We start from the raw sequence: 127174 nt of genomic DNA on the forward strand, positions 1-127174 counted from the left end.
GGGGATCACCGTCACAAGCTCCACTGTTCCGCGGCCGGATAGCGGTCGATCGGGCGGCCAGATCTGCCCCTCGCGTAGCGCTCGGCGCGCGGCGGGCGGCAGGCAGGCGGCCTCGTCCGTCTTGTTTTCTCTCGCGCTCCGTGTGTGGCTCCAATACTGGGCTGGATCACGTCGGCCACGCCCACTCGCTGATAGCGCACCCGCCCCACGGTGCTGTGATGTGGCCTCTGGCCCGTATCCCTTCCGCGAAACACGCAACGAAATAAGTAACGCATTGACTTTCTCATCAAATTATAGTTTCCCAAACTAAATTCATATCTCCCCATCACAAATATCACTGATTTTTCTAACTATTAAAAGTTTAAAACTGGTACAAAATAACTATATAGATGATGTTTTGAGGATAGTTTTCGCTGATGTGGCTCGTTCACCTAAGTTATGACACTTGTCAATGACTCCTCTTATTTCTCACTCTCTCTTTCTTCTCTATCTTCTCTCTCTCCCTATGCATCTTCATCAATGAGAACGGGTGCTTCTCGCTCCATGGTGGTGCCCAAGAAGACTGTAGGCGACGAGCTTTGAGGCCGGCGAGAAGATCTAGGTGGTGTGGCCGGCGAGCTTCTATCATTAATGCTTCATCATCACCTCATCTCCCCGCCTCACACCCCATGGCAGTGGCCGAGAAGGCCACAGGCGCGAGCTTCGGGGCCGCAAGCGGATCTAGGTGGCATGCCACCAAGCTTCTATGGCTACTGCTTAGTGGTCGCCTCCTCTCTTCCTGAGCCATGGTGGCTGCCAAGGAGGCTACGAGCGGATCTAAGCAGCGTGGCCAGCGAGCTTATGTCTCTAATGGTTCAACATTGCCTCCTCTTCCCTCTTCTTGGTCCACAGCGGTAGCCGAGGAGGATGCAGGCGACGAGCTTTAAGGCTGGCAAGTGGATCCAGGCGGCATGGTCAGCAATCTTTTGTCATTGATGCTTCCTCCTCTCCCCTCTACCCCCGCCATGGTAGCGGTTGAAGAAGCCGCGGGCAGCGAGCTTTGGGTCCATTAGGAAGTGGGCAGCGGTGGCGAGCAGCGAGCAACAATGACCGGTGCGGGAGGCGATGACCAAGCAACAACCCTATTCCTCCCCGGCACTTAGAGGATAGAGTAGAGAGATGGGTAGGGGTGGACAGAAAGCTCGTGGCTCGTTAGCTCGCTCGGCTCGTGACAGGCTCGGCTCGGCTCGTTTGAATTTTCTAACGAGCCGAGCTGGCAGTTTAGCTCGTTAGAGATAACGAGCCAGCTCGAGCTGGCTCGCGAGCCTTAACGAGCTAGACTCCATCACAGCCCAAAAGCCCAATACAACAAAATGGCCCAAGCCCAAGACACTGCAAACCCTAGTCCTCACTCAATTCCCCACTCTCCCCCAGCCGCCGTCGCCGCGGCGCCTTTCCCCCCGCCGTCGCCGTGTCGGGTCCCAAAACTAATGATTCGGTAACCGACATGTTTAGACTGTATCAAGCCCTGGATCAGTAAGTTGATACAGCTTCAACAATCTGGATCGTCTTTGCATACGTTTAGACATAGCTTTGAAGGAGATATTATTACATAAAGTAATAGGGTATTTACGAGATTGTGGCTAACTATTACAGCAGAAGCTTTAGAATGACCTAACTCTGCTGTTTTACTATAGACTTAAACCATCTAAATAACCTAGACTTGAAGATTAAGTTACAAGGGAACTAACTTATGTGATTGAACTCCCGGCCTCGATAAGAACTCCAAATGGACTCTGAAAAAGATGGGGTTGAAGCAAGGGTGAGTACAATGTACTCAGCAAGCTATTATATTCAATATGAATGTATGAAATAGCAGTATTTGAGTAGGACTAGATTTACTTGCAGAAAGCAGATAATGTAGAAGAAGAAAGCCTATGATGTTTGAAATGCATCAGTATTTAATAAAATCTTGAATTAGGTTTCTAACCAAATACCATATGAGTCCCGATACTCAAATCCGTGAGCACGGCTATTCGAATAGATTCATTTTCACTTTACTGCAGTAAATGTACGCTTTACCCGCAGTCCATGACTTGCCAATATTCATTAGCTTAGTCATGGCCCAGTATTAGGTTATTAACAATTGTGGCACCTGTTCCATGAACTCTAGTCCCCATGCGCTCTGAACGTAACGTTATCAGCAGCGAGAGGAGTTCTGGCGTTCCCGGGGTTTTTAGAGAGAACTGGTTGAGAGACCCCCGTCATCTCAACCAGGTTTACATAAAATCACACACACAGCTCATGAGCGAAAATCAATATATTTACCTGCGCCTCGGTAAATATCATAAGATGCCCTGCTCGGCATAAGATTGCCTCCTGCGCGAGGACTTACAGAAGAAACCACTGTACAGAGGTACCACATTGCTAATTAACATAATATCTAGGTCTGTCCCCATTCAAGAAGCTGCGGTCGTACTCGTTCGTTTGACATAAGTATTTGGTGGCAATTATATCAACCGGGACAGTACTAGCCACCCGGAAATCAACCAAATCTTACGTACTGTCCCAATTTAAGTTCATTATATTTTTATGCAGTCTAACTAGGCAGGGCTAAGCAAAAGCTAGCATATCTGGTTTGCTATATGTTCAGGTTATGCATTCAAAATCATGAATGACTAATGCATAGAAAAGAGATATAGAATATAGGGTAATTATGCTCAATGGGAGGAATAATAACTTGCCTTGCTCCAACGCAAATAAATCCGAGATAAGCAACCTTATTATCCAATCCTCGAAATATCACAGGTTGCCATCCAAAATAAAATAGACTCTACTAAGAAAGATTGAAGAACCAATTTCAATAAAATCCATAGAATAGCAAGAAAGAGATAAACTGTTAGGAGGGCTAGGGTTTAGGGTATAGTCTATCTATTTTATAGGGTATATGGATTACGGTGCTGATATTTTATGCGGAGATTCTAGAGAGTTGGAGGCTAGAGGGGATTAAGCAACTACTGGCGCTTATATTTCATGTGTGGGTTTTGGTTGCTTGGAGAATAAAGGATATAACTGGTTAAGTGAGTATGTGGCTAGTATTGGCTGGTGGTAGGTTTGGGCAGTATGATACCTAGGGTTTGGTGGTATTTAAGTCGATTGTGAAGTAGGGCAACATATCGGCTAGGGTTTGGTTGGTTGTATGCTAGTCGATGCTAGAGCATAACGAGTAGATTTGATACCTTTCTCTAGCCGGTGTCGACCGACAATATATCGGCTAGAGGAATAGGAGGTTGGTGTAGGTTTGGTGGGGGTGGAGTGTTACTCCAACAACCGTGGGTGGCGGTGGAGTGGCTAGGATCACACAGAGCTCGAGAGCTAACTGTGCGGCGTGCTGTGAAGGTCGAGGGAATAGTGAAGCTCCGACTGTTATACGCGTCGAGGCGTAGGGTGCCAGGAGCAGCACTTTGACCTTAGGTTTGGGTTCTGCCGGGCTTTACAACCAACGGTTCAACGTCGGGGCCAGTAGACCGCGCGAACGTCCCCATGAAAGGCGTAAAGTTTCAACCGGCGGCTTTTTAGTGGCTAAAGGCTATTTTGGAGTAAAAAGGAAATATTCGAAAGTCAAATATAAATTCAAATGGCATGAAGGAATTTCAAATAAAATAGTAAAATAGCAAATTTGATATCAAAATGTAGCTTTTGAATTTAGATGAATTTAGGTCCAAGTTTGACTGGAATCGGATCTATGGTGTAGGAGATATGGGCTTCTAAAGATTAGATTTGAATTAAATCTAGAAAATACGAAATTGTACTGTAGAAGGGCCCACCTGTCACTCCGTTCTCCTTTTCTTTTTCTTTTCTCTTTCTCTCTCCTTCTCCCGTCTTCTTCTTCTTTCCTTCTTCTTTCTGCCGAGAACACAGAGGAGAGAGAGGTTGGGCGCCGGTGCTCCGGTGGTCGAGAGGTTGCGACGCCGGCGGAAACACGTGTTCCCGGACGACGCGCACCCGGTGAGGGTAGTGGCAGGTGGAGGGAGTGAGGGAGATGGCCGGAACAGCGGCGGCAAGGGCTCACCATGAGCCGGCATGGATGATGGTGGTGGTGACTTGACTTAGAGGTGGAGGGAGAGGGGAAAGGGGAAAAATGGACTCGCCGGATGGAGGCGAAGCCGGTGGTGCGAGGAGAGGGGAAGAGGAGCTACGGATGGGGAGATCGACCGACGGCGTCGACGATCGGCCATGGGAGGAGAGAGAGGAAGAGCTTCAAGCTATGATGATGTGTGAAAAAGAGGGGACCTCGCCGTCTATTTATAGGCGGCGAGAGGTCGGTTCGAAGAAGAGGAGGAGAAGAAGGACATGGCGACGGCGGCGTGGAGAAGAGGACGACGGCGCCGACTCTTTCTTCCCATTGGACGATAGTGTCGGTTCGGCACAAAGGATGACGTTAGCGAGATGATGTGCGGCTGATGTTGGGCAGGGGATCCTTGGCGTCGAAGGCAATATGGCGGCGGCGGTAGCTTAGAAAAGGAGAAAACGGCGGAGGAGGAGGGCAAGGCACGGCAGCGGCGGAGGAGGACGAACACGGCACGGGCGTGAGCGGCGGCGCGAATTGGCGGCTCGGCTGGGTGTTGGGCCGGCTTGGACTGAGAAAAGGAAAAGGAGGAAAAGGAGAATTCGGCCCAAACGTAGAAGGAAGAAAGTCTAATTTTTCCTAGGGGCTGAATAATTTGATTTAGAGGAGAATTTGTATTTGGAAGGAATTTGAATAGAAGATTTTGAAAGCAAAATATATTTGGAGATAATTTGAATAGGGAATTTTGTTTCTAGTTTGAGTGCAATATTTTGAGAGATTGAATATAACGGAATTTATTTGATGCACTCAAATGAGAAGGAGAGGAAATAAATGGAGGAAGATAAATAGGATTTTTAGACTCAAAATATATGGCATGGGTTTCAAAGAATTGTATGAGGCTAATAGGATATTTGGATGACAAGGATATAATCTTATTATCTTAGTATAAGAGCAATTATTCACAATATTTGTAATAATATTATTCTTGTGCTGAGAAGGAAATCAAGCCACGGGAATTAAATCAGTGGCTAGATCAAAAGGAAGAATTTGGATCAAGAATCAAAGGATCGGTTTAAGATAAAAGAATAGGCTAACAATTAATTCCAATAAAATTGGAATTACTTTGGTTTAGGTTCAAGGGCAAAATTGGGAAGGTTTCTTGGACCATAATCCATAAAAAAAATAGAAAGGGTTTTCAAACTAATTTTGAATAAAGGAATTTTAGTCAAAAGAAGGTTTTAAACCAAATCAGGAAATACATCAATTCAACCACATGTATTTTAATTTTTAAATGAAAAACATAAAAGAAGTTAAATACCAGAAAGAGATTTTATCCAAGTTAGTTTTAGAAAGTCGCTCTAATTATATTTTCCTAGGTTTAGGAAGTTATTAAGAACATAAGACTCAGCATGATGCAGAATTAGAAAATGGTTAATTTTCGGTATGTTACACGCCGCTCCGCCTCTCCCCTGCCGTCGCCGCCACCGGGAGATCGAGCACCCGCCGTCGCCGGTCTCCGCCTCTCCCCCACCAGCGCCCGCCGTCGCCGGTCTCCTCCTCTCCCTCGCCAGTGCCCGCCGCCGACGGGAGATCGAGCGCCCGCCGCCGTCGGTCTCCACCTATCCCCCATGCTCGCCGCCGCCGGGAGATCGAGCGCCCATCGCCGCTGATCTCCGCCTCTCCCCCAGCGATCCAGCGCTGCTGCCGCCGGCGTCCACCCCCAGCGCCCGACGCTACCGGCGGGCTCGAGCTCGTCTCCTCCAAGTGCCGGCGGAGCTGCGTCGAGTTCATCCCCTCCACCGTCGAGCTCCTCCATGTCCCTGTGGTCGCCGGCGAGCTCGATCGAGCTCGTTTCCTCCGCCGTCAAGCTCCTCCCCTCCTCCTTGTGCTCGCCGGCTACGTCTCTTGCCCCTAGCTCGCGAGCTTAACGAGCTGGCTCGAGCCTGTTGACGAGCCGAGCCGAGCTAGGTTTCTAAGCTCGGCTCGTTATCCTAACGAGCCAGACCGAGCCGAGCCGAGCCAGCTCGACATCCACCCCTAGAGATGGGGTCACTGACATGTGAGCTCCGCATGCTGATTCGCTTGGTAGGACTAGCTTTCATAGTTAGGGGGGCCAAAGATATTAGAATTGCAGTTGAGGGATACGGTAAGGTTGGACACATATCGATTGAGGAACCCAAATTGGATTTGTTGCATACGCAACAGCGCAGGCCGCATGAGTCCGTCAGCCCCTGAGCCACACGGCCCATGGCGCGCTAGTACCAAGCGTTACCCGCTACACAGTTGTCGTTCCGGGGGAAAAACTTCTGTATTTGTTGTAAGCATAGATTCGCCGAATCAACGCTTCCACATTTGAAGTTCGCTCTCCACGCTTCACCTGGAAGAAGATCCACAGGTTTTATGAGGGGATCGTATCGCATGGCACTGATAGATGGCAGCAAATGCGAGATCGCGATGTGTTCTTCCTTGTATCGCACTCGCGGGCTCTCCTATAAGGAAACCTCTCACATTTGGAAAACGTTCTTGACGCCCCTATATATGAGCAGAGATTGGACATGCGATTCCTTTCACAGCGCTCCAAGATCCTCCGCTCCTCTCTGCTCATCTCTCTAGGTATGTATACGACGGACTCTTCTTTATGTGTGTTTTTTTTTTTCGCATCCAAAAACCTGGTGTTTCAGTTCACGTGACAAAACTATGTTTTACCGATCTTTTTTTTTAACAACATCTCATATATATATATGCAGCTGCTGAATCTGGAGTTGAAGGGTGTAGAGGACATGAACCACAAGGAGGAGGTCATACTAGTGATCGTCATGGTGGCCGTTGGCCTGTTGTTAGTGGCATGCTTGGTTCTCAACTTCAACTGGAAGTACTGCTGCAAGGATGGCAAGAACAAGCACAGCAAGGCGATTGGCACGCACGGTGACGGCCACATTTCTATCAGTAGCACTGATGGCTCTGTGCGGAATGCACCAAACCTAGTCTAAAGGGGCTCATGCATCCTACATGCATGACTAGTAGCATTTTAGATCAGAATTGCTAGAAAACTTGTGGCAGTTTTTTTTCTTTCCTGGCTTCTGAATTTTCGGCCATACAATGTTGGCCAGGATTCGTGCTACTCTATTTATATACAAGTTACATTACAATTATAATAGTTACAATGAGTAACAATAATTATAACTACGTTATAACATCTATATAATTATAATTTAGGTATAGAAAGTTGCATATATTTTCTATACTTATATACAACTTATATTGTAGCTATAAGCTATAGTAGAGTTATAATAAAACCATATGATAATTTGAAAGTTTCTACTTAAAAGATTCATGGTAGTGCACAGACACTAGGCACGGATCATTATCTTTTAGGGTTACACCTTTAAATATACTTATTGTAAGCCGCCGTTCGGTGTTGTAACCTCACCCCGATATTGAAGATATTTTACTGGCTGGCGTCCGTGGTTTTTTCTCTTCTATTTTAGGAGGGTTTTCCACGTTAAATCTCGTGTCATCTGTAATTTATATATTATTTTTTATTGTTTATTTGCGTATCGTTTCCTAACACCCAGCTCCATCAGATGGAATCAAGCGGTTTAATATTATTGCCTACAATATAACGTTGTCTCGGTGATAATCTTCTTCCCCTGCACTCCAGTTAGTACCAAAATCTGTTTTGCTGGTGCCTTATTTCGTTGATCGGAGATTGTTGGATGCACTTCATCTGTTCTAAAATACAAATATCACTACGTATTCTTGTTCATATATATTTTGTAACGAAAGGTATTACTCCCTCCATTCCAAAATATAGGTCACAACTACTTTTTAAAAGTATTTCATAATAGGAAAAAGTACGAATTACCCCCCCCCCCGAACTATGACGACAGTATGAATTAACCCCCTAAACCACAAAACCAGACATTTTATACCCTGAACTATCTATATCGGACGAATAACCCCCCTCAACCCAATCCAAAGTGGTATCGTCCTACGTGGCGTCCACGTGGCAATCCAGTCAGCAATTTTTTTTTAAAAAAGGTGGGGTCCACCTGTCATACTCCCACACATCTCTCTTCCCCTCTTCTCTCAATCTCTCTCTGTCACTGTCTCGGATGTCATTGGTGGCCGGTGATGGGCGCGCGGCGGGCGCGCCGCCGGCACGGCCGGCGCGGCGGGTGCGGCAGACGGCGAGCGCGGCGGGTGGCGGGCGTGGTGGGGGGTGCGGCTGGCGGCGAGCGCGGCGGGTGGCGGGCGTGGCGGGGTGCAGCGGGGCGTGGTGGGGGCGGGGCAGGCGGCGGGCATGGCGGGGGCGCGGCGGGCGTGGTGGAGAAGCGGGCGGCAGGCGTGACGGCGCCCGTGCCCCCCTGCTGCCGCGCCGCCCCGCTGCCCCCGTGTTGCCGTGCCCCCCCTGTCGCGGCGGAGTGCGGCGAAGTGGCGAGGGTGGAGGCGGAGGTTGTCTCCGCCCTTCTGCTCCGAGCCCCCGGCGGTCGCTGCCACCGCGCCCGAGCTCCTCGTCGTCGTCTTCAACCTGGGGTCGTCGGTCTCTCTCTCTCTCTCTCACCCCTCTCTCTCGGGCCATCGGGAGGTCGGCGCGCACGGCGGCGGGTCGACATGGCCGTGGCCACCGCCATCGCCGCCACCGCGCCCGAGCTCGCAGTCGTCGTCTTCAACCTCCAACCTCATCCGTCCCTCTTTGGAGGCTGCCGGTCAGTATCCGCCGCCCTTCTCCTTGCTCAGCTCTCCCGACGGCACCAGAGAGAGAGAACGAGGGAGAGAGAGAGAGACGACCGCCGTCTCCAATGTCCTTGGCGTCGCACGCCGCCCGTCTCGCCCTCCCCACCGCGTCCGTCGCGCGCAGCGCCCGCCACGCCCTCCTAGGGGAGGACTCATCGCCCGCCGCTTGCCTAAGCCGAGAGAGAGAGGGACAACGATGACGACGTAGGCCGCATCCTCCAATGCCCTCCTCGGCGCTGCCAGCCGCCCGCCGTACCATTCCCGCGCTCTGCCGTCACCCCCCGCACGCCGACCGCCCATCCGCGCGCCACTGCTGCCGCCCACTGCCCGTCGACACACGCTTGAGAGAGAAGGAGAGGGGAAGAGAGATAATGACAGGTGGGCCCTATATTTTCTTTTATTTTTTTGTTGATTGAATTTCCACGTCAGCGACACGTGTATGCCACGTAGGAGAAAAACCGCTTAGGAATGATTCCGGGGGGGGGGTAATTCATCCGGTATCAATAGTTCGAGGTGTAATATGTCTGGTTTTGTGGTTCAGGGGGTAATTCATACTGTCACAATAGTTCGGGGGGGGGGGGTAATTCGTACGTTTTCCTTCATAATATAAGGCCTGCATGCATGCATGGCAATTAATTAGCATATCTTCTATCTTATATTATTATTTTTTAAATCATACACTCACAAGATGTTTAATTCTATTGGGTGCATATATTGTATTAGTTGGATTGATTCAAACAAAGAGGTGATAATAATTGTTTCTTGGTCTTTGGGTCAAATGTGGTTATGCCTTATATTTTGGAATGGATGGAGTATATTTTATAACGAAAGGTTTTAATCGATGTATGCATCGTCGGAGAATGTGTCTATGATGTCTTAATTGATATGATTTAAATTGTCCTTGGTCTTGGTGCATAAACTTTTATGATGATCAATTTGGAAAGCAGGGATATGTTTTATCATGGCAGTCCCAACTCTCCAACTAGGATGGTGTCTATAGCATTAACTACATTGCCATGTTGGAGTTTTAGCTTATGTGGCACTATATTAATTAAGAGAGAGAGTGAAGAGAGGAAGAAACTGGGTCTCATACAAGACACAGCTTCAACACGAGAACTTATGCAGTAGACACTATCAAGTTTTGTATTGGGAGAGAATAGTGTATTCATAATAGATGAAGAATAAATATGATTGGTAGAGAAGAGAGGTGATGTATTTATTAATGGCCTACTTTAAGAAACCATGAGTTGTGGAGTATAGTTTCTATTGTGATATTTTATTGACATGATACCATAAACACTACTTATGAACACTATGAGTTGGGACTGCTCTCATGCATTATATCCCTTTTTAACTTCCAAGTAGTCAGCACTCCTAGTTCGCACAATTTGATTAGGCATCGCAACGAAAAACATGCGTATTAGCCACTCGCGGCGCACTATATAGCGTGGCGTCTTATCCCAACGCCGCCTCATCTTATCCCCCCGTCTCCTCGCTTCCCCTTCCCGCAGCTCACCTCAACTCCGGAAGCGAGAGCTCACTCCCCCCATCCCCATGGCTTCCACCGCGCTCTCCTCCGCCTTCTCCCTCCTCTCCCTCCCCTCCTCCTCCTCCCCCGCCGCCGCCGCCGCCGCCGCCCCAAGGTCCTTCGCCGTCCCCAGCCGCGCCCGCCCACGCCGCGCCGTCGCCGTGGTGGCGTCCACCGCCACCGAGTCCCCCAAGGTCCTGGAGCTCGGGGACGCCATCGCGGGGCTCACCCTCGAGGAGGCGCGGGGCCTCGTGGACCACCTCCAGGAGCGCCTCGGCGTCTCCGCCGCCGCCTTCGCGCCCGCCGCCGTCGTCGCCGCGCCCGGCGCGGGCGGCGCGGGCGCCGCCGCCGACGAGGCCCCCGCCGAGAAGACGGAGTTCGACGTGGTCATCGAGGAGGTTCCCAGCAGCGCGCGCATCGCCAGCATCAAGGTGGTGCGCGCGCTCACCAACCTGGCCCTCAAGGAGGCCAAGGACCTCATCGAGGGCCTCCCCAAGAAGGTCAAGGAGGGTGTCAGCAAGGACGAGGCCGAGGATGCCAAGAAGCAGCTCGAGGAGGTCGGCGCCAAGGTGTCCATTGCGTGACACTAGGTAATTTTAGGACTCCCCTTTTTTTCTCATCCTAATCTTGTGTACCACCTTTGATATTTACAATGGTTTGTTGTTTCATACTGTGAGATTTCTGTATGTGGATCTGTTAGTTCACATTCCATCTTGTATTGATATCGATGTTCCACGCGCTAAATTGCCAGTGTAGATTTTGTATATTGGCGCAATCATAATGGTGAGAATTGTGCAATGGCGGTGTAGTGTTGAAGTGAAATTATGCTGTCTGTTAAATTGTTAATCATGGCAGTAGAGAAAAGCTACTGTCAGGTCAATCACCCTTAATTCGAAGTGAAAATTCTGAACATGCTCAAGCTTCAGCTCTGGATTAAATCACTACATATTTCCTACTATCATATTTTTAGAGTAGATTCAACTATTTATCATTTCCTCGTTGGAATCAATATCTCTTGAGCTTCTGAACATTGAAGTCCATCCTGCAAATGATGCCAAGACACTTAGAAGTTGATATGTATCATTACTGCGATCCTGCCCGTGTACAAGTGACAGACAGTTGTTTCAAAGTATCATCTTTTGCCCCGAGATAAGCGAATATGAGCAAATGTCGTTAGCTAACATATACATATTGTAGATGATTGGTTCCTGCAACTGTGTGACATTACACATCTTGGGGCTGTTCAATAATTGTGTCTAAAATTAAAACTTCATGCAGATTGGCTGCTTATTAGTTAGCTTGTTCAGCTTGTTCCTATAGTTCTTCTCGATATAAATCTGTTCTTGTTATAGATGCTCAAATGCTGCTGTCACTTTTTTGTGGGGGAGCTTCTAGCATTGTGAGGATCACTGCCCACTGATTTCCAGTTTGTGCGCGCATTCTACCATAATGTGCCATCCCATTTTTATTTGTTGGCCTTGTTTTCATTGCTGTGGTTATCACCTTTATTCTTGAATTAGCTCAGCTCATTTCTCCAGTTAACACTGTGATGCCTTTTCAGCTCTCACATTTCTTTGTTCATGACGATTTTTGCATGTTTGTGATTTCCTTCATCAGGAACACATGCTATATATACCATATTTAAAGTAACAATAACACTAACAGTAGTCTTCTCCGCTTATCATTTTTCATTGTGTTGAAAATAGTTAGTGTGATTTATGTGATTTGCTTCCTTTGCATGCCTGTGTACATCACTCTGCTGACATGTCAAACTATTTTTCTCGAAGACATTAGACATGTCAAACAAATTGATAGTGCGTCATACGAAAACAATAAGGCCGACTTTAGTTCCAAACTTTTTCTTCAAACTTTCAACTTTTCCATCACATCAAAACTTCCCTACACACATAAACTTCTAACTTTTCCGTCACATCGTTCCAATTTCAACCAAACTTTTAATTTTAGCGTGAACTAAATACACCCTAAATTGATAGTTTACCAGAAGATTTCAAGCATTTATGCCGTGTTCCCTTGATCGTATTGAATTTACAGAAACAACCATTTCTGGTTGTCATTTTGACCGCATGACTCTTTCTCCCAGTGCATGACACCATTGACATGTAGAGGGGGCCAGATGAAGAACACTCCTGAGGTAGTAAGGTTCCAGATATCTATGCGCGGAGATACCCAAATGGATGTTGTTTCTATCTTTTTTGCGTGGAGGAAGTTCTATTTTTAAACTCTATTGTAATATGTAAGATGTGAATTGTTGATGATGCTATTGCCTATTGGCCATTTGGCACCTTGATGATACGCATCTACCGACCCATGTAGCAATGGGAGGCTGTCTACCCTGTAATTTCGACGCAAAAGCTGAATCAGACCCACACATCTCAAGTCTCAAGCTAACACAAGGACTAAGAAAAATGATTTGGATCTTTGAAGAAGAAAATTCAGCTAACCTGCACAATTTTTTGAAGAAAAGTTAACTGGAGGAGTGTTCCTCATCTGGCATCTGCCCCCTCAACATGCCAATGGTGTCGTGCACTGGGAGAAAGTCAATAAGTCATGCGGTCAAAATGACTCGATTTGTAACACAGCACTGAGTTCTTTTCTCGCAGCAAATAATTTGAGCTCATCGACTTCATGGGAACCTCATAGAACAGCTGTTTCTTCTTCTTCCTTTTGTTTTTTTGGAATAAGTTCATCTAAGGTCCTTTAACTTGTCAACGAATCTGATTTTCGTCCTTCAACCGCAAAACTAGATACAACGCCGATGCATATTAGGTCCCTCGACGGTTTCGATGGCGGTTTTGACTGACGTGGCGCCTGCGTGGCTAATTTTGACTCGGTCTCGATCTGACGTGGTATGACGTGGCGCTTACGTGGCAATTTAATCCGGGAAAATAATAAACCCCATAGGATCCACATGTCAGTTTCACACACAAAAATAATAATAATGATGGTGGGACCCACGCTACCCCACATGTCACTCTAACTCACCCCTCCTCTTCTGCTTCCTCTCTCTCCTCCCCTCTCTTCATCTCTCTCTTGTGCTAGGGGATGCGGCCAGCGACGACGACGGCGGCGAAAATGGTGAAGAGTGGCCGCCTGGGGCACAGGCGTGACGTCGCCAGGGGCGCTTCAAGGCGGAAGTAGACGCTTACGACGTGGCCGTTGGAGGTGAGCGAGGTCGTCATGGACTCACGGTATTAGCGGTGTCGTCGGCAGCGGCGGAGCAGGAGTTGTAGTTAGAGTCCTCGTCGTCGACCTCGAGTTCGTCACTAGGAGTTGTAGTTGGAATCATCGTCACTAGGGTCGTCTTCGCGGCCGGCCGCCTCTCCCCTCTCCCGCCGGCGAGGTGGCCCCCTCACCCGCCTGCACGGATGGCCGCCTCCGAGGATGCGCGCGTGTGTCGGCCGGTCGGCGGGACACGTTCATCCCGTCGCCGAGGATGCCGAGGTCGACGTCGACGTCGTCCGCAGCCACGGCCACGCGGCGCCGCCTCCGCCGCCGGGCTGGTTCCCTTCTCCCCGCTAGTTTCCCTCCCGCCGGCTGCCGCGCCGCGCCCCTTCTCCCAGCCGGCCACTGCCCTCTCCCCGCCGCCTGTCAACCGGAGAGAAGAGAGAGAGAGGAGAGGGGAGAGAGATGAAGACAGAGAAGATGGGGAAGAGGAGAATCAGAATGACCCAGCGCAAGAGAGAGACAAAGAGAGGGGAGAAGGAGAGAGAGGAAGCAGAACAGGAGGGGGTGAGTTAGACTGACATGTGGGGCCCACGTGGGTCCCACCATTATTATTATTATTTTTGTGTGAAACTGGCATGTGGGTCCCACGGGGTTTATTATTTTCCCGGGTCGAATTGCCACGTAAACGCCATATCAGTGCCACATCAGATCGAGACCGAGTCAAAATTAGCCACGTAGGCACCACGTCAGCCAAAACCACCATCGAAACCGCCGAGGGACCTAATCTACACCGGTTTTGATAGATGAGGGACCCGTTCTATCTGGTTTTGCGGTTGAAGGACGAAAATCGGATTTGTTGACAAGTTAAGGGACCTTAGATGAACTTATTTCTTTTTTTTAACCATTGGTAGATGGCCCAAACAGCTCAGTAACCCGTCCAAGCCCAGTTGGCAATACTTGTGTGGGCTCACAGCCCATTTGCTGCAAAAAACGGTGTATGGATTTGGCGCGCATCAGCGTGTGACCAACTAACCATGTGACTGCCTAGGTGAGGGTCGTGAAACGCTATCTTACCTGCACCGCATCACTTCGCCGACGTACGCTGGCCTGGAAGCGCTCGTGCTTTACCGGACGCACTCAAAAGCGATGGTTAATGTTTGGCAAGCTCAATTGCTTCTGGCGCATGAGCTGCTGGCATGCCAAACGTACAGGTTTAACATGTGATCGCAATGGCGTCAGAGTTTCAGAGGGGGTGATGCTATTAGCGTTTACCCTTTTTCGTATTTTGATTTTGGGATGATGAAAAGGCCACGTTTGGTCGTATTTGGCGAAGGATCTCCGGTTTCGTCGGAGGTGGAAAGCTACTGCAAGCTTTACTAGTTCTGTATGAGACGGCACGACAACACCCTCAGGAGAGGAGTGACGTATAAACGCCACCGTTGCCAGCCCGGTCAAGGTTAGGCTGGGTTTTCACCCGCCGTCCTTTGCCTGCCAATCCACAGTTGACGCACCATTGCTCCACCACCATTTAAACCACCACCGGCGCATACGCACCACTGTACCGGCGCTCCCCGCTGGCCAGCCTCCACGTGTCACCACCGGCCGCGCCTCGTCGTACCGCACCCGCACACGCCTCGCCGGCTTCCGTCTCTGCCGACCTCGCCTCCCACTGCGCTAGCTGCAGCTCCTCACGTCGCGCCGGCCTCTGCCACGCCTCCTTGCGCCGCGACCGTGCGCAAGCGGCGCCTCACCGGCCTCCGCACCATCCATGCCTCGCCGGTCACCTCACGCCGATTGCGCCCCCACGTGCTGTGACAACCTCGCCGCCGCCAACCAAGTTTCCACGTCGTCATTGACCTCGCTTCCAGGTGACGCGACCGTCACCACCGATCTCACATCCACGCCGCCGACCGCGACTCCAAACTGTCGTGCCGGCCTCCGTGACGCCTGTCGCGCCATCCTCCACGACGCCCGCCGCGCCGGCCTCCCTCTGCCGCACGCTCCACGCCGGCTTGCACACCGCCGGCCGTGCCTCCTCTACTCCCGCTGACGCCTGCATGGCTGCATCCCCGCCGCCTGCCGCCGCCATCCGCACGCTGCCACAGCATCCCCGCCGCCTACCGCCTCCTCCCGTGCCTGACTTTAGATCCGGCGGCAGCCGACGCGGGTCTGGTGATGCCGGAGGTCGCATACTCCTCCGTATGTGACAGCTGCTTGTGACGGGCCATTAACCGGACTCGCCCTGCGAACTTCCGAGTGTCTCTCAAACAGAACTTGCACTCTTACAGGCACCATGGATATATCTACAGAAGTTCAGTATATTCCTAGTGGATGGAGATACTACGAGAACTCTCAAAACAATAACTATTCTGCATTCCTGTTGGATGGAGATACACAGAGAACTACTAAACAGTTATTTTTTTTAAAAAAAAGAAAAATGATGCAAGTGACCAGGCAACTCAAGTTCATGAGCATCTACCAACTCAACCTAAGACTAATTGAAACAACCAAAGAGAAACAATGTGCCTTATCTCGCGACCGTAATTCCGTACCATATGTTCATTACTAGGCCATACACACGCATACACCTTTTTTTTTTCTTTCAACATGACAGCACATTTATTCAAAAATGTTTGCCTTCATCCTTATGATACATGCTGCATAGAGTTTGTGAGCGTTACACACTATTTCCCGCCAGCAAGAAGCAGAGCAGAGACTTCTTCATGACAGGTTCTTTACTACGAGTACGCAGGGCACTGCAACATTCTTCATGACAGAACCTCTGGCACTCATGCTTCGGCAGCCTTCTCTTCACCCTTTTGTGCTAGCTTCGCCTTCTTTGCTTCGTAGTCTTTCACGGCAGCTTTAATTGCATCCTCAGCAAGCATGCTACAATGGAGCTTTACTGGTGGAAGTGACAAGTGCTTGGCAATCTCACTGCAAAGCAGAGCACAAAACCCTGTTACAGCCTTACAGAACTTGATTGAAAGCATTTGACAGCATCCTCACACACAAACTTATTGATAGACAAAATACAAAATTAGTAAAAATAAAGGGAAAGTATATTAGTCTTCCATGCAAGCAAAGGGCATAAGCTAAACTGTATGCTGCATGGTTATCCTGATGGGATTACCATCTACATTCATAAGAAAATATGAGCAGCCAAACAACTCCTAGCAAACAGGCAAATCAAGTCTCTGAATGAAAATGCATCCATTAAACACAAATAAGTTCATGAATCAATGCAAACACGACACACTCCACTGCCAAGGAACTACAGAAAAACCAATATGATCTATACAAAACAGTTCTGGAAACATCATGTTAGTCAAGTGCATATCAAATAATTTTACCAAAGTGCTTCAGACATGTCCAAATGCTGAAGCATTAACTGAAAGACGGTCATCATTACGACAACGAATGACAAAGAAAATCTCACAGATGGAACCCCTTTACCGACATTTAGTATTGAAAATTTTGATGAAAAAGTATGGTCTGAAAAGGAAATTGCACATACCAGCCAGAAACTTAATTACCACAAGGTAATAACGAACCACAGTAGTTCAATGACATCCAAAAGGCCATATAAGCATAGCATGTTAATGTAACCACTGAGAGTATTGCAGTGCAAACAACCAGGAAGGGGAATAGCTCACGTGTTTTTTATAGTCACTACTTCCTCCATTTGCTTGCCCTTTACCCATTCAGTAGCTGCAAGGACAAAAGCCGGATCAGGAATTGAATTTGTTGTTGGGACCCAAATTTTCTCAGCACAAACAATCTTCCAAAGTAAAGAGATTCTAGAGAACAATCATAAGAGTTAATCCACCAGCTGGGCAACTGATGTTGTTAACTCTATTGGTTGAGAACAGGGGTGAACTCCAGGCATCTGAACATGATGATTTTCATGTGGAAAATATGAAAATGCATTGAAGTAAGTTAATATTAACCTCAAGCTGCAATTGGTTCTAGTTTTTGGCTTATAACTAGCAAACAATACATACAGTATGCATCATATCATGGCGACATTTGCTGTAACATAACATGAATAAAGTTACATACAGGAATTCGCCTCACAACAGAATAATGCACATAACATAAATAGCAATTCTGTAAAGACTCTTCTGTTTTCTTCCACAAAATTGCGATCATCTTGAGAACAGTTTGAGCTGCTGACTATCAAAAGTATTTCACCGATAATACACCTTTCTCAAGTTGTTTGTTCAGTGGTGGGGCCCAATCATGTCAAATTTCGTTTAGGACATACAACTTGGGAAATGTAAAAACTTTCAATGCTACTAATTAGGACAAATAATCCCATAAGTATAAGCTCACCAAAACAGAAAATCATTAGGGGGAGGGGAGCATCTGAAAACAGTAACCGCTTGTACCAGACAAGCAGAACGAGCACCTTAGCCCTAGACCACCAAAACAACATACTTATCAAATTAAACCCAGGACTAATCAACCACATCTACCCTAGACCACCAAATTAACATAACTCAATCAAATTAAACCCAGGATTAATCAACCACATCTACCCTAGACCACCAAATTAACATAACTCAATCAAATTAAACCCAGGATTAATCAACCACATCTGCCTCCACAGGTTTACAACATACACATAGTATTAATACTCTCTGCACCAAATCAAGATAACATTACATTGAATATATTTGAATTGAACATGATTTCTAAGGTGAAAAAACACAGGCAGCTATTGGACACAGACACAAAAAATATTGCTGTTAGTACTATAATTCCTACACTGATCCAAACAGCCTTCCTGTTTCAACAAGCATCTCATGTAGCTATATCTCACGCTCAGAATTGGCCCCCGGAATTTCCCTATCATACTACAAAGCAAATCACAATCCTTCCTCGTACGTTCCGACAATTTCTCATCGTTGGCAAATGGCCCAACAATTGAAAAATACAGAAAACCTCACGAAGACGAAAACGAAGCCTAAACCATACCATCCAAGGGAAGGTGGGGGAACAGGTAGGGGAATAGTTGGGGTTGGGGGGCTCACCGACGGAGGAGGACGCGATGGCGGATCCGCACCCAAAGGTCTTGAAGCATGCGTCGACGATCTTGCCGGAGCTCTCGTCGACGCGGATCTGCAGCTTCATCACGTCGCCGCAGGCCGGCGCCCCCACCAGCCCCGTCCCGACGCTGGGGTCGTCGTTCTCGAACGACCCCACGTTCCGCGGGTTCTCGTAGTGGTCCACCACCCGCTCGTGGTACGCCCTCGCCCCGCCCACGGCCACCGGAGCGGCCGCCCCGCCGCCGAGGACCCGCCGGAGCCCGGGGGCCAAGAGCCGCCTCCCTCCCGCGCGCAGCATCGTCGCCAACAAGGTGGGAGCCCCCCGCTTCTGGATTCCTCCGATATTTTTTCCCGATTAGGTTAGGTTTTCCTCGTTGTTTAACCCGGCGAGAGGGGAGGAGGAGGAGGTGGTGAATTGTGGCTGTGCTTTCTTGTTATTTTAATAATATTATTTATTATATTTTTTTTAATTTCGTTATTTTGTGCGGCGCGGGGGAGACGGGGATACCGTGCGCCCCGACTCGGTGGATGCGTAGCGTGTGTTGGGTACGTGGCGACTTGGTGTGGCGTTCGCTTGCGATGGGGACACGGTGGATGCTGCGTTGGCTGCCGCAGGCGATTCGGGGCCGTGGAGAGACGCGACGCAACAAAGGATAATATTAAGGAGGACTGGGCCTTTTTGGTTTTCTCTACTGGGCCTCAGCCGCAGGTTTACGTCACCAAGCTATCGTTTTCTATGGGCTCATCTCATCTCTCACGGGGTCACGAAAGAATCTCGAATACACAGAATACTCTTATCAACAAGCCACATCCAAATTCTTACAGATAAATATCCTTGAAAATGTTATTAAAATAAATTGAAAAGCAAACAAAACAACCAGCAAAAAAATAAATATAGGCCAATTGTTATAGGATCAAATAACTAATGCACCACAAGGCCATTTATTTCCAGCGGCTAAGATATGTCGGGATGAATATTCACATATACGTAAGCACTGCAATTTACACCTATAAAAATGCCAACTAACAAATGACATGTAAAGGATAACGATCTCGCTTCTACACCCGTCCACCGGGGCTGGCAATCATTTGGACGCCCACCTATGCTTCCGGCAGAGTTGACGAGGAAACGGAGATTTGAGTAGCATTTCAGTCTGCGTCATGACATACAACAGAATTGTAGAGAAATCTGTACTAGTAGTGCACAAGTTCAACTTTTAAGGCTTCCGAGGGAACTTTGAGAAATCAGGGCGCCGTCGCTCCATGTATGCATTTTTGCCTTCTTTTGCCTCTTCAGTTCCATAGAAGATCAGTGTCGCATTGCCACCGAGCTCCTGCAGCAGAAGCGCCGATTGCATCAGTGGTTCCAACAAACTCAAGCATCCAAGGGGTAAGTATGTTCAGGAAAGAGGCAAAAGGAGGATTGTTTTTTTACTACAGCAATTACAAAGGAGGAAGAAAGGAGCTGTAGTTTTATCTCTGGCTTTCGATGAATGGTGCTAGTACCTGAAGGCCAGCATGGCCATCATCAGCTGCATTGAGTGCAGATTTCAGCACCCGGATGGCTGTTGGACTGTTCCTCAAGATTTTTCGGCACCATTTCACCGTTTCTCGCTCCAAATCAGCGAGCTATATGCACAAAGAATGTATACGGTTAGTGCATAAACACCTGGCATGAGTCATAGAGAGTTAGAGACTGTGCATTAGTTGTAAACTCCTCGGGCACTCACTGGTACTACTACATTGACGAGACCCATTCTGTCTGCCTCATCAGCTGTGTAGAACCGTGACAGAAACCACATCTCACGAGCTTTCTTTGGTCCTACCTGTCCGAGACAGGAAAAAAAAAGAGAGACAGAAACATCTTACTATTTTCTGAAAAAATGAAGATGTTTTGGATAGGGGATTTCAATGCATGATATGGTCATATGGAAAGTTACGCAATGACACAAAAGCTCTATTGAGGACATGCACCTCATTGACTTACCAACCGAGACATAATTGAAGAGCCATAGCCAGCATCGAAGCTTCCAACCTGTATAAATCACAGAGACAAGGTAAAGTAAGCTTTGCGTTTCACTGATAAAATTTACTCTGAATAAGAAAAGCAAAAAAAATCTTTCAGAAAAAAAAAGATAAGTGCAAAAAAAAAAAGCAACTCAGATTAGACCATTCAGATAACCTACTCTTAAAAGTACTATAGCACACAGGTAATCACGAATCCCGCTAAGGGTCAAACTGTCAAACTACAAGGAAACAATGTTTGAAACCTCGTTTAGCTTTTACAACTCCCTCGTTTACCATGAATACATTTTTTAAATTGCTAAACGGTATGTCTTTTGCAAAAACTTTTTATACAAAAGTTTCTTTGAAAAATCAAATAAACCAATTGTTCAAGTTTGTAATAGTTAATAATTAAATAATCATATGCTAATGATATTTTTCGTTTCATGTGTGGCAGTCTGGCAGTAAAGCAAAAGCTAAACGGGCTTTCAAACAGAGCCTAAATGCACCGTGTGTTCTTGATGCATAGCCCAAACACCAAGCTATTCAACCTACTTTCATTAACATTTGATTGCACTAGTAGTTCAGTGACAAAATTTTCCCATTTAATCAAAGTCTGAATAAGCTTATAGAAGCTTAGATGTACTACGGTGAAACCAAAGTTATCATATTCTTTAGGTGGCATAGCTGAAATTCATCAGTGCTACTAAAGCAAGCACAAGGACCTCTACATGCTAGAGAAAGGTCAATACACCTCCCAACAATCATGTCGTTGGACTCTAGCTTTATGTAATTCCATCTCTAAATCTTACTGCATTTGGCCGGTTCTGTCGCTGGCCCGGTGGGAAAAAAGGAAAAAAGAAATGTCAAGACAAATTAGATTGTTGTAACAGAAGTTGCATCAGAACTTTGAGTGATACTGTGATAGCAACTAACGTCGTTCCGCTATATCGACTAACTTTTATAATAGCAACGTGTAATGCCTATATACAGGAAGTAATAACAGGCCAGAAAAACACCTTAGGACCTGTCTGCCCAAAAATTGCATTGTCAGCTGCAATCGTTAGATCACACACCATGTGCAACACATGGCCTCCTCCAACAGCATAACCAGCAACCTGATATAGTATGAGCACCAAATTTAACATTTAGAAATGTAGTACTAATGTAGAATGGTTAAATGAGGGGAAAAACACAATAGTGATGATAATACCATTGCTATAACAGGCTTTGGAAGGCGCCGTATTTGCACCTGAAGAAACAAAATGTACATTCTGCTCAGAGCTAAAAACATCATTCTGTACGGGGTTTGATGAGTGAACAGTGGAACATAAGACATCAACAATGTGAACAAGTAGTTTTCATGTAGGACTTGAAGTACCACCAAAATAGAGTAGTTTATGGAAGCTCATATAAGAATATCATGAACATTGAACACACTCAGAATTGAAGCCTAGTAATCTAAAAATGAATTTTATCCTGAAAAGAGGCTTTGGCCTAAAGATTAGATAAACATACAGAGGAGAGTAGTACATCCAACCTCAGCTACAAAACTGAGCCCTCGAATACTTGCACGGAATGCTTTTGAAAAAACAGCACATGGAGCACCAGAAGCTTGTTATGAGGTGCGAGAATATATTTTTATGAGATAGTCAATCAGTGTGTGCAAATGTCAGAGTAATGCGTATGACCTGGAGGTCTAGGACGTTGAGCCTGCCAAAGCTATCAAAATCAACATATCCATCAGCATCCCTTAACGCCTGGTCACCGCCGCTACAGAAGGACTGGGTCCCCTGTCCATCAAAAAACATCAAAGTAAGTATTTCATTCACATTGCGTACCAGCTGGAACCTGAATACCTAATGATTTCTCTAGCATAGTTACCTTCCCTGTTAGTATGATGACTCCGATTGAACTATCATCTCTAGCATCCTCGAAAGCACGCATAAGCTCCTTCACGGTCAGGGGTCGGAATGCATTCCTTCTATCAGGGCGGTTTATTGTGATCTGCAACAGGAATCGCGATTGCGAATCAGCCAATCACGAAATGGGAGATGAACACACACTATAATGCTAATCAACAAAAGAGATCGGTCTTAGCAATTCAACAAAGGGAGCTAAACTGTGCTGTACACTACAGCGATTAAATTGGCAATTTGGCATAACACAGATTAAATTCGTTACAGCTCTTCACCTTGGCGATGCCCTCGCCGACGGCCTTGTCGTAGAGGATGTCCACGAAGCCCTTCCCGGACTCGTCCGTCGCCGCGCGCCACTCCGGGGGCTCCGACGGCACGTCGCCGTGGACCCGTCGGTAGCTGTCCGACGCTGGCGACGCGGCGGGGGATGGCGCGAGGGTAGGGGCGGAGGCGAGCGGGAGCGGGAGGGAGCTGGGCAGGAGGTGGGCCGTGACGCGGGCGAGCCTCCTCCCCGCCGCGTCCATGGCGAGGGAGAGAGAGGCGGGAGGTGCCGGAGTAACGCCTTGTGTTGTGTGTGGGGGGCGACGGAGCGTGGCGCGCGGGGTGTGGTTGGGTTGATGGATGGTGGTTTGGATCAGATTTTGGGGGTCATGGGGGAAGGGGCCCGCCGCCAGCCTGCCACGTTATCGTGTTGGAGTTTTCAGATGGGCCCAAGTACACGGCCTGGGCCTACACCAAACGTTCTGGGGTTTCTAATGGGCCCAGACGCCCAGGTACACGGCATACATCAACTAAGCCCAACTGCCCAACAATCAAGATTATGCAACTTGGGCTAAGTAATCTGGTTTTCAAGATGAAACTACACTATGTTTTTTTTTTTTTTGAGAAAATGATACTACTATCGACTATGTCGAGGTAGTCAGTGGGATGGCGGCGACGAACACGGCGGCCGGAGAAGAGAAACGAGGACTGAGACACACACAGCGGTGGGGCGGATCGACTGCAGTTTGGGCGCTCCTCCATCGGGCAGCTTAGAGCGGAGCCTATAAGCTAACTATAAAAATATTTTAAAAAGATAAAGGAAGATAGAGAAGAGCAGCGGGCTACAAATCTACAGATATGTAGCCAGCTGTAGCACAGACTCTAAGACGTAATGTGTATATAACAGGTAGAATCAAGTATTAATGGTATAGTAAGTAACTATTATATAAATTGGTTATTATACTGGCTATATATGATTTGGAGTTAGTAGTTGGCTATGCTATTAAACTTGTTCTTAGACAGAATCACGTAGAAAGTCGAGACTACTGTTACATTACAACTGTAGAAACTACGAAAACGCGGGCCCTTACGTTGGCGGGTCCCAGGACATATGCAGCTACCGATGATTGACCGTTGGGGCATCCTCCCACTCCCAGGGCCCAGCAAAAAGGTGCAAATCTCTCTATAGGCTCTAGCTGTACTACCCTGTGCACGGTGTTTCCAATGGAAACCAATCATGGTTACCAACAGGAACAGGCACTGTTACTCCTGGTAATGCAGCGTCATACCATATGCTCTTGCACAAAAAGAACAGGGCTCCACTGTACTTTAGTAGCAGCAGTACTATACTACTACTATTTGCAATCGTCGTGCAACAAAGAGATGATAGTTTAGCAGGTTGGCTTCACCCGCATATATAATTAATGTTTGGCTAATTTGCCTTAAAAATCTATTTTACTCAAATAATAGACATTACAAATGGCAATGGACGCTGATGACAAAATGCAGCCTAGTATAGAAAACTTGATGACCATATATATCAGCTTCAACTTTCATGCAGCTGGGGTCGTTGGTCAAGTACAGCATCTCATGCCCTCAAAAAGAAGTACAGCATCTTGTTGTTACTAAAAAGGGGAGAAAAGAGATCTAGTGAGTGAAGAGGGAGTAAGATGAGGCTGGTAGCCTAGCTAGTAGTACTGGAACAGGCTTGGCATCTCCCGGACGGCGCCGAACGCCGGCGACGAGGGCATGACGCCGAGCCCCCACGGCAGGCACGGCCCGTCCTCGCCCGCCGCGTCACCGAACATGCCGAAGGACGCCGCCTTTGCCACGGCCGGCCCATAGCATCCCCACTGCTGCTGCTGCCGCGGGTACCCGCACGCGTACTCCACCCCGCCGTCCGACGCCAGCGCCGTCGGCGCCACGGCCGCCGCGGCGGCGCGCCTCTCCTCTTTCTTGTACCGGATGCCACACGCGTTGCACAGCGACTGAAAAGCAGATCACGCATACGTTTAGCATCGAATCGATCACACATGCAGGAGAATGCGTGTATGCTGCTTGTGTACGCGAGCACATTGCATTAGCTTATACGTGTTTGTGTAATTATGTATGTTATGATCAGTGTGCTTTTGTAGGCAATGGACAGTACCTTTGGTCCGCGTGGGCCGTTCCGCCAGAGCGGCGTGGAGGTCGTGTCGCAGTTGGCGCAGCGGCGAGGAGCCGACGCGGCGGCGGCGCCCGCGCCACCGCTGGGCTCCGTGCGCGGCGCCGCGGCGCCGCTCATCTCCTGCCGCCCGTTGCAGCTGGGCTGCAAAGACGACTGATCCCACGGCAACCCCGCTACCGCGGCCTCGGCTCGCCTGGTCGACGGCGTGCCGAGCGACAGCGTGCAGTCCACCGAGCCGCCGCCGCCGTACGGCACGTCGGGGTACTCCCCGTCGCCGGCGCCGCGGTACTGCTTGTAGTAGTGGTGGTGGTGGTGGTCCCCCGGCGCCCCCGCCGGGAACAGCAGCGAGCAGCCGCCGCCGCAGCTGCCGTAGAGCAGCCCGCACGTGCAGGGCGCCGCCTCGTGCAGCATGATGCCCAACCGCGCGCTGCACTACTCTCTGATCGATCGATCGAGTTTGTAGTGATGGCGCGGAGGTGTGGCAGCTGCAAATGACCAAGACGTACGTACGCGCTAACCAACGATCGACTTGCTCGATCAAACGCGGGCGGCAGCGAGAGCTGGTCGGCGAAACGACGAGGAGATTTGCGGCAGATGGATGGATGGATGGATCGGTTGGTGGTGGATGATGGGTGAAGGGGTACGGGTGTGGGGTTTTTATAGCGACGACGTGGGAGTACGGTGGGGTGGCGGCTTTTTACGTGGCCTGTGGCCGCCCTGGCCCGCGCGGCTAGATTTCGGATTCCGGCCGGGCGCGAGACGCGATGCAGCGCCCGTCCGCCGCAGGGGATAGATAGGCAGATGCGCGTCGACGCGCGCGCGGGGGCGAGGAGGATGTCTCATGTCTGCCTTGCCTTCCTGTTGGTCGATCGATCGGCTTGGCTGGCTGGCTGGCTTGCCTAGGGCGTGGTCAAAGACGGGTCAAAAGAGAGGCCACGTGAAACCGGGAACAGTCTCCGACGCAGCATATGGGGACGTGGAGGCCGGGCTGGCTGGTGCATAGCGCCAAACTATAGCTTGTGCGGCTCATCTGCTGGGTACTCGTCCAGTCTCCATTGGGTTTCGCCGATCACGAGGGGCACAGTTCGATCTGTCCCTGAATCCTCCTACCCTCTCTGCTGGGCTTTGTGGGATCCCCAGGCCGGCCACCACCACCACCGGGGGCAAACAAGCTGGCAAAGCAGCCACGACGACGAGGATATGATGCATGGCGTGGCATGCATTGCATGCATGCGCAAGCGTCCGTTGTTCGGTGGGCAGCTCTCTGATGAATCCCGAAAGCCTGGCGCTGCATCTGCATCTGCACTGCATGCATCCACTGCATCGTGCCCCTTTTATCTCTCTCGCGACGACGCGATGGATCGAATGCCATTTATTTACTACACGTACCATGTGATCGTCTGATCGATCGAGCTATAGCTAGCTGTGACTGTGTGATTCGGATCGATCGATCGATCAACGACCACGCAACGTACGTACGCTGCCGTCGCTGCACCCTTAGACCACACCAGCTTTGACTGCAGTATATCCGGACCGATCCACCGATCGATGGATATGGATGGATCACACCACGAGATGTTACAGCACGATGCTACTACTGCTGCTACGTTACGTACTCACTCTCATCAGATCGGCCCTACAAAGCGAGCTCATTCCTCGGTCCAAAAGCAGCCTACAACTGGGCTACCGCTATCTCCACAAGCAGCACGTTTGGGCACATGATTAGCAGTAGGCCAAGCCGATCGAAGCGCTGCGAGCTTCCAAACGCAAAGGGAGTCGAAGACGAAGAAAAAGGGCAAAGGAGCCGTAGCGAAAGAAGCAGGGCCGGGGTCGACGAATCGAAGAAGAAGGGAGGAAAAAAATAAAACAAAAGAGAAGGGAGGGAAACCAAATCAAAAGAATCAAAAGGGAAAGTGATGCCAGGAGAAGAGGAGACCAGGGGGCTGTTTGGTTTCAGGGACATATTCTAAGTCCTTGTCACATCGGATATTTGACACTAATTTTGAGTATTAAACATACATTAATTACAAAACTCATTCCATAAGCTTGGACTAATTCACGAGACGAATCTTTTGAGTCTAATTACGCGATGATTTTGACAATGTGATGCTACAGTAAACTTTTGATAATTATAGATTAATTAGGCTTAAAAAAATCGTCTCGTGGATTAGCTCTCATTTATGAAATTAGTTTTTTTATTAGTCTATGTTTAATACTCTAAATTAGTGTCTAAATATTTAATTTGACATAGGCTAAAAAATTTTAGTCCCATCTAGACACCCCCAATAGTGGTAGGAGTGGAGGAACACAGGAAAAGACGGGGAGGGGAGGGGAGGGGAGGGGGGCGCGACGTCGTGATGATAATCGGGCTCGCCATGATGGCTCCCCCAAGTTCCATAAAGTCCCCCGTCGAATCGAATCCGATCATCGGTCCAAGGAACAGTCGCGGTCAGGCATAGAAGATCCCGCCTTTTGGCACCAACCTCCACGCGCGCTTAACCCAGGATGGCAATGGCAATGGCCAACGCCACGGGGATCCGATACGGCGCGCCGTGACTGTATGCCTGATCATTTCTCCTGCGAGTGGTGGTGGTGGTACATGTCACTGCCCATCGGACGAGGAGTCTGAGGGGGAGAGAGAGCCAGATCACCAGAGAGGCTTTTCTTTTCTTCTCTGTATTCCTTTTCCTTTGTTGATGTTTATAAGCTGCGTAATTCCCCCTGCCAAGTCAAAGGAGGCAGCGATGCCAGAGAAAGCGAAAGGCTGTGGAGCCCATCATTCCGTATGCTGCTGCCCAACGGCCAAAGCGCCGACACGACCTTAGCCAAAGCATGGCTCCTGTTTCCTTCTCGTCTCTATCTATTGCGAGCCCAACCATTCCCTGTATTACTGTAATTATATCCACGAAATCTCCACATATGCAGCAGACGAAAGCTCGCCTGCGTGCTCACTGCACAGAGTATCTAAACCATTCCCTTGATCTGGTGTGTGTGCAGTGGATTAGCAGCTGAATAAACGTTTGTTTAATTAGCAGCTTAATGCTCAGCTTGGCAGGGGTTTGTACGCCTTGTGCTCCGTGTGATCTGTCGCCGCATGACGGAAGTGTTAAAATAAGACGGGAGAAAAAACAAGGGGAGGAGCACGAGCACCAAACAGTATACGGCTGCGAGTACTAGCGTTGTGTTGTGTGTTTGGTGCGATGGCTGGGGCAGGCAATCCGGCCGAGGAGATCGTCGTTCAAAAAGTTGCTCCCGACACGGCCAGAGTTAAGCCTAGAGATTGGTGTCCTTTGGTTGGGTTTGGGATATGCACTACTGTATCTAGGATGCATGAAGGCTGAGCCTAAGCTAGCTCGGCCTCACTCATATAGTACTCCTCTCTTTGCCCTTTGATTAGAGAGGATGGTGAGGCTATATCGCCATCTTTTGGAAAGCGATAGGCACCCCTGAGTTCGTCCCGTTTCTCTAGGTTTGAACCATTCGTTGCTGGATCTCTTAACTCTCGAAAGCCGGGGAGGCTCATCACACAAAGACACAACAACGAGACGGTCGTTAGGGCATGTACTCAGTGGCCTTAACTAGGAAGTCTAGTGCAAGCCCCTAGCTGGCGCATGTACTCCTATCACAGATTGCTGTTCCATGCAAGTTGTGTGTATATGTTTTTTTTCTTTTGAGATGAAAAATGAGCGTATTTGTTTTGCATTTTATCAGTTCACTACACTTTGCTTCACAACAAGAGGCACATGAAAAAGTTTGCGGTTGCAGCCGAGCAGGGCTAGAGTTACGTACGTTGTCGGCAAGCTAGCACCCCGGCCCATGGCATCCTTTGAGGGGCTTTTGTCGCCGTCACCGAGTTTAGCGGGGCCGGCGACGTGACCCATCCGGTGGTCCAGCTGCACCCCCGCCGCACACCATATCATCTCAGTTTTGAGCCCGTCTCTCCCGGCGGGGGACCCTGCCCCAGCTGCTTCCTGTGTGACCGCCGCTGCGTCGACATTGACCGCCGACGTCCTCGGCTCTCCCGCAGCTCGCTCGCGTGCTTTTTACATTGCGCGCGCTTGCAACGAACAGCCGCCGAAGAGATATTTAACTTTTTACCATTCCTATTGTTTTACAAGTGATAATTAAGTATTTATTATTGGACTCACATGCCATAAATATCACGAATCCTCTGCGTCGGGCGCCCGTGCCGTGCCGCGTCACGCCTCCGCGCCCTCACCACGTGCGCCCGTTGCAACAGCCGCCCGGATACAACAGAAACACCGGATCCGTTTCATTATTTGTTCCACCAACTATGTTTCAGCTAGTGTACTCGTAATGTTTCGCTATGTATAGATCAAATGTTGCGGTGGATTTTGCTACTGTTTAATAATTTCTTCTTGATAGACACATGGTTTGTTGATGTACATAGGGTGCATACGTTGAATCAAATTATTTCATCTAGCAATCTGACCATGTTTCACTTTTTTTTTTAAGAATTAAAACATTCTTTCGCTATTTGTTAAAACATTATTTTTATATAGGGTGAAACAACGACTGATTTTTTAAAAATCGTTGTTTCATACGTTGTAGCAAAATGTTTCATGAGGTGATTTGGTTGTGTTTCAGCGTTTTAAAAGATTGAAACATTTTCGATCTACTTGGTAAAACAATGCCCGATTTTTGAAAAAAAAAATCGGACGCCTGATTTGTAGGCGCATTCAATAAATATATGAGGACTCCCTGTGTCATACATTGCGACGTTTCTTAATTGTGGTAAATAGTTAAAGGAAATCCCCCACAAAACACAGTGTTGCCACTGTGTCAATGGGCCAAGCTCGGAAGGCTATCGGTTGGGCCTACCGAAGCAGGACGGCCCGTGAAGGTATATGGGCCGTTGGGAGAAATAAGCCCATCAGGCCTTGGGCGCTCGGTGGTTGGGCGGCTCAGAAGTCGTCCCGGCAAGGGCGAATCCGCCGCAGGTGAAGGGGCGCACCGCCACCGCCACCGCCACCGCCGGTCGCCCGCGGCCTCGTCGCGCTTGAACCAGGGGAGGCGATGGTGAGTAGCCGCGGCGGCGGCGGCGGCGGCTGGCCACTCGGGGGGCGCGTGGGCAAGCTTCCCGCCGCCTCACGGAGAGGCGATCGGAGGGCAACGCCGCGAACCGGCAAAACTAGGTCAGTGCTATGGCTACTGGGTTCGCATTCTACATCTCGCATTTACTACATGTTATTTTAATTCATTACTGCGTGTAGAGAGATAAGGGTGTGGTAAATTAATTTGGCGATTGCTATAAGGGTGTGGTCTGTGGCTATTCCTAGGCTTAAAATCAATTAAACAGGTCGGATGGTATCTTTTGGGGTGTAGAACTGTCTAAATGGTATATACTTCTGGCCTGTCTAAATGGTACATTGAAGCATTCATAGTTCAAATGTAGACATCACAAATTCAAAATTCTGAAACCAGTTGGTCCAATGAGGAAGTGAGATTCTAGCAAGCACAACTTTATAATCACTAGCACACAAGTACAGAAGTCTTACATCACTGATGTTTACTACATAATTTAGCTGGAATGTTTAACAACCACACACAATGCCAAATGCAGGCTAGTTTCTGCAAGATCGACACTGATTTGCTTTACAACCTAGAGTATGTACAAACAAGTCTTTTCTTCTTTTATTTATAACCAAGCGACCACAATCTTCTTAACGCAATAACAATATCAATATACTTCCTTGATTCCTTCAGTAACTTAGCCACAGCTAGCAAGGAATATAATTTATATTGGAATTTTTTTCCTGTTGTCTGGAACCTCAGATGCTTCCACCCCTGGAAAATAAATTGGAAAGATGAACTGTGAGTTTATCTTAGCAGTGATAAAAAATAGATATATTTCAGGGCGCCATAATGTTGCATTTGAATAGGAGATATTCAGACACCGTTTTATCTTAATTTGCTTTCTATGTAGGCGTTCTAGGTGTGGTTTATTGGGTCTCAGAGATTACTTATCTATCTATAAAATATATTTTGAGAAGAATGGTGTATGCATAGCTCCCTCTTCTAGGGTTACAATGGTTGTGCTCCCTTCCGAGAGAGCATAGAATAACTTTGAATAAATTGCCTTTTCCTATAGACACATCACACTTGTGCCTCTTAAAAAGAAGGCAATCACCTTTTAATTTGCCAGATGAACTGACATGAAAAAGAGATGTTTAAAGCACCTGTCGGCTGCTAGTCTGGAACTGAATTAAGCACAACTGCTCAAGGGGTAAGACTGCAAGATTCAAACTTTCTTTTGTTTGGTAGCAGAGAGATTATTCTTCTGGTGCTAGATCCCACGTGAATAATTGTAACTAGGGGACAAACCATCAGTACATAAATTAGGGCTAACTCCTGTGCCTACCAGCCTATGTGCAAACCAATAATCACAAAATGGTGCATCGTGCATACCACTGCATGCAAATTATGTGTGCATGATGGCTTGTCACAGGCTCAAATTATGAGCTCTTGGTTTTGCCAGATTTATCTGTTACAGTACAGTGCAGATACTCTGATGTTGCACTGCATCTGAAAAGTATAACTGCAAATGAAACGACAACTGACTACCCTAGCAGTGTTCAAGTTCAATCATCTAGGGCATGATTATCATGGCTGACATCTAATGATCCCTGCATATGTGTTCGTGTGAGATGTGACAGTAGCTATCAGCTTACAAGCTAGCCTGCAACTGAAGATTGTTTTGCTAAGCAGCCGATTATGAACTTATCAGAACACGTGAGATGACTAGCTTTGAAGAGTTATAGCAAGGTAGCAACACGTGTTTATTACTAGACGCGAGAGGATTGAATTAGGTTGAATATTTCCCAGCTGGTTACCTATCAGTTCCATGCTCCCTGTGTATTGTACTTGGGGAACGGGACTCTTCTTGCCTCTATCAGCTTGAGGTCGTCCTCGAGGATCTCATAGTGGCGGCGCACCTCATCGGCTGTCTTGGTGCCTCCCATGGCGCGAGACACCTTGTGAAAGAGGTCAGGTGCGCCCTCGCCGTAGTAGGCAAGAGCCTCCTCGAACAGCTTGTTCTCCTTTTTGCTCCACTCTGAGTCCATGTTGACACTGTTGCTGTTGCGGGAGGAGCTGCTTGACCTAGAAGACATCCTTGGATTGGACTACTGTCTTTCTTTGGAAGTGAACTGGCTAGCTAGCTAGTGTGCAGCTAGACTGAAGTTTTTTTCTCTTCAGAAGAGATTTCTGCTGTTTTGATATGATATCTGTTCTGCTTGGGTGGCAGCTATTTATAGGCCATTGGGGCGCCGGCTGTACTCGTGTTCATGAGGGTGCGGTTGTGTGAGCAGTGAGCTGTAGCTCATATGGAAAATATAACAGTGTACACACTTTTTGGCTTGCAGATTGGGAGGCGAGTGTGATTCTGATGCTCTCTGTTGAGGACCCACAAGAAGGGAAGGGTATATATCGTATCTCTGCCGATTCCGAGATATAAGTGCTTTCTTTCAAATGTAGATTCTGATGGTGCACAGTGTCAATATCTCAAATATATGCCTAGCTTCCAGTCTAAAAAAAATACATGCCTAGCGAATAAAAATGTCAAATACACCATGCTGTATGTACCATTATTGAGATCCTTCCATTAATTGTTGAGTGATCACAGCGTACGTTAACCATTCTGTAGGGTACGGAACCTAGAATAGGCGATAAATAAGAGTGTAGTGGTAGACTGGTGGTGAGTGGTAGCCTAATACGTAATTAGTTATTGGAAAAGACTGAAAATTATATCCTTGTAAAAGAAGTAGTTCTCCTGAGGTTTAGTTTCATTTAACTAAGCTCCACCGCCCCTTTTTGTTTTGTTAAAATTTTTTTATTGTTGATATATAATGTCATTACATTGTAACCACACAGAACATGATGATAAGATTGGGAGTGTCACGATATTAAGGTATCAGATCTACCATGACAAATCCAGCAATTCTTTTATCTTTTGAAGTCACAAGGTATATATGGTGGTGCCCATTAGCTACACTGTTACAGGGTTCCCAGTAGGCAGTAGTGGCCTAGTGGGTGATAACTAGCTGGATGCTTGGATGTATGCTCTAATTTTCATATAGCTAGCTAACATTATAGTACTGATGGACATCCAACAAATAACTGCAGAAGATGTCTATGCGATAGAGTGGTAAAATCAGCTGGTTAACTCATGGATATATGCAAAGCTAGTGGTGTTAATAGAGATGCTTCATGCCTGCACCCTCTTCCTGCATAGGAGGGAGACAATTTGTTGGACCTGCATGCATGTGCGCCACTAGGCATCATGAATCATATTTTGTGTGGTGCTAGAAATGCCATGCATGCAATTATCATCTGGGTTCAGCATGCATGATGTTTCTCATTCTGGGTTTCTGGGGATATGCTTCCCAAGGACGGAGGTTCATGCACCTATATCAGGACACTGTGCTAGTATTGGTGGTGAGAGAGTTACATAAATACTTCTCTTTGTTAGTCATTCTACTAGTTTTTATCTCATAGATGCACTGCTAATTTAAGTTACTCATTTTAGATTTCTAGTTACTGACCTGTATGTCTTAAAGGACTTAAACAAGCAGCCTTCTTACTAAATGAGTGGTTTAATATGCATAAGTTCTTACTATCATATGATTTCTGGTATTTACTGTTATATAATTGTGAAGAAATCTGTAATTGACCTTTCATGCAGTATATCAATGTGGGCATTTAATTGGTGTAGTGTAGGCATCACAGTCGCGGCTACTGTGCTGCTGTGTACTGCCGGATATTTGAGAAAATGCAGTTTGCAATTCTATTTTTAAGGTTATTATTTAATGCTGGCAACCTTTTTTCACAGATGCAGGTGGATAGCAGCTAAATATGCTGGAGAAGATGACATGATTTTTTTAGAACAATGAGCAGATGACATGAATTGAGTACTTACAAAAATAAAAACTGATGTAAATGAAGGCTTAAAACAACTTAGCTAGTCTTGAAATATGTAGTAGCAGGGAAACAATCTACAGGAAATTTTGCCATGGCCTCCTCGAGTTCAATCTATCTGGGCTGCACCAACGAGATTGGTAGAATATGTGCCAAAGCATGGGTTGAACAAGGTTTGGAGCCCTTTCTGGACCAAAGAATAAGTATCTCCGGTTGGCTGGCAGGACCTCGGAAGATGGAATTGGATTTTGTTCTTTGGTCCTTACTGCTCATTGTACGTTTGGGCCTTTGAATCTCAGGATAAAAATTGTAGACCACATAGTGCTTGTTCTACAAGGCTGTGCAGTTTGTCCTCTTGTTAGCTGTTACTCTGCATTTGTAGCCTGCCTTGCAGTGAGAGGTTCTGTCTACGTACTGGTCCTGAAAACTGAAAATATGTTTTGCCCCTCGGTGCTGCCTTATGACAATAGGACCATTGCTTTGAGGGACACACTTGGTTCAAGGTCTAACAGATAACTTAAAAGTGATATACTGTAATTACTAGCAACATTGTGCAATTGCATGTAACTATGTAAGTTACCACAGAAGTTGATGCCAGCATTGGCGCCCTGTGCATTATTATTGTCCAGCAATGAACACTAAAGGAAATCTTGCTGACTCACGTGAGAAAGAGAATTTACATTGTAGGGAGGGGACAACAGAGGTCCTTCGTATAAGGGAAGCCAAATGGGAGTTGCATGTACTCCTGCGAAGGGTATAATACAAGTTGTTTACTTCAAATTCTACAAAAGCATGTGGAGGATAATTGCCGTGTATCTGCATCGGTTATTTGTGGAAGAAACCGGATTCAGATGATTAGGACTGTTGAGTGTGAGTGTGTACTCTGCCTACCAGATTCAAGCCATAGATTTTGGCTCTAACTTTCACCAATTTCGAAAGAAATGCAGAGATGTACATTTTAATAGGTAGGTGTATATACTCCCACTGGATATAAATATTTGACATTCAAGGGTATGACTAAAATGTTTAAAACTCTAGTCATCAATTTTATATTTAACAATTATGAGTATTCAAAAATACACATACCATTTATTTAACTAAATATTTAAGAATTTATTTTTTTAATAATAAAAATTGTTCATATCTATGGCCTCTGTCAACAGACATAGGGGCAATGAGTCTACAAGAATAAATAAAAGGACTTTTATGGAACAAATCATCATATCCTTCCTGATAATATCTAACTGAAATGGAGTACCAAATAGAAAACACATAAATTTTGTAACGATAATGAGAAGTTCTTGATGATCAAAATTTCAAAACTTCAATAAAAATACTATCCTAAACATCATGTATTTATGACCAAGTAGAAGACACGTGTACCTAATATGTACTATGTGTTGGCGATTCCCCGTCCCCAAATGCAACCTACACTTTGACAAAGACAAATTCAGACTAGTAAAAAACCCGTGGGACCATCCAACAAAAAAACGAATGGATCTCACCATCTCCAACTCCCATGTCCTTGGAAGAGGGAATTTAGCTTTTGCCATGAAGTGATGCTTTTTCTTTATCCATGGTCCTGTGTCCTGTCCATCCTGTGCATGATCTCGCTCCTAGGTTCAGTACGCGAGGCCCATGGAATTACGAGAGATTTTCCAGCGCCCATGGAAGATTTTACTCCGTCTCCAAAGCTCCAAAAGCAGCATGGTCTCTACTCTACAGGGAGATGAGAATGAGATGACGACGTGGAGGCCTTCGTGTCCAGCTGATTGTCTCGTGAAACTGGTGCAACTTGGTGTTCTCGTGATGGCGTGGCGCATGCAGTTGTGCCTTCGCTTGTATGGGGGGCCGGGGACCTCGAGCCTCCGGTGCGGGAGATCTCTGGTGGAATATAATCTGCACAAAGCGCATCGCCTTCTCCCAAAGATACATGATTCCCTGCGATATTTGCAATGCCTTTTCCTGCTCGAATCCTTTATCCTTGTTAGTGAAATTCATTTTTGCCAAAAATTTTCAGCTAGCAAACAGCAGGTTTCTTAGTTTCGATCTGTTGAGATAAGGCTGGTAAACTGTAGTAAAAACTGAATTGAGGAAAAAAAATAGTTTATAGGTAAAAGTTTTTTTCCTAAACAAGATTTGTGGGTAAAATATTTATATATTAGCGGTTTGAAAGCCAAGGCTAGAAAAATAAACTACATTAAAAAAACTCTAAATTTAAGTTTTAAAATTCAAATTTTGGTTGCAGTAAGACAACAAGCAGAATAAGCGGTTGGCATTGTGGTTGCTGCTTACTAAGGGTTTGTTCAGTTAATTCCAAATAATCTGACTGAAGAGGATTTATAGAGGAATAAACAAAACTATAGAAACAGTTTTCGTAGACGAGCCCCCCTCCAGCCTTGAGGTGGGCCATGCCGGCGTGTGATAATGTTGGTCCGGGAGAAGGACAAGACCCATATGCAAAAATCAATTTTTTATATAAGGGCCTCTTAACATGCCCGCTTACAAAAATAAACAAAATTTCACAAGCGACGGTTAAGAGACACGTTTGGCCAGCTACCCCGTCTCTTCTTTTCTTTTATGTCCTCTCTTAGAAAAACTCTTTCTCACCCCACTCCTCACTCCACACTACTCCCCTCTCCTCCCTCTACTGATTGTCGCCAGGAGTGACGAAAGCGGCCACGACGATGGCGGTGGAAGCAACCACAACGACACTGAAGGGGCAGCGATGGGAGAGGCCACGACGACACTGAAGGAGCAGCACGGGCTTGAGGTAGCGTCTGTAGCCCTGCGATGGGCGTATCCAGCCCTCGATGGCCGGATCCAACGCTGGCGGCGAAGGGGTTGGGAGGGCCGGTGGTGGAGGAGCTTGATATGGCGTAGCGGGGACGGGGCAACGATTATGTGGCTCCATGATGGCGGGGTCGGCCTCGGGAGCACCGGGGCCTCGGCGACAACAACGGACTGCGGGCTTGTGGCGGTGCCTCGGCAACAATGGCAGACTGCAGTGACAATGATGATGGCTAGGACGGATGGGAGCTAGGGTTTTATGGCCACCTATTTGGGAAAATACCGATTTTCGCAGACACCTCGAGGTATGCGGGTCACGCAGCTATTTGCAAAAATATGTTTTGACTGTTCGTAAAGATCATTTAAGTAGTAGTTAATTGAGCACCTAAATTTTTTTGGGAGATATTAACGGAACAAAGAATGAGGATAAATAGTTTTCTATCATGTTGCAAATATTGTGGAAATATGATCTTCCAGCGTTAACGAATTATTAGCATTCCCGCGGATGAGCTTGTGGCTCAGTGGTAAATCTGCCTAACGGTGGCTAGCCTACCACCCACGTTCGATCCTGGGATCGACCGGGTGTCGCACGGGGTTTTAACCCCTTTTCCCCTTGGATTAGCATAGTCCAATCTTAGTTAATTAGGTATAGGGTACACACACGTGAGTGCGTTTAATGGGACTGTGTGTTACCCGCACATAGGAGGCTTTAGGTCCTCAAAGCCTATAGATACATGTGTTGGACGCACACGCGTGCGTGTGGGGTGTTGTGCTTGACTGTGGAGTGTATTCGGCCGGTCACAGTGCGGTGAGTGCGTGCCCCAGACACAACGTGACCTCGCCAGCGAAACCCAAGCGTGAAATCCCCGATACGTCCTCCAGATCCACTCCCGCCACAGCAAAATCTCCTCTTTCTGCCTTCGACTCTCGTCCGCAAAATCAAGAACACAGATCGCAACGGCGACGTTACAAGAAGAATCACACAAGAGTCACACAAAATCACAAAAGAAAAATCAAGAGACACAAAATCACACAAGAAAAATCAAGAACACAGAACTCCAAGGCGAGGTTGAGCGGCCGTTCTTGAGCCGCCGTGGCGGTGGAGCGGCAAAGTTGTCAGTGACGACGTCCTCCATGGGGTCTCTCCCTCGGCGAGGTCGTCGCGGTGGAGGAGGCGCGTCCATGGTCGATGGCGGCGGATCCATGGCCGACGGCGGTGGATCTCGCGCGTCCATGGCCGCCGCCGACGACCCCGAGAGCGGAGAAAGTCTAGACGACGACCCCACGACGGAGACGACAGGTGGAGGGAGATGGGATTTGGCGCGAGGTGGACGTCAGCCACCCTGCGCGCCCGTCGTCGTCGGCCACCCCGCGTGCCCGTCGCCGTCGTCCACCTCACGCGGCACTCGGCACCGTGCCCCGTGCGCCGCTCGCCAGAGAGAGAGAGAGAGAGAGGAGATAAAGTAGGGCGGCGGTGCTGGTAGAGGCGTGGCTTCCCGTCGGCGTCGCGGCGAGGGAGGAGAAGGAGGCAAGGCAGCGCAAGTAGTACTCGAGGAGAGGAGGCAAGGGCTGTGTTCACGAAAGTGGAGGCGATAAAGTAGTACTCGATGCCTCGATTCTTTTTCATGGGGTCCACCAGCTGTGGGCTTGGTATCCTAACTATGGATGCTTGCACTGTGGGATGAGTGTCTTTGGGTCAAGTTTTGAGGCTAAGGATATGGGTCCCATAGCTTGCATTGTGAATGGCCTTATACATCCTTAGTTGTACCCTCTCTTAAAAAAAAAGAATTATTAGCCGTCCCGTGCCGCAATTTTGCCGGGTACGTAGACTCTGAACTTCTAAATCCTGGTGAAGCATCATCACTGGTGGTCGGTGTCTTGACTAGCACGCACACAGCCACTGCATATGCACCTAAACATGCAGTCCACATCCACCGGGATCCCAAATCCGCAAAAGTAGAAGCTCAGATTCCAAGCACCAACTTGCATCGCAGGGATTGGAATCAAGGTGGTCTCCTGCTCTCTCCATCAGCTCTCAGCCGGGATTCAGAATATTTACCGCCAGCCCTCGCCGAAAAGGCGCCACCATCCTCATGTTTGGATTCTCTTCGGCTCATATATACCCACTCTAATCTATCTATCTGCTACGTATCTATCTCATAATATCAGAGCTAAGCCGTGACATTACCGAGTACTCCTTCCAGATTGATACTCCATTTTGATCACCATTTAGACAAGAACACAATCTCAAAAAGTAATTTTGATCACCATTTTTTTATTATTATCAACAAATATATAGTTTGATTGGAGTACTTTTAAGACTAATATATATATATATTCTCTATATTTCCAAGATAAATATTTTAGAAATTATTTATAATAAAAGATTTTAAAAATTAACGTTATTCAGTATTATTGATCTGGAGGCGGTATATCTTGTCTCTCCGATGACCGATGGATCATGGATCGACGCAGCCAACCAGCCAGGCAGCGTGCCAACTGATTGATGATACTGAAAGGAGATCGATTGGTGGAGCAATCGTGTGGCGTGTCGTGTGATCGCCTGATCGATCGAGCGGCAGCGTGGACTGGACCGGCCGGGAACATTGTTCCAAGGCCACAGGGCACCAGATTCCAGCCTCTCTCTCTTTTCTTTTCCCCTTTCTTTCTAGCAGACGACGGACGTACCTGTCGACCGTGAATGGCACCAAATTAAAAGTTCGTGGATATCCTGTTGCTGGCTCGTCAGCTTAGATATGCAGAAGCTAGCCGGGGATACTTTTTGATCATCTTCGTTTAAAAAAAACGGCTTAGCTGCAGCAGTCGCCACTGCATCAGATCGGCAAGAGGCAGTGTGGCCGCCGTGGTCACCAGCTCAGCGACACATTTGCTGAGAGACCTGGAAGAAGCCACGTCGGGGACGAAGGTGAGGAGCGAGAGCTTTTGCGGCCTAGTGGTTACCGGCGGCCGATTGGCGTAGTGATGGGCGGAATGCTTAGATTGCTACTCCTACTGCTGCTTTTGAAGCTGGACCCCCGGCTATATATGCTAGTTGATGCCTGCCTGAAGGTCGGCTGATCGATACTGCCTGCAGGTCAGAATCGTTTTCGGGGTGAAAAGTTAGCCGCGCGCATGGTGACGAATCAAATTGAAGAAATGCGCCACTAGTTGCTCTATTTGGCATGCACGAACAATTGCAACACATCAGAGCTCCGGGTTATCTTTGCTTACTAGGAGAGCTCCAGATCTTTTTTCCTTGAATAAACAGCTTACAGATTTTTTTTTTTAATTGGATCCATGCATTGCAAATTCGCTGGTTTGAAAAAAATGCTATTACTATTCGTGATATTGGGTGCATGTCACTCAAACTTTGTAAAATTTGAACCGTGCCATTCCCGTCAAGATTTCCGCCCGAGCATGCATTTGATGGTACATTTCCGTTGGTGCCTCCGTTTTTTCTCCAGCTCCAGCGCATACAGTAGTAAGCGACAAATCTTCAGCGGCGCTCGGGCTCGTAGACAGTGGCGCGGAGGGGACTTGTCGACGGCGGCTTGTGGGCTTGAGAAACAGGGGCGGCAATTCGTGGGCTTCTCCTCCTGCCCACACCAACGCTGATACTTGTGCCCAACTCCGGCGAGCGAGGCAGAGGAGGCATGCGGCGGCGATGTAAATCCAACAATGGTGGCTTAGCACCCGGTGAAGAGAGGTGGAGCTGGAAGGGAGCGGCGGCCGCAGCCACCAAATCCGACAAGCCTGACATCGTGTCACCGGTGGTGTTGGAGGGGAGTGCAAGTGTCGCCGCCGCCGCCACGGGCTGGGAAGGAGGAGGTGACGTGGAGGATGGAGCTGCGGGAAGGAGTCGTGCTCGACGTTGGCGCCAGCGCCGATGACCAGCACTGGATCCTGACGCTCGCGCAGCCAAGAAAAGAAAAGGAAAGGGAGGGAGAAGGAGATGACACAGAGGATGGAGCTACGGGAGGGAGTCGTGCTCGGCGGCGGCATCAGCTTCTCCACCGGCCCCGACGACATGCGCTTGATCTTGACGCTCGCGGCAGCCGGGAAGCGCTATCTCCGAGCTCACCGTGTCACCGTCCTCGACCTCACCGATGCCTGCTCGTGGCACCCAATAATGTGCTCGTCACCGCCACCACCAGCTGCGCCTCATCGTTGCCGGACCCTTAGACCACCTGGCCCTCGCCAACGACCTCCTCGTTGTCGCCATCTTGTGCTTGGCAGCGGCATCGCCCGGTGCTCGTTTCCTGTTAAAGATGGTAGAGGTACTAACAGAAATGGTGACGGAGTGGCATAGTTTAAATTTTATAAAGTTTCAGTGGTATATACCTAATATCATGAATGTGGTATTTTTTTCGAAGCAACAAATTTGCAGTGGCATATGGGTCCAATTAGCAAAGAGAAAAAAAAAAGAGAAACTTGTCCTCCCAGCCAGATCAGCGAATGCGGCCTGCGAGGCGGCCTGTTTCTGGGCTGGATGGAATTCTGGTTCGGGCTTTCGGCCGTGCAACGTCGGCTCGTATTTTTCCTTCAGGCGCTTGGGCACTCCGGTTGGGCGATGGCAATTACTACCGTCTGTCATTTTTCAGGCGCTTGATTCTTCAGCTTGGCGTTCGGAAACAGTCGTCTGTTATTTTTCCTGTGTTTTCTTCCAGTGGTGATTTTGCATTTAGGGTGAATATTGGCATTTGATTTTTTATAGTGATCTGCGCCTTTTAAAGAAGAGTAAATTCCCTGGGTACCCTGAAAACTTACTCAATCCCTCTCGTAACCCTGAAATTTACCTGATCCCTTCTATACCCCTAAAATTTCAATTTGATCACTTCCATGTCCCTACCGTTACATTTTTCATCATTTCACTATTACGTTTGGTTGCAAATGTCTTTTTTTTTTTTTTGCCCTTGATGCTTTAGGTTTGAATATAAGCTTAAAAAACGATTGAAATTTTTGTTTGAGTGCACAGATTGAAAAAACAATTCAAAAACGATTGAAAATTTTGAATGAGACTAAATAACTAGTGTAGGAGCGAAAGGGCCTGTAGCCTGCTACTGAGGTTCTAGGTTCTACTCCCCATGGGAGCGAATTTTTCAGGATTTAACGGCGTTGTGCTTTCAGTGGTAGGCGACATACCCGTCGACAGCGAGGCGCCTGTGGTGACTTCGTCAATCTCTCCAGAATTTGCCGACCCAGTCTTCGAAGATGCTCATAGAGGTAGGGTTTGCGTGCGCGTGCGTTGTGAGTGTCAACGTTGTACTATGTAATTCTCAAAAAAAAAAAAACTAGTGTAGGAAATTTTGACATAAATTTTGGAAATAAAACAAATGAAATAATTAAAATTTTTATTTGATATTTTAATAGGACAATGGATTTTTTTTATCGGGAGCATTCATAAAAATTATTGTGAAAATTGGTAGTCCTATCTTTGTATGAATGCTCCTCATTTTTATGACTTTTTTAAAAAAACTAAATACATGATTTTTTATTTTATTATCTATTTTTTTAAGATAAATAATGCATCGCACAACAAACTCATAACTATAATAGTCTAATGCGAGAAGCTTTTACATTTTTAATAATGTAATTCAAAAATTTCTATATTCATCCAAAGGGTAGAATGATCATTTTTATAGAAATTAGACGGTCAGCTAACGGTCAACTGACGGGAGAGGTATGAAAGTGATCAAAATCAAAATTTAAGGTATACAAGAAAGTAAGTAAAATTTATAAGTATAGAAAGAATTAGCTAAAATTTTAGAGTATACAATGGATTTTCTCTTCAAAGAAAGAACTGTACTGCGGACTACTTTGTGCGCATTTTAAATCCTACAGTAGGCACATAATGATGGTAGGCGTGATTTGCTCCCCAAAAGCAGTCAATCCCCGTAGATGGTGCCGGAGACGCGCTTTCTTGCGCCAAGTGAACTTGTTCCGTGCAATCAGGTGCACTGCTACTCTACTCAAATGATCAGGTTTGACACCATGATCTGGCTGGGGCCTAATAAAGTTTTACATTCTGCCCATGGTCCGATCACTGCAGAGCAGATCACCGGATTCTTAATTTTCCCCATCCTTTGTTATGGGCGTCGTCTGATCAGTGTGTGATCAATTAATGCCAGTAACAGGGGACTCTGATAGTGATCAGCCGGTGCCGACGAGATGCAAACAGGCGCGCGACAGCGTGCGCCGCGCAAAAGGGAAGGGAACGACGTGAAAAAGAAGAAAGCGAGGTACCGGCGGCAAATGGCTTGCTTGCTTGCTGCCCACGCGCCCGCGACAAGACGGGACTCTGACCGCGGAGGTGCGAGAGATGAGGGCGTGTCGGTGGAGGGGAGGGGCGCGGATCGATCGATCGATCACACTGCACGGCCGCGGCGCGCAAGCACGTACTCCACTAGGACTAATTTGGGGGTGCGTACAGGGGCGCCCCATGTGGGTAGGTGCCTCCTTGCCCGGCCCCAAACGGGCGTAACTTACCTCGGTAACGTCTCGTCTGTCGTTTTCGTCCACTAACAATGGATTAGCGAAAAAAAAAACAAATAGGTTAGGCTGTGATGAGGGTGACCGGAAACGGCCGGACGTTGTCGGTGTCGAAGACAACGTATACTTGACAATGGAAATTCCCGTTTATCTGCAGTTCCGCACTCGATCGGTCAGCAGGCGTTTGATTGGAAAAAAAAAAAAGAGAGAAGAAGATAGTATTCTGAGTCGTGAATTATCACCGTATCACCCATATGTACCCTACTCGTGAGTCGTGAGCCTAATGCTCGCGCGCCTACGTGAGCTTGAGCGCGCATTATTACGTCGTGCGTAGAGCGGCGCACGTCGCGCCGGGGGGGGGGGGGGGGGGGGGGGTGCGGCACGGCCCACGGGGAAATGAATAATACGCCGGTGAGAGCGATCGGTCGCCTCGCCGACCGCGACCCGCACGTACGGTTAGGGTACCGTGCGAGGTAGGCCGGCACGTCGATCCGATCCACCGGTGCATTTGCCCGTCCCCCTTGCGGATTCCCGTGTATAGTCCCAGTCCCCGCCCCATGTGCCTCCACATGCGCGCGCGCACGGTGGCTGGCCGGTGCCCCGGCCGGCCCGGTGGGATACTCGGATTCACTCGCTCTGCTTTGTCTGCAAGTACACGCCACCTGTCCACCCCTAGCTACCAGTGCTAGCGCTACAGTTAAGAGCATTGGCAGCAACGGGTTTTAGACAAGGGAATCCACATGCTTCCCTGAGAAGCAAGGAACAACAACAAACTACCCCCTTCACATGAATGGAAGCTTACGGAGAAGCAAAGCCAATAATGCGTTTACTACATGGGGAAGGAGTAGATCATTAGAGGGGGCGCATATCGTCGCATCACAGGCGAAAATTCCGTCTCTTTTGTTTTATATACTTTACTGGAGTAAGTAATAACCAGTGGAAGTCTTGGAAGAGTTTGACAAATCAGTTTATTGGCAAACTGAACCATGCGATTGGGTAGGCATTGACTAATTAACCGGCCGCTCGACATAGTTGGTATACCTACCAGTACTGGCATGGATCAGCTGTACGTAGGTCATAAGCCTACCCCAATGCAATCCATAGCTGAACTTGTACCAATGTAAAACCTGTGCATATGTAATCAGCCATTCTCAAACCAAATGAAAGTTAATTAAGAACAAGCTATATATTTATCGATGTATTTTCTTCTAAAATATTATTATGAATTTTCTTCTAAAAAATATTATGAATTTTCTTTAAATTCGATATAAATATAGTATAATCACATTGTAACCAGCATATAAGTATAGTATAACTTATATAAAACTTTTAAGAATCATTCGATAGTACGCTATTTCCGCAAAGTGAAGGTCGTAGAGGACCAAATCATCTTACCCGTGCGTGCTGTGGTTTTTTTTTTCTTTCCCACATGTGTGAATCTTAAAATAAATCTGACGGTTTAAAATTATATGAAAGTAATATGCAAATTTATTAGGGCAAGGCCAATGCTTATGGTTCCATCAGCCATATATGTGGGACCCGCTGTAAGTAAGCATTAGCTATATCCATATCCATAATGGCTGTGCCTATGGGAGAAAATAAGCTGGGTCCCAATGGGTCCCACCGAAGGATAAAAAAATCACTTCTTATCCTCCTGTGAAACTCTTTGCACAATGAAAATTCCCCAAAAGTACTAGCGTGAACAGTACATCACAAAAGTATTGTATTATATAGTCTTGTTGCCACACCATAAGGCTAATGCTCATTTTTTATGTCAGATTCTTATGGTACACTTTCACAATGATTAAGGTGATATACTGTAGAGTTATTATTGCTTAAGGTTACTTTTAGCACACATTGTGGTTGACCTTATAGTTACATGCAAGATACAATATAATTGCATCACAATCATATTGTATTTAGTACAAAAATTCATCTGTAAATATATAGCAAAAATCGGTTAATTATTACATGCAACGAAAACAGATGGCAACAAACAGTATACCGTGGACCAATCAATTAATAATCTACGTACAACAAGGACCCAGAGGATACTGCATTACATTGGACTCGCTAGGACAGTACTCACAGAGTCACAGTTCTAACCGAAACCACAAACGTGCCCTCCATTTACTAGCTGATTGGGCTCGAGATAGATTTGGTAAACCCTACCAAAGAAACCGTACACTGATCACCATCGGTCCCAGTCCAACACCGTCATCTAACTTCCACCCCATGTGGGATGCTCAAATATTAAAGGAACCATTTGCTTCCTTCCATGGCGCGACGGTACCGACAAAGTTAATGCCACCCCTCTCCTCCACCACCCGCTGAGCTAAAGCTAAGTTCTAGCCATGGAGTAGTACAGTATTGTGCGGGTTTGTTTAACAACGCTTTAACATTTAAATTTAGCTTTAAAAGTCTATTATGGAATAAAATTATGGAGTAGTCTGAAGTTTTGAAACTCGCTATATCTCTCTAATGCAGTTTATGAAAGTACTTTAAACTGTTCTTTTTTTATGAAACTATAGCCTGAAGGACATGCCCTTCACATCCGGTGGTTGCTATGTGCACGAAGCTGGCACTAGTGACCCACTGACAAGTGAGCCTAGCTGACCCCACAGTGATACTCAGCTTCTATTTGCATTGCCGCGCAGAATTGAAGCTAGGAGAACGACATGGCGCCCCATGAGTTGCAGCTATTTATCGCAGCCTTCACCTCCTTGCAAGTTCCATTCTTTCATCTCGCTTCACCTCATCGCCATTGCCATCCAAAGCAAAGAAGAGAGCCACCCTGCAGACACAGTACGCACACGCAGAGAGAAAGAGAGAGAGAGCAAGGGATGAGGCTTCTCGGAGCTCATCGTGCTGCTCTGCTGGTGCTCGCGTGCGTCGTCGTCGTCGTCATCCATGGCCTAGGAGAGGCGGAGGCCTTGGGAGGAGGGGGCGGCTTCGTGAGGGCGCAGGGGACACGGTTCGTGCTCGACGGCAACCCGTACTACGCCAACGGGTTCAACGCCTACTGGCTCATGTTGCTGGCCGCCGACCCGTCGCAGAGGGGCAAGGTCACCGCCGCGCTCGGCGAGGCCGCCGGGCACGGCCTCACCGTCGCCAGGACGTGGGCGTTCAGCGACGGCGGCGGCGGCAACGCGCTGCAGTTGTCCCCCGGCAACTACAACGAGAACACCTTCAAGGTCGGTCCCTTAGCCACATTGTCCCTCTCAAGTGGGTAGTCCTGCTACCCGTGTAAAAACCGCTTGCTAGTTTATTTTTCTCATATTAGTACAAAATTTAGAAGAAAAAATAAACTAAAAGTATGGATAAGTGAGAAAAAAAAGTCTACTTGCCCGCCTCGATTGCATCTCTACCTCCCACCCTCTCTCTCTCTCTGTGAAAACAGAGCATGTGTTCATGTGATGGTGATGGTTTTGTTTATTGGGGGTGATGGTTTTTGGTTTGAGATGTGTGGTTTTCGCGTGTTAATTTTCCGTTTCCTTGGTGTTCTCTGTGCAGGGTTTGGATTTTGTGCTGTCTGAGGCTAGGAAGTATGGGATCAAGGTGATACTGAGCCTTGTGGACAACTACGACTCTTTTGGCGGGAGGAAGCAGTATGTGAACTGGGCAAGAGCGCAGGGGCAGGGCATTGGGTCCGACGATGAGTTCTTCACCAACCCTGTTGTTAAGGGCTTCTACAAGAACCACGTGAAGGTAACAGCGGCAATAAATTCCGAGAAAATATCTACCGTTTAGTACGTGAAGTAAACCATAGCTATTTCTACTTTCTAGGATATATGGGGTTCTTTGTTTCCTTCGTATTTCAAAAGATGGTTCCTTTGTTTCATTTTTGTGTTGTTTCCATTTTATGATCTATAGACTATAGTTAAGAAGAAAAAGCTATCGAGGTTAGTTTCACCAAGAAGAACGTTTATCTCATTGTTTTGATATACCCGCAAATGCTGCGGTGAAATATTCGTCCCTGAGAATAGCAAAGGTAGAATGACCAATTTAAGGCAAACACGGATAGAGCGTTCGTTGAAATGCAGCGTGATGCGCCGCTACTAGTACAGTATCTTGCCGCAAATTTATTGGGAAGACGCATTCCTATGCACACTCCAGAGCGGCAACTGTGGCTTGTAGTGGACTAGTGGTACTTCCTCCGTCTTTTCTTTTGTGTATTAGTATTGAATTTTCTTTTTGTGTATGTGTCAAGTATTACCTCAATCCCAAAATAATTATGATTCCAAGTTATTTAACATGGAGTATACTAAGATTTACTAAAAATTATCTCTCATTAAATGGTGTATAGATAAGAGTAGTACGGTGGTTGAGGGTAGAATAAAGATAAATTTAAATCAGAAGTGACAATAAGATAATTAGTACTCCATCCGTTTCAAATTATAAGATGTTTTGACTTTGGTTAAAGTCAAACTGCTTCGAGTTTAACTAAGTTTATAGACAATTATAGTAATATTTACATTACCAAATTAGTTTTACTAAATTAATAATTAAATATATTTTTAAATAAATTTATCTTGGGTAAAAAATATTACTATCTTTATAAATTTAGTCAAACTTAAAACAATTTGACTTTAACTAAAGTATAACCTTAAACGAAGAGAGTAATTCATTATGATAACTATGTTAGGATAAATTTAAATCTAAGAAATAGGACGGTGAGGCGGAGATACTACTGTTGATTTAATACTGTGACTGTCGGTGGACTGGTCTGAACTTTCCAAAAAGCACACTAGTGGTGGTAAATTCTTCAAGAACAGGCAGGACTCTGTCATCAGAACGGTGCGCATGGCAGCACTACCTTTTTCTTCTCTTTGCACTGTCGGATGCCTCTGCAATATCGTTGCTCTGCTGCATCAGACAGTTGGTCAAACACCACAGGGCCCCATCGGATAAGTGCTTTAGTGCAGTACACCCTATAATACTAGACATGGTTTCTATAAATTTCACATCATCAAGAAACTAGTACTAGATAACACTTTTCCAATGCAAACACCACTATTTCATACTTCAATTTAATACTACTTATCTCACATGATGTCTTGGATGTTGTGTAGAAATCATGTTTCATGTCTTGCATGGTTTCCTTCTCTTTTCTTATTTATTTACTTGCCACATCATTTTTTTTCTTAAGTGGCAACTTATTTAATGCTATGGACACCATCCTAGTAATTGGGTTGGGAATGCCCTTATTAGTGCTCAATAGTGTCGCGCCCACTCCATGATCACGTTACTTTATCAGTCAGGAAATATAGATGCCACAATTCTCTAGAAATTCTGTTGATTCTCACGGCACGCTTCTGACGATCAACTTTGCTTTTGTCTGATGATGATGGGCGAAGACGGTGTTGACGAGGAAGAACACGATCACGGGGGTGGCGTACAGGGACGACCCGACCATCCTGGCGTGGGAGCTGATGAACGAGCCGAGGTGCCAGTCCGACCTGTCCGGCCGCACCGTCCAGTCGTGGATCACCGAGATGGCGGCGCACGTCAAGTCCATCGACCGCAACCACATGCTGGAGGTCGGCCTCGAGGGCTTCTACGGCGCCTCCTCGCCGTCCCGCATCGCCGCCGTCAACCCCTCCGGCTACCAGCTCGGCACCGACTTCATCGCCAACAACCAGGTCCCCGGCATCGACTTCGCCACCGTCCACTCCTACCCCGACCAATGGTATATGACTGACCTCTTCGTCGTCGTCGTCACCGGTCGATGGATCGATCGATCAACGACGGCCATGGCTGTCTAAATGCTAAGTGATGAAACCGACAAATGCATGTGTGGCGCGTGCAGGTTGTCGGGCAAGGACGACCAGGCGCAGCTGGGGTTCATGGGGAGGTGGCTGGACGCGCACATCGCGGACGCGCAGGCGGTGCTGAGGAAGCCGCTGCTGATCGCAGAGTTCGGCAAGTCGTGGAAGGACCCGGGCTACAGCAGCGGGCAGCGGGACGCGCTCTACGGCACGGTGTACGCCAAGATCTACGAGTCGGCGCGGAGGGGCGGCGCCACGGTGGGGGGCCTCTTCTGGCAGCTCCTGGTGCCCGGCATGGACTCGTACCGCGACGGCTACGAGGTCGTCTTCGGCGAGACGCCGTCCACCACGGGCGTCATCACCACGAACAGCCGGCGGCTGCGCTTCCTCAGCAAGGCGTTCGCGCGGGCCAGGCAGGCCCAGCCGGCGAGGGGGAAGGGCCGACACAACGGCGGGAAATAGAGATTGACCGCTGATTAGGCCCAGAAAGTGGTAGTAAAAGAAAGAAAGGCTTGGTTTGATTTGTGTGTTTTACTTCATGTGTGGGAGGTACGTGAGTGTGAGTTGATGGCTCCTCGAGATGATTTAAGATTCATCCGGGAGAGAAGGATTAGTATTTGTCATCCTTCTTGGTGCCTTGGGAGGACGTGTGTTTTTAGGTGTTCTTAATTATGTGGACCACGAAGTAGCCACTCTGTGGTGAAGTTTTATGGTACCTGGCTATGGAAGAAGCCAGCCAGTGATTACAAACTACTTACGTACTTCACACTAGTATAATACTCCTATATGAATGATGTTTTGCTGTCAGTCATAATGATTTTTTATCTAGTACTTGTAGCAGTTACTATCTCATAATCAATTGTTTCTTACTGTTAGTTTTTTTTTTTAAACAGGTTTTCCTCGTTATCAGTTTGTTTTGTTATTGCTAACTCATGGAGTATTTCCTGTGATAAACTGTCGTCTGAATTCTGCCTACTTATATTTAGCTTAGCCAAATTAAAACAGACAGGTTTTGAGATCACAGTAGCAATATTTATTGAGCATGCACTAAAATATATACCTACACGCTTGCGGGAGATAAACCCGAGCTGAAAAGCTAAGGGCTCTCCGACTCGTCCGATCACCATGGGGGGCATTATGCCGCCTCTGCGAAGCCAACCTTCAGGTTGCCATAGTCAAACACGGTATGGTAGGCTCCCATAAAGACATCTCCCAAGATCCTGCAACAGCAAGCTCCCGTGGTCAGTGAAGGGCAACATGTCTATCAGTCTATGGGGATTTGTTTTAAGTAATGTGAAGCACAACGAAGATTGTTAAGTAGTAGTATCATAAAAGAAGAAAACTCGAGCATTTCAACATACAGTCTGAACTCTGAAAATGTTGAATACACTTCTTTTGTTGGATGACAAGTATCTAAGACACAAGCAGGACAGACGATTACTTATGCAATTGTTCTGTTTGAGCAGTACATGCTACACAAAAAGGATCATTGATGGTGAAAAATGCAAAAACGCTCTGAGAGGTGGATAATTTACCAGAGAGGACCACGAGGAGGAGGAATGTCCATAGCTGTGAATCCACTGATGCACTGGGTAGCAGTTCCCTCACCAACCTTCAGGATGTACTGAATAGGGAAGATAAAACAGAATATATGAATTTTGAATGCATGAGAACCATTTACACACAATATTATCTACCTCTTCCTCAAGGCTCAAGCTATAGGAAGTTCCACAAGCATTTTTGCCACCATTTCTGGCGTGCTGATTTTCTCATTTCTTATATCTAGCTGTAATTTTTTTCAACGTTGTTATTTTAAATTTTGATTGTCATGCAACAATTTGAAAAAAAGAAAAAAGGAGTGCCAATAAGCATTGTATTGGAGTATTGGACTACTCCCTCCATCCAAATGTCTCTTATGTATTTCATTTTTTGTTTTTCCAAATGAGATGCTTTGTATTTGTAGTCTCCATGCATCTAAGGCTTGAATGAACAGAGTGACTCTTTGTTTAGCATCACTGGATCAAACATATATCTCGGAGCCCAAGCAACCATTCTCCAACCCCATTACTTGCATGCAGAGTATAGATTGGAGGAGTTAATTTCTCCTTGGTCTCGATGACAAAAGAAATATGTATGAGACTTTTGGATGGAGGGAGTATATTCTAAAATAGAAAAATAAACATCCTACGGGGTTCTTTTTTTGGGGGAATACATCCTACGGGGCTCTTCCCTAATATATGGCTGCATCACTTTAACTCAAGATGATAATGGAGAAATCACATCTTGAGTTAAAGTTCCTAAGCAAAAACATCTCAATCTTAAAATATGCAAACAACAAGTCCTGAGCTTAAGAGCTAATATGGATGCAATTCCCAAGAAAAGACAGCATAAGAGTCATAGAGAAGAAACGTACTTGTTCTGGTTTGAGCACAAACTTGTTGCCACCGATTGTGAAGGCAATGTCAGGCATGGATGCAAGGCTGCTGCAGTCAACAGATGATTCTCCCATAGGACTAGGAAGACGGTCACATAGCTGTGAAGGTTGGAAAAGTTACACACAGTTTGTATAATAATGCACTGCAGCGTTGCTCTTACAAGCTAGGAAACAAACCTGATCAATGTACTGCAATACGAGATCCTGAGTTTGATTTTGTGCAAGTTGGGTATGCATCCATACAACAGCTGTCTCACAAGCATTGCACATCGCACTGCTAAAGGGACCACTTGATTTTCCAACTTCATCATCCACCACACTCCGAATACCAGCACTGCCATTACATAGCACAACTAGTCATCATAAGTAACAACTCCAGTTATCAAGAATAATGAAATCAACAGTACTTTAATGCAATTCATCCCTTATAATAATCTAGTACATTTAGTAAGCACAAACAATAGCAGCACTCGCATTCAAGTAAACACCATTAGGAATTTGCAAAGTAAAATGCTACGCATTCAATTATCCATCCACAGTAAACCCACAACTGTAGAGGCTGGACAGTTCCCAATATCTAAAAAACAGCAAATCCACAAATCTTACCTAACACCATGAGTACCATCAAAAGTACATAAACCGACCGAAGAGCATACTTTCGCTGGTTTTGTCTGCATCACAAACCCAGAGAAAGTTCAGTTACCAGTGACGAATTTGAGAACTTCATGTCGTCATGCTTTTGGAATGTAGAAAACTGCAAACCTCTGCTCGCAGCTGATCTAGGATCTGTTGACCATATTGAGAAACAACTGCCTTGCACTCTTGACTGACTACCCCAGTAGCACCAATCTTTTCATTTATCTGAGTAATTATGGCCTGCATAGTTCCAAATTGATTCATCAAGACAAAGTCTAATTTTAAAAGAAGGAATGTACCCACCACAGAAGAAAGTTCTGACACTAGATAATACACGCGATGTTCTTTAAATGGTTATCTATCTAATTCAATAGGCAATGTACACATTGGGAACAAATTAAGTACAGCCTTTTGGGAAGTTAGTGATTCTTTAAGACTTTCCTGACCGTCCCTGGGAATGAGCTGGGATTTGGGCCCTGCCAAGCAAGGCCCAAGGAATATTTGTTTGTGCCATTTAAGGGTAGAATACCATTCAGTTGGTTTGGTGCTTGTCATTTAATTGTAGGATTACCTTAATTGATCAAAAGGAAACCTGCAAAATTATAAAATCATGCATCTATGCTCTATGTTTAATCTAAACGAAACTTTTCTGACAGAACTATAAAAATGTTCAATGCCTCGGTGTACTCAAAAAATGCAACATTTTGTGCTAATGGTAGAAGCCGTAGAACTTAAGTTAAAAGCACAGTGGTTTAAATGATTGTTAAGAAATATTTACAGATGTGAATTTCACACGCGATTGAAATCCAGATTCAGGCAATAAACCAATGTTAGGAACCCCAGTATCAGATGCAATCCAGACCACTTTTCCTTGCTTATGGACATTTTTTTTATAAAAAAAGAAGAGTTCACACCATACCGTGGGACCAGTAAGCAGTGAAGTTCCAGAATCTGCTATTGCTGCACACCCAGCTGCACAGAATCCTAATGACACATAGGGAACAACCAAAATGATTTAGACTATGTTCCTTTCAAAAAGAAAAAGATTAGACCATTTTGCATTTAAATAAAGGTATAGTGAGCATGAAAAAAAATTGATAATTGAGCACCTGTGGAATTCCCTCCAATTAGGACATCGCCCATATTGAACTTCAGAAAGTAAATGATAATTTTATCAGCACAGACCATTGCTATCAATATTGAAATTTAAAACGTACCCAACCAACTTCAAAATGAGATCAACCTGCCAGTATCCCTTCCTAGTGACAGGGACATATGTATGATTTCCCTTGTAGTGATTAGGATCAATCCCTCCAAACACAATCTCGCCTCCCTGCCCTTCATCAGCATGCCGGTTGAACCAGAATGAGAAAACAGGATCAACAACAAGACCTTGTCTCACCATGTTGTACCTATGAGTTTGCTTTGCAATGTCAGTGACAGGAAATCTGCTTCACATTCGAAGCATGAGAGAAATATGCAGGTAGCCCGGTACAAAATGGTCTTCATTTTGCAATATAATACAGTAAGATAAGTCTGTCAGTCTAACATAATTGATCTGTATAGGTGTTGGTTTGCCGGTTCCCACTTAAAACTCAGTTTTCTCTTTCCTTCCAAAAAATTGTTCAGAATGAAGGTATACATGTCACACACAGAGTAAAATGTTCATTTTTATTGTTGATGCTACTATTACCATACGAGTGCAATGGATTTATTTTTTTCAAGATGCTAGCAAGACTTGCTCACCAGATAGGCACTGCATTTCCTACCGAGATTTCCTTAAATCCAAGCCCAAGAATGCCATCGAACTTTGCAACCATGAATGTAATACTTGGCTCCCGCGTAGCTTCAATAAAATCCTAGCAGTGTTACCCAATAAAATCAGGATATTCTCGAATTGGATGCACATAAGAATATAAGATGAAAGCAAGTTACAGCTGATGATAAACCTGATTTTTCACAGCTACATCACCAACTTTCACACTGTCCTGACTAAAATAGCCAGAAATTGCACCCGTTCCATAATGAATTGAAGCAGGTTTTCCTGCCAAGGAGAACTGATAAATTATATTCATGAACTTAACACCCTGTTGCAGTTTAAATCCAAGGACACATCAGAACAGATACAGATTTAACGCACATAATGAATAACATCTTATAATCATGACGTCTATGTTGCTACTCAGTTGATTGCTTGCCAAAGATGTAAATACAGGTTATGGGTTCTTGTTTTTGCTAGAACATAGTGGGAAAAAAGCTGGAAGTATCATAGTGGCAATTTCACACTACATAATTTCTCCAGTTTTGGTTTTTGGATTCACAGAATTGACATCATGGTACAAATAATGGCCTATCTGAGAATAGATTGGGTAACTGTAGAGTCCACAGAATAAATATCAGGATGGTGTCAACGTCACAATCTAAGATGACTATAAATCCATCAAACCAAAAATTATCAACTAATCACAATTACATAGCTGCAGAAACTTATTACAGTATTACTCCCTCTTGTTAAAAATACAAGAGCCGAAACCGTGGTGATATGAAGGGCCATCGAAGTTTAGAACCTTTTCGCAAGATATAAACCTATGATCTGTAACCCAGGGTTTATATAGCCAGGTCTGTAACCAAACACGCTTTGGGGAACTCTCTCTATCTAATGGAAGGACATGCAACCCTTTTGCATGTTCTCCAAAAAAATAAGTTAAATAAAAATATATGATGTTTTTGGGATATGTGTAATTAACCACTATAACTTCAGCTATCGATATCTCTATTCATTATATTGGACATACCAACATACAAAAATGGGTTGCATAAACTTATCTTGAAAAATAATTTCACAGTATCATACTTTTATCATATTTAATAAACATCCAACCAACACTAAGTACCATTTGGGCATAAACACATAAATCTGACTAGTGATTTGATATTTTTTCTACTGTATATGAGCAGTAAGATCAAACATGTTGATGCAAAAATTGCTACCTATTTGTGGTTGGAGAGAGTATTAATTGCACAAGAAACAGCGTAATTTAATAAATTGCAGAAAACATCTAGTTTGATATATGCTTCAAATCAGTTTTCATGTTAATGCACTTTATCAACCTGAAATTTTAAATTAGTCATGCCAATTCAGTTACTCACTTGGAGCCAACAGAACTACTATATAAGAACAGGCGAAAGGCACCAAGCCACCAACAGAGTATTGATCGATCAGATTATCAATATAACTGGAGAGATAACACTGAGTGCTACTAAATCACACTGCAACACAACATTATAAGTCTGAGAAGATATTGGTAGAAAGCACAAACCATTCTTCTTATACGTGCTCGACTGACCAGCCTTGTACCTCGAGTGGAAGTAGCAAGCAATCTGCAGCAAACATCAGAAAGGGACACTCCAATTAGCACCACAAACACTACCAAACCACTAACAAAACCCCTGAACCGCGGCAACCAAAGAGAACGGCGCGCACCGAGAGGTGGCACTTGGAGGAGGGCACCCAGAGGTTGGAGCTCCCGGTGTCGAAGATGACGGTGAACATCTGCGGCGGCGTGCCGATGGCGATCTCGCCGTAGTACTGCGCGTTGAGGTAGTTCTTCAGCGCCACGATGTCGCCCTCGGCCTCAGCCCTCGCCTTCCTCGAGGCGGCCCTGGCGGCGTCGTTGGTGAGGAAGCCGTGGCGCCGCGCGAGGAGCCGCTGGGCATCCTCCCCAGCGAGGTGGCCCCCGACGCGGCCGGTCTCGTCGACCTGCCGCTTCTTCAGCGCGATGCGGACCACGCCCTCCGCCGCCGCCGCCGCGAGGAGGGGCTGGAGCAGTACGGCGGCGAGGAGGACGAGGAGGAGGAGCCCTACGCGTCGCGTACCCATGGCTGCGCGGCGAGCTGCACATGGTGGAGAGAAGGATCACGAGGAGGCGAGACGACGAACACGAAATCGATCGGGATTGCATAGTTCGACGACAAACAATGGCATCAACTGCCCAACTAAATCGCCAATTTCGGTGAGATTTGGTACAAATTTGCTTTGGTGAGAAAAAAAAACAGGAAACAAATTTCAAAGCAGTTGCTAGAAAAAAAATCACCAGAAAAACGGCATGTTTTTGGCTCAAATTGATCATCAAGCGAAAAAAATTTGACAACAAAGCAAATCTAGAGTGGATACTAGAAAAATTCTTAAACCTGCTCGATTCCACAAGTTTCTAACGGCGATTTTAGCCAAGCAAAAGCGAAGAACTCACGACACTCCACTAGTCCACTTCTCCAGACGAGACTGCTGCTCTGTAGCGTGGAGCCCCCACTTGGGGCCAATTTATAGCGGAAGCAGCGGACTCTGGAGCCACCCCTCGCCGTCCGATCCTACCAACGGCGTCGTACGAGCCGTCGGATCGGCAGCGGAGGGGTGACAGGTGCCACGAGATATTTCTTTGCTAAGCTCACGCGAGAATGCACCTGGAAAAATGTCACGCCGGATTGCATGCCTGGGCTTGATCAGTTTGGCTTGGTTTACTTTTGCGGTAGCGTAGCGGTGGAAAGCGAGTGCAAAACGAAATTAGAGGACAATAATGACAAAAGGAGTAGATGGATTTTTTAAAAGTCTTTTGCTCGTGTGTGCCATACGGTTCCGACAGGTCGCAAGGCATGACATAAAAATGGGGTGGAGAAATGCTCAATTCATGGTAGAAAAGGTACAAAACTCCGCTAGCATTTTCATCATGCCATCATCATTCTTGTTGTTGCGAAGAAAATAACTGTGATTACGTGGAATCCTGATCTAATCGGAATATCAAGACGAAACGAAGAAAAAATGCAGTGAGCTACATCCACATTTTCAGGCTTCTTTTTAGAGAAAAATGGTCACGCCTTGTGGTCATCTTCGTCGCTTGGTGTTTCCACAAGGAAAATAGTGTGACATTACCATGTGGGGAGCGTATCCTATGCACACAGGCCCTCACGTGTACACACCGTGTACACCAACTAAAAATTATTACAAAAAATTCTAGAAAAATTTATACATGTACTTTCAATAGTATTACATCTACGTGCAAAGTCGCATCTTCAAATTCATTCTACATAGAGAATAACAAAAAAGATAAAATTATGACAAAATTGTAGCCTTAAAACTGTCAGATTTTTTGTTTTTTTTTGTTACGGCTAAAATATAATGAATTTGACGTTAAGATTTTAACCCTAGGTGTAATACAATTGAAAGTATATGTATGATTTTTTTCTAGATTTTTTGGTGACATTTTTTAGTTGGTGTGTACGTGTGTACACGTGAGGACTTGTGTGCATAGGATATGTTGCCTACCATGTGAGCTCAGAGTCAGGAATGGTTGTTGGCGTGTTGCTATGATCACACAAAGTTCCAGGCAAGCTAAGAACTACAACTCGCAAGGCTAGTTGGTTAGTACTTGTTCATGTGTTACTTTCAACTCTGGTAGGCATTTCTCCTACCAAATGTTTCAATAGCTTTGTGTTATAATCACTACTTCCTCCGTCCTAAAATATAGCTACCTAGTACAGGATGTGACATTACCTAGTACTACGAATTTGGAATGTACTAGGCTGTCCCGATTTATAGTACTAGGTAATATCACATTCTATACTAGGTAGCTACATTTTAGGACGGATGTAGTATTAGCTTACAGCGTAGACAAACCATTAAATTGATGTGGATATTGAGCAGGAAAATTGAGTATGCGGGTAATGTTCGTTAGAAACTTAGGCTGTGTTCGCACGAGCCTGTTTCCAACCAAAACAGCGCGCACGGAAAACGGAACAGTCCATTAGCACGTGATTAATTAAGTATTAGATAATTATTTTTTAAAAAATAGATCAATAAGATTTTTTAAGCAACTTTCGTATAGAAACTTTTTTTTTTTTTGTAAAAAACACATTGTTTAGCAGTTTGAAAAATGTGCACACAGAAAACGATGAGAATGAGTTGGGAAACATGGGGTAAGAACACGTGCCTTAATGTAAGTGTAAGTGAATTGCCCTGCTTTTTTTATTGGTTTAAATTTTTGGGTTGAATTGATTTATGTATTCAACTTAAAAGTGTCAAACCCCCACAAAGTTTGAGCCAATAAGGGACCTAAACATAAACAAACAAGGAGTCAAGAGTAGATTTGATGGGCGTTAAACTTCCTTACATATAAAAGCCAAAGTGAATAATGCTATTTTTTTATTCCAGAGTTGAAAGTTCGTTGGCTATATTCACATTACTAGCACGATATTTTGATAGATACATATTAAAAGCCAACCTGATTGAATAAATAAATACTACCTCCACTTCAGGTTATAAGACTTTCTAGCATTGCCCACATTCATATAGATGTTAATGATTCTAGGCACACATATATGTCTAGATTTATTAGCATATATATGAATGTGGGCAATGCTAGAAAGTCTTATAATATGAAACGGAGGAAGTAAATAGTTCTAAAATATTATCATATCAACATGAAACGATTAAGTGACACTCCCATTTTAGCCTGTGTATCACCAAGGGTAATAATGGGCGATGACCAAGCGTATTGATTTTTTATAGGAAAAAGTCTAAATACCCCCCGTAAACTTTGGATAAAAATCCATCTAGCACCTTGAACTTTAAAACCAAACATTTAACCCCCTGAACTTTGGAAAATTGTTCATATTACCTCCTAAGGTGGTTTTGCATATTTTGGATGCTTAAACGAACAATATTAAATAACTTATATAACATATTTGCATATAAACAGTTGTAAATCATCAATTTATATTTATACAATGATACCATACTATTATTATGTCGATACTTGTCCGTAAGTGAGAGCTAAAAAGTAGTACAAATAAAAATTTAACTGAAGATTTTAATATATATGTTCAATGTGTATGTCACGTGATCAAACTCATTAAATTTATATACAAATTAGATAAAAACCACCATACAAAACCACCTTAGAGGGTAATATGAACGGTTTTATAAAGTTTAGGGGGTTGGATGTCTGATTTTAAAGTTTAAGGTGCTAGACAGACTTCTATCTACAGTTTAGGGGAGCATTTGGATTTTTTCCTTTTTTATATAAGCTACTTCTTTCGTTTTATATTATAGGACGCTTTAACTTTTTTTATTTTTTTATAAGTCAAACTTCTTTATATTTGATCAAATTTATAAAAAATATATAGCAATACTTAAAAAACTAATTAATTTTATTAAATCCAACATTTAATATATTTTCATAGAATGTTTGTTTTGTGTTAAAAAATATCTATACTTTTCTATAAATTTGATCAAACTTAAAAAATTTTGACTTAGAAAAAAATTAAAATATCTTACAATATAAGACAGATGAAGTAGCTAATAAGCTGAGTCAAAAATATCAAAATGCAAATACACGAGCGTGTAGAAGTTGTCAAAAATAATCTGTTAGAGAAAATAACTTCAGGACAATTTTGGGACCACCTGTCAGTGACCCGTCGAAGCCTCGAAGGCTACTAGTAGTACTATTTGTAAACAGCGGGTACACGCGCTACCACACGTCAGGCAAACCCACACGCCGCCTTCCCGCCGCCTCCGCTCTTCTTCCCCCAACCGCGTCGCAAGCCCACGGCGAGCGCCGCCGCCGTCCCACCGTCGCCGATGACCCGCGGCGTCGCTATGGCGCACGCGAGGCTCCTCCTGGCGCGCTACTACGTATGCCAAACGCGGGGACGAAGAACTCACCGCCCAGCCCCCCACCAACGCCGTGTAAGCATACCGTCGAACACCTCCCGTGCGCCACTAACCCGCCTCTTTTCTGTTGCCTGTGCAGGCGATGGCGGCCCCCAGTTGGCCTACCGTATCCAAGAACCTTCCGCTGCTGGGCCATGGACGGTACGAGTAACCTCTTTCTTGAATCGTGCTCGAAATTTTATACCGTGGGTGGGTTTGTCGGGGTCTGGATTGTTGTACGCGCTGTTGTTTTTGAAAGGGGTGGGAGAGGTGGTTATGCATGTTAATCTGTAATTATATCGTTAATTGCAGATCCTTTGGGCACAGATGATTACTAATTATCTGTTGCATGACAGATTAATATGCTATGTGGTTCGATTTTAGCATATATTTCAGATCACTTAGTGTTGTAGTTTCAGAATCAGAGTATTTCTGCACATCTTTGCCTAATATATACTACCAATAAGGATGTATATGAGAACACCATAAAAAACTTGAAAGATGCACGGAAGTAAGGATCAAGTACTGTTGTTTAACATGAAAAATAAGAGTTCTCTAGCCTGTTAGGTGTACGGCGAATTCTATTGTTGCTGTAGCGGTCATGCACTTTTAATTTTGGTTTGGAAGCATTACAACATGGTTGATATGCTTTTGGAAACAGTTTTTTTTTTCTGAAAGGAAGCTTCTGATAAATTTTCGTGGCATTTTGGTACAAGTATATGCAAGCATATGCATTTAATAGGAAGACGATTCCTTTGTTCATTTTTATAATTGGAACTTGCAAACCTTTTGTCCGGGCAAGTTTCCTGTTGGGAACAGTCATAGAGGACACAATGTAGAACTCCATTTAAATCATGGCTAATGACCAAAAAACACTCAAATTCTGGGTTCGATACAAGTTCCGTTGATAAATGAGATCGTATGACGTCTTGTATGGGCTTATGGCCTTTATGCTATAGTGAGCTTTAGCTGATGGTCTCATGGATAACTGAGTGGAGAAATACCATTGTCTATGATGCAGTTCTCATCATCCGATGTATGCAAGTCAAGACGAGATTAAAATGTCAAGTAGAAGATGGTGCCATGGTTCCCCTGACAATCAAGGTAGTCTTGTAAGACACCAGCCTCCTGAAAGTTTCTTAGAAATGTTTGAGGATATTCATTTGAACTCATCCGGTTCATCTGTCCATGTATTAGTGCACCCACGTACAATTCACACCTAGAGTTTCATCTCAACTGGTTGTTTTTTAAATGGAAACTATTACATGTTTGAGGCATGGAGTAGTAATGCAGCTAACGTGCATAAATGGAAACATACTATTATCACAAAAGTAGGGCATTTTTGGAAGATTGCGTATCCGTTACATTTCATTCTCACTCTGTTCTTCTTCTTTGCCTTTTCTTGTTAAACTCTGTACTACCTGTCATTCACTCATTCCATCTATAAAGCACAAACTCTTCTACAATCTACACTAGCCATTCGCCCATTCCTGTCTCTGGCATCACGCAGCCGAGGAGCTTGACGAGGTAGGCGGAACCGGCGGACAACGGCGCTGTGAGTTGCGCCGCGGCGGAGGAGTCGAGCCCTCGCCCTCGAGCGGTGGCACCGCACCAGGCAGAGAAAGATCGTCTGAGCCGCGCCGTCGTCGGGATGTCGTCGTCTACGGCTGCGATCGGCGATCCAGGTCATCTTTCGACCGCCTTTAATTCCCCCCCCCCCCCCCCCCCCCCGTACTCTAATCTCTTCCCGTCGCACCATGCGTACGGGTCGTCGTCGCGCACCAGACCGCGGCCATGTGTCCATGGTGTCCTTCTCCTCCCCTCCTGCTTGAGTTGTCATCGGCGGCGCTCTAATGTCTTGCTTGATGCCGTGGCCGTGGGTGCTCTGTCAACACCATCTTGCTGCAATCGTATGAATCGTCTGCCCATACCCGTAGTTGGGGTGAAAGAAGGCCAGGAGGAAAAAACTTCTCTCATTTAAACGGACACCGGCAGATTTGGTGAATGGAAAACGTGATGTCGATTCTATTCTCCTGAATTTATGCGTTTGCAGTAATACTTTACATTCGACCTTTCTGTTGATATTTTGCAAAACTTTGCTACGGGTGCAATGGCATGAGCCAATCTTTTAAAATTTTAGCTGGGTATTCAAATATATGAACATGTTGTTCTTATTTGATTTTTTTTATAATGTAAAAGAAATGGACAGCAACAGGTAGAAAGAAAGCAATCCACCTAAGTAAGAAGGATAAAAAGAACTAGGAATAACCAAATAAAGGATATCTTAACCATGTAGTCACTAGTCAGGATTCAGGAACCCCTGGTTTGCTCCTCTAGCTTTTTGAATGATATTCAGAATACTATTCTTATCATCTTATTTGAAGGAATAGTGATGTCTTGATAGCATGCAGTACAGGAGCTGTGATACTCCCATCATCATATTGTGGTTCTCCAGTAGCAATATCGATCCCCATTCTTCTGTTCTTGACTTTCTCTTGCCTTGTTAATCCATACTGTCATTTACTGTATAATCTCACAGATCTGCTACTCCTATTATTTCAGAGCTGGCAAAGAAGATTTGTGTTCCATGCAATTCTAAGGATATACATGCCATGCCAGAAGATTCTGCTAAGAAGATGCTAGAACAGGTTTTATTCTTGTATGATTTTGTAGTCAAGAGTCTGATTAAGGTTATTGGCACTTCATCAACTGACTCTTGAAAACAGGTGGGTGGTTGGGAATTAGCAACCGAAGGTGACATTCTGAAATTGCACAGAGCATGGAAGGTGAAGAATTTTGTAAAAGGGCTTGAATTCCTTCAGCTTGTTGCTGCTGTTGCTGAGGAAGAAGGTTTCCTGTTCTTTTGTTTCTTTTTATACATACTGGCATAATCTATATGGTCTATTTCCACCACATGTTTCCTTAGTTAAATTAAGTCAGCAATGATTAGCTAACTTCTCTTACAGTACTAGTTGATTTGGAGGTTCACAGTTTTACATACCTCTTTTGAGACACCAAACGTACCATAAAAAGGTTAAACAATATGATGCAGAGCAAGTGTTCCAAGTGGAGCTACTGCAAGCTAGTACTATTTCATATGCAGTACTTCGTGGCTGCATGTAATTCTACGCTTATTGTCTGGATGAGATAAGATAGAGAGGAGAGCTAGTAAGCTAGCTCCTGTTGAACTTGGGAAAATATCTTATAATTGTTATGGCTATTGATGAAGAATAGAAAGATTGCGTTACATTTGATATAGTGTAGTCATGGTGATCAGAATCAAATTATTAGTTTTCTCACATTTTTCTACCTATGCATTACATTTGTTGTCATAGCATGCTACAATTATATTTAGTATGCTGGGAGTTTATTTACATGTTGCATGAAAAACACTTCTAAACTGTTCACATTTTTTGGATCTCATTTTTGTTTTAAATAACAGTGCCAGTGAAGTATGTTTGATGTCCTTTCGCAGGCCACCACCCTGATCTTCATCTTGTCGGTTGGAACAATGTGAAAATTGATGTTTGGACTCACTCTGTCAGTAAGTGATTTGCATATCATTCGTGTTGCCAATTTGTTTTGATGTGATCATTTAAAAGAATCAAACCTCATATCTCTCAGTATTTTGGTTTGTTCTTTAGTCAAAGTTCCTTCCAAACCTGAAAACACTTGACTCATTACATTTAGCAGTGAATGTTGAAGCCAATGCTGCTGAATGAAATAAAGGGATCACTGTTGTTCCTGTTTAACTTTGTTTAACCTTTTCAATCTCTAGGACTGAAAGGTCAAAATGGCTCTTTCCTAAACCTTAATGAATGATGGCTATTAGTCAATACACTATTTTAGGAACTCTGATTGACTTGACTAAGTTTTCACTTTGCAAGAAAAACAAGATGGCCATAATGGCATAATTTATGCTCTTTTATTTGGACAATATCAAAATTCAGATGTTTATTTGAGAAATTCTTGCCCTCTATTAGTTGAAACCTAACCGAATTTCTATGGATTATGGAAAAAAGATTACATGCTTGGAGCCTTGGATGTTTAGTCTGTTGGTGATTTGCCTTTTCCATGTAAAATATTTGTATGCTTAAAAGGAGATAAGTCAAGAAATAGGGACCAGACATAGCAACTGTAGCTGAAGGCACATAATCACAGTATTTGGTTGTTGAGAATTGGGTTAGGATTTAGGAAGCCGTACTGAAGCAACATAAGCACAGTAACAGAACAGAAATCACCATCAGTCCATCACTCTAGTTTATAATGATGTGATTCCACTGCTATGGTTGCAGGAGGCTTAACTGACAATGATTTCATCCTTGCTGCGAAGATCAATAACCTCAACTTAGAAGGCCTCTTAAGCAAGAAAGCTACAGTCCAAAAGTAGTTCGCGCAGATGAAGCGATTGATTTCTGACGAGATTTATGTACTTGCTTCGGTTAGAATGCGTGAGTTGAGGTATCTTTAACTTGATAAGCTTTTCTTGAATTTGTACCGGGAGTTTCTCTGTTCTTTCTAAATTTTACCAATGCTGTTGGACCGGGTCTACTTCTGTTACAGAATGTCGAGAACCACCATAATCTAGATTTGATCAAGGAGAACCTGTTTCTCTTACATGTGGGCCAAGAGATGTAGGGTCCACGAACATTTTAGAGTCCACCACACCTATTCCGCTACGTTTCCTCATTCTTCCGTATGTTATTCACTTATTTGCACCAGGAGAGGTAACGCAAGTGTCCTAATATGTTTTCAACGAGCACAAATATGTCGTGTGAAACAAAAAGGTAAAAGCTTGTTTTGATTTCCAGTACAAATACAAACCGTGAAAATGTGGCATAATGAATTCTTTACCTTTAGAGTTTGAAGTTGTGTCAGAAAAGATACCACAACGTTCATCATGAAGAATTGAAGTTAAGGCTGTGTTTAGATCCAAGGGTGTAAAGTTTTGGTGTGTCATATCGGATATACGGACATATATTTGAAGATGTCAAAAAAGTTACCACAATGTTGATAGGTACGTTGCTTTTTTATCCTTTGATGTTGGCTCTTCCTATCATTTTAAAGCAAAGTTCATCAAGTTTCGAATTATTCACACACCAATAGGGAACGTGAGCTAAGCTAAGGTGTCTAGGCAATTATAAGAGTTTTAACCTACTTATGACCATGCCGTGATTTTAGTTAATAAATAGATGACATGAACAAAGTCAAAGTATCGATCATCCCTACTATTATACATGCTCTTAATTTTTAATTTTTGTTTTTTAAGAACATGCTCTGAAGTAAGTTTGTAAAGAACGGAGGGGGAAAAAACGTGTCTAGACAAATCATTTTCAAATGCATATCGCTATGACATATATCGCTGTATAAAATTAGTAACACGAAAGTTGCTTCACAAATATTGAAATCCAAACTTGGGCAATGTTTGGTATTACTCCAACCCCTAAATTTAACTAAAAAGCTAGCTAGGTTTTGCGTGAAGTTATAGAGTAGGATCTCTATAGTTCATTTTATGATAATACTATAACATGCTCCGCTCTCTTTTTTAAGTGAAACGGAAAGCATTTATTATTTTATGAGAGCACTCTAAACAAGCCCCTGGTCTGCACATACAATTTTTTTTCTTGACTGTAGATTGAGTTTTAACTGGAAAGTTATGGAGTAAAATACACATGGTACCAATGTCATTTTTAAAGAATATCTTTCATAATTATCTGTAAAGCTTTTGGCGGATAGGAACTGCGGGCACATGCATTGGCCATATTTGGCCTTCTCCATGTTTTAGGGGTTGTTCAAATTATGCCCAAAATAATCCTTATCAAATTTTGGCATTGGCAATTTGACAATATTGCTAAGTTTTGGTATGATTTCTTATATATTTACCAAAGTTTGATAAAAAAAAAACTAAATGGATGCACATATATATTTGATAAGTTTACCAAAATATGCTATGGTCTAAAATGGCATCAACCTAAACAACCCCTTAAAATCCGCTTCCAGAATCCTGTATAGACAATTGCAGAACAATGAATCATTGATTAACCACTCATCTCTTCAGAAAAGAAACTTCCTTGCAATAAAAAAGAAAAAGGAAGGAAAAATACTCACAAAATATTATCTTCTTGTTAAAGCCCGTTCTAACTTTCATTGGCATCAAACATCGATAAAGCTTGCACGGAGTGCTCTGCTCTGCGGTAAAAACTTGCAGCATTGGCTGCCCAAAACAAGCTATCTCCAGAGGAATGAAGTACCATGCGCCAAACTAGGCCACTTCAGCTTCTAACCAGTAATTCTTTACATATGCAAATATCCGAATGCCAGTGAAGAATGCTCCTGGATGGGGACTGAACTCTGAAATCTGAAAGCCCTCAAGGTGGATCAACGCAACCTGCAGAACTTGTAGCAACACCTGCATGCTGCAGCTTGTCCTCATCTGACTCTGCTTATCAGCAGCTACTTTATGGGAGTATACTTTGAGATGTGCAGCGACCAGCATGTAAAATTAGTGGGGCATCAAGAACATAAAGGTTGAATCACATAGGGTATAAGAAGCAGCTCTTGTTAGATGAAATTAGGACTTACCGTTACAACATAGCAACTCACTATCGAGTAAACTCGTAACAGCTGAAATTAGTCCCCGGACACACGCAACAAGTGAAGAAGAAAAGAAGAAAAAACAGCAACATACTTCGAAACTGTAGAAAGCATTGTCCACTCTTCTCCGTGCGCAAGACGGCAGCTCAGCTAGTCTGCTCATTTCATGGCGCATGCCAGGTCACCAGATCACCTGGCAGTGTAGAGGGGCTTCTCCCACGAGGGCAGGACTCAGTAGATGTGTTGCCAGATCTGGTGCGATGGCTGAGATGGAGTGGTCTGAGAGCTGTTCAAGGTTCCCTCAGTAAGGTTCTGCGGGTGCTCCTGCGGTAAACCAGCCTGTGACTGGTAGAAGCTTGGGTACCCAAGGCCACCGTATTGAGAGGGCTGCTGCCCCTGGCGGAAGCCACCTGGCTGATTCTGGCCCTGGAAACCATAGAAGTTGCCAGGTGGTACCGCTGAAACGGCCCTTGAACCAGCAGCTCCATGAAGCCACATTGCAGAGCTGTCGTTCTGAAAGGCATCACGAATGAAGTCACCAAAAAAATGAAATGGAAATCCAAATGGACAGATAAAGTGCAAGTGCAAGTGTTTTTGTAGTATAATATCCTCAGACAGGACAAAAACACAAATGGCGCCAGAACATAGGCAAAGCATGTGAAACTTACCTGCTGTAAGGCAATGTATTGACTGTTATCTTTGAACTGTGTGCTTAAAGCTTCTTCAAACCCCATAGTTGTGGGTGCAGAGGGGACATTCTGATTTAAGCCGAAATTTCCAGGAATATTATTTGAGCTACCAAAACCTCCAAATCCGGAGACCACTGATGAAGGCTGTGGTGGGCTTGTAGCAGGAAGGCTGCTCTTGTATTGTGGCATCGAATATTTCATACTGACACCAGGCACCCCAGTGGTAGCAGCAGATTGATGGAAAGGTCCATTACTTGAGAAAGATTGCTGAAAGGCTGCTGATGGTAGATAGTAGTTTTGAGGCAAATATGGATAGCCAACCAGATTGGAAAAAGGTCCAAGGGGCAAAGTTGGCTGAGGGTACGGATGTACAGATAATTGTTGTGGGAGAGGAGGCCCAGACGGAATGCTCGCGCTGGGAAGATTTTGTGTAGGTTGTGCATTCGAGAATCCCCCTGGCTTCAATGTCTGGAAAATATAAAATGCAAAGTGGAACTCAAAAATAGAATACAAGCTGAAATGCTAACATATCTATGCCAAATCAAATAGGCATTTAACAGCCAGGAAAATGTACCTACAATTCTTTTATTAATGCAAGAAATAGTTAAACGTTTATAGCTATAAGCTTCTTGATGACTTGATGCTACTATATCCATTCAACTATGCTGAACATATAGTGTCCATCCTTGAAATAGAGAGTATGACCTCTTTCTAAACTTGTTAACTACAACTTCTACAAATTCAACAAACTTCAGAACAAGCACGATAACAAAAAGTAAAAAAAGATTTTGGAGTTACCTCCTGCATGGAGATTGCTGGTAAGCTGGTAGTCGGTACTGGTGGGTTATATTTTGTAGCTAATTGTGTTGATAGCAATGGTGAAAAGTCAAAGTCCCGAAGGTTGGGAAGATTTGATCCCAGCAAGTTGTTGTGTAGAGTATTTGCTTGCTACAATAATAAATTAGAGTGCCATAAGGATGAGAAATTTTTTTAAAAAAACTCCAATTTGTCAAAAAAATGCATAACAAGAATAAATGATATTGAGCTTGAGAGGATTGATTTTATTTTAGTTAATATTCATATATTGACTATCAACCTGTCACATTACCAAGGACATTCAACACTAAAAGAGGTAAACAGGTAAAATTTCATCATCAAAGCAGACACAGTATAAAACATCTTTAGCCAAACAGACACAACTGAATAAAACATCCTCAGAACGACAGTCATAATGTCTGCAGATTATACGTACTCTAACCTAACTCCTCAATAGCAAAGCTAAATTAACAATTTTGTAACAATCAAATTACAAATTCGTGAAAGATTCATATAAGTGATCAGTCCAAGTTGGTACATATGCTAACATTGAGATGGTGACAAACTGACAAATAATAGGAAAAACTGAGATGTTAACTATGTGAAATGATGATCTTCTGTGTGCTCCAATTTCAGGGTATAAGAGAACCATACCAGTAAACTTGAAAACTGAGGAAGATGTTGCACTTGTATGTCTCCCTGTGAGCTCTCCATCGTACTTGGTTGTGTTGTGTTTGAATATACATGATCTGAAACTGATGGCAGATTGTATTGTAGACTTGACACATCTACAGCACCCTGCGTCAGAATATCAGGCTGTGAAACTGAAGGTTCATCAGTATTCTCCATGTTAGTGCCAATTCTGGCTTCAACGTCCCCATTTGTTGAAGAATTTAGAGCAACATTGTTGTCTTGATTCCTGCAAGGCCGGCCTTATCAGAAAAGGCTAATTTCTTGTCATGAATACAGAACATAGCAAGGAAATATTTTCACCTGACATCTTCTTGATCAACTGATGGAGATTCATCTGGAACAGGCACTTCCTCCACTCCATTTTTGTGGACCTTTGATGGAAGCAACCCAGAGAAGGCACCAGATCCAAAACTACCAAAGCTCAGATGCCCACAGTCTGCATTTGCAAGTTGTAGATGATCAGGGATTATAACCGCTGGATTATCTTCGGTAGATTTACTTGCAACTAGATCTTCAGTCTGTAGGCTTAGGTGCTGAATGTTTGCCGAAGCAGATTCCACATCAACATTAGAAACTTCAGCTGCAAAATGTTACACTGTCAGTTTCACACTAATAATTGCATGATTAAGAGAAGAAAGTATCAGCATTTAGGGCCACAGCATATATAACTTAGTACACCAGTACAACGTGAATTAAAATGTATAAAAAAGGAACCAAGCAACCATGCTACATGTGCAATTTTGCATATTTCACTTCCTTGGAAATTTGGGATTGGTAGCGCACTCAGCTATGTACAGCAGCAAACCATAAGCCAACAAGGCTATATGCTTGAACCTTGAATAAATTTGAAAACCAAAACCATCCGTTTCCATTAATAAGCACCATTAGTTCATTGCTGATTCAGATTGGCACAGCATAAAGAAAATTTATCTATATAATAAGATCTTAAACAAGTATATGTTTAAATTGTATCTATGCTTGTATGTTGGAGTGTAGCATGGGCATCTTAAATTAAAATATACTGAAAACTTAAGTTTTGAAAGATCGTATTTCTTGATCCAATTGAAAGTTAGAAGGCATTGAACAAATTACACAATCATTAGTTCAGAATTAAAACAATACTTCATACAAGTTGGGCCAGAGCTGTACATTTTTCTTGTTGACTTGGTAAATGAAATGAATAGATGATACACACTTAAATAATAAGATTGTGGTTTTGTATAAAGTTGACAATGTTGATTATCAGAGTACATATATTCTATTTAAAACTACAAGAAAACAAGGACCCTTCTTTGCAACTCTAGCTGTTAGCTTACAGTCTTCCAACATTCAGATCAACAACCCTTGTCAATATGAGAGAAATTGCTAAAAGAATCTAACAAACATACTTTTTTTTTCATATCATAGTTTTTTAGTGATGCTAGCAGTCTACCACTTCAACATATTACAGGGAGAAAGATTAAAAGATGAACACTGACAATGAATGGTTTTGTTTTTGTTATGTAAAGGCAAAGCCATTAAAAAAAATGACCAATGGCCTTGATAAACACTAGACAGTACACCTAATCCATGTCAGAGTGTCATACTATAAGTCTATAAGAGAAATTTGCACTTGGTTTCTGAAAAGCATAGCATGGTTAAGGGGGGAAACAAAATATCATGTTAGCCAGTTGGGAGGAATTTTCTATCATTTCAATGGACAGTGGTTCAGACAATAGAAGAGCACATTATTTGACTTTAGAGACACATAACCAAAAAAAGGAACTTCTGAAGATGTTTTTGGAATTTCAACTGTATGCTAACCTTCATCATCATCATCATCGTTATCATCATAGTGATTCCCTCGAGACTGGTATGCACTTGAGTTGTGCAATAAACCATTATTAAAATGGTTGTTGCCATCAATAATTTCCAGGTGTCTATCAGAAGGTATAGCTGAGCTGCTCTCTCCTACATAAGAATTATTATACGAGTTCGCATCGTCAGCAACCAACGTTGATGATTCCAAAGATGCCACAGGTAAAGATATGTCACGAGATGTCTCAGGGACTGTTAATTGACTCCCTGGTAGTGTCCCATCCTGTTGAAACCAATCACTCTCTTGTGTTTCATGGTTATCAGCAGAAGCATGACTGGAATTCTTAACTTGAGGAATAGGATCTTGAAGAACAGGAAATCTTTGCTCAAATGTTGTTGGTGGGGCAGTGCTTGCAGATTTGTTTGGGTTCTGGTTTACCACACTTGAGAAAGATGAGGTTTGGCCAGAATAGGCTTTGTCTGTTGAAGCCACAGGCTTGCTAGAAGACCTCACTTGAGGTCTGCCCATTTTCACAATATCAGCCATTGACATCTGACCTGGCACCCCACACCAACTGTTCTGAAATCCCGACGATGGTTGCATTGCTCCAAAAGATCCATCGTGAAGAACATCCTTGTTTACAGAAGAACTAAAACAGAAAAGAAAGCAAATTAGTTAACCATACTGTAAATAGAAACGAATGCCTCTAACATAAATTTCTATATGTTCAAATTTCCATTACCTTGGAACAGTTTGCTTCTGTGTAGAGTTAGTTGCTAGCACGCCAGGTCCCAATATTGATGACCTTGAGGACATGTTATCTGGTTGGATTGAAAATTAGAAATGGATTATAGCCAAACATAGAAACTAATGGATAGGGACAGGTTTTAAACTTACCAGCACCACTTGATCCAGACTGAACTGAACTGCTTCGTCCACTACGGTCTGCACCAGCTCTAGTGGCTCGACTATTGGAGTTAACTGCTCCTCTAGATTTTGGCTCAAGCGCCTCCTTATTAACCTGTGTGATATTTCAGCACATACTGACGTGAGCTCTAAAAGCGCACAAAATAAATAATCAAGAGATAATATGGACATGTAAACTTTTAACACTAAAACGTAACCAGTCAACAAATTAAAAAAATGATATATCGACCAATTATCACTGGTTAGCTACACAAGTTCAATACCAGGCCAACTGAAACTACATTAAACTTGTCAAACTGGAAGTAAAAACTAGTCCTGACCTCCTTTTTCTTGTCGCGCTTGCTCTTTACCTCTTGAAACGTATCTAGAGAAAGATTGACAAAATGTCAGATATCGTTATCAGGGCACTACTGGAACCATGCAGAACATCAAGCTTAGCGTGCTATTCACAAGAAAAAAAAATGCACTAAAATGAACAATTGGACATGTTTTTTTTTTGAAATGAAGACCAGCATCCCAAGATTATACCATCCAAAAGCTTAGGGTGCTATTCACAAGAAAAAAAAATGCACTAAAATGAACAATTGGACATGTTTTTTTTTTTTTGAAATGAAGACCAGCATCCCAAGATTATACCATCCAAAGCATGCTGAATAAATTGTAGAAATATATCGATGTAATTCAAATGTTTTACAGATGATACCCAAGTCAATCTCAATTCATTTCCAACTTCCTTTAGAATATTTCTATTATCAAGCAATGAAGGTTATTTACTCAAATTACAGAAAGAAGTTATAGAATATGTTAGTTTCCTACAACAAAGACTACGAGAGATGCACAACTTGATTGCCTATGATCAGTTGACTCTTACTTTGAATGAACTGTAGGAAAGGTGTGCAGAAGATAAATGTTCAGACACAGGTTAATGTAAAGAAAGAGGCAGCCCAACAGGGAAAAATCAGATGCCCTATCCAAACTGAATAAATCGAAACACTGTCCGAGCAGATCGAAAAGACCTAATTCCAAGAGAAGAAAATCAATGTTCACAAAGCTAATCTATATTATGCCCCCAAATGTTAGCATCGGTTGAATTGAGAATATTCGAAATAAAGACTAAGAATAGTAAAAGTTTAAACCGGAGAGTTACAGTCTTACAGCCCCAATCTAAGCCAAATGCAAAATAACACATCAGACAAACAAATCTAGGTAAGATCAAACCAAACCCCAAAAAAAAAAAAACACCAGCTATTCCTGCCACTATCTTGCTGTACACAGCCATCACGGTAATAAATCAAAATAAATCCCCAAAGCAAACCCACCAAAGCACGTCTCCTAACATCCAAAACCGGAACAGAACTCCCCAACACTTCAATCCAATCCAATCCAATCCAGTCGCCACGAAACAATCCAAGCGCAACCAAAGCAGCTACAAAAACTTGAAAAACGGCGGCGAGGTGAGAGACCTTGGGAGAGGAGGCGGCTGACCGCCTCGTCGGGGTCCATGCCGCAGTCCCGCAGCGCCGCGTAGATCTCCGCGTCGGGCCGGTTCACGATCTCCTTCAGCCCCTGCACCAGCTTCCTCGCGGACCCCGGCACTGGCCCCGCCGCCGCCCCCCTCCCTCCCCCTCCCCCTCCTCCTCCTCCTCCGCCGCCGCCGCTCATCCTCGCCGGAGCCCCCCCTCGCCCACCGTCACCGCCGGCAACCGCCCGCCCCCGTCCTGCAAACCAGCCACGCGGCGAGGCGCGAGCGAGCGACGCCGAACAGCCGCCGCGTCCCCCGCGCTTCGGCTCGCCCTCCGGCTGCTGGCTGCTGGCGCTGCTGCTGCTCTTCCCCCAACCACGCAACGGCGGCCGAAAATTCCAAAACCCTCCCTGCCTCCGCCTCGCCTACCTTTATATAGCTCGATGCGGCTGCGATGCGATTATTATTAGTATTATTATTATATTATTATTAAAAAATCAATTTCCCAATTTTTTTTTTGTCCGCGCTTAAGCTTCTTCTTCTCTCCTCTCTATCCATCCCCGTGTACACTTGTCGCGGCGGTGTGGGATCTCAAACGCGCACAGAAACGTCTCTCGCTGACATGGTGGGGACACCACCATCTGGGCCCACCTGCAGTATGTGGTTCTCTCGTGGGTAGGATCTTCCGGTGTAACTATAGGCGCGCACGGGATTGTCTGCTCGGGGAGGCGAGGGCTCGCGCGGACAGAGACGGAAGACTTCCGCCCCGAGGCTAGCATGTGGGGGCAATTATTCGGTGGGCCCCACGTGTCAGCGAACCCTGTGACTGGCGTGGCCTCGGAGTTATCCTGAGCGGACCTGACGCGTGGGGCCACGGGGCCGGTGGTGATGAAAGTGACGATGCGTTTTTGGTTTTTTTTTTTTTGTGTGGGTCAGTGGGATTCCTCCTCTTTTGCGAGAAGAATTTAGGCGGGCAGTAAACGGAGATCTGTAGTAGTACGCCCCAGTAGTGGTAAGTTAGTTGGGTTTTTCCTGATTTGGTTAGATTCCTCTCCTCTTCTTGGATCACTTTATTCCTCTTCTTCCTTTGACGCAAAAAAATAACACCAGAAATTCGTTAATGTCCAGGTTTTTTTTTTAAACGGTTGTTCTTTTCTTTTTGTCGTAACATTCTTTTCCTTCTTTCCTTTGTATAGACAGGAATATTTTCCATTTCAAATTTGCCGTTTGCACCCTGCTGTTTTGTGGGCTTAATTAAATATTTACATTTATGTTTCTCCCGCTAACAATCAATACATGCAATCCAAACATGTACAGTACTTGCTTTCTTTTTTTGCGGCCGGGGACATAAAATGTAGTGCATCTTTTTTTTTTCAGAAAGTGGTCCCTCCTTTTAAAGAAAATACATGACGCCATTGGATTATAGGTTGACCATTCATCTTATTTAAAAAATATATAATTATTATTTATTTTTATATAATTTGTTTTATTGTCTTGGCTTATATTTTGCAAACCTACACAACATTTTTGAATGAATACGAATGCTCAAATGCGTACCTAAAATTACCAGCATCATATATCACAACTGAAGAAGTACTCGTTTTTACATGTACTAATTAAAATGTATTTGCTTTAACATGTAAATAGCCAAAGCGATAGTACGTGTAATAAAAAAACGTAAAAAGCTCCACATAACACTAAAGCGAGTATGCTACTCTATCGGTTTCAGATTATAACACATAGGTTGACTAAGTTTATAGACAAATATAGTAATATTTTTATTAAATTAGTTTCATCGAATCAATATTTCAATATATTTTTACAATAAATTTGTTTTGGGTTAAAAATATTACTACTTTTCTCTACAAACTTGGTCAAAGTTAAAATAATTTGACTTTAACCAAAGTCAAACTATTTTATAACCTGAAACGGTTAGAGTATCACGGAATCTCATAAGCTGTCAGTTCCTTAGATTCCTTTGGGATAAAAAAAATGATAAAGTTTCAAAAGATGTGCTTGATGGCATGTAAAATAACACGAATTGATACCACAGAGAGGGAAACGTGAGGGTAAACACCGTGATTGTTTTCCATTTTCTTTTTGGAATTACACGTCTAGTTGGAATTATAAAATGAACATTTGGGGTGATGGTCTATATATTGTGCCAAACGAGTTACCTATATAAATAACTCCACAGCAATAATTATTTGACAACATGTCTTAGGTAGCATTTGACGTTTAACCATCAACAACATCCCAAATGCTTATTCTATAACAAAATTAATATGCATAGATTTAGGTAGAAACGTATTTTAGTGTCTTGTAAAATATATATGTGCAATACGGTTTAAAATATGTTGAATGGAGTCATGCATTTGTAACTTTGTGTTTGCACCAGGTCGCCGAAAAGCGTGTCTTAGGGCTCGTACGAAACTCTAGTCTTGTTCACTTCATGGCCATGTTTAACCTTTCAAAAATTTGGCATTGTTTAAAATTTTAGCAAGTTGGCAACGTTACTAAGTTTTGGCATGATAGGTTTAACTACGATGTTATCAATTCTCTAAACACAACAAATATTTGGTAACAAACTAAATACTACCATACATCTGTTAACTTCACCAAATAATGGTGTGGTTTAAAATGGTAATCCCTCCGTCCCAAAAAAACCAACCTAGTACTAAGATGGGGCACATCCTAGTACAACGAATTATAGTTTGAAGTCGAAGTATAACAGTTTATGGCTCTCATGGAAAAAGGGATTGTGTGTTTTTTTAAGAATTCGAATGCATACTAGATTTTTTTAGTGGTTCCTTATGGAAAAAGATCGATCATCGTTAAATCCTATCAAACCTTAATTCTATTTGTGTTTTTGTTTCTCATCAAAGTGTGTTTTTTTCTTTGATCTATGGGTTAATTTGATCCATGCCATTGCAAATGTGGCTATTCAAAAAAATATCATTACAATTCGTCTATTCGTAACCGTACCACTCTAATTTTACGAAATTAGAACCACGCCATTGCCGTCACCTTTTCCATCCATCCTCTTTCTTTCCGTCTTCTTCCTTCCTTCTCCATCTTCTTCGCGGCCATCGCATGTCGCTGAGCCGAGATCGAGCACCACGCCGCCGCGAGGCGGATCCGGGAAACTGAGCGCCACCTCCTCCAACAAAAGCAGCTCTGGTCCTCCCACCACCGCGCCACGTCGCGCTCCACGCCAAGGGCTTCCGACGGCGATGAGTCGCGGGCCGAACACCACGGCGACGAGGAGGAGAAGGACACGCCGCTCTTCTCCAAGGAGGTCATCCGGCGCCTGCACGTGTTGCGCCAACCAGCCACGCTCTTCGGCAAGAACGACACCACGCGACTCCGCCGCCTCCACGCCGTGCTCGAGGACCCCGCGGCGCTCGCCGACGTCGACACGGTGGAGATTGGGGAGGGCCAGACCAACGACTTCCTCCGCGAGGAGGGAGGGGACAACGCGTGGAAGGAGCAAGGGCGCCGAGGAAGCCGGGCGGCGGTGCCGACTCGGCACGCGGAAGGAGCCGTGGCGCGGCCGCGCGGGGGTATGGGGCGGCGACGCCGGCGAGCGGTGCTCAGAGAAAGGATGGGGCGGCAGCGCAGAGAGAGGGGACGGCAGAGGCGCCGCCGGCATGCGCACGGCATTGGTGCCGACGTGAGGAGGGAGGAGACGACGCGATAGCTTCAGCTGCGGCGGCGTCCGCGCCGACGTGCGGAGAGAGGGACGGCGCGGGCTCCAACGCATGGAAGGAGGGGGCGGCAGCGCTGAGGGAAGGGGATGGTGGCGCCGGCTTGGCTCCCTCTCCTCCGAGCTCACCGACTTGGCTCCGGGAGACGACGCTGCCGCCTGAGAGCGACGGCGGACGGGCTGGCCTAGCACGACTCTGGGAAGAAGATGGAGAAGGAAGGAAGAAGATGGAAAGGAAGATGATGGATGGAAAAGGGGACGGCAACGACATGGTTCTAATTTCGTAAAATTAGAGCGGCACAGTTATGAATATACAAATTATAATGATATTTTTTTAATAGCCACATTTGCAATGGCATGGATCAAATTAACCCTTGATCTATTGAAAATCTATTTTTTTTAATTTTTACAATCTATTGTTTTACACCTTCATTATTATCATATTTATTTTTTGTTAATACATTTAGTTCTTAAGGCCTTGTTAACAGTGAAATTTGGTAATCGGCAAAGATGTCATCGGCTTAGAATCATTATCGGCTGCAGCATCTCGGAATCAGCCGATGGGAGTTATCAAGTCGCCAATAGTCGGATTCCTTCTATATTCGGTTAAGGAAATCAATATACTAAATGAAGCTTATCCCTAAGTGACCTAGTTTAAAGAGGATGCGGCATGGCAGTTTATCTATTAATTAGGAATAGTTTGTTAGTTTCCTTTTATCTTTAGGAAAGTGTGTTTAGTGTCCGATAAGGACTTTATATTTTACTTTTATCTTTAGGTTAGTTTTTTTCTTGTCTGACAAGGACTTGTATCGACCCATGGGTATAAATATGTATACCCAGGGTCTATGTAATCTATCACTCTCGATCAATAATACTCTCGGCGCATCGCCACCCTCTTTCCCGAGGTTTTTACTTATCTTCCGGCGGGATTTGGGCACCTGACGCAGGGCTGCATCGATTCAGTTCGATCTCCGGCGAAGGGGTAAGTCCTACGTTCTGTCGGGCCCTGGTGAATCTGTCGGCTACGTTGGTGTTGTTCAAGGCTGCATTGATTCGATCTCTTGGATCGCTCTGGTTTGGTTGATATATTTGCCTACCTGATATCTCAATTCTATCTCTAATTGCATTGTGTTTAGAGACGCATCGGTTTAGTTGGGACGGTCTCGGTTAGGTCTGATCTCCTGTCTTAGCCGATATATCTCTACAATCATAATGTTGTTCTAAATAGATTTGTTATATCCATCACATTAGACAGATCTATCGGCTCATCGAATATTAGATTATCATATACAATCTCGTGCTGCATCGGTTAGGTTCGATCTACTAGATTGTTGTTGATAATATAAGTCTTGTTAAGCCGATAGGTTCATGCTAATGTTTTATCGGGTGCTAGCTGATAAGTTATCTGGACGTTGCATCGGCTTGTAGGGATTGCATATACATATAAGTTGGATTTAGCCGATGGCAATAAAGGTTTCACTATTTAATCTAATCTTGTGGATCTTATGACATCGGACCTCCAGCCGATGTGTGCTTTAACCTTCGGATCAATACTTGTTCTACTATATCATTGCTAGCCGATTGGTTTATACTGGATTATATTGTTATTTTGTTACATCATCATCAACCGATTACCTTTATATCATTATCTATATTGGACATATAGCCGATTGCTTAAACCCTATTGCTATCGGCTGGTATCGGCATCGGCTATTATTGGCTACCGGCCGGAACTACTCCATCAGCTTGTCAGCCGATCGGCTGTTTTGATCTACTATTTGCATATCTTGTCAGTTGCAGGATCAAACTGATTGGCACGCCCACATCTCATCATATTTGGACCTGCACTAGAGCTAAGCAGATCTCTCAGGCCGGTGGGTTCGATTTTTTCATCAATAGGCCTCCTTTGAAATAGAGAAATTTCATGAAATTTGTGAGAAAAATGATTGTTTCCCGTAAGAAAAATCCTATGAAATCTCCACGAGCTAAAATCTCTGACAGTGTGTTGCACAGCCGGGCCATCCCCCTCTACCCCATCCACTCCGAACTCCCACCACTAATCCGAAGCGGCTCCCACGCCCGCCGCCCCGCCGCCACGCCGCCATGCGGCTACTCCCCTACGCGCCGTCGCCGCGGCCGCCGCAGCGCTCGCTCGCCACCCGCAGGACCAAGCCAGGGCCGCCGTGCGCGCTCCCCTTCCCCGACGCCCTCCGCGCCGCTGCCGCGGCCACGGCGGCCGCTATGTCCATCTCCCTCTCCCTCCTCACCGGCGACGCCGTGGGGGCGGAGCGGCCGCGGGGCCCCGAGCTCTGCCGCGACGGGGCCGCCGCCGAGACCAAGGAGGAGGTGAGGAGGAGCGAAGTGGTGACGAACGAGCAGCTCGTGGAGGAGGCGTGGGAGGTGGTCAACGAGGGGTTCCTCCCGGACGCCGGAAGCCGTCCCTGGTCGCCGGAGATGTGGATGGTGAGCACTTAACAAATGATTGAATATGAACTATGAAGTGGTTCAATTGCCTATATGGAAGTCTCTTTATACATTAATGGATTTCTAGTCGGAATGGCCAGTCTGCTTGCTTCTGAACATATTTTATCCTCCATAGATTTATCTCAGGGAAACGTTATATCTTGAATATGCTAATTGGCTAATTGCTTCGCTTCAATGCAATGCAGAAAAAGAAGCAAGATATTGTCCAAACCTCAATCAGATCCCGTTCCAGAGCCCATGATATCATTCAGAAAATGCTGGCTAACCTGGGTGACCCATACACAAGGTTCCTGACTCCCTCCGAAGTAAGTACCTTACAAATGGCACTGTTCTTTTTTTGGGGAATGACAAATGGAAGCTCAGCATATTGGAGAAAACATCATCCTATTACACGAGTAGAACTGTACAACTTGTTTTTTTTTAAAGAGAGAAAGAGAGGAGAGAGTATGAGCCTGAATAATTTACATTTCCCAACATGTTTAGCCTACTTATAGTCGGTGGGTCCACTAAATGCCATTCCTTGTTTCTCCTAGTGATCCATGGTTTTTGTAGCAATTAGCTATTCTGACATTGTTGTTTCTGAATTTAGTGCTAAAGTTGGCATGAACCTGTTTTTAGAATCTGGGTTGACCATGGGCCTCGGCCTCTCGGGCCAATGCTCATGACACCATTATTTTTTTAATTGGCAAGTCAGAATCGTGTGCAAATGACTATATATTGACCATCAAAAAAGTTTTTGGGATCCCTGTGACTTGGACCTTTACTGCCAACTATTGTTTTGCGTGACTTTTACACTTAGGGAATAGCGAATTTGTGTTAAGAGTTTAGACACCAGAAAACTCAACGCTCCACAATGATGAAATGATGATATTACAAAACCATTTTTTGACGCATTTCCTTTGTTTCACTGATTTTACTTATTGCTGATTTTTGCATGAAGATATGCTATATCTTCTAACTGTACTTCAGTTCTGATGATATTTTGCATGTGTTAAATCAATCTGGTGAAGTTCTCCAAGATGTCAAAATATGACATGACGGGAATAGGATTAAACTTGAGAGAAATTCCTGACGGCAATGGCTCTTCCAAGTTGATGGTATTAGGGCTCATATTAGATGGGCCTGCCCACTCTGCTGGTGTTAGACAGGTATCAACAACTCAACATATATACTTTTCAATTAGTAGGCATGCTTTTCAATCATAACATTGGTTTGATTGACTATTTAATTATTTTTATGTTTTATGTAATTCCTGTTGATAGTATTCTTATCACAGAGAACTGTTGTTTGTCATTTTTTTTGTATGAAATACTGCAGTCTTATTTAGCTGGTTTTTGGATAATATGCACATACTTATCTTTCCTGTCCTGTCTTTTTATCTCTTATTAGGGTGACGAACTTTTGTCAGTCAATGGCATTGATGTTATGGGTAAATCTGCATTTGATGTGTCATCCATGCTGCAAGGTCCAAAAGATACTATTGTTACAATTAAGGTTATGAATAATCTTATAAACATCATACTTGTCTTCTGCCCAGAACTTCTTTGCGCTCCTTATTATAACTATCTCAATATTGCTTGTATATTGTATAGGTTAAGCATGGGAACTGTGGTCCTGTTGAGCCATTGAAGGTACAGAGACAACTGGTTGCTCGCACACCAGTTTTCTATCAATTGGAGAAAAGAGAAAATGAGGATTCAGCTATAGGATATATTCACATTAAAGAATTCAATGCAGTGGCCAAAAAAGATTTGGTTAGTGGTGTGTTGCTGGTTTGTTAACCTTATCAACTTTCATTTTTTAGCTGCACTTAGCTGCATTGCTTTCATAGCTGAACCGTTCTATGCATAGAACTTATTGCAAATGGCCACGTAGTGTCTAATTCTTAAGCCAAAACTGCTATGCATGTACATATAACTATTTTCCTGGCTCAAACTGTGAGCATCAGGAGAACAACTTAAAATATTGTTTCCCCTTCTGCAAATTGGCCATCTAACGATGCTATTTCAGAACTTAAAATATCGTTTTCCCTTCTGCAAATTGGCCATCTAAGGATGTTATTTCTGCTTATTCTGTATGAAACTATTTTGATGTTACAAAATTTTCCGATATTATTTGTTGATATTCCATTAAAATTATTATCGGTAGATATAACTTAATATAATTACATTGGATGGTGGCATGTTATATCCACTAACATATGTTCTCTTGTGCAGCACTAAAGCGTCTACAGAACTCAGGTGCCTCCTATTTTGTTTTGGATTTGAGGGACAATCTTGGTGGACTAGTCCAAGTATGCTTTTTTCATTTCAATTATATAACCACGTCAGTCTTTGGTCTGCTAAACAAAATTGTGTTTGTGGGTGCCATTCTTTTCCTTTGAAGTTCTTGAGTTGTAAGCTTCTTGAAACAGTTGAGGCTTATGCATTTGGATAATGAAAGACACTGATATAATTTATTTGGATGGGGTTATTCTTACTCATGGTACTTTTGTTTACTTTGAAGGCTGGGATAGAGACTGCAAAGCTCTTCCTGAATAAAGGAGACACGGTAATTTTTTACTTGCTTCCATATTTTGTCAACTTCTAGCACAATATCTGTTACCTGAAAAATCTGTCCATAGAAGTTAACCCAACCTTTTTTTTCTACATAACTTCTTTTAAAATCCATCAACCTTTTTGTGCCCACCTCAGCTAAAAGTTACTGTTCATGGATACTACATCAAAATGAAGGTACTTCCTGGCTAAAATGGTTCTAGTTTAGGTTTGAACTTGGAAAAATCAAGCCATGCTAGTTTTTTTTATGTTTTCTCGAAAACAGTTATTTTTTATGTTAGACATGGGTTTGGAATTATAAATTAAGAGCTTGTAGTTACAATTCTTGATATGCATTTGGATAGAATCTTCGTTGAAATTCATATACTTGTCCTGTGCATATTAAAAAGTTTGAGGGCTTTCAGCCAGGCATATGATTGACTAAACCGTTGTTAATTATCCTTTATATCGTGAACTGAACTTTGGAGGTGTACTTTTCTTAAAGAAGAACTGAGATGTAGTATTTATGCCCCTATGGAACTTCTTCAGGTGATTTATACTGCTGGTCGTGATCGTCAAGTACAAAATACAATTGTTGCTGAAAGGGAACCTTTGGTTACTACTCCTCTTATGGTATGTATGCTATTGTGATGTACATGAACCTATCTAGCCAATTCAACTAATTTTACACTGTTACATGCAACAGAAAGCGAAGACCGACAAATTACACATATACAGACACCTATTAAGTTGCACATACAGAATTCTGGCTTTCCTATTCTAACTTTGACAGTGAGAATCATCAAGCTGTAGGGTGTTTTATGATTTATTCATGCCCATAGTTTTTTATTTGCACTTTTTTGATCGGCTGATTTAGAAGTGGAATGATACAGATCCAGTTAATCATATACGTACCCTTTACTGAAATTTTAGCTGAATCATGCTTCTCTCTTTTGTCTGCTATAATAAGATCTCCACATGCTCATTGTATCTCACATATCCATTCACAACTTCTTCATAGGTACTTGTGAATAACAGGACAGCAAGTGCCAGTGAAATAGTAAGTACCAATTTAACTTTACTGGTAGCATTAGAATAGTATCAGCACGAGCTCACCAATGCACTAACGCTTTTCTAGGTTGCTTCAGCACTTCATGACAACTGCAAAGCTGTTCTGGTTGGTGAAAAAACTTTTGGAAAGGTTTGTTAAAAAAAAACAGCATATCCATGGAAAAGCACTCTCTGTGACCAACTGGCTTATACTATGCCTTGGATGCTGCAGGGCTTAATCCAGTCCGTATTTGAACTTCATGACGGTTCTGGCATTGTCGTCACAGTGGGCAAGTATGTGACACCAAATCACAAAGACATAAATGGAAATGGCATAGAACCAGACTACCGCCGCATTCCTGGTGCAACTCACATTCACCCATTTTCTTTTGTTCCACTCATGTATATAATGCAGTTAACACTGAATTTCCTGTTGTGACAGATTTCAATGAAGCCACCGAGTACCTTTCACGTTGCCGAAGCAAAGAATTAAGCTGAATGATGTGGTTTATTCTGAAGCTCCTCAGTCAGCTGTAAGAAATTTTTACACTTGCATGTTCTGTTCTTACTGTTGAAAATTCTTGATCTGCAATGAGTCATTTTCCTTGTGATAATAAATAGAAAAGACGGATGGAAAACTAATAATGCTTGGGTACTTGTTGCAACGATGAACAAATCTTGGTTGGCTGACTGTACTTAGCTTCTTGGTGCTTGCAGCAATAGATAAGAATCTAGCTGCTTGACTTACTGATGGATTGATGAACATGGTCCAAAGAGAAATACCTTCCTTTGCCACTTTGATTGGTTAATACCAGTTATTAGTTTCACAAAATTGACAATGTTAATCAATAAATCATAGAGGCCTTCTCTAGTGGGAGTAAGACATGGGCATTGGGCACGCACACTTTAACTTCACAATACTGGGGGCTACTGTCTACACAACTGAGTAGGCCCTCCACTTACGATGAAATGGTGGCCCCGGTATATGATTCTCCACCAGGTGTAGATTCTAGATTGTATGTCCCCATCCCATAAGGCGCCTCTTTTTGCCTGCTTGTTGATGGGTTTGGACCTACTGATGAGCATTACTGTCCGCGTTAACTTTTCCAGCTCTTATCTTTGCAGTGTGAGATGAACAGATGAACAACTAGTTACAGACTTGGACCATAATGGATGCTTGGGGTTTTGTACAATGATCTCTCGGTTGAGCTGAGAGCTGAGTGCTGAAATGATAAGCTCTACCTCGAGCGTCAGTACAAGTTTGAACCACTCTGGAGAGCAGCCGTAAGCATGTAGAATGGCTTCTGCTGCAGTGCTGCCTTCAGTGGAGGATTTATCGAAGTCGCCCCCCTATATTCGCTGATTTAGGCGTCTCTAATCATGATTTGCCTTGACAATGCTCTGAATACATCAACACCAATATGTAAATAGCTTTTGTTCTGTAGTAGTATGCAGCAAGGTCATACTGCAACTTTACTTAAAGGAGGTGTATATCTGCCTCCGCACAGAATTGCAAGAGGGGCATACGACGCGAGAAAATTGTGATTTTGCTATCGCAAACGGATGGTTTCGCTGGAATGCTATCCCTTCAAAGTGATTCATTAAAATGCTATCCTAAACTGAGGGGTGTTCATCAAAATACTATTTTTGGTCATTTTGTTAATAGAAATGATTTTGCTCTATTTTAGTTTTTCTTGTGACCAAAATACCCTTCCCTCACATGCTCCTCCCCTTCCCTCTCCCTTTTCTGCTTGCGTCGCCGCATCAGTCTGCTCGCGCCGTCGCCCTCCGCATCGTCTCCGGCTCCGGCGCCGGCCCCCGACGCTCCCCCACGTGCTCCTCCCCCCTCCTCCCCCTTTCTGCTCGTGCCGCCGCCGCCCCAGTCATCTGCAACAGCTTTCGGCGCGGCCCTCTCCTCCTCCCTGCTCGCCGCCCTCCACCTGCTCCGCCGTGGCGCGCCGCCGCCACCGTAGTCGTGCGCACGGTTGCGGGGTCCAAATCCCTACCTTTTCGCGCCGCATAGCCGCCACCGAGGAGCAATCGACTGTGCATTCGTCGTCGCCGATGACGAGGTTAGTCCCGCGCCACCACGCCCGCCCCACCTTCGCCGCCCTCTTCTTCGGGGACGCGGCCGCCGGGGAGTTGGACATCGCCGGCCGCGCACACGGCTACGGTGGCGGCGGCGCGCCGTGAAGGAGGCGGCTGGGCGGGGCGGGCGGAGGGCGGCGAGCGGGGAGGGGGAGAGCAACGGCCGGTGGCCGGTGGCAGTGGAGGCGGAGCGCCGGTGGCCGGAGGAGAGCAGTGGCCGGCGCTCCCTCGAGAGAGAGGAAGAGGAGGAGAGAGTGGAGAGAGTATGACAGGTGGGCCTGTATCAGGGGTATTCTGGTCCGGGAAAAAGTTAAACTTGAGTAAAAGCATTTCTATTTACCCAAAAGAGCGAAAATAGAATTTTGGTGAACACCTCTAGTTTAGAATAGCATTTTAATGAATCAAGAGGGATAGTATTCCAGCGAAACCACTCTTTTGCGATAGTATAATCCCAATTTTCTCAAAAATAGTATTTTCTCCATAGACGCAGAGCTACTGTTTATTCATCCAAACTTGTTTTCTTCATTAGACATGAAATACACGTATACGCATGCCATTATCCCACCGGAAAATGGTACACGTAGCAAAAATAAAATACAGCAGTGCTATGCATGCTTAAATTTTCTTTTCTTACAAACTTCTTGTTGTAAAATGTTTGTAACAACAAAAAAACCTTGCAGGTGCATTTTTCCCCATTCAAAGTATAAACTCAATTCGGTTTTGTTTGATTCTCGTCTTGCTAACTCTGTTTGGCACAACTTTATATCAGTAGATTTGAAGTTTGTATGTTAAGTTATAGTAATTTAATATTTAATATTTTTTTCTAAAATAGAAACAAAATAATTTATTAAAATATTATTAAAGCAATCGTATATCTAGATTCATAAATTTATGAAGCTAAAAATATTATCCAGCTTTAAAACTTTTTGGGGAAATTGTTGCAGTGTTTAGTTCCTTTCAAACTTCTAAAAATCCCGTCACATCAAATGTTTGGACATATGCATGGAGCATTAAATGTGGACGGAAAAAAAATCAAATGCACAGTTTGCATGTAAATTGCGAGACGAATCTTTTGAGCCTAATTACACTATGATTTAATAATGTGATGCTACAGTAAACATTTGCTAACGACGGATTAATTATGTTTAATAAATTCGTCTCGCAGTTTACAGGCAGAATATGTAATTTATTTTGTTATTAGTTTACGTTTAATACTTTAAATGTGTGTCTGTATACTTCCTCCGTACTCGTAAAGGAAGTCGTTTAGGGTAATGTTTAAGTCAAACCTTGGGAATATAAATCATGAATAACTCTCTTGTTGAGTTTGAAAATGTAAAAATTATATGAATAGATTTGTCTTGAAAAATACTTTTATAAAAGTATACATATATCACTTTTTAATAAATATTTTATAGAAACAAGAAGTCAAATTGTGTTTTGGAGACCGTGTCGCTGTTCTAAACGACTTCCTTTATAATTATGGAGGGAGTACTTTAAAAAGAATAAAAATTTGGTACACGAATTAAATACGGCCTGTGTGAAAAAGGGCTAATTCAAAAATGGAAAAAAAACACATATCCCTATGTCAAACTCCTGGCGGTTTACGAGGACGTGGTACACGTTTCATGTACACCGCGCAGCGTATCTATTGGAGTACTAGTATCCAAAGCTCAGCGAGGAGTACGTGTGCCGGCGCATGGGGTAGAGAGCCTGAGACATTTGCAAAGCGAGGTGACCGACCGCGAGAAGCAAAGCGAGCATTTGCCTTTGCATCCCCTTCCCTTCCGCTCCCCCACGATTCCTCCTTCCTCCACACTTCCACAGTCTCCGGCGCGCTCCCCTCGCCCACTCTTCTTCTCTTTCTCCCTCTCTTCCTCCTCCACCTCCAGGGCTCCAGGCTAAAACGTCTTCCCCGCGGGAGTGCTAGGTTGGCTCTGCGCGTGGGGCCCGCGGGGAAAGCTCAGCGGCGCGCGGCGGGTTTTTGGCGGGAGCGGGACTTGGTGGCCGGTGGCGGCGCTGCCTGCGGGTGCCGTGCCGCGATCTGGGCTCCGGACACGGTGTGGCTTTTGCCCTACCTTTTCCAATTCCCAAATGCTTGTGTTGTAGTACTTGTATACTTGCATCCGGACTTGTAGCAGTAGTAGTTTCTAGTTTGTACTTGTATACTGGGAAAGTGATTTCATCCCCTCGTTTCATACATGTCATGTCACCTAAATAGTCATCACAAATTTGAAAAGATTTGGCAACATAGATTAATATGAAATATATCACTCCACAAACATGCAAGTTTAAATTCAAATTCTACAAGTTGTAACAAAAATAACAAATATAGCTGCGAATGTACAATAACTATTTTCAGTTTAATTTGTTCTTTTGTTGCAACTTGTAGAAGTTGAATTTGGTCTTGCATGTTTGTGGAGTGATACATTTTATATTAATCTATGTTGTCATTTTTTTTTTAATTTTTTTGATAACTATCTAGATGACATACAAACAACGAGGGGATGTCCCCTTGAGGGATGAAAATCCACATCCTCCGCCTCGTCGCTATGATTCTCGTGTTCCCCTATGGTACAACTGTGGTGTAATGCTCCAGTAATTAGTAATCCCTCCGTCCCAAAATATAGGAGCCTAGTATACTGAATTACACACATCCGCGGTTCGCCTGTTCATATTTGTAGTACTGGGTGTGTCTAATTCAGTATTGGGTTGCTATATTTTGGGATGGGGAAGTAGTGTTATTATACTGCATCATTTTCTCATGCAGCAAGTATATTTGTTAAACCATCCCAATGGGAGTTGTTTGATCTTTTGGCCCAATTTCTCAACTGATTGCTCTATACACTTTAATTGTACTAGAAATCAGTATTGACATGACATAATTTCCTGATGAATGTGCATCTCTCTCCAACATACAGAATTGGAGCGGACATGGCTGATGTGGAGGGCCAACTGCCTCATCAGGTCAGTGGTGTGTCCAGGGCACAAGACGGGGTTGCCAAGGTGAGTTTGGGGAAAGAGCATGTGCCAGGAAGCGAGCTCTGGACCGACGGGCTCATCTGTGCTTTTGAGCTCATAAAGGGTCACAAGAAGCTGGTTCAGCACAAATCATGGCCGACGATTGATAGCATGCAGGAGAAAGAGGTCCCTATGCATATGAAGCGGCACATAAGTAGGAACGGGCATCATGTCGCAACCATGAAACCAGAAGAGTGCGATGTGGTGGAGAATCCCCGCCAGACAGAGTTTGCTAATGATCCTTCTCTGTTCAAAGATAGGCCGGTGCATGTCAGGGCAATCCTGGATCACAAATGGGTGCCTATCGGATGGTCTAGGATTGCTGAACTGGTCCAGAGGGTTCAGTCAGATGCCAGCTGGGAGAGTGAGCCGGCGGAGATGACCGACAGTGAGGATGATTACACTGTAGCTGATGTTGCAGCTCCATACTGGCAGCGTCCGGTAGGACCTACATGGTGGTGCCATGTCACTGCAGGCCATCCCTCAGTTGACGCATGGCTGAATAGTGCTCACTGGATGCATCCGGCTATAAGAACTGCATTGAGAGATGAAAGCCGGCTGATAAGTGATCGGATGAAGTACCTTCTCTATGAGGTTGTCTTTCTTATTCTCATTTGTCCGAGACATTTCATAATTTTATATACTTATTTTTCTTCCTTCAATCTGTCCGTTATTCAAGACCTTTTTTAATCATTCTACAATTGAATGCTCTGCAATCTGCGCGGTGTACACATTATCTGCCTGAACTTCTAAACTTGCTGTAGCCTGTACTGTTTCTTCTATTCTATACCTTTTCATGTTTCGTGAAAAAAAAGGACCAACTCCTGAGCTGTTGTAGGTTTTTTTTTCTATGATCATGGTTAACTGTGAAGACCTTTAGTTTTAGAATGAATATTTGTGATTTTGTTCAAGAGCACACACCGACCTTTCCACAATATTCTGAAGACCTCTTTCTATGTGGAATCATTTCATTGCTTCAGGCTATTGTATGAAATACTACTATCAATTTATCATCATTCCCTCTAACCCACCCTCTTTTCCTTGAAAGCATTAACATAACAATAACATTATGGCCTAACTGGGTGGGTCAAGTATTATGGGTCTGGACCAGGCTCATGCGTTAGTTTAGGCATGATAAATTAGGAATAAGTCAAATAAAGATAGGAGGATATCTAATTAGGAAAGAGATGAGATTTGTTAGTAAAATAGAGATAGAGATTGGATTGGTTCCTATAATGTTGGCCCATGTCCATAACATCGAGACTGGCTTGACCCATTGATTTGTCATAAAACTTTTGGACTTATCTTAGATCTGTCAAAGTCACCTGCATTATGTACAGGTATTTTCATGGATTTTCTTTACTTAATGGGTTCTATACTTCTATTGAACTGTTTTTTTTCTATATTCATATAATATTGCCAAAGTAGTCTATCATGGAGTAGATGCATATATGGTTATGATAACTGTGCCCTGTCAACCTGAATAGTAGGCAGCAATATTTACTGTTTGGTCAAATCACTCAGCACTGTTTTTCTGTCTCTCTAAGAGTTCTATGGTCTTATTATGTGCAAATCAGTAATTTCTCAAACTATGCTGATTTGGTCTGCTTCCAGAACAGCTAAACAGCCTGACTACTTCATAGAACTACTCATGTGCATTTTAGATGCATAAAATAGTTTAATGTCTATTAGAAAGTGTGATGATGCTCTATCAGATGTGCACATCAGATTTATTCTATAAACTTCTGTTAGCTATTCAGGTCCCAGTTAGAGTTGCTGGGGGACTGCTATTTGAACTTCTTGGTCAATCAGTCGGAGATCCAAACCGTGAAGAGGAAGACATACCCATTGTGCTTCGGTCTTGGCAAGCACAGAACTTTCTTGTGACCGCAATGCATGTCAAAGGCCCTTCATCCAATATAAATGTTTTAGGAGTGACTGAAGTGCAGGTACTCCTTTTGAAACAAAGGCTTATTTGCTGGTATGAACTGAATAGTATTTAGCTTGTGAATTTTTCATCTTAAATGCTTGTGGAACTCTGTGCAGGAGTTGCTTAGTGCTGGTGGAAGTCAAACACCTAGATCAGCTCATGAAGTAATTGCACATTTGATCGGCCGTCTTTCCCGATGGGATGACAGGTTCATTCTATGTTCCAACTTCTACCACTACCATCATTTTCGGTTTATTTTCTTAGGATGTTTGGTCATAGAGATAAAATATCCATCAATAAGAAAAAAAAATCTTCGTTTGTTCTGTGTAATCATGACACTTCTTTTTTTTACCTCACTCAAACTTATCATAAAAAAAGTTTCTATATACATCAATAGATTGCACTTATACAGGTTTGACCCATCATACTGCTATTTACTTTCTTGGATTTAACTTTGAAAATGAAACCAAACACAATGAAATTCAACCCCCAAAATAAGAACACCATTGGCCTATATTTTAATACTATGTTGGCTATAAGCTTATACCTTATATTGCCAAAAGAACCACGACAAAATTCAACACCCCCAAATAAGAATCTCATTGGATTTTATCTTAATACTATATTATACTGTTGATTAACTTATGCTCAGGCATGCCAAAAGGACCCTTGGTGTTCTGTTTATCTGCATAATAAAAAAAATGATTTGATATGAGGACTTTCAACTTTCAAGAGCAATTTGTTCTAACTATGCATTCTCTATATTCCATACCTCCTCAACATTACTGAACGTCTACTGTCTAGTTTGTAAAAGAAGATGCATATTATTTGCTTTAGGAAGACAATTTTTGTTCTTGATAATGATAAGATTGAGCATAACTAGTGGAAACTAGTATCCTTTTTCCAACAAATAATAACAAAGGTACCAAAATTCAAGTTGAAGAGGACTTGAACTACGATGGGGGCACAATTTATACTCAATTTTTTTTCTTGATTAAGATGTTATTATAGATTTTTATCTAGCCATATTAACTTGCCCACAGCATTTCTTTTATCAGGAAACCTAACATTTTAATCCATTTTAGTCATTCTTTCTTTTATGCCTGCAACTGTACTTGCTGTAGCAAACAATGGTGTCTACTCATGGCTAATAGTTGTGTTATTTTATTTCAGGTTATTCCGGAAATATGTCTTTGGTGAAGCAGATGAAATTGAACTGAAGTTTGTGAATAGGTGAGGAAACTGAACGGGCATATCTCAACTAGCAGAGCATATTATTTGAATTGATGGGCCTGTGCCCTAAAATGAGGTGATTTCATAACATTTTAAATTACCTTACATATTCAAAGTTCCAAACAACCATTTCGCAGGAGAAATCATGAAGATCTAAATCTAGTCAGCATCATATTGAATCAAGAAATCAGAAGGTTAGCAACACAGGTAAGTATGCCACCCTAATTTGCCTTCTATATATAATTACCTCATTGAAAAATAAAACACCAATTTATTAGATTGGCCAATGTGTCGTTTCTACTTGTTGAAGTATAATGCACAAAAATTTAGATAGGGTAGATCCAAAATAGGAATTGAATTACATGTAGGAACTTCTATTCAGATAAGTGTGCAATTGTGAACAGAATAGTGTTAGCACATTCAAGTTCCACGTGGCAATTGTGCATGCCATTCTCTTTTTTTGATACATAATGATCATGAGCCCGTGCTACAGGTAATCAGAGTTAAATGGTCTCTGCATGCAAGGGAAGAGATCATAATTGAGCTCCTTAGACATTTGAGGGGAAATACCACAAGAGTTATCTTAGATAGCATTAGAAAGGACACAAGAGAAATGTTGGAGGAGCAGGAAGCTGTCCGTGGCCGCTTGTTCACTATTCAGGATGTTATGCAAAGCACTGTTCGAGCATGGTTACAAGTATGCACCGAGCTATTTTTCATTCTTACTGTTGACTTGACTTGTTATTGATAGCCAGGTTTTGCTCTTCTCCAGGATAGAAGCCTTCGTATCACCCACAATTTGGCTATTTTTGGGGGTGGCGGCATGGTTTTATCCATAATCACTGGCCTTTTTGGAATCAATGTTGATGGCATACCGGGAGCGCAGAATACTCCATACGCTTTTGGCTTGTTTGCAGGACTTCTCTTCTTTGTAGGCTTCGTCCTTATTGGGGTAGGAATACTCTATCTTGGGTTACAAAATCCAGTGACCAATGAGAAGGTCAAGGTGAGGAAGCTCGAGCTCCAGGATCTTGTTTCAGCGTTCCAGCATGAAGCAGAACAGCACGGCAAGGTGAGGGAAGGTCTCAGCCGGCACAGCTCGTCTCCTAAGTCATCATCGGCCTCTAATGTAGACTACGTTCTAATTTCTTAAGGCTGTGAAATTAATCCCCTTGTGGGAGGGATTCACTGAACAAGGCCTAAAAGGGATTGGAAACAGAATAAAGTACAAAGAGATTTGACAGAAAAAAAAAAGGATTTCCGGATAGAAGAGTTCTTGGTAAGGACTAAAGTATAAGCCATATAAGTATATAACTATGTTTGGTGATCTGTATAGAGGTTTAGATTAGAGTATAATGGTTAACTTGATATGCTACGGATATACTTGTGACTGGGAAGGATTATCACTGAGGAAAATGTGATCGAAATGCTAATAAATATGAGTAACGAGTTGGCCTCCTTTTCTGTATACCAACCTGAGGTGTTCTGCCATTGTACTCGGAAGTCCGAATTGAGAAAGGATGAGTCAAAATGTCTTGAAACTAGGGCTGCGTTCTTTGTGATGAGTTCTGGGGGATTGGGGGAGAAAAGGACATCGTATTCCATGCGTACGCTTCCCAAACTACTAAACGGTGTATTTTTTTGTAAAAATTTTCTATAGGAAAGTTGCTTTAAAAATCATATTAATCCATTTTTAAAATTTAAAATAGTTAATACTCAATTAATCATGTGCTAATGACTCACCTCGTTTTGCGTATCTTTCTAATCTTCTCAATCCCCCTCTGCTCAAACTCACCCTAGATGAACCACGGGGCACATGGCAGAAGTAGATTTGGCGTTTAACTATTTTTCACTCATATGTTAATGACATGTAGATTCCTTATGTGTCAATGACAATGTGAGTCTTATAAATAGTTAATTGCTACATTTAAAAGTAGTAAATGGTTAAATATATCATGCTCGTGCCACTGGTTTAAATGATTTGCGTTGACGCAATCTTGACATCGTTAGGTTGACGCAATCTTGTCATTGCATGATCTGCATCGGCACTACCAGTAGCCCTGCACTCACTGCATGTCTGCATGTACACGAACCGTGGATAAAAAATCGATTGCTACGACTACCCGGTAAAATTAAAATTGCCGCTAATTAAGTAGGTTACCAAACTCTTTCCAAAGCCATGAGTACACTTTTCTAGCCTAAAGCAAACCATTAGCCATTGCACTTTCAGAGTCGAATCCTCATCGAATGGTGTGTCTGGAAAGCTATGAAATGGAAGGAGTGCAAGTAGGTGAGGGACAAAAGGCGCCAATGATTAACACACACACTCAACTCAGTCCTTCAAAAGAAAAAGGAGGAAGGTGGCAACACTTGCAAAACAAGCAGGCACTAATCATTGGCACCCTGTAATCATGTGCATGCATGAAAAAACAAATCACCAAGGTGCAAGGACGAAACAACTGCCTCTGAATTTTAGCTATGGGGAGGAAACATGGAACTATCTTCCCAGAAAAAGTTCTCTGCTCATCTGTCAGAAATGATAAGTGTGAGAAGATCACCATGCATTTGCAACTGTGCACTGCTTTGATCCAAACTAGTAATGGAGAAGAAAATTTGCGCACATGGTACACCAACAAAACTTTGTACTTCATGGTAAAACTGAGGATCGACAAGGGTTCTTTACAAGGGTAACAAAATCTGGTTACTAGTCATTCATGCCTTCGAGGTCAGCTCCTCCTGATAACTTAAACGGTATAGATGAAGAAGGTGCTTCTGTGCTCCCCTAAAACAAAACTACACATATCGTAGAGTAAACGAGTTGGAGGACTCATCTACAGAAAACATAGTACGGCGGATATTTTAGGGGAGCATAGAAGCACTTCTCGAAAAGAAGAAGAAGAAGAAAAGAAAGGGAAACGAACGATTCCTATGCCTTTATGTCTTCCAGTCTTTGCTAAATGTAAACCTGTTGCAATCACGGTATTGAACTATATTGAATATTTGACCAAACCAGACAGGATAACGAAATGTTTTCATGTCCTATTTTCTGTATCTGTTCAGCATTGGAGCCTCAGGAATCGGCACTGTTTGAGATCTCCTCCGCAGATTGCTGTGACTCGACATCGACGCTTCCCATCTGGCTGCTGGGCCTTTTCTGATCCTGCCAATAATAAAAGAGAGAAAGCATTTACTTGTTAGAAACAAAAACTCCAAGAAAGATGCTCAGTTGTGTAAAACAAAAGTTTGAAAAACGGTGACAAAAAATGTACTAAACGTACTTGTCGATATGCATTCTGAACTGCTTCAAGCATTTGGACAACATGACTCATTTTTGGCCTTTTGTCAGCATCTGGATCAACACACTTCAGGCCAACCAAGATTGCCCGCTTAAGGGCACGTTTTGGGGGCTTAATCTCAAGATTTGGATCCACTACTTCCTCCGCCCTCTTGCTGCTGATCATCATTTTAAGCCATTCTACCAGATTTGTCTGAAATGACATAAAAAAATGACTTGAGTACTAGATGATAGACTGGTCATTCAAATTGTCGAAAAATAGGAAAAGCTTCTACCTCATCTGCAGGTTTACTGTAATCAACTGGGTCTCTAGCAGTCACAGATTCCAAGAGCACAACGCCAAAACTGTAAATATCACTCTTTTCATTTAGCATCCCGCTATTCGCATATTCAGGTGCAACGTACCTAACAACAGATTAAGAAGAAAATTAAGATGTGCTTTTTTCCAAATTTACAGAAGACAAATAAAATAGAACAAACATGGTGCAAAAAAAAGCTATACCCATATGTTCCCATCACTCTTGTATTGATGTAGCTACTATCAGAATTCAGTAGTTTGGCCAACCCAAAATCAGAAACCTTGCTGTTGAATTCATCATCAATTAGTATATTACTTGACTTAATATCTCGGTGTACAACTTTGGGGTCTATAGCTTCATGAAGATATGCAAGCCTGAAAATCATGAAACTCATCTACATTAGCATGTAGTAGTATTGATCTTTAAAACCTGTATTTATGTGAGAAGGGTAAATTTCATGGGAAATAACTGCAAGTAAGGTCCAGACTGTGATCTTACGCTTTTGCAGTGCCAAGGAGAATCTTCATACGGTTTTCCCAAGTAAGGATGCCTCCACTCATGGCCCCATGAAGCCATTGTTCTAGGTTTCCATTGTTGACATATTCATAGACAAGCATCCTGCAGGTGAATATTCAGAAAAGGTCAATGTACAGTGAGAAACAAGGGAACAAGGAAAACACATATTGATTATGCACAAGGGAAGGAACAGAATTTACATCTTATGAAATGGATAATTCATTTTCCCTTTTGAACCTTAAGAACATAATGCTTAGTATCACAATGAACTTGCACATGGTGGATTCGTATAAACTGGGCTGAGCAGCAAAGTTAATTATGCAGAACAAAGGGAACAGAGAGGAAGAAATGATCACCTGTGTATCCCTTCCACACAGTACCCCAGAAGTCGCACCAGATTCTTATGCCGAACGTGACCGATGGCTTCAACTTCGACTCTAAATTCCTTCTCTGCTTGCCCCCTGCAAACCCAGCAAAGAAATCTTAGCTCCAAGTTAACATACAGTAAACTCACTAAGGCAATATAAACTTACACATTGTTAAGGATCTTCTTCACGGCAACTTCAGTCCCATTCATCAGTCGACCCTTGTAGACAATTCCATAGCCACCCTCTCCAAGGACATTACTCTTTGCAAACCGGTTCGTTGCGTACTCGAGGTCCCTCAAGGTAAACCAGTGACCCCATCCCAAATGTGATAGCTCAGGCAACCCAACCAGCGGTGAAGCGGACGCATACGCATACGATGAACTGCCTTTCCTACCAGGCCCAGAGCTGCTGTAATCTTCAGAATATGAGCTCCCAGCCTTCTCTATGTTGTACACTGAGCTGCATTGGCTGAACGTGTCGACATCGACAGATCTACTCTCTGCCAAGTGCGAAACACCCTTCATCTGCTCATATTTATCCTGCACTGGCATGATAGGTGTTCCACTGTCATGCAGGCTCTGTGCATCAACTCTGTCAACATTGATATCTTTCGACACAATAGGGATCTCCATATGTGATCTCCCGTCGAATCCAACCGCCGTCTTCTTTTTCCTCCGCATAGAGAGCCACAATGCTATGATGAACAAAATTGCCATCAGTATCCCAATGCCGATGGCAATCAGGACCCATACTCTCAAGCGAAGCACGGGTGTTGTCTGTGACAGTGCTGAACTGATGGAGTTGCTGTCTGACGACATATCTATCCTTCAGTCTATCTAAGATCAAGAATTGTATCAGAGATGCTCTCACAAATTCAGAATCTTGCACGGATTTGCCAGCTGAATTTACAAACTTATCCTGGTTTGCTTTTATCTGTTAAAAAACAAAAGGTACTCTATTACTTAACTCTGAAACCTGAACCAGCACATGAACAGAACTATAAAAGTAATAAAGCTGCGCGCATATGATGGCCCAATTCTTCCATGTTCAGGGGGAAAAAATATTATCTTTCATATCACTGTACAGAATTCGCACAAGCAAACTAATCAAACAGGAAAAAAAATGTCCATTTCTGGGTCAAACCACCAGCGAGGCATGGACTCCTGATGGGACTCAAAACTCTGAACTGTTTATTCAACAACCACGCCTATACAAAATTATTCAAATGCAAGATACAGGGTGTCCAAGAAAGAAAAAAAATCCGCACAATGCAAATTGCAAAAACAAACCAGAATTCTACCGACACCACCCCCAACCCACACCGGAAATCCCAAAGCCCATCACAATTCCAAGAGGCACAGAGTCAAACACCTCCCAAGATCACAGATGCCGACGTTCCCCCAACAAAACACGAAGAGGAAAGAGACCGGGAGATTACCTCTGCAGCGCCTTCAGCTCATCCCCATTGGCCAAGAATCCCATCAAGAACCACCCCCAAACCCGTCGTCAGAGCTGCAAAAGAAAGGGCAGTTCTTGCCCGTGTGTGTGTGTGTGTGTGTGTGTGTGGAGTGGAGTGGCGTGCACCGGAATGCGCAAGAGGGGCGAGCTGCCTTTGCTTCTTTGCGAGAGAGAGAGAGAGAGAGATGGAGGAGACGGAAAGACGAGCACTACAGCACACATGCACACATGAAGAGAGACAAGATGAAGCTAGAGAGAGAGAGAGAGAGAGAGTAAAGGAGAAGCAAAGGGCAGAGGGGAGAGGACTATAGGAGAAGAAGAGGTTGCAGCATTTGGAATTAAAGGGGGAGGTGGGGGGTGTGGAAAAGGAGAGAGAGAGGAGCCATTAATCAAAAAGAAAATTGCAAGGAGGTTGTTATTTGGAAATACTCTAATAAAGAAATTAGGAAGGAGGAGGAGATTTAATTAATTAATTAATTAATCAGTCAATTAATCAATTAATTAATGCTTGGGGAGAATGGCCTGATGGTTGAGACCAGCATGTGGAGGGTGAGGGGAGGGAAGTCAAACGTGCTGAGGAATTATCTTTTGCTTAGTTGGAAATGCAAATGCTTTAATCTATTGGCATTATGACAATATCTTGCTTTTTTTTTCTTAGCAGAGCATCGGGGTGCGCCTTCGTCGGTTTGTTGCTAGCATGTTATTACGTCTGTAATGGACATTAGTATTGACGTGGAGTAGCCGCTATAATTACTATGACGTGTGGTCAATGCAGCCTGCGCCTCGTACATCGGGCGGGTAGATTTGGTCGTATGCATGTTATGTGTGTAGTTGTGAAGATGGTTTACGTATGTTGCTCTTATGATGATCACATAACAACTTGACATAGCTTGTCGCTATGTGTTGACATGAGTAGGTGATGAAGTAAGGGGTTGTAACGCATGTATTTATTTTTTTTATAAAAGCATTGACGTGATTTTTTTATTAACCTGGCAATACGACGATATCTCGCCCTTTTAGCGAAGCATTGGAACGTCTTCTCTAATTTGTTGCTAGTACGTTATTCCATCTGTAATGGACGTTAGCGCGGACGTGGAATAGCAGCTATGAATTACCAAAATGTGTGAGAAATACAATCAATTTAGTGTGCAATACAATACAGGTAGATTATGACCACATGAATACTATGTGACATTATAGGGGTGATTTACGGTCATACATGATGTATAACGTGAGTACATAATGAAATAAGAACGGTAACACGCTTTTTTATCAGTTTTTATTTTAGAAAAACATTGACTTGCCTCTTTGGTTAGCAGGTGCCAATCATACTATCGTGACGCACGGGTTCCATGCAGCTCTTCTCGTTGATAAAACCCCTGAATTTGACCAGATGCTTATGTAATGCGTCATGCTCATGACGGTGAAGCTTCATGTTATGCATGGAACCAATCTTCCCCATTGCAAAACCAGATAGCCAGCAGAAGAAACGCTTGGAAAGCTATAATTACATTGTAATTTGTAAACACCTTCGGAGTGTTGAATCATCTAAATTTTCTTTAGAGACACATTACATGATCTGACGGTTGACGCCCTACTATTTTGGCTAGATGAGTCTTCTCTAACGTACTATTCTCTAACGTGAGTTACTCACATGTGAACCTGTTAGTTGTGGAACCCATATATCATCAACTTAAAGTGAGAGGGTAGTATGGTGGCGGATCTGTTATCGTTCCTATTTCGATTGTATGCAAATTCATCTTCTAAAACTCTTCATGTTATAATGGCAGCGTACAGTGCAATCTCAAATATATATGATCATCGGGGAAAAAGGGATTCATAAATCATAATAATTAAAGTCTATTCACTGCTTAGCATCATTGGTACCATGGCTGATAGCTGACTACTTTGAATGTCTGTTTTCCTGTTTGATCCGACGGATGAGATTGAGCTGGTGGCACTGTGTTGTCACTGTAGCTATCCGATGTGCTTGAGAGTCCATCAAAAATCAATTTGCTGTCTTTCCCTGGATCATATTAATTGCCAAAAGGACGCCATTTTCCCATATAGAAAAAAAAGACACCATTTTCTTGGGTGTACTTGTCGTTGGAGAGAACAATTTGATTGTCTCGCCGCTTTAGCAACATCTTAAAATACAACAAAAAAACAATTCTTTGCTGGTCAACTTCCTGAGTCCTGACAGAGACGCGCTTGAGATATAAAAAAATGAAATCCTATACTATTTTGATCAGTCTGCAGAAAACGAAAATGTTTTTTTTTTTCAGTCCGGTATTGAACATGTTTAGCACGACAAACATTGAGACAGAAAAGCAAATTATAAAAGCTGATGCTTTAGCCTAATTCATGTGACGCGTACTCGTACCGATATACATAGGTAAGCTTTACATCAATAACAATCGAGCTGTTGAGTAGGGCATGCATATATGCAAAAATGCACTTTATTTCCTAGCTAGCTAGCTTAGCTAGTATGCTCTCATGACAGTGCATGGTTAAGGAATAAGGAGGACATAAGTTCTTTCGGTGCAGTTAAATACTCTTTTCATCACCAAGAGGCGATATCGATCAAGCCCCCATCTAATCCGGCTACGCTAACCTTAATTAATATCGTCTGTTGCCTGCAACTACGGGTAATTAGGCCATTCGATCTCAGTCAGTCACAGTCAAGTCTTTGGAGAGGATTGAACGCCTATGAAAATATATAAAAACGACAATTTTATGTACTACTTCGATCTGTGAATGCCCTGATAAGTTAGTATCACTATTTTATTTGCACTCAACAAATGTTAGGTGTTGGCAACATAGCATTGCATAATTGCGCTAACTTTATTCCAGGCTAGCTACATGCGCACGCCTAGAGTTGGTTACTTGGTTAGTTGCTGGCTTGCTGCTCCCATCATGATCGTCTTTAATCATACGAAGCAGGGGACACACTTCATTAGGCGCCCCTAAATGCCATTATGGCCAAGGGATAATCACAGTTCAGGCAGAGGCCCCAGCATGCAATGGCCATATCTGATTATCTGTCGCCTTGTTAGCTACCACTAGATATATGTGATAATACTAACTTCTTTGAAACAAAATATCAGAATAAATATCAGTTTAAGTTTGATCGGATTTATAAAAAAAAATCATAGTAACATTTCTAACACGAAACAGACATTTTATTATAAATTATTCAATGTTAGGTTTGATAAAAATTAATTTGATATTGTAGATGTTTTTAAATATGTCTATAAAGTCTATCAATCATAAAAAAAATGTGACTAGAAAAAAAGTATTTATTAAAACGACTTATAATATGAAATGATGAGAGTACTATTTAAAAAAGTTAATTGTATACATGCTATTACAAATATGCCATTTTAGAAAAAAAAATACCACTACCACTCATTTATTCATATTCATGCCATCCAAATACGCACAAAATTAGAACCATACCATCACCTGATCGCCATCACATTTTTTTTTATTATATAGACCAAAATATCTCTAGACATGAGACCCACATGTTAGTTCCATGCATCTTCTAACTCCATCCTTCACTCTTCTTTTTCCTTATCTCTCTCCACCTCGTTGAGCCAAAAGCATAGGTCGACGAGAGAGGCGAATGGAAAGGCAACAACCAGCGCAATGATGAAGCGCTGGTTCCCATTTACCCACTGGCCTGAGAAGGAAGGAGGGGAGCCAAGGCCACCCCCGCTCGAGCTCATTGCTATGCCGCCACCCGCACCAAGCTCCTCCCTATGGCCCCACCTACTCCTGACATTATGGTTCTCGCCAAATCTAGGTTGATGCCCTCCCTGTCACCACAAGCTCCGCCCGTCCTCGTCACATCATTGTCTTTGTGGCTGCCAGCGGGAGGATGAAGAGCCCCAAGCCCGATGTTGGAGATTTGGCATTGCAAGACATGTGACCCGCCGCCACCGTCGTTGTCGGGCACTGTTGTCATTTGCTCCACAGGGGAGAGGGGGGGCTAGAGATGTGGGGCGACGATGACATCAACGTTGTTGTTGTGGCTGGCCAGCAGGAAGGGAAGGGAGAGAGAGTATAAAAAGAAATTGGGGAAGAAAATGAAAAGTGTGACGGTGTTCAATTTTGTACGCATTTGGATGACATGGATACGAATAGTAGTTGTATTTTTCTGAAATGGTACATTTGTAATGGCATGGATCTAATTAATAGCCCTTGAAAAACTATCTATGCCGACCTATACTTATTAGGCACTTCGTATAATCTCACACGTTAATTAGAAAGAAAAATCTGACCATTGATTACAAAGAACATTCCTTTTTAGATAATAGAAATGTGTTATGTCTCCAGCCTCTGTCATATGACACAACATAGATAATAAGTTATTTAGCTGAAAAAATAGTAGGTGAATGGACAAACCCAAACTACCCTAACAAAGAAAATCAACTGATAAATTTAAAGAACCACATAATGTGATTATAATAAGTAAGCTTATAAAAATTGCGCCTCCCATAGACAGAACATATTATCATGATAATAAATTCTAATTTAACATTGTGGACCACGTTAAGAAACCATCTATTAAGATTTATAGAGAGTTATGTTGACTCACTGTTCATGATCCGACAAAATCCCCAGGTGAACTTGGAGAAAGAAAAATATGTGGTGAGAGCTGATTTCCCGAAATCTACAGCAATCCAACGTGCTCCTGGAGCGGAAAACCTTCGTTGGGAAAGGCCGAGGAACGGGTGGATGAAACTAAATGTTGATGGCTCCTTTGACATCAACTCTGAGAAGGGAGGTATCGGAATGATTCTCAGAAATTGCCTGGGTAGTGTGATCTTCAGTTCCTGCAGATCTCTTGACAGTTGCAGTGGCCCCTTGGAAGCCGAACTGCGCGCGTGTGTGGAAGGTCTTCACCTAGCGCTCCACTGGTCTCTTCTTCCAATCCAAGTGGAAACTGATTGCAGCTTTGTGATCCAGCTCTTACATCACTCAGACAAAAATCGCTCAGTTCTCACTAATATAGTTCAGGAGGCTAAACTACTAACGGCTGGGGATCGGCAAATCGCCATAAGCAAAGTTCAGCGTAGTCAGAATGTTATTAGTCACTTTTTAGCAAACAAAGCTAGAGCTGAGTCCCTATCTAGTCTTTGGCTAGGAGAAAATTGTACCTTTACCTCGCATTTTGTCTGCGAGGACTGTGATTAATATATTCTCCTTTCCCTGAAAAAAAAAGAACCCATCTATTCTACACGTTGTGAAAAATTGAGACTTCAAACTGAATACTCCAATTTATTTTTTATTATTATTTTATATATAATATCAATATAACAAATAACCGTGTACCGACAAGTCTTGTTAATTGGAGATCAATAAATAAACGAGTAATTAATGAAAAAAATCCTTGAGGAATCAAAGGTAGCTCTAGTCTATGGCCAAATGAATGAACCGCCAGGAGCTCGTATGAGAGTTGGTTTGACTGCCCTAACTATGAAACGTCTAAAATATGAAAACTATCATCATGCACGACAAGCTGATCGACCAGTAACCAACTGGCCGTTTGGTATGCGTGTGGGCGCGCGCGCGGCCGCGGATTGCGGGAGTAGGCCACCTGCTGCCGCCTGCCGGCCGCGGCCCGCGTTTGGCCTGCAAATTTTCGTCGCGGCGACCGCGAGACACCGAGTGACCGACAGAGCGCGACATGGCCCGCACCTATGAATCCCAGGAATCCAGCAGCAGCTGTTTCTTTTCTTCACCTGACCGACGTCCAGCTATACTGAAACTATAAAATCAACGGCCTTGATTCGGCCTCAGCCTCGATCTGTATTGGGCAATGCGTTCACTGTACGGTCGGGATTGATGTACGGGGGGAGCAGGCTAATCATGCCCCTTGTAGGTTGTTGCTGTGTCGGCCTGGTTGTTTGGCGTCGATTCTTTTATAGTTTGGGAATTTTGGGCGTTTTTTTAATATATGTTCTCGCAAGCTGAAACCTGAAAGTCGTCTGGTGTGACGATGCCCAGCTGTATATCTGTTACTTCCTCCATTCAAGTTATAAGATTTTCTAACATTGCTCACACACACACATATATATATATATATATATATATATATATATATATATATATATATATATATATATATATATATATATATATATATATATATATTCATGAATCTAGACATATATGTATATATGTCTAGATTTATTAACATCCATATGAATATATGTAATACTAGAAAGTTTTATAACCTAAAATAGATGTAGTTTTTATTTCTTTACTAGCACAAAAAAGAAAGACTAGTAGCTAGGAGGGTGTATGTGCCTTCATGCTTGCTGATGATTTGAGATCGACGGGGCAGCAATAATGTACTGTACTACACTATAGTTTACTCGTCTCAAGGAAGGAAAATGTGCGTCCTAACAGCTTTTGCAACTTCTAAAAAAAACAGCTTTTGCAGAGGAGGATGGATTCATTGGAAAAACTGACTAGTTATCCTGTGGGTTGTCCGGTTTGATTTGCTTGATGTTGTTTAGTTGTGGTCTTGAGGACTTTCAGGGTTATGTGGGGGGGCTTGCAGAATATACTAAGCTTAAACGCTCGTCGAGGTGAGCTGTTGTCACAATGCCAACCAATCTCTTCACTTCACGTGCCCTTTTGTTTTGCTTGGACATTCCTAGCTCCCCTCGGGTTTACTTGGCCTGTTGGCCACATGTTTCTTTTCTGTCCATTGGGAGAACAAAATTGATCTTACCTGATTTATATAACCCGGAAAAAGGGAGAGGTTCAAGCAGAAGGAAAAAAAAACAAAAGGTCCAAGCAAAAGGCAAAAGTTCACTTAACCAGGCCTGGTCCCTGATCTAAAAGTCGAGTTATAATCACGTCCCTTAACCACGAAGCCTGATATAAGTATATAACATACATAACCTTCCATCTTTTAAAACCGGTGTAAACCAAGTCCCTCGGCACTAGTGAGAGTCCAAGCAAAAACGCGAGAAGAAATCCCAAAGTCCGTATCATGTTGCATTGCAAGTAACCACAATATCGGATATCTTGAAAATCCAAGTATTGAAACCGGTGTAAATTACCCCTCCCCCCCCCAACGGTTTTGGAAGGCGGTTCTATTGATGTGGTGCTTTGACCCGGTCCAACTGGCTGACTCAGCGTGCGAGACCCACATGTCAGTGTTACATTTCTCTCACTTTCCCTCTCTCCTTTTCTACTACCACAACAGCAACGATGTCGAGAGGCCAGTCAGCCCAGACAGAGGTGCGCAGATGACACAGAAGCTCGCACCCAGCGTGGCCCAAGACAGAGGCAGAGCAGCAACGGGACGATCCTGACATGTAGCAGTGGTAGGGCCTTGAGGCTCGAGGCGGAGCAGCGGCGTGGCCTCGTTCGGCAGATAGGAGACCCTGAACGCTGTTACTGCTTCTGTCATCCAAAGGCAGCTGCGACGCCGTCGACGATGATGGAGGTCACCATCGAAACACGGGATGTAGGGTGCAGGGAGCTAGCAGCGTGCTTTTGTCTTCCTTCTTCGCCCGACGGCCAACCTCCTACACCTAAGCCGCCCACTTCATCGGTGCCCATCAATCGAGGAGGCATGGAGCTAGCACAGGTGCTGTGAGGAGGTGCAACCTCGTACTCCAGATCCATGGTGGCTCCCTCCCTAATGGATCCGACCATTTATCGCTAGGGTCGAGTCCGTCCTAGGCGGCGACGGAGTTAGGGGGGCAAGCTTCGCCTCGAGCTTGTCAAACACCTCGTTGAAGTCGATCAATAGCAGGTAGCGGGGCGGCGTCATTGAGCGGCTTTTCTAGGAGCGCAGCCTCGAGCTTGCCTAGTGGGGCGGCACCGGCGCCGCCCTCCACCATGCGACTTCCATGGGAGTAGGCTCCATCATGACGGTGTTGAGCGGCTCCCCCACCTCCATCCATCCCTCCTCCCATCGTCCTCTCCACACTGTTGTCGACTCGCTGGCCGCCTCGCACTGCCGGGTTAGAAAGGGTAGAAAAAGAGAAAAGAAAGAGGGGAGAAGAAAATGTGACACGGACATGTGGGTCCCATATGCTAAGTGAGCTGGTTGGACTAGGTCAAAACACCACGTCAGCGAAACCGTTCTCTAAAACTGCTGAGGAAGTCAAATTACACCGGTTTCAATAGTTGAGAGAGTCATGATATCAGTATTGTGGTTAAAGAATACGAATTAGATTGGAGCTATATTCGAGGGAGTCAAAGTGAACTTATGCCTATTTCTTCCGTGTTGTTTCAGGTTTTCAGCCCAAAGTTAAGCGAAAAATCCGGCCTCTTGTGGCGCGAAATTACGGCCCAAGATAGAACAGGTGCAATTTTTGGTCCAAAACTGCTCCAAATTCCTGGGTAAAATGGCGTGTATTTCGGCCTATAGTGGCGCGTCACAGAGGGAGAAAAGACCCAGCAAGAAGTGTGCAGATTCAGAATGGGCCGTATAATGGGGGCCAAGGCCCAAGTGGGGCAAGGGGTTGTTTCTCTCCTTTCCTCTCGGCGGCGGCGGCGGCAATGGCGGACGACGGCGACAGCGACCGCGTGAACCTGGAGCCTTCCTTCTACGACGAGGCAGCGACCGTGGCCGAGGCGGCGGCGGCGGCGGAGAGGCTGGAGCACGAGAAGCAGGAGAGGGAGACATGTCCGACTTCGACCTCGACGAGGAGTCCGGCCTTGCTCCGATGCGCTTCACCGACGACACCGCCTACACCCCACCGGCCCGAGCCCTCCGCTTCCTGTGCGATATGATCAACGTGCTCGCCATCCGCGTAATCGTCCCCTCCTACCCCGATTTTGATTTTGGTTGTGTGATGACGACGACGACGACGATGTGTGTTTCCCTTCCCCATGAGCGTCTAGACCAGTGGACCACCTTGATCTGAAATGTGTTCCTCTCTTCCGCCGCTCCAGACAAGATGCTCAACTCATCGCCTCAGAGGTCACCCTCCCTACACTAGCAAGCATCCTATTCCATGAATTGCATTATGTACAACAGATCATCGAACGATCAGTACAATTTATTTCAATTGTAGGATGAATCTTTGACATTGACCGGCCCTCATCGAGGACTGGTGCTATATGACAGCGTGTAGTTTGAGGTTGACCTCAAGATGAAGGATGATCGTCGAGGCCACGCGGACAAACAACTTAGTAAAGGACTGCTAGTGTTGGATGGCGTACAGCCTGCACCAAAAATTGAGCAATATGCAGACTGCGGTTCAAACTTCAAAGTCTCGCTCTTCCTAGCAGCAGCATCAGGCTCTGCACCGTGCACGTCGCCTCAGAGGTCACCTGAATCAGGGAGGACATTTCTGTGGAGGGATCACAGCTTTGCACCAGCACCAATGCTGAATGCACCATCCAAGATAGCATTGTGCTTCATGATAGCAATTTTCCAGCAGCTGGTGTGGTGGCTGCCGATGGCAATGGACATTCTATCCCACTATTGCGCCGTGTGATGGCTGTTTCTTTGGATGAGATGCTGGTATAGTGACAATTGTTGCACAAGCTGGTGATGGTGTTAACTACTACAGACGAACCATTGATTTTACACCAGCTGTCAATGGTGGAGAGGAAGCTCAAATTGTGTGTGGTGTCACCAGTTTGCTTGTGAAGGTTAATTGGTCGTTAATGAGCCCAGTTATTGACCTAAAATAGTAATTTTTCTCCGTTTCATATTATATAATTTGTTTGACTTTTTTAGTCAGACTTTGACCAAATTCATAGAGAAATTTAGCAATATCTAAAATATCAAATTAGTTTAATTACAAATCGATCATTGAATATATTTTGATAATATGAATGATTGTAGAAGGAATTGGAATGAGGCCTTGAACGTGCAAGGATAAAATTCTGAAATATTGAATATGTAACACTAGATAACCTCACGATTTATCAAACATCAATTCAGAAATTAGAAAATTAAAAATTGAGAGTTCAAGTATGAATACAATTTAGAGATAACTAAAATTCAGAATAAAAAAATAAATATTGAAAAAAAAAGTCCATACATATCACAACACGAGATTAATTAAAACAAATAATAATAATAATAATATAAATTCCAAAAATGAGAGTTCGAGCACCAATACAATCTAGAAATAAAAACTAAAATAAAAATAAGGAGTACTAAAAGCAGTTCATCTAGAATACAGTGGTGGCTAATGCTATAAAAGAGCAGCGTGATGGCGGTTAATGGAACATTTAAAAACTATAAATAAAACCTCTCAATGAAAATTAGGTTTGATTCTTAGTATCTCAATGACGATTAGAGGAAATACGATGGGTAAGCTGTGAAGCAGAAGGGTCACATCAGTTGACATGATTTCTAGAAACTAAAAAAAAAGGACCTCGACGATTATCAGGCTCGACTGTTAAAAAAACCTCCTTCATATATTTCCCATTAGCCCGAATGTATTGGCCAAATTCCCTAGACCCATTGGTCGATGTAATTTTAGTCAAAATCTGCACGTATATTTGACCTATCAAAACTGCTTAAAACGGTTAGTTCCATAGCGCCAACTTAGTTCAAGAGTAGATAGGCCACAAAACAACTCTAACCCAAGCAAAGCTACGTGCCAGTAAAATAATCTAGCTTTTTGGGGCGAGCTGGCTTAGCGGGGCAAGAAAAATCTAGCTAGCAGGGAGAGCCCATTTAGCGATCTCCTTCGACAGCAAACTTTGCTCGCGCGAAAATATTGAAACGAGGGCGACACACTTCTCTGAAATCAGCGACGTAAAATCAGTGATATTTTTCAACGACTCACCCAATCTTACCGGCCTTTTCTTCTAGTTCTTGTTGCGAACTCTCGCTCAAGCTTTGTCAAAAATTGCCCTCTCTACCAAACCCATAAACACAGTGAACAATCAGTCTGGATCTAAAAGAAAAAATCGATTTACAGAAAAACTTAGCAACAAGAGGTGAACTCATATGTAGCAGATAACCATTAATCCTTGCCACATGAAGTAAAACCATAACAGACAGAGAAGCCACGACAAGACTAGCAAGCTGGCAAAGAGATGGTTTAGCACTGCTGAGCTAAGCTAGCTGGGCGAGTGAACCAAGCGCATCAAAAGTCCGCTAATCATGAGCACACCTGTCAGTGACAAATACACGGCGTGAGTGACAAATACATTGGGTGTGTTTGGATAATGGGAAATGAGGGGTGGGATTGGGATTGAGAAATAAATAAATGGTTAGGATTAAATGGAAGGGGGAGAATGAATGGTTAGGATTTAAAGATGTCTTATGTTGGTTGGGAAATTATTTCCCTATCCCATTTACCAAACATGGCCATGGTGTCTTAATCCGTGGTAGAGACGGCAACAGGTCTCTTCACTCTGCCCCATTCCCAACGAAGAAATTCCGCGTACGCCGCCTAACATCAGACACGTGTCCCTCCCGATCCAAAGCAAAGTTTTCGCCCATCCCCATCGCCTTCCCCTCGATTCCTCCTCCACCTCCTCCTCCTCTCCTTCCCCACGTCGATCTCACGCCACCCTCGATCGAGCTCTCTCTGCGGCAAACCCCTCCCTCCTTCCCACCCAAGGGGGAAAGCTCCGCCGCCATCGTCGTGCTGCTCCCCGTTCCCGCGGATCCATCCGGGGCTCTGGGTTGATCTACCTCGCCGGTGACGTACCCTTAGCCTTAGCCTACACTGCTTTGCTTGTTCCGAGATTTTATCATACTGTTAAACTTTTGTTTTCTTACACAAATCCTTTGTCTGGGAAATGTAACCAACCAATGAATGGAATCCCCAATCTGTGCAGTTTCCTGCTGATTCATTTGCTGTTTTGGTAGTGTGCTTATATTTCATCAAAAAAAAATTCTAGAATTTTGCGGGTGTTCAACTGAATCCCATGCCCCTTGTTAGGTCCTCTCCTGATCTGATCTGGGAGAACACTTCGGATTGCAATTCCCTTTACAACCAATGGCATGTCTGAAGTGGGACAACATTTCTTTTCTTTATTTTTTTTAAGAAAAAAAAAGTGGAACCATATCAATTGTTCACTATCAATGCAGTGATAATGGTGAAGCAAGGCATGGAATGATTAATTTGAACTATTAGATGGATCTTGGACTGCTAACACTCTGACGTAATTAAAATCAGAAATGAAGTTAGGAAGGTCAGCTGTTTTTTTCCTTACCTGACTAGCTGACATTTCCATGATTGCAGTCATGACAACATCAGTTTTGCACGCTGTCAGTAATTCTAGAACAAAACTGGGCTGAATGGCTGATGACCTATATATGAGTCCGTTTGCTGACCAGTTCTTGATGTATTGCACTTGACAATAAATTCATCTGCTGACCCATTCAAGTTGTATTGCACTTGACAACAAACAAATTTAAAACAAAGGTTGATGCCTTTTTGGTAGAGAAATTGACTGAATACTGATGTGGTTAGTGCTTCTTTGCTCATGTCATGTTCTGAATTGAGGTCTAGGTGAGTGCATCTTTTCAAGCCACTTTTGACTAAATATGCATTGCTTGCATCATTTGTCATGTGCAGTTGAAATTCCTGCAGACACAGGATAGCGGCTGTATGAAAACATATATATTCTCTAGACTGTTATTTAGATTTGTACAGCCTAGATTATATATATATTTTTAAATGCTTGTGCCTTTTGTCAAGAAAAAGGCCCAAATAGACTAGTATCGAATCTAGTTGTTGGAAATATTTGAAGGTTGAACTGCAATCTGTGCCAAGCATGTCTGTCCTCCGTCCTCATTCAATTGTGCTCATACATGGTATTTTGCAAGATCATTGTGCTTTTTAAAGGCGTGTACTTGTTTGGAAATTCGGTATTAATAATGGGAATGGTATTGTTTTTATCATAGACTAATCAGAATAATATGAACTCTTCTTGAGCTGAAAATAAACATGCAATGTATGCATCCCCTGTTTCCTCTTTTCCTCTGATTGAATGCTTAACAAGCTTACAGTGACAAACAGTGAGTCGGCATAAATTTTGGTACAGTTGAGAAGTTCTTGTGTTGGACATATCCCTCCTCCCCTAGAAATAAGAAGCTGGTATTAGTCTCCTTATTTATTTTATGTACTTCTGCTTTCTTCTATTGCATAAAGGAAGGGAACAATAAACATCTGCCTTTTATTCTGTTTCTTTTTCTGAGAAACTTTTACCACCCTCATGGGCCATCAAATACATTATCTTCCTTTTTTGTGTATGTTAGATGGTTAGCGCATACTGTGTGCTATTAAATGATTCTTTGCACCATGAGCGTGGACACTGAAATTGAAGTCTTCTCTGCAGCTTAAGTTCACTATGTCTGGAATGCCATCTGATGAGGCAACTGGTCAAGTGAGGCTCGAAGGAGATGTTTCTGACAAAAAGGAAGAAAAAACTCAAGAGCAGAGCGAAGCAAGTGGAATGCCCTCACCACAAGAAGAGGTACTATCTTCATATAAGTCCATTCTTGACCCTTGAACTTTATCCAGATTCTATTTTTCACCGTAAATTCGTAAACCGTTTATTTTCATCCTGAACTTCTCAAATTGTTCACTTTACCCCCTTGTGACGTTTCCTCCTTGCTTCAGTACATAGTAGTCAAGGCCACGTTGGCTTTGACCTTTGCTGATGTGGCTGTTGGCTTTTGGATGACGCTGGAAGGCCTCTAACCATTATAAGCCATGTTGTGAGACCAAAAATCGGGTGGAAATGATGCAACACCTTATATAGAGGTGCAAGCCTTCTGGTGTTGTCCACAATCAACAGACACATCAGCAAGGTTAAATCCAACATGGGCTGTCCACTGTGTACCAAAACTGGGTGGAAATGATTCAAGGGAATAGAGTGAACAGTTTGAGAAATTTAGGGTGGAAAATACCCGATTACAAGTTCAGGGTGAAAAATGGAGTCAGGCAAAGTGAAAAGGATCTTTTGCTACACCATTTTTCATGTTACTGTGTGTACTTATTCATGTGGCATTTATTCCATAAATAGTATGAATATCTATTAATTAGATTACTAATATTTATATGCGAATATGTTCAGGAAGCAGCCATCAAGAAAAAATATGGTGGAATACTGCCCAAGAGGACGCCACATATAACTAAGGTCAATGCCTTCTTTATTTTAGTATATTTGTTTTTCTCTGTTAAAATGATGATTATTGTATAAAGGTGAAACAGATGTATGGTTAAGTTGCATTTCTTACTGAGCTTATGTAATACTTAAACTGGAATAATCTATCAGGATCATGATCGGGCTTACTTTGATTCTGCTGATTGGGCTCTAGGCAAGGTAATACTAAAGTCATTATGAAGTTGAATTGAGTGCTGCATTAATATTCAATAATTTTCGAAGAAGAATTCAATTCTTACCATGTTTTTCCTTTTGCTTGCCGCAGCAAGGTGGAAGCCACAAACCTAAAGGGCCTCTTGAAGCACTTCGACCAAAACTTCAGGTACTGACATTTCAGCACACAAGATGCACAATTCTTTTTTTTTTTTTGCCATGTTTTTGTTTCGCTGGAAGATTATGGCTGAATTTAGGGGCGGAATTAGGAGTAGGGCAGGTGGGGCTAGTGCCCTACTCCTGAGTCCTGAACCTAAACACCCATTGAGATAACACTTCAAAATTTAAAAATTAGAAGAAAAAAAAGGCAAATTACACTAATTCAGCCCTAGTCTTGAAAAAAGTTTGGTTCCCGCTCCTGGCTGAAAGTGAATACCCAGATCATTTGCTTTTAGCATGTTGCTTCTGATATGCTCTCCCCTACATGTTTTGCTATCAAGACTGACAACATTTCTTTTATCACTCTGAACAAGTATATGAGAAGTCATATTGCATTCTATGTCATGCTACTATATTCATTTCTTTCCTTCGGTGTTTTACTGTGTCCCAATCCACTTTCAGCCTACTCAACAACATGCACGTGCTCGGCGGACTCCCTATGCATCTGCTGACAATGATGGTACTTCTTGTCTGTACATGAATGCATCTCAACTCCGTGTACGTGCATTTCATTTTCTTATGTTGTATGATGGCATTGTTTATTGTCCTGTAGAGTGTATGAATTTGCCTCCTGAGGATTTGATCCAGAATGGTGATCCCATCGAAGACAAGAACAAGGAAGAACAGTAACGAGTAGCTGCACCCTGTCTATTTGGACCGTTGCCAATCCTGTCCTCGAGCCAAACTGTTGCCTTGGTAAATAACTAGAGCCAATGCCTACACTTGTGGGGTTGAGCTCTGCAGTGTTTAACTTAAACGTAAGACGTGGTATGTCTGGCGTCTACCACATTCAGCTGTTCAGTGTCTTTCTGGCATCTGTAACAGCTAGGAATGAAAACTTACATATGATGCTGTGATACCGATGCTGTAGTACCTGATGTGCAAAGAAACAAATAATGCTTCAAATTCAGCTCCCCATGAATGGAAATTAGTCAAATTACTGGTGATGTACTACGATATTAACATGTTCCTTTAGCGCCATCAGTGTTGCTGTTATCTAGGTACTATGGGCTTGTTTGAATTTTTGAATTGAAGCCAATACTGCAACTACCACATTACTGAGGTTTGCAGTCGAAACTGAGATCGAGAAACGGACATGTTAACCGGTCATTATGGGCCCAACATATAAGCAAACTATTCTTTGGGCTGAGACTAGCCATAGTGTTTCTGTCCATAATCTCAGGCCCATATGGCTAGAATTCTCCGAGGTGTTATTCGCTCGGAATAAGTTCACTTCATGACCCTCAAATTTGATCGAAATCTAATCGATAACCCTAAACTAAAAAACCGGATATCTCGACCCCCAAACTCCTAAAACTGATGCAATTCGACTCCCTGGCGGTTTTGGGAGGCGGTTTTGCTGACGTGGCGCCTACATGGCAATATTGAACAAGTCTTCGTTACAAGTGACATTGACGTGGCACCTACGTGGCGGTAAAAATAAAAAATATGCGTGGGACCAATTAGTCATTCCCCCAAAAATAAATGTGGGCCCACTAACATGTGGGGCCCACATGTCAGTCCTTCCTCCTCCCTCACTCCCTTCTCTCTCTTTCTCTCCCCTTCTTCCCCCTTCGGCCGGTGGCGCGCGGGGACAGCAAGAACGGCCGGCGGCGGCGGCGTTCGGCAGCGTGCGACGGGGGCCAGCGGCGGCGGCGGGAGGGGGCCAGGGGCCAGCGAGCCTCCTCCTCCTCCACCGTCGCCGCCATCACCAGAGAACGGCCGGCGGCGGCGGCGTTCGACAGCGTGCGATGGGGGCCAGCGGCGGCGGCGAGCGGGCGGGAGCCCGCGGCGGCGGTGGGAGGGGGCCAGGGGCCGGCGAGCCTCCTCCTCCTCCACCGCCGCCGCCATCACCAGAGAGCGGCCGGCGGCGGCGGCGTTCGACAGCGTGGGACGGGGGCCAGCGGCGGCGGCGGGCGGGCGGGAGCCTGCGGCGGCAGCGGGAGGGGGCCAGGGGCCGGCGAGCCTCCTCCTCCTCCGTGCCGCCTTTGGATCTCCGCGCTCAGCATCCGCGCCGCCGCGGGACCTCCGTGCCCAGCCTCAGCGCCGTCGCCGGATATCCGCCGCGTTGCTGTCGCGGCTGCCACCGCCGCCGCTGCCGAACGCCGCCGCCGCCGGATGCCGCCTCCGCCACTGCCGACCGCTGCTGAAGTCCCCGCGCGCCACCGGCCAAAGGGGGAAGAAGGGGAGAGAAAGAGAGAAGGGAGTGAGGGAGGAGGAAGGAGGACTGACTTGTGGGCCCCACATGTCAGTGGGTCCACATTTCTTTTTGTGTGAATGACTAATGGGTCCCACACATATTTTTTATTTCTACCACCCCGTAGTTGCCACGTCAACACCACGTGTAATGAAGACTTGGTCAATATTGCCACGTGGCGCCACGTCAGCAAAACCACCTCCCAAAACCGCCCAGGGAGTCGAATTGCTTCGGTTTTAGGAGTTTAGGGTCGAGATATCCGGTTTTATAGTTTAGGGTTATGGATTAGATTTCGATCATATTTGAGGGTCATGAATTGAACTTATTCCTATTCGCTCCCTTCTCCGTATCCTTTTGATTCGCTGCCAAAGTTTGCCCTCAATGTTAAGTGGCCCTATTTTTTGTTGGTTCTTTAAACTGTTGCAAACCATATTTCACTAATTTGTTAATGCACATTTTTAAGTCAAATCTTGCCATACTTACAGATAATAATTTTTCTATATACTCCCTCCATTTTTTAATATATGACGCCGATGACTTTTTAAGATATGTTTAATCATTTGTCTTATTCCAAAAAATTATGTAATTATTATTTATTTTATTCTGATTTAATTTATTGTCAAATGGTCTTTAAGCATGACTCAATTTTTTTTATATTTACAAAAAAAATTGAATAAGACGAATAGTCAAACATTAGCTAAAAAGTGAACGGTGTCATATATTAAAAAAAGATTGATTGGATACATACCATTATAAATTTTACGGTTTTAAAATATATTTATCTATTTAAGATCGTGCCACTACGAATTCACAGGTATTTAAGATATGCCACTACTTGCTCCTTTTGTGTATTTTTTAAAATTTTTGGACCAAATTGTACCAATGGAGATGGATCCGGCCTGCATCCGATGTCTTGGAGCTACAGCACTACAGCAGGTGACAGTCCACTGGAAGAAATGTAAATATGTATCCATCCACTGGAAGCGATTGAATTATTCAAAGCTTGGACACTCAAATTCAGCAAGTTGATGTCGATGATTGTCAATTTTTGTTCTGTTAACTGAAGATGCAAGATGCAGAGACTGAACACGAAAAGGAAGCAGTCCAGCAGCAGCAGCCGATGAAGTTCGCAGCCGCAGCCTCGACCGCGGCCACCGTTGTCACGTCCGCCGCCGCCGGCGGCGAGCACCGCGCCTCCTCGTGCTCCATTCCCATGGCACGCGCTTCCCCCTGCGCTTCACAAAGCCCTTTCATCATTGAAACCATGGTAGAGATAAACAAACTCTGAATAATTCTTCAGAAGCCTTGTAACCTGGAGGACAGAGGGTGTGGGCACCAAGGTCGCACCAGAGTGAGGAGGATGGAGATAGCATCAGATCGAGAACGCACCGTCGCAAGAGCCGGCCAGATCTAGCTCCATTAGTGGAAAATGAACAATTCAGTCCAAAAATTTTTAGAGAACACTTTGAATAAGTAGTGGTATATTTTAAATATATATGAAATTGTAATGGTAACGTTTCAAATAGTTAAATAGTAATGGTATATTTTAAAACCATAAAATAGTTCAAAACCTTACATCGGGCCTCGTATCCCCCCACGTCGCCTCCCGCTCAGGCAACTCGGGCGGCGACCCAACCCACCGCCGCCGCCGTTCTTCCCCCCTCCCCTCTGCCTCGCCGCCACCTGAGCAAACGGCCGGGCGGGGCTCATGGCGGCGGCCACCCTAGATCCGGCACGGGCGAATCTGAGGGTGGAGGCCGGTCGGAGCGGCGCTGTCGTCGAGGCCGGAGGCGTGCAGGGCGCGCGGGCGACGACAGCAGGTGGACGTGGTGGCGACAGGCGGCGCAGGGTGCGGGGTTGGCGGCGGCAGGCGGAGGCCGAGACTGGAGGCGGGGTGTGGGCCGCGGTGGTGAAGGCGGCGGCAGGCGGAGGCGGCGACTGGCGGCGGGGTGTGGGCCGCGGTGGTGAAGGCGGCGGTGACGGAGTCTGCGACCTCGGGCATCACCGGATCCACGTCGACCATTGCTGGATCTGGAGCCAGGTGCGGGAGGGGAGGCGGGTGGCGGCAGGGATGCAGTGGCGGCGGCAGGCAGTGGGGATGCATGCGGCAGCGGGAGCAGAGGAGGCGTGGCTCTGGTGGTGGTGGCACGTGGAGGAGCGTGGAGGCGAGGCCCGCGGTGTGGAGGCCGGCGCGGCCCGTGGAGATGCGGCCGGCGGTGTGGCGTGGAGGCCGGCTCGGCGGCGTGGAGTCGGGTGCGTCACGTGGAGTGTGGAGGCCGGCTCAGCAGCGTGGAGACGCGGCTGGCAGCGAGAGGCCGGTGCGGCGTGTAGAGGCGTGGCCGGCGGCGTGGAGGCTGGCGACGGCGCGTGGTTGTGCAGCTGGCGGTGGCAGAGGTCGGTGCAGCACGTGGAAGCGCGGCCGGCGGCATGGATGGCTAGCCGAGCTTCGACGACCGGTCCCTTGGCCGCCTTGGCCGGTTCTGGTCGGTGCAGCAGGGGAGTGTGGGCGACGGTAGGTTGCGTCGAGGGTTGAATGCTTGTGAGACGTCGTGGACTATCGTGTGGCCGTCGATGTGGGGGGCTTGTGTGGGTAATGTGCAGACGCTGGTGAAAGCCTTGCCGTGCCTTTGGCCAGTTCGATGATGACGACGCCGTTGGCGCTGGTTCCCTTCTTGAAGGCGTTGTCATGGCGCTCTGCCATTTGCCCCACAAATCTCCAGGTGAAAACCTTGCTCCGGCTTCGGACGAGCGGCGACGGTGTTACGCGTCGTGTCCTTCTTGGGGGCGTCGCTTCGGGGAAGTTCCTTACATCGATGACTATTGATGGTCCCTTCGGTTCAAAAGCTTTCTTTCCTTGGCATTTGGCGAGGCCTAAACCTCTTGGGTCTGCTTCATTCTATGGTGGACGACACACTCTTCGGTTGCTTCTGCGGATGAAGTCGGAGCTGCTCGCTGTTGGGGTGCGGCGACGCTTGGCAATGATGACGTGTTGTAGTCTTTTCCAAAGAGTTGGTGCTGGCCATGTGGAGGAAGTGGCTCTTTGGTGGCTTGGATGATGTCCATTGTGGATGTCGGAGCTGCTTTCGCTTTGGCGACTTTTGTGGCTTCAGTGTCGCTGCAGTGGTGAAGTCGGCGCTGTTGGGTTGCTTGGACGGCTAGCTCGCCAACGATAACACCTCTTCTGTGATGTCGGAGCTGTTGTGCCGCTTTTGTGTTTAGCTTGGCAACGATGTCCTGCATTTGGGCTCCGCTGTTGTTGATAGTTGTGTGTTAGGTCCCATGCTTTCTTCTGTCCGTTGGGTTTCAGCCGGTTCCCCATAATTAACCGTGCAGCTGTATGGTTTTCGGGCCCGGTTTCCCTTATAATTTGGGTCGTTGTCTCTTGTCTGTACAGTTCTCCCTCTCTTAATATAAAACCAGTAATGCTGGCTTAGGTTTAAAAAAAACATAAAATTTATAATGGCATGAATCTAATTAACTCTATTGAAGAAGGAGGTAGTATATCTTAAGACTAACGAAGACACCACTAATGTATCGATCACTGAAATTATAATTAGTCGTAGATTCAAACATCTATGTTAAGTATAGTACTTGAATATGAGTGCACAGATTCCACCATAAGAAAATTAATCAGATGACACTCATTTCGTTGTGGATAATAATTTGTTGGCCAAACTTTTTAGTGACTTGTCACACCTTGGGTAAGTTAGCTTGGGTATAGCATATAAAGTTATAAACAGGCCTCGTAATCACTACAGTGCTTAGCAAACCAAACCAGGAATCACTACTTGTCTTGTCTCTGGACCATTCATATTCCTCTGCACTGCACTGCAGATGCCAAAAGCCGTCTGGTTCCATCACAATATCACATTTCGCCTCACACGGCGTACTCACCAATCGCCCCGGGAGGCGAGGTCTCACAAGATGAGGAAATTCGCGCACGCTCTCGACCGGAGCGGCGACGCGAGTGCTCGCCGCCCTTTTTTTTTTTCTTGGCGGACACGACTACACGTCGTCGCACCCGCTCGCGCGTGCGTAAAGAACGTGCGCGACGTGGCAACCATGGCGTGTATATAGGGCTTATCCGTGAACCCGCTTATAGACAAAATTAGTGTATAACCCATGGGTTTAACTCGCGGGTTACATATTAATTTGATGTATAAATATGTTTTATGTATCGACCCACTTGCATATCTAGATGTGGCTGAGCTACGACGCGAAAACCTATGAATTATCATTTATTTGACCTATAAGTGAATTCACAGGTCGGCCCGCTTGCATCTCTACGTGTACACCTATATATTCGAAAGAATCAACTTTTAAGAGTAAATCTGAACATGCATCTATCTTAAATACATTTTTTTAAGTATATATCAATATCATAATCCATCCATTTCCAATTAACTCGGTTGCATTATTTGTTGGTAACACCATCATTGAAGGGGATCAGTGAGTGACATGTATGGCACGGCTTGTACTCATCGACGTTGGCTTACTCGGTCACTAAGTTGTAGTAAAATGATCTCTTTCCTCCTCGTGCACGGTCATTATTACTTTACCGTAATAATGGTTCAGCCAAATCCACAGCGATAGGGAGTAATCCCAGCGGCTCGTTTCGAATTATTAGCAGGAGCCCCATTTCCGTTCGTTTCTATTCGCATCATACACTGTTTCTAGCGACTTCCAAGCAATTAATCATCAACGCGTAATCACAGCACATTTGTTTGGTGATGAATTTTGCTTGGGGATTTGGGGATTTTCCGTACGTTCATCCTTGCAAAATTCGTGTGGTTTGAACATCACAAGCAGAAGCAGGACAACAGAAAACCATGCTTGTATTGTATGTAGCTAGGGCAAAAAGGAACAGGGAGCCCACAGGGGCTAGCGATAATGGAGAAATCAATGGCTAATGACGATGCATGGCAAAAGCATGTACCGAACATTTGCGCCACTAATCTAGTAGAAAGGAGAAAGCAATTGCCGCGAAATGAAAATGGGTTGTGCCCGTGGCTGTTGAGTCGTGTCACTTGTACTGTACCCCCTTTGTATATATGGTGAGGCTTTTAGAAACGCTTGTCGATGATTGAGGTTTGGGGAAAAAAATCTTTGAAGGAACATACTACTCTCTCCGTTTCACAATATAAGTCTTTCTAGCATTGTTCCATATACATATAGATTTTTTTTAGACAAAGGCAGCACCTTATCGATTAAATTGCATCAGCATTGAGTACGTCCCGAAAATGATCCCGGGATTACATAGCGAAATATATTACAAGTAGTAGACTCGGAACAACGAGCTAAGGTATGTGCTGCAATATTGGTTAAACGATAAATGAGCATTCCAGGAACTCAGTCTCCAATTTCTTAATATCACGGACAATAACGCCAACAACTGAAAGGTCTCGTGCCCCAGACTGAATTCTCTTGATAACTGACAAGCAATTTGAGGCCATCAACACATTCTGGAAACCTTCCGCCTTTGCATGTTCCAAGGCGAAACGGATCGCCAAAGCTTCCGCTAGTTCTGGAGAGAGCAATCCGGTTATCCTCTTGTTTGCAGCAAGCAGGCAGGTGGCACTGTGATCCCGAATTACAAAGGCCAAACCCGTCTGATTAGAAGCTTGGAAGAGTGCAGCATCTGAGTTAATTAGTACCATGCCTGGCGGCGGTGGTTTCCACTTTGTAACTGGAAGGGGGAGATCACACCCAGAGGCATTCCTATCCTTGGGGCAGTGCTGCACAATCATATCGACATACGACACAATTTTGTGAATCACTTGGCGCGGGTGGGTAGTAACAGGGTTATTCCTAGAAAAATTCCTCGCTTCCCAAATGTGCCGCAGAGTAACAGCCAGGACTGTCTTCTGAATGTGAGAGCTGCGAGTTAGGAAATCAAACACCCATTGCCTCATATTGCATAATTCCCGTCTGCACAAGTTAATCTGAAACTTCTCCTTGATGGCATCCCAAACAGTTGCAGCAAAGGGGCACACAAGGAAGACATGCTCAATTCTATCATCATGACCACAAAAGATGCATCCCTCCATAGCAGGAACATGGCGTCTCCGGAGTTGGAACCCTGCAGGAAGACAATCATGTACTGACCTCCACAAATGTATCAGCATTTTCCCCGGCGCATTGATTGTCCAAAGTGCCTTCCAGAATTGCGAGTCCACATTCGCTCCAGAGTGTTGTCCTCTCCCATTGGAACTCTGAGCCACCACAAATAAATTTGATCTCACTAAGTTGTAAGCAGAGCGAACAGTAAACAACCCCCTTTTGTCATGTGGCCAAGAAACAAAATCTTCTCCCCCATGACGACTTATGGGAACCTGCAAAACTTCTCTTGCAATATCATCGTTGAAAACTGCCTTGACAATCTCCTCATCCCAAGCATTCCTTTCAGGATTCATGAGCCAATCGACAGTAACATCATCAGGGATAGGGAAGCGGGTATTCACCATTCCTGCTTGCACACCTGGTATCCATTTGTCCTTCATGATCTTAATGGTCGAACCATCGCCAACAGCCCAGCGCACCCCCTTTTTCAACAATTCCCGCCCAAACAAAATACTACGCCAGGTAAAGGAGGCAGATCGAGGTTTAGGGGCAGACCAAAAATCTGAGTCTGGGAAGTACCTACCTTTCAGAACCCTTGAGCAAAGTGAATTTGGATCTGTGAGAATACGCCAACCCTGTCTGGCAACATCGCTTGATTAAAAATGACCAAGTCCCTGAAACCCATACCGCCAAGATATTTTGGCGTAGACAGCCATTCTCACGAGCGCCAATGCATCTTTTTCCTCCCATCTTCATAACCCCACCAATGGTTGGCCATTGAGGATTTCATCTTATCACAAATAGTTGTTGGAACTTGAAAACAACTCATGATGTAGGTCGGAATCGCCTGCACTACTGCCTTAAGCATAGTCTCCTTACCAGCCCTTGACAGTGGCCGGTCATTCCACCCGTTCACTCTCTTCCATACCCGTTCAGACAAGAAATTAAAGGAGCTGGTTACTGCACAGTTTATCTCCGTAGGCATGCCCAAATAGGTGTCCTGAAGAGCCTCGTTAGACACTTGTAAACAGTCCTTTACACATGTTTTGATGGCATCAGGGCAGTATCGGCCGAAGAGGAGCGAAGATTTTTGAAGGTTGATTTTCTGCCCCGATGCGTTGCAATAGGACTGTAAGGTAGATTTCAGGACCTGAACACTTCTTGGATCACTCTTGTCAAAGAAAATGTTATCATCTGCAAAAAGAAGGTGAGAGATTGGCGGACCCTGGTGACCGTTTCTGATTCCATGGAGCAACCCCAAAGATTCCTTTCTTTGCAGCAAGCAGGACAACCCCTCTGTACACAACAGGAAGAGGTAAGGGCTAACTGGGTCCCCCTGTCTTATGCCCCTTGAAGGTATCACTGGCCTAGTTAGCTCCCCATTAATGCGAACGGCATATCTGACTGAGGTGACGCATCTCATCACAGAACTAACCCAGGCAGGGGCAAACCCAAGCTTCGTTAAGCATCCTTGGAGATAAGACCACTCAATTCGATCATAGGCTTTCATCATATCTATCTTGAGAGCAAAAAAAGGATTTTTGCTATGTTGCCTTCGGATTGAGTGTAGGCATTCAAACGCCACAAGTGCACTGTCTGTAATGAGCCGGCCGGGCACAAATGCACTTTGGAATTCCGACACGATGTCAGGTAGGAAGATTTTGAGGCGATTAGCCAAAACTTTAGAGGCAATCTTATAGAGGACGTTACATAAGCTGATAGGCCGAAATTTTGAGAGGTGCACCAGATTGTGGATCTTTGGGATTAGGACAATGATAGAGTCACACAGGCCTTCTGGAATTTCGTCCCCTGTAAGAAAACCACGCACTGCCCTGCAGATGTCATTCTCCAAAAAATTCCAATGAGATTGGTAGAAAAGAGCTGGGAAACCATCTGGGCTGGGTGCCTTAGTTGGACCCATTTGAAATAACGCCTCTTTTATTTCCTCATCCGAGTAGGCCTTGCACAGTTCTTCATTTATGGATTCGTCCACCTTACATGGAATGGCCTCTAGGACTTCCTCTACTGACTCACACTGCTCAGAGGTGAAAAGTTTTTCAAAGAAATGCTCAGCCATGAGTTTGATGCCTTGAGATTCGCTACAGGAGGAACCATCATCCCTAACCAGCAACTTAATCTTGTTGGTGCGCCTCCTTGCTGAGGCACGGGCATGGAAGAAGGATGTATTTCGGTCACCTTCTTTCAGCCATTCAATTCGAGACCGCTGTTTTGCCATGATTTCCTCTCTTTCAAAGAGATCACATAACTGCTGTTCCAAAAGTCTCTCTTCCCGGATGATAGCATCCGTGAACACCTCGTTACGCAAGAACTTCAGCCTTCTTTCCAACCGCTGTATCTCTTTGCGCACCGATCCGAAGGAGATCTTGCTCCAGTCTTGCAGTGAAACTGCCATCCGTTGTAAGTTCATCCAAGCTGCCAACAGAGGCTGAGAGTCCATATTTAATGAATCTAAACACACACATATATATTTATTAATATCTAAATGAATATGGGCAATGCTAGAAACTCTGTATCTCATTATAGTCGGATGTAGTCATTATTATCTGATTATGATATTGTCGAGCTTGATGTATACGGAGTATTATGGATGAGCAGAGTACTTGGTATGTATACATCGACCAAGTACTCGGTCTGAACTAAGCCCATGAAATACCTTGCACTCTGATATATATACATCTGATGGCTACAAAGAGTCTCTTCGGACTTGTTTGGTGAAGGCGAACCAAAATAATCACATAGTCGATCTCTTCGAATTGTTTGCAATAACAAGGATTTTAATTCGGTTCCCCCTTTTTTAAAAAAATCTAGATGAATTTTAACATCTGCATATGAACATATCCAACCAACAAGCCTTGAACCGTTGGGATTATCTGTAAATCCTTTTTCATCCAAACAAGCCTTGAACCGTTGGGATTATCTGTAGACTGCAGTATTATTGTCCCTATAGTAGCTGCCACTGACATGTGGAACCGGATTCACTTGTCAACCACTGCTATTGTAAGTACACTACTACAGAGGATTCGTGTCCAGCCTTAAATGTTTTAGTATACATATAGATTTCTTTGTATGCGTATCGTTTCTAGACATTGATAGGGAGAGCACCAAAAGTGCAATGCAGCAAAGTGCCCCAAAGCACTGGCTCATAATAATGTCCCCTTTTGAGAGCATTGTTATTTTTATTTGCAGGTGGTCCATGAGATCAACGGAGAGGGGCTAGAAGCTTTTGGCACTTGCACACTTGTTCCCTTCACTTGCCAAGCTTCGAATGCTGTCCATACAGGTAGGCAACTATGGATAGGATTAGCCGAGTTGCCGACGTGGATACTCGTGCCGTATTCTCAGACATACTTCCTCTGTAAAAAAAAAACTAAATCCTAAATATGAACCTGCATATTGGGGATTGATTTTATTTTTGGACGGATGAAATATTTAAGCTGCTGAATTTATGTCACTGTCTGGCATTGCCGTACCTGCTTGTGTGGTTGAATAATTAGGAGTTTGAGCTAGGTCTCTGATCCAAATAAATTGGTGAGGTTGATCTGATTACCTTGTTGTGTTTTTTTTTTCAAAAAATGATTACCTTGCTTAATTGCCCATCTTTCATTGATCTTAATGAGCATGCATTGCGTGCTGTTAACCAGTCAGGCTGTCACTGTACTTCAAACTGTCTTGCATTTGCAGAGTGTGGTAGTATCAGAGAATGTCCAACTTCTCTCTCTCTCTAAAGAAATTGTCCAAGTTATATAGAAGCATAATTTAGTACACTAGCAAGTTATAGCATGCTGACTCTGTGTATACCTTGTATACCTTTTTCTTTTAACCTGTACCTGCATCTTTCAATGAAAAAGGACTGGAGAAAAACGCTTTCCTAGTTTCCTTAACCCTTGTGTAGTGAGCGTAGGCACACCTGTAATCACAATTAGCAAACTCCTTTTGTTCCTTTTAGATCAGGTAGTGTGGTGTTGATGGAGACTACAAGAAACAATCACTAATTTGAAAGCGAGTCTTAAAAATAAAAATTGAAAGTGACACTGCCTTCTTCCCCTTGGATCTTCTACAGGTGGCGTCCATCTTTTTGGCCGTTTGATCTGCACCCCGTCGTCAAGGTGCTACAGGTGCATACACATCGTGCCAAAAGGAAAGCTGCATAGCTGCATGGCACTTCTGGTAAGCAACCCAAATCAAGCAATTTGCAAATTAAATTAGAACATCACTGTCCAGTGGCGGATCAAGAAAATTAATTCGCTGGTATCATAAAATGCTGATTATATTTAGATCATAATATTATAATATGTGGATAAACAGTTTAACTATAGGTTTTACCGAAAGTCGTCGGTGTCGCCTGACACCGGCCGCTACACTATAGCTCCGCCCCTGTCACTATCTAACTGACTGTTCGAGTGAACTGAACTACAATCTTTAGCCTAATTAAAAGAAAAGTAAATAACACTAGCAATATACTCCCTCCGTTTTAAAATATTTGACACTGTTGATTTTTTAGCACATGTTTGACCGTTCGTCTTATTAAAAAAATTTGTGAAATATGTAAAACTATATGTGTACATGAAAGTATATTTAACAATAATAAATCAAATGATATGAAAATAATAAATAATTACTTAAATTTTTTGAATAAGATGAATAGTTAAGTATGTACTTAAAAAGTCAATGGTGTCAAACATTTTGAAACGGACGGAGTACAATTTTATGAGCTGAGTGCATTGGTAGATAAGCTTACAAAATACGTGTTCTATACATGAATCTGTACAACTAGCGCGTGCGAACTAAAACCAAATTAACACATGCATAATATATAGTAGCTAGTATTGTTGAGGCCGACGTGGATTAAGACGCCACATAGGCATGCATATGGATCGAGTATTTTAGTCCAAACATTCAAAATTGTGTTCGTTGTTCCCTAATAATTTGCGGAAAAAGATCTTTTCTAGAGAATATTTTCGTATTGGAGATCTATATACTTCAGCAATGTTACGTTCTTTCGATCACCACCTATTACTAAGTTCATCGTACATGAGACATTAAAAATTTAAGACTAGACCTACTTGGTGTCCTAGTCAGTGTTAAACCCAGCAAGATTAGTCATCACGGCGTCCACGCAAATTTTCTTTAAAAATATAATTGCTGACCAGCAGTAGCCGATACGTCGGTCCAATTTACATGTAAAGAAATGCTCTGGTTGCTAGTGACTGTTTTGGATTTCTGCAGCGAGAAATTCCAATTTGCACGGTTCTCCTTGCCGGCGAGCACGTACTCCCTCCGGTAATCATAAAGGAAGTCATTTTAGATAACGACACGGTCTCTAAAATACAACTTTAACATTTTGTTTCTATAAAAATATTTATTGAGAAGTGATATATGTATATTTTTATAATAGTATTTTTCAAGACAAATCTATTCATATAATTTATACATTTTCAAACTCAACAACTTAAGAGTTATTTATGATTTATATTTTTAAGGTTTAACTTAAATATTGTTCTAAACGACTTTCTTTGTAAGTATGGAGGGATTACGTTTCAGTACTCTCCGTGTCACGCAGGCATACTAGTACTATACTCAGCTGTGCTCGATCGTCGACTGGATAATGCCATGGGGGATTAGTAGCCGCACAGTAACCATGTTGAGCATACTTCCAAGGGCGCAGATCACGTGCGATTCTGCGGTCAAATACGAGTGCGATGGCTCGTGGGAGACAGAGAGTGGTAGGGTGATTTTCTTGGCGTTTAATGTACTTGCTTATCGGGTAGTGTTACCAGCTGTGGAGAGCTAGCTAGCACGCACCATATTTTTATGATTTCATTTTTTTTTGTGTTTTTGTAATTGTATGTTTGGATTAACGATGGTTATCCGAAAGACTCCAAGTTCCACCCTTCATATACACGCATGTTTGAATAATATCGGAGCCATCAAATCCAAGACTGGCATGGTAAAGAAAAATATTGCTGTGGACATTTCTTGAGTCATACTTTCAAAATTCTAAGGCCCTCTTTAATTAGTGGGAGAAATATAGAAAAAATTAGAGGATTGGATTTCAAGCCTATAAAAAAATTCCTAGAAAGGTCTTTGATACAAGGATTGAATTAATCTTACCATTTACTTTGAAATTTATGTTGAATCAATAATCTTACATATATTTTAGAGAAAAGTTGGTAAGAACTCCAATTTCCTAAAAGAATACTTTGAGTCTATCGCACTCATCTGATTCTTGTGTTTTTCCTACAGTCTATTCAAATGATCATTCTTATATTTTTTTTCTTGTAATTTGCAATTATCCGTTTTACACTTATATTTCTGTTTAAAATCTCGCGTTTTTTTCCTGTTTCTCTATATTTTTTAATCATGTGTTTCGAAGGAGCCATAAACATGTGTGTGTGGTTTTAAATATTTGAATTTGATGTATGGAAATAATAGAACTTGTTATGGGAACTTTACACAATATTATTGTTTATGTTGGGGTTCTATAAATACATAGTAATAATGGTAAATATCATACTTTTGTATTGTACTACCTCCCTTCTTAAAAAGTACTCCCTCCGTACTCGTAAAGAAAATCGTTTTGGACAGTGACACGGTCTCCAAAACACAACTTTAACTTCTTGTTTCTATAAAAATATTTATTGAAAAGTGATGTATGCATACTTTTAAGAAAGTATTTTTCAAGACAAATCTATTCATATAATTTTTATATTTTCGAACTCAACAACTTGAGAGTTATTAATGATTTATATTCCCAAGGTTTGACTTAAATATTGTCCTAAACGACTTCTTTTACGAGTACGGAGGGAGTAATGTCCTAAAATATGTGCAGTCAAACTATAATATCTTGGTAGTTACTACGCCATGCTAAAATATAGTAACTCTTGACTATGAATCTTGACGTATTAATTTCCATGTTTAATTGTTATATTTTGCAATGTATATAGTAAAAAAAATTTAAAACTTAATTATGAAAACGATTACAATAGATTTGTCATAAAAAATACAAAATACTTTTATATGGTTATATTTTAAGTAAGTTCTATAAATATCCAATTAGATAGAGTAATGATAAGACATGTAGGCATTATAGACTGTATCCACAAGTAAAAAAAGACATGACATCAAAATATCAATGTTCAAAACGACCTGTTTAAATGGCCGAAGCGATTATATCAATAGCATTAAACAGGATCCAATTATTATCAATCACTACTGTTGACTATCCATTATTAACATCTGCAATCATATTACGCCGACAGAGGCATGTGGGTCCATTTGGATTAATTACATCGCCAATTATTAAAGGGAAAGTTAAGAGGAGCGTCCATTATTGCGAGTCGTCGTGCTAGCTTGTGATCGATCGATGAATCGATCGGTCGACGGTGGGTGCTTGCTCATGTTTCTGTGGTGCTGTATTGCTGCACACGAAATGGAGAAATGGTAGATCGATCTAGTACAGCATTCTAGCTAGGGCCACCGATTCTTGCTCTCCTGAGGTACTCTTGATTAGCTCTCCGTAAAAAAAAAATCTATCATATGAATATGGATAAGCTGTAGCGTAGCCAGGAATTTTTCATTAGGTAGTCCTAGTTCACACGTTCATGTCACGCGGTAAAATTTCTTGCACGATGAAACTGATATACAAATACAAATTTAGTGAAAATGTGATAGAAATAATGTCTTCCAACATACATAAGTAGCTTACTTAACAAACAAGTTCAAAATGTACAAATATTCACAGACTGACTAATCTCTAATCACAATTCACAAATCAATTTA

The 127174-nt window shown here is 44.0% G+C and overlaps 12 protein-coding genes, 1 long non-coding RNA gene and 1 pseudogene across 14 annotated transcripts; 8 read left to right on the forward strand and 6 right to left on the reverse strand.

Annotated features, from left to right (window-relative positions):
* The first annotated feature begins 10256 nt into the window (after nucleotides 1–10256).
* LOC127761181 (50S ribosomal protein L12, chloroplastic) lies at nucleotides 10257–12710 on the forward strand. The gene is made up of 2 exons (XM_052285433.1): nucleotides 10257–10903; nucleotides 12415–12710. Exon 1 carries the CDS (start codon nucleotides 10340–10342, stop codon nucleotides 10895–10897), a length of 558 nt encoding a protein of 185 aa, XP_052141393.1. The 5' UTR covers nucleotides 10257–10339; the 3' UTR covers nucleotides 10898–10903; nucleotides 12415–12710.
* A 3301-nt stretch (nucleotides 12711–16011) lies between these two features.
* Nucleotides 16012–18953, reverse strand: LOC127760282 (iron-sulfur cluster assembly protein 1). The gene is made up of 3 exons (XM_052284514.1): nucleotides 18536–18953; nucleotides 17156–17210; nucleotides 16012–16436 (listed from the first exon to the last, which is right to left on the reverse strand). The coding sequence occupies exons 1-3, from the start codon at nucleotides 18846–18848 to the stop codon at nucleotides 16289–16291; spliced, it is 516 nt and encodes a 171-aa protein (XP_052140474.1). The 5' UTR covers nucleotides 18849–18953; the 3' UTR covers nucleotides 16012–16288.
* A 520-nt stretch (nucleotides 18954–19473) lies between these two features.
* LOC127763462 (1,4-dihydroxy-2-naphthoyl-CoA synthase, peroxisomal) lies at nucleotides 19474–23076 on the reverse strand. The gene is made up of 9 exons (XM_052288174.1): nucleotides 22749–23076; nucleotides 22439–22561; nucleotides 22246–22347; nucleotides 21768–21806; nucleotides 21574–21672; nucleotides 20538–20585; nucleotides 20281–20376; nucleotides 20057–20179; nucleotides 19474–19884 (listed from the first exon to the last, which is right to left on the reverse strand). The coding sequence occupies exons 1-9, from the start codon at nucleotides 22995–22997 to the stop codon at nucleotides 19768–19770; spliced, it is 996 nt and encodes a 331-aa protein (XP_052144134.1). The 5' UTR covers nucleotides 22998–23076; the 3' UTR covers nucleotides 19474–19767.
* Nucleotides 23077–24143: 1067 nt separating this feature from the next.
* Nucleotides 24144–25570, reverse strand: LOC127759132 (GATA transcription factor 20-like). The gene is made up of 2 exons (XM_052283960.1): nucleotides 24884–25570; nucleotides 24144–24722 (listed from the first exon to the last, which is right to left on the reverse strand). The coding sequence occupies exons 1-2, from the start codon at nucleotides 25310–25312 to the stop codon at nucleotides 24423–24425; spliced, it is 729 nt and encodes a 242-aa protein (XP_052139920.1). The 5' UTR covers nucleotides 25313–25570; the 3' UTR covers nucleotides 24144–24422.
* A 4261-nt stretch (nucleotides 25571–29831) lies between these two features.
* Nucleotides 29832–34438, forward strand: LOC127758186 (uncharacterized). The gene is made up of 3 exons (XR_008013644.1): nucleotides 29832–30057; nucleotides 32287–32343; nucleotides 33753–34438. It is a non-coding gene; the product is annotated as an uncharacterized LOC127758186 (long non-coding RNA).
* An 11342-nt stretch (nucleotides 34439–45780) lies between these two features.
* On the forward strand, nucleotides 45781–49656 carry LOC127771817 (mannan endo-1,4-beta-mannosidase 1). The gene is made up of 4 exons (XM_052297760.1): nucleotides 45781–46311; nucleotides 46631–46825; nucleotides 48475–48806; nucleotides 48927–49656. Exons 1-4 carry the CDS (start codon nucleotides 45796–45798, stop codon nucleotides 49345–49347), a joined length of 1464 nt encoding a protein of 487 aa, XP_052153720.1. The 5' UTR covers nucleotides 45781–45795; the 3' UTR covers nucleotides 49348–49656.
* Nucleotides 49657–49840: 184 nt separating this feature from the next.
* On the reverse strand, nucleotides 49841–56245 carry LOC127771803 (aspartic proteinase oryzasin-1-like). Of its 2 annotated transcripts, none has more exons than XM_052297749.1 (14): nucleotides 56147–56245; nucleotides 55440–55849; nucleotides 55276–55336; nucleotides 53905–53999; nucleotides 53702–53814; nucleotides 53199–53367; nucleotides 53065–53104; nucleotides 52875–52939; nucleotides 52082–52195; nucleotides 51926–51990; nucleotides 51497–51653; nucleotides 51299–51418; nucleotides 50421–50509; nucleotides 49841–50105 (listed from the first exon to the last, which is right to left on the reverse strand). In XM_052297749.1, the coding sequence occupies exons 2-14, from the start codon at nucleotides 55833–55835 to the stop codon at nucleotides 50021–50023; spliced, it is 1569 nt and encodes a 522-aa protein (XP_052153709.1). In that variant the 5' UTR covers nucleotides 55836–55849; nucleotides 56147–56245; the 3' UTR covers nucleotides 49841–50020. The 2 variants fall into 2 exon arrangements, with proteins under 2 accessions (XP_052153709.1, XP_052153702.1); XM_052297742.1 differs by having other exon boundaries at nucleotides 56206–56235.
* A 3242-nt stretch (nucleotides 56246–59487) lies between these two features.
* LOC127771835 (pterin-4-alpha-carbinolamine dehydratase 2, mitochondrial) lies at nucleotides 59488–64277 on the forward strand. Its single transcript, XM_052297781.1, has 7 exons — nucleotides 59488–59642; nucleotides 59761–59822; nucleotides 60682–60764; nucleotides 62223–62308; nucleotides 62387–62510; nucleotides 63136–63204; nucleotides 63956–64277. Exons 1-7 carry the CDS (start codon nucleotides 59589–59591, stop codon nucleotides 64048–64050), a joined length of 573 nt encoding a protein of 190 aa, XP_052153741.1. The 5' UTR covers nucleotides 59488–59588; the 3' UTR covers nucleotides 64051–64277.
* Nucleotides 64278–66203: 1926 nt separating this feature from the next.
* Nucleotides 66204–73051, reverse strand: LOC127771828 (uncharacterized). The gene is made up of 10 exons (XM_052297771.1): nucleotides 72641–73051; nucleotides 71498–71541; nucleotides 71148–71271; nucleotides 70993–71071; nucleotides 70256–70899; nucleotides 68753–69032; nucleotides 68414–68678; nucleotides 67742–67891; nucleotides 66923–67411; nucleotides 66204–66767 (listed from the first exon to the last, which is right to left on the reverse strand). Exons 1-10 carry the CDS (start codon nucleotides 72837–72839, stop codon nucleotides 66486–66488), a joined length of 2556 nt encoding a protein of 851 aa, XP_052153731.1. The 5' UTR covers nucleotides 72840–73051; the 3' UTR covers nucleotides 66204–66485.
* A 5301-nt stretch (nucleotides 73052–78352) lies between these two features.
* On the forward strand, nucleotides 78353–84095 carry LOC127760447 (carboxyl-terminal-processing peptidase 1, chloroplastic). Its single transcript, XM_052284711.1, has 13 exons — nucleotides 78353–78808; nucleotides 79015–79134; nucleotides 79840–79977; nucleotides 80219–80323; nucleotides 80422–80590; nucleotides 81046–81122; nucleotides 81335–81379; nucleotides 81913–81996; nucleotides 82385–82423; nucleotides 82502–82564; nucleotides 82646–82775; nucleotides 82856–82946; nucleotides 83539–84095. The coding sequence occupies exons 1-12, from the start codon at nucleotides 78449–78451 to the stop codon at nucleotides 82909–82911; spliced, it is 1386 nt and encodes a 461-aa protein (XP_052140671.1). The 5' UTR covers nucleotides 78353–78448; the 3' UTR covers nucleotides 82912–82946; nucleotides 83539–84095.
* A 2106-nt stretch (nucleotides 84096–86201) lies between these two features.
* On the forward strand, nucleotides 86202–92141 carry LOC127760066 (uncharacterized). The gene is made up of 8 exons (XM_052284277.1): nucleotides 86202–86558; nucleotides 87420–88113; nucleotides 89280–89468; nucleotides 89566–89657; nucleotides 90623–90682; nucleotides 90820–90889; nucleotides 91176–91379; nucleotides 91455–92141. The coding sequence occupies exons 2-8, from the start codon at nucleotides 87433–87435 to the stop codon at nucleotides 91833–91835; spliced, it is 1677 nt and encodes a 558-aa protein (XP_052140237.1). The 5' UTR covers nucleotides 86202–86558; nucleotides 87420–87432; the 3' UTR covers nucleotides 91836–92141.
* A 1148-nt stretch (nucleotides 92142–93289) lies between these two features.
* On the reverse strand, nucleotides 93290–96941 carry LOC127760707 (probable receptor-like protein kinase At2g42960). The gene is made up of 8 exons (XM_052285005.1): nucleotides 96599–96941; nucleotides 95326–96093; nucleotides 95149–95253; nucleotides 94775–94894; nucleotides 94480–94650; nucleotides 94253–94382; nucleotides 93961–94170; nucleotides 93290–93842 (listed from the first exon to the last, which is right to left on the reverse strand). Exons 2-8 carry the CDS (start codon nucleotides 95976–95978, stop codon nucleotides 93753–93755), a joined length of 1479 nt encoding a protein of 492 aa, XP_052140965.1. The 5' UTR covers nucleotides 95979–96093; nucleotides 96599–96941; the 3' UTR covers nucleotides 93290–93752.
* An 8212-nt stretch (nucleotides 96942–105153) lies between these two features.
* On the forward strand, nucleotides 105154–106097 carry LOC127784033 (uncharacterized; annotated as a pseudogene).
* Nucleotides 106098–108026: 1929 nt separating this feature from the next.
* LOC127760793 (uncharacterized) lies at nucleotides 108027–112074 on the forward strand. Its single transcript, XM_052285088.1, has 7 exons — nucleotides 108027–108269; nucleotides 109915–110052; nucleotides 110656–110718; nucleotides 110857–110904; nucleotides 111011–111067; nucleotides 111520–111577; nucleotides 111671–112074. The coding sequence occupies exons 2-7, from the start codon at nucleotides 109927–109929 to the stop codon at nucleotides 111745–111747; spliced, it is 429 nt and encodes a 142-aa protein (XP_052141048.1). The 5' UTR covers nucleotides 108027–108269; nucleotides 109915–109926; the 3' UTR covers nucleotides 111748–112074.
* The last annotated feature ends 15100 nt before the right edge of the window (nucleotides 112075–127174 follow it).

Source organism: Oryza glaberrima, chromosome 1, assembly GCF_000147395.1.
Source record: "Oryza glaberrima chromosome 1, OglaRS2, whole genome shotgun sequence".
NCBI classification, from domain to species: Eukaryota; Viridiplantae; Streptophyta; class Magnoliopsida; order Poales; family Poaceae; genus Oryza; species Oryza glaberrima.

What these genes read in the sequence shown, in the direction of transcription:
- LOC127761181 (XM_052285433.1), top strand. Translation starts at nt 10,340, where the DNA reads ATGGCTTCCACCGCGCTCTCCTCCGCCTTCTCCCTCCTCTCCCTCCCC.
- LOC127760282 (XM_052284514.1), bottom strand. Translation starts at nt 18,848, where the DNA reads ATGCTGCGCGCGGGAGGGAGGCGGCTCTTGGCCCCCGGGCTCCGGCGG. An exon ending in CATCGCGTCCTCCTCCGTCG is followed by an intron (nt 17,211 to 18,535) that starts GTGAGCCCCCCA and finishes TTGTCCTTGCAG; the next exon opens with CTACTGAATGGGTAAAGGGC. An exon ending in GTAGTGACTATAAAAAACAC is followed by an intron (nt 16,437 to 17,155) that starts GTGAGCTATTCC and finishes TCTGCTTTGCAG; the next exon opens with TGAGATTGCCAAGCACTTGT.
- LOC127763462 (XM_052288174.1), bottom strand. Translation starts at nt 22,997, where the DNA reads ATGGACGCGGCGGGGAGGAGGCTCGCCCGCGTCACGGCCCACCTCCTG. An exon ending in TTGGGCAGACAGGTCCTAAG is followed by an intron (nt 20,586 to 21,573) that starts GTGTTTTTCTGG and finishes TGATTTATACAG; the next exon opens with GTTGGAAGCTTCGATGCTGG. An exon ending in CTTCAATTATGTCTCGGTTG is followed by an intron (nt 20,377 to 20,537) that starts GTAAGTCAATGA and finishes TGTCTCGGACAG; the next exon opens with GTAGGACCAAAGAAAGCTCG.
- LOC127759132 (XM_052283960.1), bottom strand. Translation starts at nt 25,312, where the DNA reads ATGCTGCACGAGGCGGCGCCCTGCACGTGCGGGCTGCTCTACGGCAGC. An exon ending in ACGGCCCACGCGGACCAAAG is followed by an intron (nt 24,723 to 24,883) that starts GTACTGTCCATT and finishes TCTGCTTTTCAG; the next exon opens with TCGCTGTGCAACGCGTGTGG.
- LOC127771817 (XM_052297760.1), top strand. Translation starts at nt 45,796, where the DNA reads ATGGCGCCCCATGAGTTGCAGCTATTTATCGCAGCCTTCACCTCCTTG. An exon ending in ACAACGAGAACACCTTCAAG is followed by an intron (nt 46,312 to 46,630) that starts GTCGGTCCCTTA and finishes TTCTCTGTGCAG; the next exon opens with GGTTTGGATTTTGTGCTGTC. An exon ending in TCTACAAGAACCACGTGAAG is followed by an intron (nt 46,826 to 48,474) that starts GTAACAGCGGCA and finishes TGATGGGCGAAG; the next exon opens with ACGGTGTTGACGAGGAAGAA.
- LOC127771803 (XM_052297749.1), bottom strand. Translation starts at nt 55,835, where the DNA reads ATGGGTACGCGACGCGTAGGGCTCCTCCTCCTCGTCCTCCTCGCCGCC. An exon ending in CCTCCAAGTGCCACCTCTCG is followed by an intron (nt 55,337 to 55,439) that starts GTGCGCGCCGTT and finishes TGTTTGCTGCAG; the next exon opens with ATTGCTTGCTACTTCCACTC. An exon ending in ATGTAGCTGTGAAAAATCAG is followed by an intron (nt 53,815 to 53,904) that starts GTTTATCATCAG and finishes TAACACTGCTAG; the next exon opens with GATTTTATTGAAGCTACGCG.
- LOC127771835 (XM_052297781.1), top strand. Translation starts at nt 59,589, where the DNA reads ATGACCCGCGGCGTCGCTATGGCGCACGCGAGGCTCCTCCTGGCGCGC. An exon ending in TCCTCCTGGCGCGCTACTAC is followed by an intron (nt 59,643 to 59,760) that starts GTATGCCAAACG and finishes TTGCCTGTGCAG; the next exon opens with GCGATGGCGGCCCCCAGTTG. An exon ending in CCGCTGCTGGGCCATGGACG is followed by an intron (nt 59,823 to 60,681) that starts GTACGAGTAACC and finishes TCTATGATGCAG; the next exon opens with TTCTCATCATCCGATGTATG.
- LOC127771828 (XM_052297771.1), bottom strand. Translation starts at nt 72,839, where the DNA reads ATGAGCGGCGGCGGCGGAGGAGGAGGAGGAGGGGGAGGGGGAGGGAGG. An exon ending in CAGCCGCCTCCTCTCCCAAG is followed by an intron (nt 71,542 to 72,640) that starts GTCTCTCACCTC and finishes ATCTTTCTCTAG; the next exon opens with ATACGTTTCAAGAGGTAAAG. An exon ending in AATACATTGCCTTACAGCAG is followed by an intron (nt 66,768 to 66,922) that starts GTAAGTTTCACA and finishes GATGCCTTTCAG; the next exon opens with AACGACAGCTCTGCAATGTG.
- LOC127760447 (XM_052284711.1), top strand. Translation starts at nt 78,449, where the DNA reads ATGCGGCTACTCCCCTACGCGCCGTCGCCGCGGCCGCCGCAGCGCTCG. An exon ending in CAAAAAAGATTTGGTTAGTG is followed by an intron (nt 80,591 to 81,045) that starts GTGTGTTGCTGG and finishes TCTCTTGTGCAG; the next exon opens with CACTAAAGCGTCTACAGAAC. An exon ending in TGGTTACTACTCCTCTTATG is followed by an intron (nt 81,997 to 82,384) that starts GTATGTATGCTA and finishes ACTTCTTCATAG; the next exon opens with GTACTTGTGAATAACAGGAC.
- LOC127760066 (XM_052284277.1), top strand. Translation starts at nt 87,433, where the DNA reads ATGGCTGATGTGGAGGGCCAACTGCCTCATCAGGTCAGTGGTGTGTCC. An exon ending in TGAAGTACCTTCTCTATGAG is followed by an intron (nt 88,114 to 89,279) that starts GTTGTCTTTCTT and finishes TTAGCTATTCAG; the next exon opens with GTCCCAGTTAGAGTTGCTGG. An exon ending in GAACTGAAGTTTGTGAATAG is followed by an intron (nt 90,683 to 90,819) that starts GTGAGGAAACTG and finishes ACCATTTCGCAG; the next exon opens with GAGAAATCATGAAGATCTAA.
- LOC127760707 (XM_052285005.1), bottom strand. Translation starts at nt 95,978, where the DNA reads ATGTCGTCAGACAGCAACTCCATCAGTTCAGCACTGTCACAGACAACA. An exon ending in AAGAAGATCCTTAACAATGT is followed by an intron (nt 95,254 to 95,325) that starts GTAAGTTTATAT and finishes CTGGGTTTGCAG; the next exon opens with GGGGCAAGCAGAGAAGGAAT. An exon ending in AGAGTGATGGGAACATATGG is followed by an intron (nt 94,383 to 94,479) that starts GTATAGCTTTTT and finishes ATCTGTTGTTAG; the next exon opens with GTACGTTGCACCTGAATATG.
- LOC127760793 (XM_052285088.1), top strand. Translation starts at nt 109,927, where the DNA reads ATGTCTGGAATGCCATCTGATGAGGCAACTGGTCAAGTGAGGCTCGAA. An exon ending in CTGATTGGGCTCTAGGCAAG is followed by an intron (nt 110,905 to 111,010) that starts GTAATACTAAAG and finishes TGCTTGCCGCAG; the next exon opens with CAAGGTGGAAGCCACAAACC. An exon ending in CACTTCGACCAAAACTTCAG is followed by an intron (nt 111,068 to 111,519) that starts GTACTGACATTT and finishes ATCCACTTTCAG; the next exon opens with CCTACTCAACAACATGCACG.